The following is a 144,179-nucleotide window of genomic DNA, read 5'->3' on the forward strand; positions in this document are numbered from 1 at the left end:
TCATTCTGCCTCTTTGGAATACGCTCATTGACATTTACAGACATGTTCAGGGATTTCTTCACCTTAGCAACCTACACGATTATAAATAAAAGTTAATGATTTCTTCTCTTTCATAAGAAGAAGGTGTACTTTAAAATACTTCACTGTCATCTATGCTATTAGGATTGGGGTCAATCAGTCACGAATACACTGATCAGTAACGGGAAGGTAGAACTCTTCCTTGATATTCTGGGACCTGGATTTTACATCAGACAACTATTTTTTTTCCTCTTTGTTTACAGGGGTAATGATAATATTGATACGCCTTTTTAAGGACATCATCTCTTACTGGTCCACATCAGAAACCACCACATGCAAACTCCCTTCCTTTCTAAGAGCAAACGCAGGACTGGGCGTCCAGCAACCTGGGCTGTGGGACTTTGGAAAAACAGCTTCCTCTCCCAGGACCCCAATTTTCTCACTTTTAATTTAAAGCAACTGGGCTGGATGGTGTCTATGACTACTTCTAGCACTTTCCACGAGCCTAAGGGCAGTAGGACACCCGGCTGCCCGATAGCTTACACTTTACCGTGGATGCTAGGATGGCCAGAGTCTCCATAGGTCAATGTCTTGGAACAGGTGCCAACGAAGATGCAGGAAACACAAAGGTAGGAAACGCTCCCCTTTGTCACCCATTGATACGTTATCACAAAGAGCATATTACAAGGCATCCTGAAGGAGGGCTGGGCTCTTACAGCTCAGGCGGGGGCAGTGGGGGGAGAGAATACCAAACACTGTAAGCCAAACCTCAGAGGTGAGAAGGAACCAGCAAGAAGACCCGCCCTCTACCGAGCCCGTCAGCAGGAGCTGTAAGCCAGGGACGCACAAGTGAAAGAGCCACAGTCATTAGCACACAAAGGAGAGTTGATACGAGCGATTGGCCGGCAGAGGCGTTGCTTGGGTAACCCAGTGACCGCTCGCACATTTCCGAAGCACTCTTCTTTTCTCTCAGTAAACACCAACTCATGACCGGGCAGTGGATCAGTGCCGGGCCTCCAGAGAGGAGCTAGACAAGGGGATGCAGGTAGACGGGCCTCGGGTCTCGAAAGGACCCTACCGGGGAGAGTCTGAAGTGCCCGAGAGGAAGGCTCCACCTAACTGAGGGACAACGGGGGAGATTTCCAAGCAGAGAGCCACAGGGGCATGCTGTAAAGGCAATTAATCTGAGCTGTGTCGGGGGGCTGGGACGGGTGTCGGGACCCCGGCAGTGACTCCAAAGACGACAGACCCGGTGGAGAAGATGAGAGCAAGATGGGCTGACGCCGGGCTGCAGATGGAAGTAAGCCAGCGGGGCTCGAGGGGTCGAGGCTGTCACCCGGGGTCTGGCAGCTGCTGCGAGGGCGCTGAGGCCCCTCCCCGTCCTCCCTGGCGGCGGTGGGGCGGGCCGTGGGGAGGGTCCTCATTTGACGCATTACCAGATCGAAAGGTGCCGGGGATGCCGACATCGCCCCCGACGTCCCTGGACTCGGTGTCTTTTGACGGTGCTAGATTCGACATTGCGAGAATTTTGTCCTTAAAGCACAATAAATCCTATTTTCAAGTGCTCCAAAAATACAGTAAACGCATAGAAACTGGCCACCGTTATCTGAGGGGAAAGAGAGCAAAGCAGAGAGAAGCGAGGCCGTCCTTCTTCCTCTTGGCATTTGTCTGGCTCCAGATGGGATCCCTGAGCATCTATTTTTCAAAAACCCCAGTCCCTGAATTCACTGCCTGCGGCATGGCCTGAGCGTCCCCTGAACAAGGACGCAAAGCAGCCACGGCCGAGGCTGCATCTGCCGGCCCGCTCCGTCCCTGTCACAACAGAGCTGTCAGCCGCATGACAACCGGGCTGGAGAGACACTAACGTCTTAAGACTCCAAACCTGCTGTGGCTTTTTCATAATTGCTTAGCTCTCCATTAAGGAAGAAAAGAGCCGTCCATTTCAGGGAAGAAAATCTACAAACTTCCACTTTTCCTCCTTTCAAAAGCATTATCCTTTTTTTCTTTCTTTCTTTCATAAATAACAAGCTTAATCGATTATCCTTCCTTTATCTGCAAGGAGATTGTTTCTTTCAGGGTGAACTGTTGCCATATTTTTAAGTGTGTGCTTTTAATCTGTCAGCAAAATGACATCTTCCCCAAGGATCTTCCGATAGTAGGCTTGGATCCTAAAAATTCTCATGCAGAAACCCCCGGCTAGGAAGGTTAAGTTGGGGCACGTCAGATGGTGATGGAATGTAGGCCGGTGCAGCTAACCTGCTTTCAACAGGAACAGTGGGCCGGGGACCCGTGGCCCATGCCTCTGGTTTCGTGACTGAATGGGAGGAAAAAACACCTTTTTAGTAGAAACCAGAAAGTAATCCAAAACCAACAAATAAAGGGATAAAATGAGGAATTTGTACAGCGTTTGGTGGGGCTTCTTTTTGCATCTTTCCTTGGCCAAAACTTGTGAGAGATGGAATTCATGGTGCTGGCCAGGATCGAATCATTCCATTCCGCAACACCATTGGAAGAGAATTACCATCTTTCCTGGATTCTAGGGTGCCATCAGTTATAAGATGCACCGTCTATTCATGAACAGCTTTTCAGGGGAAAAAAAAAGGCTCTGTTAAAAGCAACCATCAATTACCAGCCACATTCAGATTTCAGAAACACTCCCAGGTGAGAATTATGCATCTTAGAATCAAGAAATATGGTATTTTAATTCAAAGGTCATCATCAATTAATCATTTGAAAAGATCTAAGCAAAATGGGCTCATCGGAATAGAGGTCATTCTGCCCCAACAGCAGCAGGGCTGCATTAGAGACGGAAAGCAGAAACATTTGCAGAGACACCAAGGAAAAGAAAGGATTCCGAAGAAGGAAGCTGTGAACAGTTTATATTCACAATATTCATAGAAATATTAAGATTTATCTCTAGCATGTAACTTCCTGTGAACAACCCTGATTATAAAATGTGAAAGCACATGGCAGGCACTCAACAACTGAAAAGATGAAAATGAAGAGCAACAATGAAAAGAAACAACCTCTGTTTTATTCACTGTTTTATCTCCAGCCCCTGCCTCACGTGAAGTGAACACTGAATGGAGACGCACTTGTGCCAAGCGCAGCGCCGGTTTAATCTCCAAGTCTAGTGATTCCACATCCTACGGGTTTCAGGGCTGGTCCCTCGCCACCTAATCTGGAACCTCCACATCTTGGCGTCCCTGCTTTGCCCCCACCACCTCCCAGCGTCCACCGCCACCCGCTTCATCTGTGTGCAGAGGCAAGGCTTCTACATTGAACTTGTAGGTCAAGCTGGGAGGAACTGGCATCTCAGTCATGTTGCACCTTCCTGTACAATAACAGGGATTATCCCTCCATTTACTTAGTTCTTTGATTTCTTTTATCAGAGTTCTATAGCTTTTCCAGACCTTGTGCATATTTACACCTACGTACTTATATATATATATATATATATATATATATATATATATATTAAGGTAAATGGTGTTTTTTATTTTGAATTCTAATTGCTCACTGATGATATATTAGAAAACAATGAACATTTGTGTGTTAACCTTGCATCCTGCAACTTTGCTGTAACTGCTAACTTCTTCCAGGAGTTCTTTGTTGTTGAGTCTTCTGGAATTTTCTATGTGGACAATCAGGTCATCTGCAAATGAAGACAATTTTATCTCTTCCTTCCCAGTCTGAATGCCTTGCATTCCCTTTTTTTGTCTATTGCAGTAGCTAGGAATTCAAGTACAAAGTCTAATAGGAATGGTGGAAAAGAACATTCCTGCCTTGTTCCCAATTTTAGGGACAAGCATGGGTCTTCTCACTGTTAAGCACAATATGCTAGTTGTCAGCTTCTTTGGTAGATGTTTTTTTATCACGTTGAGGAAGTTCCCTCTGCTACTGACAAATTGTGTCCTCCTAGAATTCGTATGTTGACGTTCTAACCCCTAATACCTTAGGCTATACCTGTATTGGAATATAGTTCCTTTGAAGTGTGAATTAAGTTAAAATGAAGTCATTAGGGTGGGCCCTAGTCCAGTACGATTGGTCTCCTTACAGGAAGAGGATATTTGGACATAGACACATGCAGAGAAAAGACCATGGAGAACGCAGGGAAGGGATGGGCACCTGCAAGCCAAGGACAGTGGCCTCAGGGGAAACAAGCCCTGCCGACTCTCTGATCCCAAGACATCCAGGCTCCAGAATCATGAGACGTTCTGTGGTCTAATCACTTAGTCCGAGGTACTTTGTTACGGCAGCCCTAGAAAATGAATACATCTTCTATTCCTAGTCTGCTGACACTTTTTATCATGCGTGGATGGTGCATTTTGTCAAATGTGCTTCTGCATCTCACATGATCATGTGACTTTTCTATTCTAGTTTATTGATGTGATGATCACATTAGTTGATTTCTGAATGTTCAACCAGGCTTGCATACCTGGAATAAATCCAACTTGATCATGGTGTATAATTCCTTTTAAACACTGTTGAATCCAATTTGCCAGTAATCTGGTGGGGGTGGGGAGGGATGTTTGCACTTATATTCTTTATGTAGATGCAAGTTTCTGACTAATTTTCCCTTTATCCAAAGAACATTTTTTTAACTTTTCTGGCAAGGCTGATCTACTGGAGACAAACTCCCTCAATTCTTGTTTATCTGAGAAACTCTTTTATTCTTGACTAATAAATTTACTAGATACAGAATTCCAGGTTGATGAGGGGTTGTTTTTTTTTTTTTCAGCTCTTTAAATATTTCACTCTGCTCTCTTGCTTGCACAGTGTTTGAAGGAAAGTCCGATGTAATTCTAATCCTTGTTTGGAAGCCATGAGTTTCCAAGAGGGACTGAGGAAGCTGGTCCGGCAGAAACACCAGACCGCCATCAGCTGGAGTTTCCTGACAGCCCCACTCTGGGGTTATGTAGGGCATAGCCCTCTGGCCTCTTTGATAAGGGCCCTAACCCCATCCATGAGGCTCCACACTCATGACCTAATCACCCCCAAAGGCCCCACTTCCTAATACCATCACATGGGCTTAGACTTCAACGTCTGAATCTGGGCAGGGGGACACAAACTTTCAGCCCATCGGTCTTCCATCCCTATATTGCTGTGAACTCTCCTGGTGTAGCCAAGATCCAGAAAAGCTACGTATCAAGTTGCTACTAAATTATAATCTCATAATAAGGTCTGAACACACTCTATTCCTCCCAGATCGCTCCCTCATGCCTGGTCTCAGGGGGCCTCCACAGCACCACAGCACCAGAACCAGGGCTATCATACACTTTACAGATCCCCAAGAAACCGAGGCCTGAAGGGGACGGGTTTGCCCAAGGTCACTGAGCAGTAACCAGTGGTCCAAATTCCTGCTTTACAAAGCGTCCCACTCACCACACTAACGCTGCACAAGGAGCGTTTGGTTCACTTTGGGCTTCATCCAAGGAAATGTATGACTAAAAACGCCAGGTGGGCCTCAGCCTCACACTTTTATTTCTCTAACATGACGCAATTTTTGGCACCCAGTAGATAACCAGGGCAGTCTGTTTCTCCCACTGTGATACATTTTTTGGGTCAGGGAAGAAGAGAAGTCACTCTGTGTTGTTAAATATCCAGATGGCACCATGTAGCTCATCTCCAACCGCTTCTGCTTTAAACTTGGGGAAATTTTCTTGGCAAAGATACCATCGATCCTATTGGCAAGCAGAGCGATTTATTCCTTAGTATGTCAAAAACCCCTCTTTTGACATTAACATTATCGCTTTTATTATGGGAAATGGACGTGCTATTAAAAATCACTTGTTTGCTGCCCATTTCCTCAGCTTACACGTCTCCCTGGGGGCCTGGCCAGCCAGAGCCTCATCCTCAGACAGAGGAGATACAAGACATGGGGCGGGAATGGATACAAGGGTATGTATAACTGAATCACTGTGCTGTACACCTGAAACTAACACAACATTGTTAATCAACTAGACTCCAACAGATTAAAAAAAAAAAAATGGAGCCACAACACTTTTAAAATCAGAAGGTAAAAACTGCACTTTTAGACTGAAGAAAATGTTTTCACGAATAGTGTGAATCTATTCATCTTTATACCAATGAAGTCATAAAATACAGTCTGGACAATTTTTATTTTGATTGAACATGAAGCTGCGTCATTGAGGACAGCATCTCCCTGGTCTGTGATGCTTTCCTGGGATATAACCAGAGGGCTTCCCAAGTCACGCATTTCTGTGGCCCCTCCCCCAGCGCTCAGAGAACCCCGTTTCCTGGTCGGGGAAGGCCCTGCCGCCAGCGCTGATAAGTGAGCATTTCACTCAAGTCACGCGGGCCTCCCGGGAAGTCGTGCTCTCCCCCTCCTGCCATTCCATTTCAAGGGGCTGAAGGAGAAGAGAGCAGGCAGAGCAAATGGCTATTTCAGGAGGAAAATCCTGATGTAAGGAGATGATGAACTCTGAGTTGCCGTGGAGACCTTTTAAGATTAGCTGCTCTCGGAGCTCTTGGGAAGTTTAGAAGGAGTGCAGTGACAGTGACATGCTCACAGGTGAGGGCAAGGTCTCAGGTGATACCTTCACCGCCAGGCTTCCTGCGGGTACAAGAACTCACACAGCTCACATCTCACAACCTGGATGAAAAACGCTGATGCGTGATCGGGGCGCAAAAGCACTGAGGGTTCATTCCTGGCGCCTCGGACAAGTGCCCTGTCTTCAGCATGGGAGCCAAGATCCCACCTTGCAGAGTGCTTGGCACAGTCAGGCCTCCAGCACGGGTTCACTAGACTGTAATGAAGCTACAATCACATCCTGTTTATCCAAGAATCCCCCCCACAATACCCAGAAAATCGGTGGGAGCCGTCAACGTGCCCACAGGAGGGAGGTGGCTGCTGCCACCAGCGATACAGAGGAAGAGATGCACAACGGGGTTCTTATTTTTGTCCCAGCAAAGCCACGGACGATCCCGTGGCGGCTCCATTTGCCAGAGACAAACCCCTCCCGGCATCGTCCCGATGGGAACACCGTCCTCCCCCACCATCCACGTGCTCCAGGTCGCCTTCCCCAAACCCAGTCACAGAGGGCTCTTCGAAAACTCATACTGGAAGAAGCCAAATTAAAGCACCAGAGCGCCACAGACTCACGCACGGGATGCCCTTGATTGTGAGTGTGTGTACGTGTGTCTCTGACGCATTCCCACAGCAGCTCCAGTAGTCCTGCTGTCAGGACGCCGAAGCCACGCCCACAGCAGCTCCAGTAGTCCTGTTGTCAGGACGCCGAAGCCACGCATGCAGCGTCAGGCAGAGCGGCGCCACGGCTGGGACCTGCACACACGCCTGCTTGCAAGTGTGCGCCTGTCCCCTTAGCTCCGAGGCCGCCACCTCACCACCGTGGCCAGGCGGCGCCCCGCTCTGGCCCTGAGCACTTCCTCTTCATCAACCCCTTCCTTCTCCCACAACAATAGATTAAAATTATATTTTATGACTTCACAGTGTTACGGCGAATATATTCAGTGTTATTGGTTTCAACGTTTTCTTCAATCTAAAAGTTCATTTTTGAACTTTCGCCCACTGGAAACAAGTATATTCAAGAAAGCAAACCATCAACTAGAACAACACAAAAATCCTACATACTAGAGCCTGAAATTAACCCGTTCTCTGAATTACAAAAGGCAAAAATTCCAGAAATGGACTCAGCGCTTGCCCCACGTGCCCCCAGCTTCTGGGCCCCGGCCACAGCAGCCCCTCGGCCTTTGCTGGGCCGCTGCACCCTGCACGGCGGCCTCCGTCAGTCCCTGCCACGCCTTCCGCGCCGGGACCACTCCTGCATCCACACTCACCGGCTTCTGCTACGGGATGAGGGCATCTCCTTTTCCCGTCCCCCTGGCCACGTCCCACACAGGCGGGCGGTGGCTGATCAGACCTGGGAGAGAAGCCTGAGCTCCTCTCAGGCCTCAGGCCCCGCTGTGACTCTAGCTGAGGGAGGTGACCACCCAGCCACAGCCCCGCCCCAGAGAGTGTCTGGGCCTGAGGCTCGCCCTCCCTGCTCTCATCCCACTGGCCTCACCTTCAGCAGGCCTGTTCTCCTCTCTTCATGGCTAATGAGATAAACAGGCCGGGAGCATTCTTCTGTACTATCGATCACACTTCGAGCCACAAGTCCCAGGTGCCCAGTCTTCTGCGGCCTCCCGGGGACATTCGGCAAATGTCAAGGAGGGAGTTTCTAATCAGCTCCACCGCGGGGGCCTTGCCGCCCAGGTCTCGCTGCGCTCACGAGGAGAGGAGGGAGGTGGGCTCGCTGCTGGGGTCTTCCTTTCTGCCGGGACTCCGTCTCCGAAAGGAGCCCCCAAACCCCCGACAAGCATCGGCTTTGGTAGCTGGCTGCTTAGACAACCAGGTTCCGGGAGCCTGGACCACCCCACAGAGAGGAAGCGCGGCTGCGCTTGGCTTTCGGACTTCCACCCTTCGAGGCGGTGCTTTGTCTTTTCCCCCTGCCTTGTTGGACTCTTCACGGCCACCGCCTGTGCCTCCCCCATCTCTGTCCTCCTGCGATCACCCGACCCTCCAAGACCCCGGCCGCCTCTCCGCCACACCTGTGGGAGGGGCCCCTTCCGGGACTAGGGAGGAGCCTCACGCGCCCTCCACACCCCTACCCCTGCACTGCGTGAGCCTGACGGCGCTGGTTCTCTTTCCTGCGTTCCAGGTGGCGGTGCTGGGACTCACCGCCTCGGAGCAAGAAGCCCACCTGGCCACCTGGGCTGACCCCTCCTTCCCAGCACAGCCTCACTGTGACCTTGCGTGCGGTGAGCGCCGCTCAAGCTCAGGTACGTGGATTTGAACCCACAGTGCACCTTTCTGAGCTTTATTCCTGGACCCACGGGCGAACTTTCAGACCCAGCTACTGAGAACGACCCTCCATCCTCCTGACACACACGTGAAGTTACGGTCACTCTGGCCGGCAGCTCACTGCATGCGGCAGGTGCCCACGCGTACCTGTTGAGTGACGTCAGCATCCCTCTTCGGGGTTCTCTGGGCCGCTGTGGAGAAGGGGCCCCAGCAAGTGTGGGTGCAAAGACCCTCAGACGCCACTTTCCCTCGTGACCCAGGGAGCCGACACCATAGGACTCAAATCTTTGCTCTGACGGGTGCTACCCCGTCCCTGTGGACGATCCGAGGTGACCACGTGGTACTTCTGCTGATTAAGTCACACCGATCACTCACGATGCACCCCCCGTCCCCCAGCTGAACACCGTGTGACCAGGGCCACAGGCAACCTGCACGTCCTGCTTCCTGCACGTCAGCACAGGGGCAGGGAAGGAGGCCCCGGGGGGGGAGGTGGGCGCCTCAAGGCCTAGGCTGGAACCTTCCCCCGGGTCTGCCAGAGGAGGCTCTAACCATGGGGCGTGGCCATAGGGCCGGCTGATCTGGGGACACAGCTGAGGACTCCGCGGGCATGCAAGCAGGGGGCTGAGATGAAGCCAGGACCAAGCTTCAGTCCTGCCCCTTCCTGCTGCTTTGAGACGCCCCAACGCAGCTCAGCACCCACACCTCCCATCCAGGCCAGGCCCCAGCATCTCCTGGACGCCCTCCTCCCGCCTCTGCCTCTCACCCAGCCCGGGCTCCTCCTCTCTGTCCCACGGTGTTTGTTCTTTAATAATCTCTAAAGGATGGAAATATTATTTTTCTTCCCTTATCTTCACAAAGCAAGAACAAAAACGAAAAACAAAACCCCACACCCCCCACCGGCCCCCTGGAGCCCCCTTACTCTCAGTTTCCGAGATGTTTTGCTCTGAGCTCTCACTGCAACCTAGTGGAGATGCCACCACAAACGAGCTCAGCATTTGACCCCTCGCTGACCCTGGAGGTCAGACACTCCTGGCCTCACGTCGTGACCCGGCCAGCCCAGCGCCGCTGGAAACACTGCTCTGCGGTCACTGCCTCAAATTCTTGACCTTATCTCTGAATCTGTGTTTCGTGAGTGAAATCAGAGAGACCAGGAGGCCAGGAGTCTGGGACCCGCCTCGCGCCATCCCCTGGACAGGTTCCTGGCCACCAGCCCCCCAGCCCGGGCCTCCCGGGCCTCGCTGCCCTTGCTCCCCGACTCTGGTGACCACTGAAGCCCCACCTCTGTGGGCCCCCTGCACAGTGCGGGGGGCATGTTTGGCCACACCCTCAGGCCACACCCACAATACCCGCATTGGCCAAGGCAGCACCATCCCCACCCCTGCTGAGCGCGCCCTGGGCAGCCACGTCCTCTCACCCCCGATCCAGGTCACCCGAGGGTTAAAGACTCTGGGGGTCACGTGTCGGCTGTGTGCTGAGGAGGTGGGCACGGAAGGGGAAATGCCTGGCTCGACGTCCCCAGAGCCTGTCCCCACCCGGATCTCAGGTGTCAGTGTGGACCCTGGGCATCTGTCAAGGCCCAAAAATATCCTGGTGCCTGGGGCAGCGCCCTCAGCCGGCTGTGTTCCCAGGGGACCCTCGTCCTCTGCCCCCTTCCTGAGTCCCCTTGTGTTGGTCTCTTCCAACTGGCTGGGCAGCCACCAGGGACAAGTCACAAACACGCATCGAGTGATTTCATGATTCTACACGTGAGTTAAGTTCCCATACATTTGCATTTAAAACTGGCATTGCACCGTAGAAAGATGAAAGGTAAAATTCATGATAATAATTCAAAATTACGATTTTTCTATACTTAAAACCACGCTAAGTAGCAAATAAAAGCAACACGGCAAGTCGAGGGACAGACCATGGAAGGCAAGAGGAGCTATATTTTACTGACTATAATGCACTCTGTCTGGCTTTTGGAACAAGGGCCACAATTTTATTTTGCACCGCGTCCTGCAAATAGCGGAGCCGGCCCTGCCCACTGGCACCCCAATAGTAGCACCCCAAGAATCCTTTAACACTCCGTCCTCCCCGCCCCCAGCTAACAGCAGCCCCCCACCTGCTCCCTCAGTGGCCAAGCACACGGATGCGGCAGGAGGGTCCCGCCTCCGAAGTCCAGACCGTTTGCTTGGGCCCCGCCTGGGCTGAGGCCCAGGTCCCGGGGGAGAGCAGCGTCTCCCAGAGTGGAGATGCTGACGGCAGCGGCAGCTCCAGATGGATGGGGGGTGCCGGCCTGATTAGATTGGCCCGAACGCTTTCCACATCAAACCAGCTGACCCCTGACAGGAGACAGGTTGATTTATTACCCTGCCAGCGCTGCTGACAGCACGCCCAGCGAGCTCGCCTCTGTCTGGTCATTTTTCAAGCTCTCTGCACACGAGTGGCACCTATATCCTCTGACACATTAGCGCAGACGGCCCCGTGGAATGCTAAGGGCTCCCGTCCAGATGCCTCTAAGAGGTTCCAATGAAGAATCTAATGGGGGCAACCAAAATCGTCGGCTGAGCGTGCCCGGAGGAAAACATGCGCCGCTTTACTAAAACGGACGAGACGGGTCTGAGCCCAGGAAGCCTCCGCACAGACCGTTAGCGCTGGACGGGCCTGGAGGCCGCGAGCCTCGCGAAGCCCCCAGTGGAAGCGCCAGCCCGGTCACCTGCTGCCCGACGCTCCGCCCTGCGAGCAAGGCTTGGGAGGTGCCATCGGAAGCTCCCACAGCCGTTAAATGCTCCAGCCAAGTCCACTTGGTGTGTTTACAGTAACTGTCCAGTCATCCAGATGTCACGGATTCGGCATTTACATCCACGCAGAGGGCGTGAGAGCGAGTTCACCCGCAGCCTGTGGAGCGAGAAATTGGTAGCACCGCCGAGGCGGCAGAGACAAACATCACCTCCTTGAGGCCGCGGTGCCAACTGCTCGCAGGTGCCGTAGAGCCAGGGGCTTCCAGGAGCCATCAGGTGCCCAGGAGGTCACCTTGTCCACGTGTGGACAAGGCAAGGGTTTCTGTTTGCTAATAGCGCTCGCCCACCCCGAGTTCACACGGGCGCCTGTGTGTTAGGGTGACCATGTTCTGGTCACTCAGCTTCATCCCAACCAAACCCTGGGTGCCACGGCTCCCAAGGCATCAGGACTCGCTAGAGGCCGTGCCACGTGGCAGCCCCGTTCCTCAGCCACGTCTCTTCAACTCTTGGGCCTCAAAGCGCCCACCTGTCTAATGGGGGCCTTGAAATCCTCATAAGACCAAGAGAGGACTCACAGTCAACATTTCTGTTTCTTTTATCCCAGCTTCAGCGAAAGCCGATGTAGCCTTCAGAAAGCTAGCAGGATGTGTGTAAGTGATCAGGGTTAGGATCAACATTCATGTTCAGCAAGGTTCTCTAAGTAACAAACCAGGAAACACAGGATTCTGAGATGCAGATGGCAGAGCTTGGCAAGATGCAGACCCGCACAAATGCAGACAGTGGCCATGGAGACGGCACCACACGGCCATGGCCTGCGTGTTCCCAGCGCCGGGGCCTGTCCCCCCCTCAACCGTGAGTACTGTGGGTACGTGTGAGCCCCTGTGTCCCCTCAGAACGGAAGCTCCCACCTTCTCAGGAAAGTCTGAGCTCCTGCGAGGTGCGGGTGTGACCACAGATGCGGAGGCGAAGCAGGGTTCCCCCCCCGTGCAGGGCAGGTGATGTGGCCCCTTCACTGTGGCTCCTTAACCAGCTGGAGCCGTGCAGTCCCATGACCACCCACGGGGCCCAAGGGAGCAGCACAGAGAAGGCTTCGCTGTGAGCGTGAAGGTGTCACATCTGCTCTCCAGGAGGTGACGTGAAAGGAGGAGCGAGGCCACGGGGCAGAGTTTCATTGCCCTTCTACGTCTACATAGGCATTTGAAACGAGCACCAATGTCCCCAGCTTTGGGAAGGGAGTAATAAAGCAAGAGGGGAGAAGTTTGTTGCAGAAAGACAGTCATAAAATCCCTTTGTACTGTACGTAGAGCACGCTGGAACAGAGTGAGGGGCGCTCAGCCGCCGCGAGCCAGCCGGACCGGTTTTCTGCGTGCAGGGGCCGGTGGAAACGGCTGGGAAGTCTGATCACCATGTGGGAACGAGCACAGGACTACATGGGGGGTTCTGTCAACCCATCCCCGCCGCTCTCCAGCGAGGCCCACACTCGACCAGCCCTGCCCACGCACTCAGCTGCCCAGGGACCGTCAGCCTGCCACCCTCAGTCATGAGCAGACGGTCAAGGAATACCAGACGGCCGAGGAATGCTTCTAACAGGGAAGCCAGCGAGCAGAACACTCCAACAGGAACAAAGCAGTCTGCAGGAAGCAGAGACTGTGTAGGAAAAGGAAACAAGAAAAGACTCCATCGTTAGTGTCCACAGAGATGCGACAGAAAACACTGCATCCATGTGGCTCAGAAAGAAACAATTCAGAGGACGAAAGAGCAATTGAATTATCAGCAATTAAACTACGAGAGCGGATTTCCGGCTTCTACTTATAACGTAGAAGGCTGGAGGGAGCACTGCCCTCACCCTTACAACAATAAAAAGCAGACGCAGAATGTACAAGAGGCCTTTACCTGACTCCAGTAGAGCTGAAGTCGGAGTGAGAACTGCTCACCCAGACCCTAAGGAAACAGCCTGGACGGGCAGCATCTTTTTTTTAGGCAGAGGCCGTAAAAGTCTTTAAGAAGAATTCAGCTGAATTTTGAACAAACTGCTGCAGGACAGGCGTGGGCTAGTGTGAGTGTGGAACCCAGGAAGCCAAAACCAAGAGGGGATTCACACAAACTCCAGGCTCTTTTCCTGTCCTCACCAAGCGGATGGACAGTAAGACAGAGAAGTCGGCCTAAGTGTGAAATACAGGACCAAAAAGATGGACGTTGGGTTAAAAGTGAAAATATTCACATTTTGGTGCTTGCCCTGCCCCCCAATCAGCTGTGTGGCCTTAGACAAGTCATTTCCCTCTTAGAGACTGGGTTTCACCACCTGCAGTTTAAGATGCCAGGTTAGATTTGTGTTTCTCACACCACCTGGGCAGGAGCGCCCGGGGAGGCGAGGGGTGCAAGACTCCCTGCCAACGCCAACCTGATTAGCTGAGTGTTTCAGCTCTTCTGTAAAGTTCCACGTACAACACTACTGCTAAAATCATGATTGAAAGTACAGACCAGGCAATCCTAAGGCCCTTACCAGGCTGTGAGTTTAAGGGTTGACTGTTTGGCCAGTTCTGGGCACCCACTCCCCATACCTTAGAGGCCCCTGAGACAGAGACCCCAGGCATGGGGCGGGGCTTCCCTAACTACTACCAGCAGCCACACGAGTCCCATCCATGCCACGGCTGTAACCTGGCGTGGGCACCGTCAGTAACCTGGTGCCTGACACGCCGTTTCTGCCCCATAAATGTTTGATGAAGGAAGACAAGAAATGCCATGAAATAGGGTTCACTCATTCACTCAACAAACTATCACTGAAACTATTAGGCACCAGACAGTATGCTAGGTGGGAGAGGCGAGAGAAGATGCAACTCCCGCCCAGATGCAGTCCAGTAAAATGCGAACTTAGAATGCAGTGTGATGAGTTACGGGCAGGAAGCTGCGGAAGTAAGATGGGGTGGCCCCGAGCCTCCACAGCTGGGTGGGGAGACCAAGAAGGAGCAGGGGTGGGGGAAGTGGGCTCTTCTGGACATGGAGCTGGCTGAAGCCGACGTGGAGAGGGAGGCGGGGGGCCCAGGAGGCTTTGGAAGAGCCATCGACAGTTCAGAGGGGCTGGAGACGTGGGCTGAGCCCGCCCACCGGGCGCTTTAAGCGTTGGCCCTGGGGGTGACCTCCCTCTGCAGGGGACGGAGCCATTGGCAGGTCAGACAGCACAGGAACTGGTAAAATACCTGCTTTTTTAAAGCTCACGCTCGCTTCACGGGGGAGTTTAGATCGGAGATTAGAGTCTGGGTGATCGGGTAAGAGAGGATGGTGGCCCCAGATGGGGTGATGGCAGTGCAGTGGAGGAAAATGGGTGGATTCAAGAGATATCAGGAGAAAAATAATTTAGTCATTAATCACTTATTTTGAGATAAAATGATCTTGGTTGTATGGCCAAAGCTGTGTGTTTGAGAAGCTCGCTATCATCAGCGATTCATTTTTGAAGACCAAATTAGTATCTCTTTAAATCAGGAGGGTACACCTTGATTTCTCATCAGCAGGCAGACGAAAAAAGCAATTCGCAGTTGAACTCTGTATTTTTAACGCCGCTTCCCCTCTTTCGTTTAGGCAGAAGATCTATTCTCGCTAAGCTGATTGAAGACCTGGGCCGTGTGTTACACATGAATAATGAATGGGGATGACAGGTGTGTGCCCGGCCTGTGGACACCTGCTGCCCCACGTGCATGCAAATCGTACTTTGGAGCGAGTTTGTGTAACTGATGGAAAAAAGCACAAGGAATTACATTGCTGCTTTAAAACCATTCAGAGACCCTGTTGACACATCAACCCCACATGAGGGCAGAGTGATGCTAAATAGTGAGAAATGTGAAATAAAAACGCTCTTTATTCTGGAGGAGAGAGAGCGTCTCTGGAGACAGAAGCCCGGGATTCAAATTCCAGTTCTGAGACTTCCTCAGCATCCTCACCTGTCAAATGGACACCTCCCAGCTCACGGTGTTGTTGGAAAAATAAATTCAGCCAGACGAGAAGCATGAAGCCCCTGCTGGCAGAGAAGCTCCCCAGACGCGCGGTCCCTTCCCGTTCTCTGTGGTCCCTGCTGATCACGGTCTCGCTCATCTGCGTCTGCAGCATTTGAGCCACACGCCACACATGCCACTTCTGAAACCATCTTCCCATCTAGAAGGGAAAGCGGCATGAAATCCAGACCGAAATCAGTTTCATCCTCTATTCGACCGTCAAAGACAGCTTTCCGCTCTGAAGCAAACCGGGAGCATCATTCAGGCGAAACTGGATTCCTGAACCTCACCAGCTCTCTTTGCGTTGATGTGCCAGCCGTGGGACCGAGTCTCAGCTTGCCGAGCGCCGCGTGGTCCCGCTGACTCCACGGAGGGCTCGGGCCATCCGGGCCTCTGGGGTCATGACGCGGAGCGCCAGCTGCCTCAACCGTTCAGGCAACGAGCACATTGGAAGACATACACCTTCTATGCCCCCTTCCAAAACCCCTCTCGGCCATCAAGGGTGATGACTCTCCAGCGGGATCATGTGCCAGGTCACAGCTGCCCCGTCCCCCAGGGCATCCACACGTCTGAGACCTCGAGGGCAGAGCGCACAGCTTCACTCTGGTTCTCACCCCTCTCCACCTCCAAAGACAGCGCGGGGCACGGAGCAGCTTAGATGCTTCTCCCAGCAGGGTTCAGCCCAGCAAGCACCCTCTCCCCAAGCCCCGGTGGTGGTCAGGAACCAGGTCAGAGCTGGGTCCAGGGCACTGGGAAACGCACGGTAGTATTTTCACACGTTGCTTTAACCTGCACGCCAATCCTATCAGCTACCTAGCATCGCTGTGCCGCACAGAGCTGGAAACGGAGGCCCCGGATGGCCACAGAAGCTGTCTCCAGCCGCACAGCTGCACAGTGAGGGAGTCGTACTCAAAGCTGGATCTGCCCAGCTCCCGTGCTAACGTGCCCCCGTACAGGCTGCCTTGCTTTTCCAGGAGGCATGGGTTGCCTTGATCCACCCACCCATCATGGAAGATGCCTGCCGACCACCACTTTACACCTGACTAGGAAACCTGGTCTCCATCCCCAGGGGCTAGAGAAAGGTCCGGTCTGTGGTGGAACAGAGAGGGCGACACTCAGCCCCGGAAGCCCAGCATCTGGGGAGAAGGAGGCCTGCAGCTGTGACCAGCTCTGCCCCACGGCTCTGGGCCACCTCCAGCAAACCCTTCCACCCCTTTCGCTGGGTCCCCGCTGATCTCCAGGAAGGAGATCTGGTGACTATCTCACACCTCTTGGGGCTTCTGGTCCCTTTGCTTTTGACACTGAGAGGAGGGGGATTATAGCTCTGTCAGGGTCAGGGCGCCAAGCAAGGAATCAGTGGACCCACCGTCCGCTCCCAAGACACAAGGCCGTGCCTACCACCCTCCACGCCTGTCCCCAGGGCAGGACACACCAGGGACACATAGGGCCTGGTGCACAGAACCGGCTGGAAACAGCAACAGAAGCACGCTTGGTGTCGCCACAGCGCAGCCAAGTGTCTGCTCTCCCCACGCCGTCCCTCCTCACACTCTGCTTGTGTCTCTGCCCGTGTGAAGTCCACGTGGATGCACGTCAGTCAGCCTTAACTAACTTCAGGTCAAATTCCGTGAGGCGTCCCGGGAGCTCAGAGTCTAGTGTACAGCACTTCCCATGGTCCCCACCCGCCCGTTTTCCGTGCTCCCAGGAAAGGGGGCTGTGAGGGGAAACCAGCCTGGCCCCACTGGACCTCTGTCCAAGGCCCCCAGGCTGTCCTCTGCCTGTCACTCCTTGAGTCCCAGACATAGCAGGTTTCCGCACACGTCTCTGATGTCATATGATTAAATCAGGTGGCAGCACGGAGGCTGGGGTCACGCTGTGTTTTTCTGTAACAGCCAGTGCCGTGACCTCTTATTTTTAAAAGAGCACACGTCCCTGTTCTAGAATAAGCGTAATCACTTATACTTTGCAGGAATCGGAAGGTTTGGAGGCTTTCCAAGCACGCTGTCTTTGGATCCAGGTAAGTTCTAAACCCCCTTCTCATCTCCTACTCAGGACAAGTCGTCCAGAGAAACCCGTCTTCACTGTCACGCCTCCTCCATTCACCGCCAGCCTGCTGTTCCCGCAGCCCAGCCCCCCAAAACACCGGCTGCCCCACGCGCCGGTCCTGCACCTGTCCCGGCTCCACAGGTGTTGGTGCAGAATCACTCTCACTGGCCTGCATCCAGATACCAGCATGGAGTTTCCCATTTCCTTGGTCCCTCACACAGATGTCTGCCTGGCCGAGCCTCAGGCTCTCTGCCCTGCGTCTGCACATTGTCATCGCCCCATCATAACGGGACCCCTGCAGACCTGTCGGGATGCCCCCAAAACCTTGCCCTGTGCTGGGCCCATCACTGCATCATCGCAGAGTCCCCGTGGATGAAAGATCCTTCTGCCACCACTCTAGCTGAGCTACAAACCACTGCCCCTTACTCCTTCACTTCCAGGCCCAGACTGACCCTCGCGGCCACTGGGGATAATGAAGGCTGCTCGGGCTGCGTTCAGAAAAGAGTCGGCGGGGTTCATCCGCATCGCAGTGAAGCAGCTCTTGTGGCTTAAGTTCCCTCTGCACTTCTCTTTCTAAACCAGCTCTCCCCACAACACTCACACACCACAGAGACTGAAAAAGAACTTACTGAAGCCAGATCGACATAAGAAACAAGAAGCAGCACAGCATCCATCTGTACGAGTCCGCTGAACGTGGAAAGACAATGCTAAAAGGAAGTGGGACGGAAAATCGCTCACTGTGTGCAGGGCAGCGGACAGGGCGCTGGGCTTCATTGTCACAACAACCGTCATTTCACAAGTCTGTACACCAAGACTGAGAACTTCAGCAAATGTTCAACACAGAATGTGGGTGAATAAAGTGGCTTTCTAACCTCATTTCATGTGACGCCCCCCCCCCCAAAAGCTTTTGTGCCTTCACTGCACCTCTTCTGTGAGGTTCTTCTTGCCAAAGCTGGGCTTGGTCCCAAGTGAAAATGGACAAGAGTCATCGAGGCAGAGCTGAGTAGTTTCCCAAAGGCACAGGTGCACCTCAAAGGTACCAAAAACCCAGGAAGGATATGCATGATACTTATTACCCAAGGTCAAGTGGTTTAGGGCTCAAACTCTGAACTGAAGCTACTCTTTCTTCACTATTTTTCCTGATGGTGGCCTTAAACGGCACCTTTTTAGTTATTTCAAAATATTTACACTTCCAATCTATTTGTAAACTTACTGAGCAATGAACATGTTTCAACTTTAAATCCTGCACGTGCTTCCCATTAACCACGAGCATGTTTATTTCAGTTCTACCTGATCTCATTGGTTAACACTCAGGAAGTATTTGACCATGGAAATTCACTTAGAGAATGTCTACTTACACTGTCTGGGCTGCCCAACTAGTCCCACTACTAGCTGAGATCTAGCAGCTGGTGTAGAAGAATCCTCCCTCAGGGTACAAGTTCAAAGGCTGCATAATTATTTTTAAAAGCATTGAAAGAACCAGAGGTCAATAAAGGCAACTGAAATTTAAAGGGGTCAAGACTCTAGAGAGGAGAAAAGCAACTTAAGGTGATCTGGACTTTCAACCCAGATGTCTCCTCCACAGTAGGCATAGAGGCTAAAGAGGAAACAGTAGCCTGAAAATGATGGAAGGTTTACTGATTTGGAGAGATAAAATTTGGAGTTCAGGACTACCAGCCAGATCTGGAAGACCAAAGATCACAGAAATAAAGGGAACATGGAGAAGTGAGTGTGATTTTCAGCATGCAATTTCCTCTTCAAGCACTTTTCTGACCCTTAAACCGAGCATGCATTAATTAGCCAAGAAACAAAACAGAAAGCATCTGCTAAGATGCTAAAATGTTATGTAGAGATTTCAGAAAACACACAGAGTGGAGGAGACAAAATTTAGAGTGTAGATCCCACACAGGGGGAGGCAGTATCTGATAGATGTTCCAAGCTTTCAGTGGAGACACAAAAAATCTGTTCTTGAAATAAAATCCATGAGACACTGTGCAGATGCTCATACATGGGTCTTGGACACCCAGAAAGACAAGAGAGGAAAAATGGAGTGGAAGCAATATTCGAAGAAGTACTGACCCAACATTTTTCCAAAACAAATGAAAGATACAGATCTATGGATTCAAAAAGATGTATGAACTCTCTGAAAGATTAAAAAACAAGCAAACAGGCAAATTCTATAAAACATTTAAAGAAGAGTTAACACCTATTCTTCTCAAACTATTCTAAAAAATTGGAGAGGAAGGAACACTTCTGAAGTCATTCTACAAAGCCAGCATCACCATGATACCAAAACCAGACAAAGACATCACAAAAAAAGAAAATTACAGGCCAGTACCACTGATGAAAGTAGATGCAAAAATCCTCAACACAATATTAGCAAACTGAATTTAACAATACATTAAAAGGATCACACATCATGATCAAGTGCGATTTATCCCAAGGATGCAAGGAAGATTCAGTATCTGCAGATCAATCAATCTGATACTCCACATTAACAAACCGAAAAATAAAACTCATATGGTCATCTCAATAGATGCAGAAAAAGCTTTTGACAAAATTCAACACCTATTTATGACAAAAGACTCTCAACAAAGTGGCAAAGAGGGAACAATACTCAACATAATAAAGACCATATATGACAAGCATACAGGCAACCTCATACTCAATGGTGAAAAGCTGAAAGCATTACCTTTAAGATCAAGGAAAGATAAGGATGCCCACTCTCACCCTGTTATTCAACATAATATTGGAAGGCCCAGCCAAGCAATCAGACAAGAAAAGGAAATAAAAGGAATCCAAATCGGATAGGAAGAAGTAAAACAGTCACTGTTTGCAGATGACACACAGAAAATCCTAAAGACACCACCAGAAATCTACTAGAGCTCATCAATGAATTCAGTATAGTTGCAGGATACAAAATTAATATATAGAACTCTGTTGCATTTCTATACACTAACAAACTATGAGAAAGGGAAATGAAGAAAACAACCCCACTTACAATTGCATCAAGGAGAATAAAATAGGAATAAATCTAACTAAGGAGGTGAAAGACCTGTACTCAGAAAATTATAAGACACTGATGAAAGAAATTGAGAACAACACAAACAGATGGAAAATATACCATGTTCATGGATTGGAAGACTTAATATTGTTAAAATGACTGTACTCCCCAAGGCAATCTACAGATTCAATGCAGTCCCTATCAAAATACCAATGGCATTTTTCACAGAACTAGAACAAATAATTCTAAAATGTGTATGGAAACACAAGAAAGCCTGAATAGCAAAGATAATCTTGAGAAAGAAGAGCAAACCTGGGGGTATCATGCTCCTTGAATTGAGACTACACTACAATGCTACAGTAATCAAAACAGCATGGTAATGGCACAAAAACAGACACATAGATCAGTGGAGCAGAACAGAGAACCCAGAAATACACCCATGCTTATATGGTTAGTTAATTGAGAACAAAGACGGCAAGAATATACAATGAGGAAAAGACAAGGCTGTTCAATAAGAGGTGTTCAGATAACTGGAGAACCACATGCAAAAGAATCAAATTGGACTACTTTCTCACACCATATACAAAAATAAACTCAAAATAGATCAAAGACTTCAATGGAAGACCTGAAACCATAAAATTCCTAGAAGAAAACATAGACCGTATGCTCTTTGACATTGGTCTTAGAAGTATTATTTTGGATCTGTCTCCTCAGGCAAGGAAAACAAAAGCAAAAAAAACTAAATGAGACTACCTCAGACTAAAAAGCTTTTGCACAGAGAAGGAAACTATCAACAAAATGAAAGGCAGCCTACTGAACGGGAGAAGATATTTGTAACTGATATATCCGATGGGGTTAATATCCAAAATATGCAAAGAACTCATAAAACTCAACATCAAAAATAATCAGATTAAAATATGGGCAGAGGACCCGAAGAGACATTTTTCCAAAGGAGACATACAGAAGGCCAACAGACACATAAAACAATGCCCAACATCCCTAATCATCAGCAAAAGGCAAATCAAAACCACAATGAGATACGACCTTACACCTGTCAGAATGGCTGTCATCAAAAAGACCACAAATAACAAGGCAAGGATGTGGAGAAAAGGAAACCCTTGTGCACTACTGGTGGGAATGTAAATTGGTACAGCCACCGTGGAGAACAGTATAGAGGTTCGTCAAAAAATTAGAAGTAGAACTACCAAGTGATCCAGCAATTCCGGGGTATTTACCCCCCCAAAACCAAAAATACTAATCTGAAAAACTCTATTCACTCCCATGTTCAATGAAGCATTATTTACAACAGCCAAGATATGCAAGCAACCTAAGTGTCCGTTGATAATAGATGAATGGATAAAGAAGATGTGGCATATATATATATATATATATATATATATATAATGAAATATTACTAATATTATTATTCATATATATAATTAAATATTACTCAGCCATAAGGAAAATATGAAATCTTGTCATTTGTGACAACATGGATGTACCTAGAGGGTATTATGCTAAGTGAAATGAGTCAGACAGAGAAAGACAACTACCGTATGATCTCAGTTATGTGTGGGATCTAAAATACAAAACAAACAAAACAAGATGAAAACAGACTCTAGATACAGAGAACAAACAGGTGGTTGCCAGAAAGGAAAGGGGTGGGGAGAATGAAGCAGATGAAGGGGATTAAGAGGATCAAACCCCCAGTTATATAATAAATAAGCCATAGGGATGTAACATACAGCTTAAGGAATATGGTCAATAATGTTGTAATAACTTTGCAGGAGACAGATGATTGCTAGACTTGTGGTGATCATTTTGTAATGTATGCAAATGTTACATCACTATGTAGGACACCTGAAACTAACATAATATTGTAAGTCAACTATATTAAATTTAAAAAACAAAATAAAAGGGCTTCCCTGGTGGCGCAGCAGTTGAGAGTCAGCCTGCCGATGCAGGGGACACGGGTTCGTGCCCCGGTCCAGGAAGATCCCACATGCCGCGGAGTGGCTAGGCCCGTGAGCCATGGCTACTGGGCCTGCGCGTCCGGAGCCTGTGCTCCGCAACGGGAGGGGCCACAACAATGAGAGGCCCACGTACCGCAAAATACAAAATAAAAAATACAAGTAGTAGTTTTCCATTGTATAACAAATTAGCACAAACTCAGAAGCACAGAACCTCACACACTTACTATCTCAGAGTTCTGTAGGACACAAGTCCAAGCAGGGCTCGGCTGGGTTCTCTGTTCAGTTCTCACAAGGTGCCAACCAAGGCTGTGGTTCTCAGCTGGAGTTTGGGCTCCTCATCCCAGCTTTCGTACGTTGTGGCCAGAATTCACTCCCCTGCAGTTATGTGATAGAGGTCTCGTTTTCTCTGTAGCCGCTGGTTGGAGACCCCTCTAAGCTACAGGCACCTGTATCTGTAAACCGTCCACAGAGTGGCTGTGTGTTCTCCCTCCTGGGCCAGCTGGAAAAACTCAGCTTTTTAAGAGATGGCCTGATTAGGCCAAGCAGGACAGCCTCTCTCTCTCGAGAAACTCAATGTGAACAAATTTGGGGCCCTGATTACATCTGCAAAATCCCTTTATATATAACATACCATAATCCCAGAAGTGCTATCTGGCCATATGCACGAAGAAGGGGGGATTATAGAAGGGTGAGAATCATCCACCTACCACAACAACTATTCACGTCAAAGTAAAACTGCTAAGACAAAGAAAAAGAGAAATTCTTATAAGTAGTCAGTAGAAAAAAAGAAACCTGTCCTTCAAAGGAGCAACAGTAAGACTGACAGATGTCTCTACAACATAAACAAGAGATGATAGAAGAAAATTACATGAAAGTTTTAAAATGCTGAAAAAAAACCACCTGGAACTGAATACATACCAAAAATAGCCTTTAAATATTGAGTAAGATGAGTGTACTTTTAGACAAACAAGAATTGAGAATTCATCATGAATAGAACAATACTAAAAGAAATAAACTAAAAGGAGTTTTCAACAGAAGAAAAATGACCCCAGAAAGAAGCACATAAACGCAGGAAAGAATGAAAAACGCTAGAAAGGGTAAATATGCGGTTAAGTCTAACTGAATATGGAATATCATTAATACAAAGATTAAAATTTTATAGGACTTAAATTACATGTAGAATTGAAACACATGATAACACCTGCACCACAAATGGGAGTCAAACTATCGCAATGTCCTTGATACTTCAAAAAGCAGTAGAAGTAATATTTTAACTTTTACACTAATCAATCAAGGATGCATGTTATAATCTTTACTGTAATCACTCAAAGAATAATAAAACGTGTAGCTGAAGAATTAACAGTCACTGTAAAACTAAAAATACATACTGTTAATTAATTAAAAACAAAGCTGAAAGGAGAAAAACAAAACAAAGAACAGATGTGCAAATAGGAAAAAACAGGAAGATGATAGATTTTAACACAAGAATATAATTAATTATGCTACATGAAAATGTAAACAATATAAATAAAAGACAAAGGTTTTCTAACCTGTGTTTTAAAATCCAAATACATGCTGCTTATAAGAAACATGTTTTAAACATAAAAATACAGAAAGTTTGAAGTAAAAGAATTGAAGAAGGTATACATTGAAAACACTAACCAAAAATATCTGTCATAGCACAACTTATACCAGATAAAGTAGACTTTAAGGCAATGTGTATTTTTAGAGATAGAGACATTTCAAAATAAAAAAAGTAAAATTTAATAGGAAGATTAAATCCTAAATTTATATGCACCTAATAACACAATTTAAAACATACAATTCAAAAGCTGAAAACTGACTAAAAAGAAAAATTGTAGCAAGAAATCTCTTAATAGATTCTCTTAATAGAAGTTAAAATGAACAAAAAAAATCAGTAACAATATAAAAAATGTGAAAAACACAATTTAAAAAATGGACCTAACTTTTCAAATTTGAGTGGAATATTTACAAAAATTGTTTATATTATGAGCCAAAAAGCAAGTCTAAATACATCTTAAATGATTTAATATATTGTCTAACCACAAGAGGATCAAACAAGAAATTAATAACAAAAGCAAAACTAAAAAATTTCCAGATGTTTTACAAATTAAGCAATATATTTCAAAATAAATCATAAGAAAAGTTACAAAGGAGATGAAAATTTTTTTTTTTTTTCTTTTTTTGCAATACGTGGGCCTCTCACTGTTGTGGCCTCTCCCATTGTGGAGCACAGGCTCCGGACGCACAGGCTCAGCGGCCATGGCTCACGGGTCCAGCCACTCCGCGGCACGTGGAATCCTCCTGGCCCGGGGCACGAACCCGTGTCCCCTGCATCGGCAGGCGGACTCTCAACCACTGCACCACCAGGGAAGCCCAAAAATGTATTTTTAACTAAATGGTAATGAAGGTACAAGACATCAAAGCTTTGGTGTACAGCTGACAGACTGTTAGAGGAAAGTTATAGGTATAAATGCACATATTAGGGAAGAAGCAATGTTGGACATAAAGGGGTCAGATAGCCATTGCAAGAAGCTATTTAAAAAAAAACAACTATAAATCACACCAAGAGTAGTAGAAAAGAAGATATAATAAAGAATAGAAAAATTGTAATAGAATTTTTTAAAAGCTGGAAGTTAACCGTTTGAAAAGGCAAATAAGATCGAAGAATCCCTAGCAAGACTGATACTGACAAAAAGAGCAGGCATACACCACCACATGAGGAATAAAAATTCAGACATCACATAGGTGAAATCTTTTTTTATTTCACGACCTTGGATTAAGCAGCAGTTTCTTAAATATGACACCACGAGCAACAAAAGAAAAAGCTGATAATTTGGACTTCACCAAAATTAAAATCTTTTGGGCATCAAAGGACACTATCAGAAAGTGAAAAGACAACCCACAGAATGTGAGAACATATTTGCAAGTCATATATCTGCCAAGGTTCTAGTGTTTGGAATATATAAAGGACTCATCCCAAGTGAGTCAACAAAATGAAGACAAACCACCTAAATGAAAAATAGGCAAAAGATTGGAAAAGGCATTTCTCCAAAGAATATGCAATAAGCACGTGAAAAGGTGCTCAATAGCTCGAGTAGAAAAGTGAAAACGGAAACTACAGTGACATATCCCTTCACACCCACTAGGATGGCCGCATCCAAAAATCAGAAGATAACAATGGCTAGCGAGGACGTGTAGCTATAACCCTGACACACTGCTGGTGTGAATGTAGAAGGGAGCAGCCACTGTGGAAATCAACTTGGCATTTCCTCAAAAAGGTAAACATCGAATCACCATATGACTCAGTAATTTCTCCCCTGGGTATTTACCCAAGAGAAATGAAAATGTGCCCGTACACAAATGTTAACGGCAGCATAGCACAAGAGCCAAAAAGGGGAAACAGCCCAAATGTCCATCAATTGATAAATGGATAAACAAATTGTGGTAAATACATACAATGGAATATTATCCAGACACAAAAAGAGATGAAGTACTAATATATGCTACAAAATGGATGAACCTTGCAAACATTCTGCTGGGTGAAAGAAGGCAGACACAAAGTGCCACACATTGTATGATTCTAGAGAGGCAAAATGTCCACGATAGGCAAATCTTACCACAGAAAGATTAGTGGTTGCAGGGACTGGGGGAGGGGAAATAAACAGCCGGTGTCTGATGGATACGAGGTTTCTTTTTGGGTGATGAAATGTTCTGAAATTAGATAGTAACAATGATTGCACAACTTGTAAATATACTAAAAAACATTGAATTAGATACTTCAAAGTGGTTAGGATGGCAAATTTTATATTATGTGAATTTTACCACAAAGAATTAATAACTACATAAATAAAAAAAGTTATTAGGTTTGTGGATTGAAGACAGTATTTTAAAGGTACTAATTCTCCCCAAATCAATCTATAAATTCAACATAATTCCAATCAACAGTCTCACAGGGATTTCTGTGTGTGTGGAAATTGACAAATGTATTCTATGTGGAAATGCAAGTGGCAGAGAATATCAAGGACGATCTTGAAGAAGGAGAACATTGCAGACTTTACAGGCCTGGGTTTCAGACCTAATCTAAAGGTACGGTAACTAATGTAATATGGTACTGGTGCAAGGGATCGACAAGGATAGATATTTTATTTTTAAAAAAATCTTTAACATGTAAATCTTTTAGAAGAGGGAAGCCTAATTTTCACTAGGGAAGAAGAAATGCCTCCTTCAAAAATATCTCCCTTCCACTGACAGGTGAGTCGTGATCATGATGCAGATAACTGTTGAGGTTGAGTTTGATGAGGGCTTTTCATTTATTATTTAATCTTTCTACTTTTGTACATGTTTCCATTTTTCACAATAAAAGGTGTTTTAAAAGTGTATCAACTATTTTAGAAGTAAAAATGAAAAACCTCCCTCCCTAGTAATTAAAATTTAAAAGTCTCAAGGAATAAGGATCTGTAGAATCAACCTTTAACATTTTCATGTGAAACCTCATAGAAGAAAATAAATATGAAAAACCCACCAAAGCCAAATCCACTTGGGAGCCATCTGATCCCTCCAAGTCCATACTCAGTCTGTCTGGGGAGGCATTTCTGGAAACATATGGCCCATCCTCCCACTGAGCTCTGATTGCTGGGTGCGGATGGCTAGACACACAAGGCAAGAAAGACTCAGAAAACAGAGAGACACCATCCCAGGTGGCACTGCAAACTGTTAGCACAGCGGGCCCAAGACCCCCGGGCCTCCTGGGGTTGCTGGCCGGTGGCTGTGAGTAGAGCCTTGGACAGGATCTGCGGACCTCCGCTCCTGCCCTTGCAAATTCTGGTGGCTTGACAGTGAAGGAAGGAACAGCAATGTGTGGTCGGCCATCAAGGTCAGGTGAGTGTCATCACTGCTTTAGTCAGTGGAGGGGAAATCAGCTAAAAGCTGAAATTTGAACGATGTACAGCAGTAACTAGACAGAAGGAAATGATGACCCCGTGTGTTGGCTGTTTGCCTACTGGTGGGAGGAGGCCAGTCGGCAGTCTGTGTGGACACAGGGGGACACGGCAGTCAGCAGGCTCACAGCCTTCCTGGGCCACCTCTCTCCTGCCCTTTTCACCCTCAGGAAAGAGGTGAGTTTTCTGAGTTACACTGTGGCAGAGATGAACCCTGCAGGCCGAGTGGCCGGTTTCCCTCTTCTCAGCTGAAAGAGAGCACTGCCACTCTCGTCACTGACGATCATTCCTTGAGGTCGTGGTGGCCAGCATCTGGCTCCATCTGCCCGAAGGGACCACCCTGGACAGACGCTGTCTCTCCTGGTGACTACCGGGGACCTCACACAGCTGTCATGCCGCCTCAGAGAGCCTGAAGCAAGGGCCTCATTTCTGAATTATTAGCTTCACTGTTTTGTTCTGCTTTCAGATCAGAAGAGACGCCAGGAGCCAGCCCATCTTCAGATGCAATAAAACAAGACCAAACCCGTGATCTCCTCTCGCCATTTGACACGGAATTGGACCCATTCGCCTGAAGCGTAAATGTGATTTGTTATTGATGCGTGTCAAAAATACACCCCTGGGCTTCCCTGGTGGCGCAGTGGTTGTGAGTCTGCCTGCTGATGCAGGGGACACGTGTTCGTGCCCCGGCCCAGGAAGATCCCACATGCCGCGGAGCGGCTGGGCCCCATGAGCCATGGCCGCTGAGCCTGCGCGTCCGGAGCCTGTGCTCCGCGACGGGAGAGGCCACAACAGTGAGAGGCCCGCGTACCGCCAAAAGAAATAAAGAAAAATGTACACCCCTGCTGTTCTGAGGAGACATTCTGTTGATTGCATAAACTGCGACTTTGACTTAGAAAGTGCCGTGAGTGTGCAAACTTCACGAACAAGCCTTCCAGGTGCTCATTGACATAACAACCTTTTACTGCACCCTGCTGTGTGCGGGTGACAGAAGTTTCCGGAGCGCATTCCCTGCCGCCCCTAGGAGCTCAGAGCCCCTCGGGAGGAGCAGAGGCACACAGGTCAGTTCAGGGCGGGGACTGTCACAAGGGCGCTGTGAAGGGACAATTATCGGGTTCTGTTTCCACCCTCCTTGCAAATGAGTTCAGTCTTTTACCAAGTTCCTCTGGGAAAGATGGTTTCGATGACAACCTATCGCTCTGTCTTCTTTACCAGGGAAAAATGGGTTTTGTGCACTTCCCCCAACATGTAACATTCTGACTCCACGGTGACTTCAAATATCCCTGAGGGCATAACACCACAGACTAACAAAAACGAGTGGACCCGGAATATCTCAGTCACTCCCTTAACTTAGCGGGATGTGGGGGCCTGCGGATACCCCTCCCCCGTGCCATGCAGACACACGTGACACATGCGTACACGTGTCCCTGACTACAGATCTGCAACGCAAGTGCATTCCCACCGTACCGCTGGAGAACCAACACAGGCTCAGACCGGGAAGAGAGGTTTTAAAATGAAAACCTAACTGTAAAACTCGTCGACTTTTATGGACAAAAGCTCAGCAGTGTCCGTGGACTTGCACACAGACGATGCTAACAAAGGGGGGAAGCACACACTTTGGGGTCTGGCTGAACGTGCGGTTCTGGGTGCAGTCGGCAGACTCTGCATCCAGGGAACTCGCTCGAGGAGCCAGTGGTTCTCGAAACATGAGCTTACTGCTGGTCCCCATTAAAAAGCTAAAGTCCCAGAAATGTCTTGGAATTAAGTAGAATTCACAAGAATAAGGAACTCAAAGGCTTTGAGGAATGTGGATTTATCATGAACCATGAGGTCACTGCCTTGTACGCTCTCTTCTCCTTTTATTTTGCATAAGATGCATTGGTTGTGGTTACCTTTACACTTTTGTCCTGAGCTGAAGATATTACAGGGGGATCTGAGCTAGGAGAAGAATAGGCATCCCCAGATCAGGTAGTGTGGATGCCGAAACAGCTGAGGGCAAGGCTGCACATGGCTGTCTGAAGGGTAGTTGAATCGTATAAGGCAAGAGGGGAAACAGTTCTTGCACATACAAAAAGGTGAACTTTGATGGATGTCTTCTGTTCCTTTTTTTTTTGCTTTTCTTTTATATATATATGTGTATGTATGTATTTATATCCGGCTGTGTTGGGTCTTCGTTGCTGCCTGCAGGCTTTCTCTAGTTGCGACAAGCGGGGGCTACTCTTCCTTGTGGTGCGTGGGCTTCTCATTGCAGTGACTTCTCTTGTTGCAGAGCACGGGCTCTAGGCACACAGGCTTCAGTAGTTGTGGCACATGGGCTCAGTAGTTGTGGCTCACGGGCTCTAGAGCACAGGCTCAGTAGATGTGGCACACAGGCTTAGTTGCTCCGCGGCATGTGGGATCTTCCTGGACCAGGGATCGAACCCGTGTCCCCTGCATTGGCAGGCGGATTCTTAACCACTGCGCCACCAGGGAAGCCCCTTTTTTTGCTTTTCAACATCCAATCTTCTCTCCTTTGGGTAATATTCCCACATTTAATATATTAATGCCCAATTAATGTATATTGATTATATAATTGTGTAAAATATGCACAATTATAGAATTGTATAATAATTATGTAAAAATAGAATTGGGCATTAATATACATAGGTATGCCCACCTCCAAAGCTGGTGGGGGAGAGCCACCTGCCCCATCCCTGGCAGCCAGGTTTCAAGCAGTGACCTAGGCTCATAGATTGGATATTCCTTCTTGGCCCTACGAACCTGGAGAGAAGGATACTCGGGATCTATTCAGTGCAGCAAAGAGCATCCCAGTCTGACTGATCCAGCCATTAGATCTCCAGGTGCCTCTTGGAGTCTGCTAGCTCACAAGCCTCCTGGGGGTTTTGTGGGTCCCCTGTATCACTTTAATGAATTTCCTCTTTAAGTTATACAGAGTTGATTTTTATTTCTTGGAATCAAGAAACTTTGTGTAACAGACCTTTGAAGAACCTTCACAAAAGTTCGGGAGTCTATCACATCAGCTGCTTGCTCTGTACCCTTGGATCACTCACCTAGCCTCTGTCGGCCACAGGTCTCCTGGTTGTAACATAATAAACGATGGATTTACATCTGTGGTTCCCTGCTGTCACTAAAATAGTGGAAGCTTGTATTCCAAGCTGACAGACTGTAGACTGTACAATAAAATTTTCAAAAATATAATTTAAAGAAGGAAACACACAGCACAGTGGCTGCTGATAGAGAATCATCCCTGGGCTTTCCCTTAGTTCTGACATCAGCATAAACATTGTCTATGTCACCAGGTCCTACGAGGCTCACCTGGAATCATGAGATGCTCTTTATGGCTGGACAATGCCATAAAGGTCGGGCTCAGAAGTGGGGAGCACACGGTGATGTCACAGATGTGGGTTTGTTTTTAAAAATACAACAGTAATAAAAAAACAATAGTAATTCCTGACATTTGTGCAATGCTTTCAGTTGTCAAAGCCATTTCATAGCCACCCATTATCTCATTGGAGTCTCACAGGAGCCCTGTGGATCACTACCCCCGCTTCACAGCCGAGAAACCAAGACTCCCAGAGGTTAACTCACTTGCCCAGGGTCACCTGACTTGTCACTGGCCGGGAGGGGCAGGACCTAAATCCTCGGAGTCATATGTGGCACCCCTCCTGCCGCGCCAGGCCCCTCTCCCTCCTTTGTGGGTCCCGAGCACGAGATGGGGCGTCCTTCCTACCCTGCTTTGTGTTCACTCCCATGATACAGACCATCACGATTCTCATTGTTTTCCTTTCAGAATAAAGTCCGGCCCTTTTTCAACAATGCATTCCTTAATCAACCTGGATTACAAAGGGAACCAAAGCTAATATTTCCTTTCTGGTCTAATACGTCTATTTTATCCATTTTTAAAGAGAGATTAGCTTGTAGAAATGGCATGTAAATCCACAAAATACACAGTCACCTTCCTTTGGATTCCAGACAAATAACCTGAGAATAATCCTGACGAGAGTGTGTTTGCAGAACCAGAAAGCGCTGCGAAAATAAATAAATAAGGGACCCAGAGCCCCTGCAGCACTCACTCAACTTCCTTCCCCATTCATGGATGTGAATTTATGGCTTTCCTTCCCAGGTCAAAGGTAAAAGAATTCATCAGTGGAGCCTATAATTAGTATGAGTGGTTAATTCTGAGGGCTTCACTGCACACTCTGGATGACATCTCGAAGCATTAAGGGTGGCCATTATGAGGAAGTGCGCTCGCCAGTGAGTGAATACTGGAATTAGCAATAAAACGCTTGAATCCCCGTTTCACTTACAATTTGGCCTGAGAAGAATAGGACAGATTCTGTGGAAGGGCAGCCACTGCAAGTTCTTACACAACGTGAGAACATCGGGGCTTTGTGGAAAATACACGCCTAACTCCTCTTTCAGGAAATCAATGCATCAATTACCCCCAAATAGAGAAATTAAGGACACATTGTTCATACAACAAGGAATTTCATTATAAAAGCTTCCAATAACAAGTTACTAATTTCCCAATTTAAATAAAACAAAAACCACTCTGATTTTTATCCATCTCTTAAGGAATTCAGAATTTGTACAAAGAAGGATACACCTAGGTTTTCAGGAGACAAGCACATGGTCAGAATATAGATTATACCATGAATATATACATTCGTTTACTTTTTAACTGAATTGTGTGCAGTGACAAAACTTTTATTTTTCAAGGGTTGAACATTTAACCACACAAATTTGGCCTGAATGCTTAGCTTAAAAAAAAATGTAATAAGAAATTCAAAATATTCTCTGATCCAACCCTAAATGCCATCAACGTCTTCAGCCAACAACTGAATCAATGTCCAGAGGTGGGTTATATTTTTTGTACATAAAATATGAGATTTAGCAAAGAATTATTTTATTCACTCATCCACCACATGTCCTTGAACATCGTGAATAACTACGTTAGGTGCTAGGAATACAACTTTGCCTCGAGAAGGATTCTGTGATCAGAATTTTGAAACGGTTTGGTCCAACGTGTAAGTTGGAAGGATCACTCTGGCAGCAGGATGATGGATGGGCTGGAAAGCAGAGGTGAGGTTGCTGATTGGAAGGCAGTATAAACAACCCATAAATAAATAATGAAGCCTTTAATTGAAGGAATGTCGGCGGATTTAGAGAGAAAAGGGTGGATTCAAGAGATTTCGAGCATCTGGAATTAACAAGACTCCTGGTTTATTTTGGAAGTGAAGGAAGATAATATTCTGCACTTAGATGATGCTGGCATTGAGGGAGGCCTTGGTGCCCGAGTGGACGGGGGTGGCATTCTTCAAGGAGGAGGAGACAGAAAGACGAGTGGGTTCGAGGAGAAGTGGTGGGTTCAGTTCGGGACGTGCTGGGTTTTAGTTGCCTTGGAACACGATGGAATAGTGAAGATCTTTATAGATCTTCTATAGATCAGTCTAATGCAATAAGTAGCTTCATCTTCTATCTGAGAAAAGTGAAATCACAGAGGTAGAGTCACTTGCCTAAGGCACAAAAATAAGCATGAAATTAAGTGAAGCCCAACACTCAAGAGACCTGAATTCCATCCTTTCTGCCCTAGAACAGAGGTGTCCAGCCGGAGCCCTTGAGCTGTGTCCCACGCACAGAGGTGGTTTCTCAAACCACATGACATTTTCTAAGGGACCCAACATTTTAAAAAAATAGTTATTCGACAAAAAGAAAATGTTTCTGTGTCTTGAAAAATTAGAACACCTGGCACTGTCCTTTCCTTATGGCACCAACCAGCTGGAGGCAAGGAGCCCGTGTGGATTGCCAGCGCCTTCTCCAAAACTCCGCACCTGCCTGGTCCCTTTCATCCTGGGAGTGGGCAGTGTCCTCAGGTCTACCCCATGCTGGCTTACTTTTACATTTTCTTGTCATCTTGCTTTGTGTTGTTTCTTGTGTCGATGTAATTGACAGCAGAGGATTAATGTCCTGAGAATCTATATGCTGGAAACGTTCAAAAATAGAGTAATTTTAAAGGACTTTAAACAATTATTTGTATCCGTTTTTTTAATGGGAAAATTGAGTTTAAAATGTGCTATAATGTGAATGGTGACTGACCGATCAGGGCTGAAAATAACCCACTAGCAATGTACCCAGAGGCCCAATCCATGTGTGATGGTTAATTTTTTGCCAACTTGACTGGGCCACAGGGAGCCCAGATATCTGGTTTAACACTATTTGGGGGTGTTCTGTGAGGGTCTTTCTGGAAAACATTAGCATTTGACTCTGCAGACTGAGTAAAGATCCGCCCTCACTAACGTGGGTGGCGACATGCAGCCCATTGAGGGCATGAATCGAACACAGAGTTGGAAGAAGGTTGAATTCTCTGTCTGTCTGACTGCTTGAGCGGAGGCTCGTCCTCCCCCGACCCCGGGTTAGGATTTACAGCATCGGCGCTCCTGGGTCTGCGACTCGAGAGCAGCCAATCGTGAGGCTTCTCGGCCTCCGTCTTGTGAGCCAGTTCCTTACAGGAAATCTCTCCGGATACACAGGGCACACAGAAGCACACCCCTCTGGTTCCGTTTCTCTGGAGAACCCTGACGAATGCTCCGCGTGGCACGGGCAAGGGGATACGGGGCGTGCGGCTGCTCGGCGCAGGCCGGGAACCTGGGGAGCTGGAGACGCGCGCTGCGATCGCAGCCAACCCGACTCCAGGCCACACCCCGACTCGTAGCACAGCTGAGTGTCAGGACACAGAGCTCCGACTCTCCCCTGAGGAAGACTGTGACCACGCCCCCTCCGTCTGCGATGCTGCCCTCGGAGAAGCCCAGAGTCCTGGGGTGCGTGGTCCACCGGGCCGCCCCCTCCAAGCCCCCACTCCACCCCACAGGCTGGTCATCCTCTCCGAGCAAATCTCAACCGTTACTTTTCACTAACTCCTCCCATCCTTAAATAACCCAAGAGCACGTGAGAAGACGGCAGAAGAGGAAAAATGCCCGCCGGGCATGGGCGAACCTTGAAGTCCTTCCCAAGTATCCTCCAGCCTCTGCTCTTCAGGTGGAATTGGAGCCCAAGGCCCCCCACGTGCTCCTCGGGGTCAGGCAGGTGGAGCAAAGAGCATATGCACTCGGAAATCCGACAAATCTGGTATCAACGTTAAGCCCTACAACCTTCTAGCTCTGTGATTCAGGGAAAGGTATTTCATCTCTCTGAACCTCAGATTGTTTGTCTGAATCATTTAGCCTTCATAAAAAGCTATAGATAACGTACTGACATCTCGAACACAGCCAAGCTGGCTGAGGAGACCAGGAGGCCACAAGTGTGAGAATAAAGAAAACATAAAGATGGGAAAACCCTGGCCCCAGGAGGACATGGCCAGGCAGCTGTAGCCCCATGCAGCACCCACCTCTGTCTTCCTCTGAGAAAGGCCACCTGGTTTCTTTACGCTGCTGTCACCGGGGCGTCACATGCAGCTGGACACTTTCCTAACTGGCACAACAAGACCTAGACTGCAAGGTTGTTATGAGATTTAGAAATAATCCGCTTAAATCGTATTACGTCCTTAACAAGTATTTTATCACAGATTTTAGTATCTTTGTTAAAATTAACAAGTAAAATTCCATCTGTGACCTTTGATAAAGTCCAGTAAAAACAGCAGTCTTATTACGGGTCAATGATGGCCAAAGTTAGCATTTGCTTATGTTATTTCTCCCCCATTAGCTAGAAAGGCTCCAAAATTTGAGTGGATGTACTTATGATACTATGGGCAACCTGCACCCCAAGAAATGATCAGAGTAAAATGGAAAAGTTAGTGATCCTACAAAATTATCTGAGGAAAACATACGAAGCACATAGGAAAGGGTTTCAAAGGAAACATACACACACACATATATATATAATATAAGAATAATCAGATAATAGAGACCTATATTCACAAATCAAATATGAAATGAAGTTTATTAGCAGATAGGTGTATCTTGCCCCTGAAACTCAGTCATAAGAAGTAAACTCTTTCAAATTAAAAGTAAAATACAGGGACTTCCAGTGGTTAAGACTGCACTCCCAACTCAGGGGGCCCAGGTTTGATCCCCGGTCAGGGAACCAGATCCCGCATGCCGCAACTAAAGACCCAGCACAGCCACATAAATAAATAAATAATTTTTTTAAAAAAAGTAAAATACAAACAGAAAAAAATTTCTCTGAAAATAAAGATGAAATTCCTTCTTCACAATTTTTAGAAAGCTCATAAAAGCCTACTTATTTATATTGCTGATCTTATCACCTCTCTTAATATAATATTAAACAACTGTGGAGATTCTGCAAATGGTAGAAACCTTAACAATGTTAAGTGATAACATTATAAACACAAAAATCAGAGGGAAAGGAGGGAACTTGGCAAGAATTGTAAAAGTGCTATAATCCTCTCATCTTTCATAGCCAGAAGTTGATGATATCTAAAATTAAAATGCAGAGTTAAAAATATAAGAATTCCATTCTCTTATTCAATGTTTCATAATATTTTTCTTAGCCTTAGAATAATATTTTAGGATATTAAGCGATGTTTTTGGCTCTAATTTCTGTTCTCATCTATGTTACTTGATTGTTTTTATAATGTGTGTTATTATTTATATAAAAATAGTAAAGTCATTAGAAATTTTAAACAGGAAATTAACACTTCTGTATTAGTCTGGGTTCTCCAGAGGAACAGAACCAACAGGAGATGTAAATATACACAGAGACTTACTTACTATACGGAACTGACTAAGTGACTATGGAGGTTGAGAAGTCCAAGTTCTGCCGTTGGCAAGCTGGTGACCCAGGAGACCCAATGGTACAAGTTCCAGCCCAAATCCAAAGGTCTGAGAACCAGGAGGGCCAATGGTGTAAGTTCCAGTCCAAGCCTGAGCCCAGAGAAAGGAGGAAACCAATGTCCCAGTCGGTGCAGTCAGGCAGAGAGGACAGATTCTCCCTTCTTCCTCCTTTCGGTTCTACCCAGGCTCTCAATGGACTGGACGAGGCCCGCACGCTGGGGAGGGCCATCTGCTCTATTCAGCCCACTGATCAATGTCAGCCTCGTCCAGAAACACTTGCAGACACACCCACAATAACGTCTGAGTAAATGTCTCGGCACCCATGGCCACAGCATCACTCTCCGCTCTGCATCTTAGCAAATTACAAGAGGATGGCCTTGAGGCTGCCCCTCAGCGGAAGGACCCTGTCCAGACCCCAGGAGGACCAGCACGAGGAAACTCCCGGGTGTGCAGGGGCCAAGAATCCCACTTGCCTTCAGAACTGGCACTGTTCCCGTCGTCTTCCCCGTCACTGCTGTCTTCCCTTCCTAGGAACTGGAGCTCTGCATTCTAAGGACCAGGGCTACGTCTTTATCCTTAGTTGAGTTTAGGAGCTTGGAGGAGGGGCTGGTCTCCATATTAAGACTGGATTGTCTAAGAATCATCTCTCACCCTGTATCTCAGCCCAGCTGGTCACTTCCCAGGAGCCACACTCACTCTGACCTGGGGAAATAAGGATGATGACCCAAGCTAGACTCTCCTAACCACCTGTGAGGGCAGCTGTGACTCTCTCGGCTGGTCCTACCGCCTCCCCTCTCCCTGCTCTACAGTGGGGACAAGCTTGTCTATAGATCAGCTCACGTCATATAAACCACTTCTACTGAACCCCTGCAGTGGTTCTCACCACTAGCAGCAAAAACTACAGTAAAGTTCCAAAGCCACATTGGCATTGCAGGCCAGGTGTAACGTGATCCCCTCCCACCTCTGCAGCCTACTGCCCACCCCACGCCTCCTCAGGCCACACAACTGTCACCCAAACATGCCGTGTTTCAGCCCTGACTTTGCTCGGCCTGGACACCCCTTGCCTCAGTTCTTCCCCGACGGAAATTCTTGCCATGCATCAGAGAGCGACTCAATGGTCACTCCTCTTGGAATCTCCGGTTTCCCAATCAGAATGGACACCCCCCCTTTCCCACACTATCAGATGTCTCCATGGCTTGAGCACAATGGTTCCTTTACCTGCATGTATCCATGGCCCCTGAAGGTCCAGGGCGGCGTCGTATTTGTCTGTGCAGCTCCCCAGCACTGCTGTAGTTCAGACTAGGTGATCAAAGAATTCTGCTTTGCTGAACTCACTTCTCAAGGGAAGAATTTTATCTCGTGTATCAGCAGCTACATAAAGTCTCCAGAAATCTGGGTTGTGGTCTTCCTGTCACCTTAATCAGGAGACTTTAGACATAGCTTTTACCGGTTTATTTTTAAGGTAATTATAAATAAGGACGCTCCTGTCAATATATTTCGTAAGTATGAGAAAAACATCGACTGGATTTAGCATAATAGACTTCAAATCCTCAAAACCTCTTAACAAAGCAGCATCTACAAAATCCAAGGACAATGTGCAATTCCTTTTTATTCTAACAAAAAGAATGCATTCCCTGATCCGGGGTGGGGGAAGGTTGGGATAAGACACCTCGGCATCTTGCTTCGTTCGCGAGCATCTGATTAAGGACATGCACAGACTCTCCAGCCGCAGGAGGAAGCCCGGCTCTGCAGAGGCCCAGCGACGTCTCCTCCTCGACCCTCTCACACGTCGCTGTGCAGAGACGGAGCCGGGCCCTAATTGCAGCCGCATCAATCAAAGGGATTTAGAACTGCAGCACGGCCTTCTCCGGCTGGAGTTAATTAAAACGCTGACGTTTCCCAGACTGTCGTTAAATGGCTACTTAGGAGGATGTGCATATACGTCCAGTGGGCAAATACAGGCTGTCAGGACCTTGCTGCTTCTTTCACCAAACACCACCAATCAGTGACTCTTAACCTCCTCTGCAATGCCCTGTGAGGTGCCCAGCATTCATCTGAAATGGGCTTAACTCATCCGTATCCTAAGAAACCATGCTTTTGGACAGTCATATTCTTTGCAATCCAATGAACAAGGAAACCGTGCTTAAGCCACGCTTAATAGAGCTTCTGAAGCACAGGGCAGTGGAGGTGAGGACGCAGCCCGCTCCTCCCAGAGGGAGAGGCCCAGACGTGAAACTGGAGAGGGTGCCGGCCCCTGCCCTGCCCGCCTGGGAGAGCGCAGAGGCTGGGGGCGGGCAGGGGGACAGACTGAGGCTCAGATGCCACCAACCCTCAGGGTTCCCACCAAGATTTACCAGCTTTCCCGGAATGAATGTTTCTCCATTGGCTCTAGGCCCTCAGGGCAATGCCCAGAGACTTAAACTGGTTTTGATCAAGTTCACCAAACGTTGCTTTGCTGGGCGGAGCCTGCCCAGCGCCTTACTTGGACTCTTAACCAAATCCTTCACTAAGGGGCTCCTTAAACTTCATTAGTGTTTGGAACGATGGTTCAGGAAGAAAACGAGGCAGCTCCCACCATACGTGTGCATCTGGCATTGGCTACACCTGCCTTCGGATTAGTCTGGAGTAGACCGGGCGGGAGAACAGCCAACACAAGGTGAGAACGCGTGAGGCTTCCTCTCTGCCTCCCAGGCTCCCCAGCCGTCTACTCCAGAGACATGCCATGTGGCAGGAGAGGACGGTCCCTATGGGAAGGTCATCCAGGCCAGCATGGGGAGGGGGTCAGTAGGACGGGAGCAGAGGTTCAGGCCAGGACACCGCTTGGAAGCCGGCTCCATCCTCCAGCGCATGGGGTGGGTGGGCAGAATGAGGCCATAGCGGTAGGGCTGGGGGCAGGGGGGGGGCAAGGAGGAGGTCCTGGCATGGGCAGCGAGGGTCCGTCCCTCCAGGCACATGGGCCGGATCGTCAGCCAGCATAAACCCCCAGCTGCCCCGACCTGCGGGACGAGGGAGAGGAATTCCAAATCCCTGTTTCTCAGTGTCCTATATATGCCTTTTCTTCAATTTCCCTGAGGAATGATCTGATCCTGTCTCATTCCTTCTCAAACTCTTCCACCCTTGTAAACTCTTCATTCATGGCCCCTGGCCGAGCTTTGCAGGCGAAGTGCCCAATCAAAGGGCTGAATCATGGCACCTGACCAAACCACTGGAACAGGGCCGGCTGCCCTCTGTTCCAAAGATGCACATATTCCTCCCAGACGAGGCGGGGCCGCTTGGGCCTCGATGGCAGTGACCTGTCCCGATGGTGAGTTCGCCACCAGAGGCCCTGTAGCCAAAGGAAAACCTTCCCTAGCTCACTGGGACTTCGGCCACACTCTGACATCAGAGGAGGTACCTGGGCGTCAGGAAAACCTGAACGTGCACCCTTCCAGGCAGACTTGAAGTGGACTTCCAGCCCGTCAGAACACCTCCAGGATCTCAGGCCAGGCGGTTGAACAGGAACTCACATAATGGTGACAACAGTCTGAGCCTTCTGAGGGGATGACCAGGAAGCCTTCCCATCGCCCAGGCCCACCACTGTCCCTTCATGGGCAAGTCGGCTCTACGTGCAGTCGGACGGCCTTAACTCCAGCGGCAGGCTCCTCCCCTGAATCAGACTCATCCCAACCTCCCTTCCACCTGCCCTGCCCTCACATTCTTTCCCACGTGACTCCAAAAACACCCAGTTCACAGAACCCTCTGTGATAAACCAAAGGGAGCTCGGCATCCCTCCACCAACGTTATGTGCAAGAATAAGAAAGCACCCTGACCCGGCTCTGCGGGCATCTCCCCTGCCCAGGCAGACACAGAAGCTATCCTGGAGGCAGGGGTCAGGGCAGGATACCCACACTGGGGGGGACAGCCGGGGGACCACAGGGGCAGGGAACCATCTGGATGACTGCAAGCAGATGCTCACAGGGTACGTTAGGACCAGGAGGATAAGGCGAGGGTTTTCTCCTCCCTTCTAGCTTTATATATTTCTGTATTGTGGTCCTGTTATTTTGTAATGAAAATAATAGCCAATTGATTTAAGTAAACATAAAAGTGCCTGAGACCCGCCTGCTGTCTGGCGGCCACGGGGTCATCCATCCCTCCGCGTCTCACCAGCAGCCCCAACTGTGGCCAAAGCTCACTCTGCAACGGGGCTCCCTCTGATTTCATTCCTTCAGAAATCCAGCATCTTAACATCTAAGTCCCACACGACTCGCCAGCTCTCTTCGTGCCCATTCACCAACCACCGAGAGAAGAATCACCTTGACTGCCAGCACGAGACTCAGAACTGAAGAGAAGCACCGTGTCTGTCACGTGACTCAGCTCAAACCCTGAGAAATCATTCCAGCTTCTAACCCTGATTTTATTTCTTTGGGGGTCGGCTGGCTTCTCCTTGCCTGGATCTGTGGGCCGATGTTAATGCGTATATGTATCCGATTAAGGATAGGATTTACTTCTCTGTTGGAGATAAAAGCTTAAGGCTCCAAACCTCATCCCTGAAGGTGTTCTGTCCTCAATTTCCCATAAGCTCTTCCCATGAACCCCATCATTTCACAACCTCTCTGCAGAAAGAAGGCATTTGGACTCCTATGAAATGTAAAGGGCTAAGAACATAAATTTATATCTTCTCCCTCCTGTGACCTCACCTCCAAAATGTTAAAGGAATCAAGAGGTGTAAATCCTCAGAGGCAAATGGGAAAGGGGACAAGCAATTTCAGCTGACATTTGACAGGCAGGCAGCGTGAGGAGTGGGCCAGCGCGGGGTGGGGGGCAGAGCCACACAACAAAGCACCTGCAGAGGACGCTGGCGAGGGCCCAGCTCCGCCTGCAGGGGCTGGGAGATGCGCGAGACTCCCACAGGACAGCAAGCACCAAACCCAGGTGAGAGCCAGACCCACCACCTGGCCCCAGGGCAGCAGTTGGATACTGACCATTGGCTAGGAGCCCAGGTTCTCACTTTCTGCAGCCTTGGAATGGGAATGCATGGCAAAAAGTGGGTGTAGGATGTACAGGGCAGGGGTGCAGGGTGCAGGGCTGGCGCTGGAGAGATGGCAGTCTGTACCCGGAAGAGCTAGGCATCCGGACCTCCCCCACACACCCCCGGGCAGATCATCACACAGTCCTCTGGAGAAAGGCAGCGTGCTCGGGGGAAGAGAAAGTCACCACCTACGGATGTGGAGCGGTCCCCTGACGAAATGACCGGCCCAAGAACATTCAGCCTTCCATGATGGGATGACCATCCCCCCACCACACACACCCAGAGCTCCGGGACATCAGTAAGTGGGTAAATAGATGGATGGACGGATGGGTGGATGGACAGACAGACAGACAGACATAGGTACACAGATACATAGGTACGTATGTACATACACGATAGATACGTAGATGATAGACAGAGAAAGAGGTGGTAGATGGATAGATAAATACACGGCCTACTAGACGTTAAGAAAACACAACACAACACTTTTCTCTAACACAAAAGACAGAAAAAGAAAAAGCATAAGGAAGGAGACGCAATGTAGAGAACAGAACAAAACTTCAAAAACATCTTAATTACTGCCTTCAGTATTACAAAACAAGGTTAGGAACACTTGAGAACAGAAAAAAATCCTAGAAATTAAAAAGTGATAGCAAAATTCGAAATTTTAATAAATGATTGAAAGATAAAATTGAAGAAATCTCTCAGAAAGTAAGACAGAAAGATGCAATTATGTGAAAACACATTAGAGGCGCAAGCAGTTAATTGAAGAGATTAAATACAGAACCAAGGGATTTCCCAAAAAAGGTGATAGAGAAATCAAGTGGAAGTTATTATGGAAAAATTAATTCTAGAAAATCTCACATATTGAAAAAATATAAATCATGAGAGAGAATGGTCCAGCTGAGTGTCCAGCACAAGGATTGGAAAGTCTACAATAAAATTAATTCATTGATTAATTGATTAATTAATTACCAGAACATCAGAAATAAAGAAAAAAATCTTAGGAATTTCAGAGAAAATGGGAGACCCTGTTTCTCATCTCATTGTTATCACAGCCAAAAGAATGAGAATAAGAATGAGACGGGATTTCTTAACAACAATTTTGGATTAAAAGACTCAAAAATAGTTCATACTTTTTAAAGGCAAGCACTTAATTAAAAATTCTAAGGAAATTCTCTACAGACCCAAGCTACCAACCCAGGGTGCGTGCTAATCACAGTACTTTGAGATGTAGAAAAAGGTAAAAGGTTGACCTTCAACGGACCATTTCTCTGGAAGCCGCTGGAGAGTGTGATCCAGTAAGACAAGGGTATAAATCAAGGAAGAGCTCAGGGAAACAGATCCAGTCCGGGAGGGCAGGGAAGAGAAGTCGGAGGGTAACAAGAAGTGGTACCAAAGACAGAAGGCTCCGGGAAAGGGCCGGAGCGGGCAGAGGCCTTGGGAATTTTACACTGGCTCATCTGGAAAGAAGAAGGGGATATTTGTTTAGAAAATTAAACAAGGGGGAAATTATGTAATTGTTAAATCAAGGAAAAACAAAACTCTATAACAGAAAGAATACGATCATGGTACATTGCTTGGTTCTACAGAGTGCAATACTTATACAGTTAAATATGATAAATTATACGATAAAGCATCTGCAGAAAGTGAGAATATTCATTTGAAAGATTACGAGTAGAAAAAATGATGTAATCATAGTGCACGTCTTGGTTCTACAGAGAGCAATATTTACCCAGTTTAATGATATAAACACTGATTTAACTAAAAATAGTGACATCATAATATTGGAAGTGAGGGAGCTGGGAAGGCGAGGTAAACCAGAGCGAAGTCCTCACACATAAGAGAAAGAGGTGCATAAACAAGGTCTAAACTTGATGAACTAGCTACGGCAACACAAGCACACCATTCAGGAAAATTAGGAAGTCTCCCACAGCGTTGGAAGTTGTCTATTCTGGGGAGCAGAACTGTGGAAGGGGGTTTGGGACCAGTGCCATTGTTCTCGTGCTGCTGTTTGCTTTTTCAGACTGTGTGTATGTATTATTTTTACTAAACATTCAGTTAAAGAAAAGGCAGGGCGGGACTTCTCTGGTGGCGCAGTGGTTAAGAATCCACCTGCCAATGCAGGGGTCACGGGTTCGAGCCCTGGTCTGGGAAGATCCCACATGCCGCAGAGCAACTAAGTCCACACGCCACAACTACTGAGCCTGCCCTCGAGAGCTCGTGAGCCACAACTACTGAGCCCACGTGCCACAACTATTGAAGCCCACGTGCCTAGAGCCCGTGCTCCGCAAGAGAAGCCACCACAGTGAGAAGCCCGTGCACCGCAACGAAGGGTAGCCCCTGCTCGCCACAACTAGAGAAAGCCCGTGTGCAGCAACAAAGACTCAATGCAGCCAAAAATAAATGAATAAATTTATTAAAAAAAAAAAAAAAGGAAGAGGCAGGGCATGTTGGAATACCTCTCACGCCAAGGCCGTGGTCAGGGCCGGACGAGCGGATTCCTCACATTTGTTTGCAGCTTTTCAGTTTACAAATGCTTTCCTATGTATTGTTATTTAGTTTCACAACAATCCTGCAAGGTGGATAGAATTTTCTTATTTACAGAAAAGGCGATGAGTCCAGAACACAGGAATAAAGTGTCCAGGGGTGTGGAGCAGAGCTCCCATCCTGAGCCTGGAACCCTGTGATCCATTCCACGAGAGCCACAGTACTGGGCGAGCAAACATTTGCTTTGCCAAAAAGCATGTGCTGGGGGGGAGGGATAAATTAGAGGTTTGGGATTAACAAATACACGCTACTGGGAATTCCCTGGAGGTCCAGTGGTTGGGACTCCAAGCTCTCACTGCCGAGGGCCCACGTTCAATCCCTGGTGGGGGAACTAAAATCCTATAAGTTGTGTGGTGCAGCTGGGAAAAAAAATTTTTTTAATTGTTAAAAAAAAAGAAAAGTACACACTACTCTATATAAAATAGGTAATCAGGGTTTCCCTGGTGGCACAGTGGTTGAGAGTCCGCCTTCCGATGCAGGGGACACGGGTTCGTGCCCCGATCTGGGAAGATCCCACGTGCCACGGAGCGGCTGGGCCCGTGAGCCATGGCCGCTGAGCCTGCGCGTCCGGAGCCTGTGCTCCACGACGGGAGAGGCCACGGCAGTGAGAGGCCCGCGTACCGCAAAAAAAAAGAAAAAAAAAAAAGTGTGTTGTTTCAAGCTGCTAAATTTGTGATAACAGAAAATAAATACAATGTTAAATATGAATATAAATTTGGATAAATTAATTTTATTTATTAAAAAACACAGGTGCTTAGAGAATTTCTGGCATTGTGATAGTTGAGGCTGCCATAGTGCATGCCACTGGGCCTTAATCCATTTCCCAGAAATAGGGAACTTCATCATTTTCCCTCTGAAGCCGCCCACTCTCCTGAGACCACCCTCAACTCATGGCCAACAGGGGAGAGGGGAGGGTCTCCAGGAGCCCACGTCCACCCCAAGTGATCTTGCCCCTTGGATCAGCCGATCCCTTTTCTTTCCTGATTCTCAAATGAATTCCACTTTCCTTCATAGGTTTGTGTCTACGCCGCCCTTTCTCAGGCTCCCCTTGCCTCTCCGACATTCAAAGGGTTAACACAGCTAAATGCACACCCTGTTCCCCAAAACTGCCTTGGTTTTCACTGCCTCCCCCCATCGCCCATGCCAACCCGACATCTTCACCCCAGGCCTGAGTGACCAGGTCGTGGCCATTTTGTGCCCAGAAAATTCCACCTCAGCTTCATGGAGCTTCAAAGGCATTGTTCCCGGCATGGCGAGAAAGCAGACAGACGGGGGCTGAGAGTCAGCGGGGACCAGGTGTCCTCGGCGGGGAGACGTGGCCTCATAAAAGCCACAGCAAGCAATTAGTGGCAGCCAGGGTCTTTAGAAAATTTTTATAGCTCCAGTGCACTTGAGTGACTGCATTGGAAAATTTGTCATTCCGTGGGGATTAATGAACAATTTTCTGTCAGAGGACAAGGTGCACTCTTGAAGAAAAGAATGACAAAAGGAACTCAATTCCCAATGGTTTCGACTTAACAATCCTTTTCTTTCTGCACGTTGAGAAGGAAATGTGGGAAAATCATCACCTGCCAAGAAGAACACTCTGATTTATTTTCCTCCAAAATATGAAAAGCCGGCCAAAGACCCAGCACAGCAGACTGGCTCTCATGCTCCAAGTGACCGGGCCCGGCCAACCAGGTGGCCAGCAGGCTTTTTAGACAAACAAGCACCAGACATAGAGGCGAGGGTTCGTTTAAATCGATCACAACAGATTAATTGGAACTGTTTCACAATTGTTGCTCAAATGTCTCTGAGCAGGTATTCCCTTAAAAAGCACAAAGATTCAGGAAGGAGTGGCAGTTTTGAGAAATCTAATTACGGGCGTGAACACCGTGTCACACCAGAAAACCAAAATGAAGTCTTCACTAGATAAAATTGTTGACAGCGAAGAAAATCTACAGCTGTGTTTACAATTACAAACACTGTTACTTCAAACAAATTACCTTAAAAATATCCTCCAATTTTCCAATATCTTTATATCTTTTTCCAGTATCTCCAATATCTTTCCAATATCCATTTACTACAGAAATAAAGTCGAATGAACCAAAGTCAATATTTTAATTTTGATTTTATTAAATAGCAAGCTGGCCCACATCCCAAATGGGTTAGATGTAGGTGAACTTCAGTTCACATGAGAGAATTCCAAACTGTTGCTAAAGAGTAACTTCCTACTTGAATGGTAATTTTTCTATTTTATACAAACATGTATTCTAAGACACAGCTATGACAGTGGAAAAATGGGAAAACAAGGAGAAAGCGTGGAATCCAACTGAAAGAAAAACGGGCAAAGATCTGAACAGGAGATTCAGGAAAGAGGAACTAGGACGGCTCCGTGTGACCGTGTGAAAGGACACTCGCCTTCCCCAGAAGAAGAGAAAGGAGAGACATACACACTTATCATCAGACGAACCAAACTGCTTCAAAACTGGAAGAAATCCAGTACTGGTGAGGATGCAGGCAAACGAACACAATCAGATTTGCCGACTAGAGATTGGCCTTGGGAAGCTGTCCTGAAACACCCATCTCACTTAACATGGCAGGTGCCCTGTGATCCAGCCATTTCACCCACTGAAAGCCCCCAGCAGGACGATCCGTTTATACACAGGTACGTGTATGTACATCTGTATTTAGATGCATAGATACACAGATGTGTGCATAATACCAAGTGTGAAATTGCTTGTGAGAAGAAACACCCTGAATGCAGAACAAGTACTACATCCATACTCTATTAATTAGTATAATTAGTATATTTAATTAATATGCTATTAATTAATATATTTCAGGCTACAAAAGTCCAAGCAACGCAAAACAGCTCAAAGATAGAAATGTTTTGTCTCCAGAACAAGAGGCGGCAGGGTGCTGGGGGCAGGACCGCGGGGGTCGGGGGCTTCCCATCACTGAACCCCGGTGCCCCAGCAAACCCGTCTTCCCCCTCAGGCTTCTCTGCTCATGGCAACAAGGAGACTGGAGTGACAAGGACCCCAGCCCCCCTAAACAATGCCCAAAGGCCAGAACACGGAACATCGAATTTCAGTGGTCAGAGCTGTGTCACAGGCCTGTTCCCGAACCAGCTGCCAACAAGGGGATTGAAAATATCGTAGTCCCCGTCCCCCAGGGATCAGATTTCACGCCCCAGGCTAGAGAGGACCAGCGTGGAGAACGATGAGCTAGGAGGTGCCCGTGGGGAGGGGGTGAGGGCAGCCTTCAGCTCCTGCCACAGGCACCAGGAAGGGACATTCAGCGGCGGTTCCGGCTTCCAGCGGGTCCCTGCAAATTCGCACGTGGCTCCTAACGGAACGTGACCCTATTTGGAAACACGGTCTTTGCAGACGTAATTAGTTACGACGACGTTACAGAGTAGTAGGGTGATCCCAGTCCAGTGTGACTAGTGTCCTTATAAAAGGGGAGATGTGGACACCAGCTTTGAAGTTCTGGGCAGGCGTTGGGCCAGCACTACTGCATGGCGGTGGAAATGGGAAGCAATGATGAATTCAAGATTCTACAGAGGCCCGTGTCAAAGGATGCAGGCGTGGATCCTCCTTTGCCCTTCCTCTCCACATCTTGCCCTCTCCGTAGAAGTTGGAGAAGAGGGACCTAGGATTCTAAACCGTGGAGGCCGAGTATCTGTCATAAGCAGAGGCACTGGAGTAGGAAGGAGGGAATCTAAATTCTCATTGTAGACCCACTGCCAGCTAACATGTGACGCAGGCGGTGAACTTCACCTCACGGCCTCAGCTTCCCTGCAATAGTGATGCTGAGCCCGATGCTTTCTCAGACCCGTTCAGCTCATTTTCCAGTCTTTTATTCCAAATGCCTATGTCACAGGTTAGCATGCTTTTAAATAAACTCCGTATCAAAAACAAAAAGGTTGGGGGAAATGTGGACACAGAGACAGACACACGGGGAGAGGCCATGTGAAGTTTGGAGTACGGCTGCCCTAGGCCCAGGGACCCCCAGGAGCTGGGAGAGAGGTCTGGAACAGGGGGCCCTGAGACACCCTGAGGTGGGACTGCTGGATCCAGAACTGGGAGGGAGCACACTTCTGTCGCTGAAGCACACGGTGTGTGGTTCTTTGTTAGAGCAGCTCTAGCGAAAAATACAGCAGCCGAGACCAAAATCCTCATTCTGTATTTCCCTCTGTACCTACTGGATACAGCGCAGTCCAAATCACAAAGGAAAAAAGCTGGAGTATGTTAATGATATCCCATTTTTCTAAGAAAAAATACATATGTATATGTGTTTTTGTGTGTGAACTGTGTTTTTATGTGAGTTATGTGGGTTTATATGGAAATTGTGTTTCCATGAGGATTCAGAAAGGGGGGCTGTCCCCACCGATATTGTTAGTTTGCAGGAGGCTGTGAGGGTCAGCGAATTTTTCAGTTAAACCCCCTGCACACGCCTCCACTGTCTTCCTCACTACCATTACTTTAAAATTCTTAATCGAGTTAATACTTCCAAAAAGAAGGGAGCTTTAGCGCAAGGCTCTCCAGGCTCCCCAGCCCAAGGTCACATTCACGTGGAGTCCCACAGCCTCGTAGCCATCATGTCAGGTCCCGGCTTCCCCAGGACTCCAGGACCTCCCCTGCAGAGACCAAGGGCCGGGCAGCACCTGTCTGCTGGTTCTCAGCAGACCACAGCCACAAGCACGAGCTTCTCCAGCACCCCTGCACCCCACACGGCTTTTCCCGTGACCCCGAGTCCCCTAGGACACAGCTCCACAGCCTCACCTCAGCCGTCCTACCAGGAAGCGTCCATACCGGCCCCAGGCACCACCCGCAGAGATGGACCCCAGCGCCTCCTATACTCAGGCAGTACAGAACCCCTTCCCTCATCCTCCTGTAGCCAAAAAGCCCAGGAAACCTCTCCGTGGGAGCCGGGAGAGAGGGCACCTGCCCCACGCACCTGAATCCCAGCTCAGCCTCAGGCTGGACCTCCGCAAACCGGGCGGCCCCCTGGGCTGGGACCCCCGAGCATCAAAGCTTTGAGGTCAGGCCCCCGCTGGCTTCGTCTGGGGCTGACTCTGTTGCGGTTCCCGTTTCTGTGTTTATTTGTCGCTATTAACCAAGCTCGTCAAAACAGTCCAAATGGTTTGCGGGTGTCAAGCTCAGACCTATGAAGAGAGGAGAGGGCATTCCCTGACAGGCATCCACCACCTTACATAATCATCTCACTTAACCCTCAAGACCACCAGACCCTCCCTTCGTACAAGAGGAAGCCAGGAGGGCTAGCTGCCTGGTCCCAGGTCTCTCAGATGCTAAGGCGCCCCCGCTCCCGCCTGGGGACCGCTCAGGTCCAGCCGGCCAACAGCTCCTGCGCTGGGTGTTTCACAAATGAGTTGTTCACCTTCATTCGACTTTGCTTTTCCTGTTTCAGTTCATACTGAAAGAAAAGCAATTCACAGATGGCGGCAAAAGGCCCCAACGCTCTGTTTAAGATAAAGCAGAGCCCCACGAACCCTGTACCCGACCGTTAGTCCGACCAAAGACAAATTTCACAAGCAGGACCTGGGACGTCTAAGCCTCGATATCCTGGTTTCCTGTTGTTACAATAAAAATAACAGAAATCACCCTAAGTGCTTGGCAAGCCTCAACTCATTTATCCTCTCACAGTAAATCCACGGAGTGTGAATTATTCTTATTCTCTGTAAAATTACGCATTTTACAGAGAAAGAAACTCAGAGAGGGAGATTAAGTAACGTTTCCGATTTCATAAAATGAGGAAGAGGTGTAGCCAGGGTTAGAACTTAACTTCTAACTCCCCAGCACTGGGGCATCAGCACAGCTCCTTAGCTCTCAGCATCGCCAGGCCTCGTGTTGGCACCTCACACACAGGGAACGAGACACAGTCTGCCCACCAGGACGCCCTCGTGAGACACTGCTTTGCACGTTCCTCGTACACCTGCAAATTGAGATTGACAGCCACACGTGCCAAATACATGAGGTTAGAATCAATCGATGTATTTATTCCACTGCAATTTACTATAACACATTGAAAATAAAGTACCTGACATAGGAAACAAACTTAGGGCTACCAAAGGGGAAAGGGCAGGAGGGATAAATTAGGAGTTTGAGATTAAAAGATACACATCACTACGCATAGAATAGATAACCAATAAGGACCTACTGTAGAGCACAGGGAACTCTACTCAATATTTAGTAATAACCCACAGGGAAAAGAATCTGAAAAAGAATAGATGTATGTATAACTGAATCACAGTGCTGCACACGTGAAACCAGCAAAACACTGTAAATCAACTACACTTCAATTAAAAACTAATAATCAAATCAAATAAAGTACCTAGCAGATTTCCAATCATCTGGCACCCCAGCGTGGAAGAGAGGGCAGAAACTCAGCAGTGACCAGGGCCGTCCTGTCACAGGGCCTCGTGCCCGCGCAGGACCCCGGCTCGCCCTGCCAGCCCATGCCCGTCTCTCTGCCGTACAGCGCGGTCCGTCCCGGGGACTCTCCAGAGGCGGGGTCTCCTCGGCTCACAGGGCCAGCCAGCCTCCACGGCACCTCCAGAGCCCGGCCGGCTCCAAACTCAGAACCCATGTTTTCCTTGTGTACACACTGAGGTCTGTCAGTCATTTCCTCTACGATGGGACAACAGGGAGTGAAACTGCCGACTCGCACGTGACCTTAGAATAGCGGCAACCTCACTTCTTCTCGTTTTTCGGCAGATTTTGTTTTAATTGTAGAGGTGGTGGTGGAGTTAAGCGCTCCACCAGCCGTGACTGCTGGCTGATAGGAGCTCGTGGCCCCGCCGGCACCCGCGGCTCAGCGGGGCTCCAGGTGCAGGTGTGCGGGGAGGCCTGCACGGTGTGCACCCTGCTCGCCAGCCACCGCCGGAATCGGACGTTATTTTTCATTCCTACGAAGAGGAGAACAGTGAACTTCCCTTTAGACAGCAGCAAGGACCCGCACTCTGTCCCCTGGCCTTAATCTGATCTCAAATAAAGGAAAACCAAGGAGAAGAGCCACTGAGCGGCCTCCAGCCCGTGGGCAGCGAGCCACAGGGAAGCCGTGGAGCAGAGCCCCCCGGTGTCCAGGGATGGGATGCCTCCTCACTGGTGTTTGCAAGACGCCTCCAAGGAAGCGGTCACTGCTTCCCCAAATGTATCAGCAGCGGCAATTAATAACTACCATGTGTTACAAAGACATTAACAGTGTTAGAATTTGTCTTGCAAGGTGTTTTTTTAATCCGGTCTGAGTATTTCCACTCCATGGTTAACAATTCTTCAGAGCCTCGGTAACGCTGGTGAGCGGAGACGCCCCCAAGAAGGTGGTTTTCTATTTTCTCCTTAAAATCAGAGGGAACGGCCAAGGCACTTTATGTATCTATTCAACAAGCACAGAGGGCTCGGATTCTAGCCCTCAGAGAAAGGAGACGCGTATTCACTGGATCCCATTACACGCCCAGCCCAGCAGAAAGCACCTTCCTCTGTGAAGATCAGTGGTTTCTCACGGCTGCACGGCCATCGTGATCCCTGTTTTCAGACGAGGACTGCTGACGTTCAGAGGGGTCTGTTCGAGAACCTGTCTCGGGAGCTGGAAGACAAGGCTTGGAGTTTACTGGGGAAGGACCTCCGTGGGGAAGCGGGGGGGGGGGGGGCCGGTGGGCATCCACTGATGGGGAGCAGCTGGGGCTCTCGGTGCAGCCAGAGCCTTGGAATCCCTTAGCTGAAGGCGAGATCACTGCAGAGGTGGGCACCAGCTGCCCCCCACAGATGTCGCTGTGGAGAAAGCCCCAGGACAGAGCCCGCGGCTGGAAGGGTAACCGCCCTTCCCTCCGAGGTGACCAAGTGACTGGGTCGCGAGGGAGGCAGAAGAAGGCTGATTAGAAAGTCGGCCACCTGGCCTCAAGCCCTGTCCTCCAGGTGGCCTCCCCTTTCTAAAAACCACCAACAATTCTTGATGGAAGGTGCAAAATTGTTTTGACAACTTAATGACAATAAATGCCAAATGGTCACCGTTCCCCTCAGTGGGCAATGATCATTGCTCCCATCTCATCCGAGAGAAACCAAGCGAGTTTTCTTCCCGGCAAAGGCTCCTCACAAGCGGAGGCCAGGCCGAGGCTGCGGCAGTCAGAGCCTCCCCAGCCCCGTCCGTCCTGTTCTTCCAGACTTCTTGGCAGGGCTTCTCGGAGCAGCCTCACCTCACAGGTGTGCCAGTACGAGCGAGGGCCGGACCATCAACGCAAGGAACCTGACGGCCTCGGTCAGTGCCTTTCCTAAAGGACCCGCGATGCTGAGGCAACTCAGCAGAACCACGAACGCAGAGGAGGAAGCCCCAGGGCCCCAGGACAGGCCGGGGCTGCAGGTGTAGGGAAGACCAGGGCTCTGCCACCTCCTGCGCACCCCCGGGCAGATGAACACGGAGGGGAAGGGCTAAAACCAAGCCTGACTTTGTCCTGGTGGGAGCAGGCAGAACAAGACAGCTACTTCTCTGGGTTCCTGTAAGTAGAAGACTGCGTAAGGTAAGTAGGGGGCCCAAGGACCTACTGTCCAGCACAGTAGGCAACTATACTCAATATCCTTGTAATAACCTATAAGGGAAAAGAATCTAAAAAAGAATACACATATATATGGATAACTGAATCACTTTGCTGTACACCTGAAACACAACATTGTAAATCAACTATATTTCAATAAAAATTAAAAAAAAATAAGTGTGTGGGGGGGTGGTCCAGGTCACGAGGCACTAGGTTCTTCCCATTGACTACACCTAAGATTTGTTTAAGGGTGAGCCTTAATAGAATAGGGTTAATGTAGTACATTAAAGCTACATTTTTCTAAAGTCCAGTAGACCTCTTATTTTTGAGCAGTTGGATTGTGTATTTGTTTTCTGTTGCTGTGTAACATATAGCACGAGCATCACAGCCCACACCAACATCTATTTTCTATCTCACAGTTTCCACGGGTCAGGAGTTCAGCCATCCTAATGGCCCTCTGCTCAGGGTCTGCTGAGGCTGGAATCAAGATGTCCACTGGCTGTGCCCTCATCTGAAGGCCCAGCTAGGGAAGTACCACCTCCAGGTCCCTCTGGCTGTTGACAGAGTCCATCCCCTTGTGGCTGTCTGACAGGGTCCCTCGTTCCCTTGGCTGTCAACTGGAGACCACTCTCAGCTTCGTCACTCTTGGGTGCTGGTTCATGGCCCCTGCGTGGGCAGTTCACACCGGGCCCATTCTTCAAGGCCAGCGGGAGACTCTGTGATGCTGGAGTCTCACACAATGTAAAGGTGTCATGGCAGTGAGTATCCTATCACCTCTGTCTTATGACATAACCTAATCCGGGAAGTGGCAATCCCACCGTAGTCCCAGGTGCTCCCATGCTTACGGGGAGGAGATTACGCAGGTCTGTACACCTGCATAAGGCAGGGATCTTGGGGCCAGCTTAGAATTCTGTCCACCTGAGATGCTCATCATTTCGCCTTAGAAACTGTCTTCCTAGATGTTAGCTTACCTCCCAGAGCTAGACTGTCTCACCTTTATGGGAAAAAAGACATATTTAACCAGTTACCTCTCTCAAGGCATAGTTCAGAGCATCAGGCTTTTGCATTTATAAGCAATGTTTCTATCTGCACATAAGAGTTGTTATTCGCGCACACATGTTTTTATTTCTTTAAATGGGGATTTGGTACCATTTTGTCAAGAGACAGTTCTTTCCTTCAAAGGAACGTAGTAGATTCTTTGCTAAAACTTTACCTGGGGACTGATGTCATACAAGCCATCTCTTGTTTGAAATAAGGGAAGGGGGGAAACGTTTGGGAATCATGCAACTTTCAGTCAAATAGAATTTTTATTACTATTGATGCTGTCAAACTTTAAAAAATAATCTAGACAGTAACTGAAAAATAAATAGCAGAGATCAAAGAAGAATCAAAGAAACGGTAAGATCACCTGCCTGTTGTATAAATTTGCAAGCTTCCTCTGGAGTTTCAACTCTCCAGAGCCCAAAGTATTTACCCTCTGCTCAAGCATAGAGCTTTGGGCCGCGGGGGAGGCGCTATGATAAAAGCCTTTTTTTTTTTTTAAGAGCTAGTTATATTTGGAAAACACGCTGTTAAAAATTGGCCACTCACAATGGCCTGAGTATGATCAGCCCTTTTTCTTAATTCAGAATTTTTTGTGCATAAACAACTCATTCCATCATTTTCAGCAAAGGAATAAAAGTTCTCCTCTCTCAAAACCTTACCCGGGGTGGGGACGTGCCCCCCACAGATCTAAGGGCGGGAGAGGCTCACGGCCCTCACGCTTCTCTCCCTGCCGGTACGTGATGACGTTTTTTCTCTCGAATCGAATCGTGAACACACTCTGCCCGACCCCCTGCACAGATACTGATTTTCTCCCAATTCCTTACGTTTTTGCATCAAATTAAATGAACCGGTTGAATACTGACAGGCCACCGATCAATAGGAGAATGAAATCCTTGAAATATTCATGTGCCGGTCGCTCTTGGGACCAATTCACAAGGAGCGATTAGATTGCCGGCCAGGATATTCGGAGCTGCGCCTGCTTAGGTATCTGGATTCTTCCTCCTTCTCGCTTCAGGGTGTCCTCACGTCAGCTGTGCTCACCCACTCCTGCTCGGAAGACACTGAGCTGGAATTTGGAGACCAGGGAATCTCAACTTATTTGATTTGTAAATAGGGATGATGAAGAAAGGGGCCGTGAGCCCACCCTGAGCTTGGCTCTGATCAAGTATTCAGAGTCAAACATAAACTAGGGCGATGCCAGCATCAGCAAACGTTTCTCAGGTAACGTGTGTAATAGTACCACCTAAATGTCACGAGAGGCTCACGGGAGCCCAGAGATGCGTTAAGATGCTCGTGGCCCAGACAAACGGGCAAATAAGTCATTGCCCTCCGTACCCCGCTGGGTTCCTGAGCACTTCTCGTGAGCCCGGGGGCACTGTGCTTCCTCTCTGACCCACAGTGTCGACAACCAGGCACACGGGGCTAGGCAAGACAGAGGTGCCCACGCTCTCCCTTTCCTCTGTGACCTCCACGGAATTTGTAGTTATGTGCTATATGCGTTTGTGTGTTTCTAATGTCGGTTCGTATGCACTTTTTTCTCTTTTTGTTTGAATTAATATTTTCATTTTGATTTTTGGAAGAACTAATTTTTAAGCCATCTCTAGTGATCCTTAATTTTGTATTTTCGTTTCGCCTTTATACTTGTCGGTTTCTCCCTTACACTTTATTTGGAAATTATTCAACTATTCATTTTCTACTTTCTTCAGCTGAACACTTGTTTATTACGTAATCGTGGTTCAGTGTGTACATTTAAGGCTCTGAGCGTCCCATAGCTACTCGGCCGCATAGTGCATTCATTGTTCAAAACAAAACATTTCACATTTCAATTTTATTTTTAAAACATAAAAACCTAGAATTATTGTCACAATAAAAATTCTACAAATAAACCATATTCTATGGAAACAATGACTAAGTAAAGACTAATGAAGGAAGTTTTTTTAAAAAAACTCAATTTCACCACTCTGAACTGACCATCTACTACGCGTTGATAATCGTCCTCCCTGTGTCCTTGTACACACACATGCACACACACACAGTGTTATGTAAATGGGATCGTATCATGACTACTATGACTTTTTAACAAATATAAGTTTGATTTTTCCAAATATATGGCTTTAGAGGGGGCATAGGTAGTTTTTCATTTTTAATCAATAATTTTATTGTACAATTATCAGCAAAGATGGTTTTTATTATATAAATTCCTTGGGTTTATTGAGAATTCTTTTTTGGGCCAGTTATAAATATTTTTTAATCTTTTATTTATCAGTGAACATGTACATCCCCTATTTGTTGCTGACGTGTGTGTATACAATCAAGGTTAATTGTATTATTTAAATAATCTATAATTTTACTTTTATCAGCTTCATCTAACAGTTTCTGAGAAACACTTGTAATAACTCCCATTCTGATTAGGGATTTTTCAATTTCTACATGTAGTTCTGCTGAATATTGTCATATGTTTTGCAAGACTATAAAGTTAGGTGTAGGGGCTTCCCTGGGGGCGCAGTGGTTGAGAGCCCGCCTGCCGATGCAGGGGACGCGGGTTCGTGCCCCGGTCCGGGAAGATCCCACATGCCGCGGAGCGCCTGGGCCCGTGAGCCGTGGCCGCTGAGCCTGCGCGTCCGTAGCCTGTGCCCTGCAACGGGGGAGGCCACAACAGTGAGAGGCCCGTGTAGCGCAAAAAAATAAATTAATAAAAAAATTAAGTTAGGTGCATACAAGTTTGTAACTGTGGTCAGTTACTGATAGATTGTTTCTTTTATGATCCACTCTACCCATAATCTTCCCCAAAAATGTATTTCATTCCATATTAGTTATATTAATTTTGCTTCAGTTAGTATTTTTCTGTATACATTTTCCCATGATTCTCAACCTTGTATTTTATTTAATAATTAAGCTTTAAGCATGTCTCAAGATTGCATATAGCAGATTTTTCTGTATCAAGTCTCTGTCTTTCAGACAAAACATATGTGAATTTTATGGTTTCAGGTATTGTGATTACTGATATATTTCTATTACCACCTTATTCTGTATTTCCCATTTACTGTTTTCGAATTTTTCGTTTGACTTCTCCTTTTCTGCCTTCTCTTAGATGAATCATTTTCTTTCAATCCTTATTTTCTTCTACTTGGAAGTCCTATATTACATTCTACTATTTTAGTGATTACCTTTATATTTTCTAACTTGCATACCTTTTGCATTTTTCTAACGAAATACAAAGTTGGTCAGTCTCCACGTACTCCCTCCAAACAAGAGACGCTTATGAACTCATTATTTTCCTGTAAATTCCCTCTCGCAAATTCCATGTTATTATTGTCCAGTAGTTTCAGTCCATCATGCATTAAATTTATGAAAATTATCTATTACATTTCCATACCAATGTGACTTGCTTATTTCTTTACTCACTATTGCTGCTTCCTGCCAATTCTTTCCACCTAGGTTTGGTTGTCTTCTTGCTGAAGTACATCCTTTAGTAGCTCTTTTACCAGGTCCCTTTTGTGTGTCTGAAGATGCTGTCACGTTGCCCGCACTGTGAATGCTAATCACGTTCTAAGTGAAGTACGGTTGGCCCCTGGATTCAACCAACCTCAGGTCAATCTGCAGCTGGTGGTGAATCCGCAGGTGTGGACGGAACCCAGGCTGTGGAGGGTGAGCCGTACTGTGCCGTTTTATACAAGAGACCTGAGCACCCTCAGATTCTGGGATCTCTGGGGGGTCCTGGAACGACTCCCCTGGGATGCCAGGGGGCCACAGCGTCACCTGCTCTCAACCCTTTGAAGACATCCCCGCATCGTGTTCTACCATCTGTTGCTGATAATGAGGGAACAGCTTTCATTTTTATCGTTATTCCTTTGTAGGTGATTTGGCGTCCCCTCCCCCTCAGGTTGTAAGATTCTCTTTGTCCTTAATATTGTAACAATGTCCCTAAATACGTCCATCTTCATCTATCCTGCTTGGAACTCAGAATATGGGAAGACATGTGAGACATACCCGCCGTCCTCTCTCTGGCTCCCCAGTGCCTCTGCACACGTGTTATCTGTTGCTGGAGCAAGCTGCATGCTCACCCCCGCAACGGGCTTTCCTTCACACTGGGTGTGTAGTAAAATTCTAGTATTTCACTGAGCCGTCCTCTTCCCTTGCTCTGCTTTGGGGCAGGTTCGGGCTAGGGAGCCGGCGCGGGGCTGTCAGAGTGATGCTCCTTTGCTTGGCCATCACCCATTTCAAAGTTTATGAGTGAGACGCCGTTCGATCACTGCCAGTTAATACTTTTGCAATGTTTGTTTTTCACTTCTATGTATGTCATTTGGTACTGGCACGGGAATTCTAAGATTTAGCTTCCCTCCTTCATCTTCCACTCAAGTTTCCCTGTGTTACCTTCAGAGTTTAACAAAAAGTGTGCATTTTCTGTCTCCGATTCCTCTGGTAAGATTCTCATGGGGAGAGACACCATAACCCATTACCTTTGACTCTTTCCCTGCCAACCCTCTTACAGGACCCTAAGTAGATCAGACACTTGGAGGACGTGATTACCCAATTGGAGAGCATTCTTAGGAAGTATGCTAAGAATTATCTGGACTCCGACGTGGTTAGCGGTGAGTGACGTAGAGGACAAAGGCGGTCACCCGGCCACCATGTGCACCTGACCCGGTGAGTAAAGATGGCGCTCAGAGGGAAGAGCCTGGACCACTTGCATCCAAGGTCTTTCTGCTGAGAATACTGCCCTGCAGATCAGTTCTCCTTGGCATAGGAATCTGCAGGAAGAGGTCAGCTTGATCTGTGCCACTTAACAACTAATCCAGCAGTGACTGCCGGCTCCTGCCCAGGCCCCCGCTGGGCTAAAAGAGGGGATTTAAAGCACATCTGGGCAGCCTAGCCAGAAGGAGGCTGGTCAAGGGTGTGGCTATTTGGATCAAAAATGGAAGACAGCTCACTCAGAACCCAAACGCTGTACACTGGTAAGACACATGAGAGTTCATAATAATTTCAGTTCTTTAGGTAGGCAACGTATGAGCACACACACTGGCCCCCAGAGACAAACACACACACGTGCATGCACCACGTTCTCTGGGAAACTTGATCATGGTCAAGAGTCCCGGGATTCAGAAACTACCTGTCATAATTTACGTTGTTAATGGTACAAATTACGCCTCAAGAAGTGCTCCTCTGTCTTCCTTACATGCAAAGTGCAAACATGTTTCCTAATCCACATCTCTTCCAGTTATTCGCCCAAACTGAAGGGCACTGCCGTGATTCTCTATTACACCCCATCAACACAATCCGTAACATCAGAGCACAGCTACATTTATCATTTTATTAGACAGTTTGAACAGGAAATGTGCCGGCTCAGGATCCAGGAGGTCTGAGAGTTCCATCCTCTGTCTGGGCTACAGTTTCCTTATCAGAGAATGGGGTCTTTGACTGGGAGGCTTCTCTGGTCCCCCACCCCCAGTGCTAGGACTCTGACAATCTGCTGATTTGCCCAGTGGATGTCTAGAGGTCAGTGAATTCCAGTTCCCGTGGCCCAAGGCATTGAGATGGAAGTCCCCTTGCTACGGAAAATGCCACCCCCTGCGGTGCACGCTGTTCCGTTTCTCTAACAGTTACAACAGTAATTGCAGCGACATCATCTCATCCTTACGGCTGCTGACGGGCACGGTGCAAGCACACAGTAAAAACACGTCTCCTGGTTCTGGCAACGCGCTCCTTCTTCCACCCATTTGACAAGTATACCTATAATGGGCGTACCATCCCCAATATTCCAAGCCGTGTTCTAAGTCCCGTGGGGAAAACAGAGCTGACCCCGACATGCCCTTCCCTTAAATAGAGCACGTCCCCACACACAGAGCTGACCCGGACGTGCCCTCCCCCTTAAATAGGGCGCGTCCCCATAGTGTGGTTGGTGAGGCACTGTTTGCCTCTGTTGCTCTGGAGGAATCACCAGTAGTGCTCCCGTGACCTCCCTAAAGAGTCCCAACTGGACGGCAACTTAGATGGGTCACCTTACCTTGAACGAAGACGCCACGTCTAAAGCAGGAAGCAGAGGACACGCGATGATGAAGCATGAAAGGGAAAGTCGGTGCTGGGGGTGCAGGAAGGTGGGACACGTCCAGGCCCGGGGACGGGTGGGAACCGAGAACGTGCAGAGCGGAAAGGACACCGTCCAGCAGAGGCAGGGATGGGATGTGGAGGAAGCAGCGCCTGGAGCCTCCAGGTTTGGGCTGGTTTACATCACACAAGTAAACAGTAACGAGCCTCGGAAAGGCGTGGACACCCTCATTCAGTTGGAGGGTGGGGACAAAGCAGTCCCCAGACCAGCGGAGGACGTCGCGCGAGCCCTGTGACCCCGCTGAATGGGGGACGACAGAGGCCCATGTGCCTCAGAGGGTGGCTACAAGGAAGTAAAGACGGCAGAGCACTTAGAGGGAAACAATGCCTCCGCCACTCCAGATAGAGGGTTTTATGGGGCGAGCGAGCGTCGGGTGCCTGGAGGTCAAGGGCAGTCAGACGAGAAAGGTGAGGCTGCAGGAAAGGAGAAGTGGCCAAACACAGAAGCTGCTTCTACACGTTTAGATGTCATACAAATGGTCCGTATGATCAGTTTTTCCGGAAATCTTGCATACCATAGGCACCAAATAAGTGTAAATTTGGCTGAATACAATAATCATAACATACACATCGAAACCTTGGGATTTCAGACCAGCCCACCTGAGATCCGAGGGGACCACGGCTCAGAAGGGCTGCAGCAGGCGCCCGCTGGCACCCAAGGGTCTCCTGGACCCTGGCTTCCTCTTCACCACACAGGGGTTTCTCGGACTCTCAGGAGTGTCAAGCCGGATTATTCTGGGGGCTTCTTCCTTTTCTCAGAGGAGACTAATTCCATCGCTCTGCACCCCAGTCTTCCCAGACTTCTGACACTTCTATTTTTGTAACATGCACCTTAGACTCAGTGTGGTGTGGCATTAAATATGTGTGTGATTACCAGGAATTGCAATTAACTTTGCTTTGAAAACTTCCAGCACCCCTTGGGATAATTCGAGGCATGGCAGGGTTTAGGAATCATTTCTCAAGCTCCTCCACTAATTCTGCTGGAAGGTGTGACAGGCATGAGAATGCAGCTAATGGCATTTCACCGCCCCGATCTGGGAGCGCTGCTCTGAAGCTTCACATAAAACCCTGGCACATCTGTGCAGGATCCCATGTGCGTGCGCTCCGAGCTGATGGGGGCTGGGACCGCACAGCTGAGGTGGAAGCAGAGTGGGGAGACGCCAGAGCAAGGTGGGGAAGAGAGGTGGGATGAAAGCGGCTGGGACTTCTCTAGCCTCGGGGCGTAAGGCAGAAAGCTCCCATTTCTCTCCAAAGCTTCCATCCCTTACCCCTGAACTGAACAATTTCACTAAACACACAAATAAGGAGGAGCAGTTAAGATCCGCTTTAATAAATAATCTTTGAGCACCTTCAACATGCCAGACGCTGCCTTAGGTACTGGGGTGGAGGGGGCGACTGGGAGAAATGTGAAGGTAAATCAGTCATAATCCTGGTCCCGAAGGGGCCCTCCGCAGCACATGTATAATTCAAGGCAGACGGGCTAAATCTTAAAAGAGGAAGAGATGTTTATCCCCAGCTGGGATCCATCGGCGGGGAACAAGGCATTTCATCTGCATCTTGAAGACAGAGGGGGATTTCAGCTCTGAGAGCAGCGCAGAGAGGAGAGACTTCGCAGACACAAAGAGCAATGCAGAAAGGCAGGGAAGCGGGGAGGCAGGGCGCGTTCCAGGACAGCGACAGGCCGGATTGCAGAGGGGATGCTGGGGAGAGGGGCGGCGCGGGGGAGACACGCAGGGTGGGGCCGGCCACTGCTGCACGCACACACGTACACATGTGCACAGGCACGCGCACAGACACACGCACGCACTCATGCTCACAAGCGTGCACACACTCCTGTGTTCCCACACATGCATTCATACTCGCGTGCGTGCTCTCCATCCCCTGCACTCACGGTCACACGCGCACCCTCCTGCTGCGGGGGGAGACCCCCGTCCAGAGCAGCGAGGCTTGCATCCCCCTGGTCAGCACCCAAGAGCCCAGTCCTACAGCTCCCGTTGAGAAAGCAGAAGCTCTTGGGGTACAATAAGGAGATACTTGGTAGAGAGGCACTAAGGTGAGAATTGCAGACCACTCTAACGAGGGTCTTGGACAAGAGGTTAATTCTCAGATGCCAGATGTGCCTCCTTTGTGGACCCCTGAGGAGGAGGCGAACAGAACCCAAGCCTGAAAAGGCCCTGCCCACCCGGCCTTTCTCCCCGCCGCGGGGTCCTCGGACCCCTCCCTGCCTCCCTCACCTCGCATCTGAATCCGGGATTCGAGGCCCTCGGGGCAGGGAGCAGAGGCCCTACTGGCAGGCACACAAGGGCACCTGGATGTGACCGAGCCCTCTGGGGCCAGGGCCGGGAGGTCCCTGGTGAGGAGACCCCCGGGCGGCAGCCCGTTTCCCGCGACTTCTCCCCCAGCCTGGCTCTATGAGGTCTGCACCTGTCCCTGGACGGGCCCTCAGGGTTATGGTGGCTGGTCTTACAAAGTCCTGGACACCTGCACGGAGATGCACCCACGGAAGGAACCGCACGAGTGTCTCAGACTCTCCCCTCGACGCCCGCGAGAAAGAGGCTCAGGTTATACACGCTCACTTCTCCATCCACCCACAACCAGAACATACACGCTACACACAGTACTGAAATATAAGTGGGTTCAGACAACGAGATCATGAAAAAGAGAGAAATATGGCACAGGAGAAATAGAAGCCAGTCTCATGTACAAACACCAAAAGGTTAAACAAAATATTGCTAAACTAAGTGTAGAATATACTGAAAATGCCAAATAAGGTTTATACCAATAATGCAGGGATGGTTCCCATTCAACAATATTACTGTAATTTACCACATTAATACAGTAAAGGAGAAAAAATGTATAACCGTCTTAACAAATGCACAAACAAATTGTTTGGTACAATTCCAAACCCATCAGAGACTTTTTTGAAAACCCCGTGCTTAAAAAAAGAGACCTTCCTTAGTGGGGGGAAAGGATAGCCACTAATAACCCGGAGCAAACATCACAGTTCACGCCGAAACTTCAAAGTTAGAGGACTTTAGTGCTTGCACGTGTCTTTCTATACAGAACTATCCTTGTACAGGAGGTTCTAGCCGGCTGAATAACAAAAGAAATAAAACAGATAATTGGAAAGAAGGAAATTGAACTGTCATCATGCAGAGAGGTATGGCTGTCAATACACAAAATCAAAATAATTTCCAGACACCATTTCAGAACTAGTTGAAGAGTTCAGCAAGGTGCTGGACACGAGGTCAATGCAGCAAAATCAGTTACACAAGGAACGCACAGAAAATGCGATTTTTAAAAGATACCACTTATTTCTCGGACACCGATTGGGACACAAAAAAGGACCCAGAAGCCCGCTTGCAGAGGGTCCCATGGGCTGAATTTGGAATCATTTGAACGACAAAATGAATAATGACACAGTGGACTGTAATCTTTGGAAGTAAAAAGGATTCATTAATCTATTCCGATACTAAAGTTATATAAGAGTAGGGAAGAGGGTCTTCAGGGTAGGAGAATGCTGATAACAAGAAAAGAAAGAAACAATCGAACAGAAAATCACTGCTCTGCTTCCAGCACAGATTCAGCAGTGGAAGCTAAAACCACCAGGTGCAAGACTGTGGGGGAACAGGATTTCACGAAGCCTCAGAGAATCACTCCCAGATTACTCGTTAATTCCAACAGGGAAAGATGCCTTTATAATGGAGGAAACTAGCAGCTGGCACCTGAACCAAGTGGGCAAAGCCCCCCACGCCAGTAGTGAGACAAACTGACACCAGGTGGCAGCCTGTGTGACGGACGGGGGCCACGGGTCACCTGGGCACTCACCGGGCAGCGTGAGTCTGCTGTCCAGCCGGCGGCTCAGCGTCTCGGGAGCAGCTCAGCGCCGAGTGTAGTCCTTGATCAGCTCCTAAATCAGACCAGACAGAGAAACTACAATGAGTGTCATGACTGGAAAACCGGCAGCCCTTGAAAACAGATTACGTACTGGATGATAGCATTAAGGTTAAACTTCCCAAGTGTGAGAATTACGTTGTGTTTACGTTTTTGTTCCTAGCTAACGTAAGCTGAAGTGAAGTGCTATGATGTTGGCAAAATGTACATATATATGGGGCGGGGAAGGGAGAGAGAGGGAGAGAAAGCTGGGAGAAAGAGAAGGGGCAGACGTGACAAGATGCTAACAGCCGCTGAACCTGGGGTGAAGGCAAGTCAGTGTCTGCTGTGTTGTTCTGGTAGCTTTCCTGTAGGCTTTAACTTTTCAAAAATTAGGAAACGAAAAGATGCTATTTAAATAGCAAAAGGAAGAAAGATCCCTAGTAAGGAATGTAATAAAAATTTCAAGGCTCTCATGGAGCAAATTATGCAGCCTCACTGAAAACCATAAAAAGACGATATAAATGTAAATACGTATTGACATGTATCGACAGAGTCTCTTGACTAAATCCCAGCCAGGCCCCTCTAAGCTGGCTTCTCGACTAGCCCTCAACCTGGGCCTATAAAGACCTGGACAAACGCTAACCTAGCCCCTAACAGCTCAAGGCCGCTTCCCGGTGATGAGCCTGGGCCTCCTAAAGGGCCTGAGAAAACTCCAAGCTGGTCCACGTTCCAGCCGACACTGAAGACGGGGCCCCGAGTCCCGGCCTCTGCAGGAGGGCAGGAGCCCACCACAGTGAGCACCAGGTGGCAACCCCAGTGGGCCTCACACGGACCACCTTCCCGCAGGAGTCACTCCCCGATGCCCCCGAGCTCCCACTCACCCCTCCTCACTCCCCAGCCCCTGCCACACGCACAGAAGCGGGGTCCCCCAGTAACAACCCGACACCCCAAACAGTCCAGCGCAGCTCTGCTCGACAACACCCATGAATCTCAGCAGCAAAACGTTCAGCGGAAAAAAGCAAGTCCACGACGCACTCGCTCAGAACCATGCATTCTATTCGTGGATCAAATTCAGCAAAACTAAACAACCGAAAATTTGAAGACTGTTACCCTTCGAAGAAAAGGCAGGAACTGTGTAACACAAAACTTAGAAGATGGATTACCTGTCCCCTGAGGTAGAGGGATGCAGGGTAAATCGAGTCCTTCAACGTTCAGGTAAATTCGTGGCGGGTACAGTTTATTCTTTAAACTGTACGTGTAAGTTATATGCACTTCTGTACGTAAAGCACATTTCATAATAATTCTTAAGGGAGGCTGCCCAGTGGTCTTACGGTCGGATGGTCAGGGGAGGCTCCAGGTCCGCAGGGGCTGCAGGTGTGATGTTGGATGCAGTGGCCTGAAAGGTGAGGCAGTGCCCATCAGAAGGCCTGCAGCAGGTACCACAGCAAATAGCAGGTGTGTTACTATTATTATTTATGTCTTAAAAATGAACAAGCGCTGCACAGAGCCATCACCTGACCTGCCTACGAGCCAGCCTCCCTGCCTCTCCTGTTAGATGTTCCCAGTGGGCAAGACAAGGAACTAAGAACACTTAAAACGCACACACACACACACTCACACACACACACACACACACACACACACTGAGAATCTACCAAAGGCTGAAGGCACCAAAGCAGAATCACATCCAGTCCACACAGCCCAGAGCGACTTTTCCTAGCCCTGCCAATCCCCACTCGACACCCCAACCTCAGAGCGCCCACGTCAGACCTGTGAGAGGGTGCAGCAGGCTGAGTGTGCCCGCGGAATAGTAGGTCCTAATCCCCGGTGCTGTGAATGTGGCCTTACACGGAAAAAGGGTTTTTGCAGGTGTGGTTAAGATAAGGATCTCGAGATGGGAGAGCAGCCTGGGTTGCCCAGGTAGGTGAGCACTGAAGGGAATCACAGGTGTCCCTCTGGGAGAGGCAGAGGGCCATCTGACACACAGAGAAGGTGATGTAAAGACAGAGCAGGGGGAGGTGTGAAGATGCTGGCCTTGAAGATGGAGCTGAGAAGTGGAGCCCCATCTGCAGCCTCCGTGGGAAGTGCAGCCCTGCCAGACCCAGGGTCTCAGACTCCCGGCCTCCAAAATTGTGAGAGAGTAAACCTCTGCTGTTTTGAGCCACCCAGTGTGTGGTACTCTGTCGCGCTGGCCCCAGGACACTGACATGGAAGGCGAGATGGAGACTTGGAGACGCCGATTCCCCTTCAGTGTGGACCAGCCCGCCTGAAGAGCATGGAGCTGGGGGCTTCGACCTCTCCCCTGGGCAGACGTGCTTGTTCCTTACACAAGTGAGACCAGAGGACTTCTCAGCATGGCTCAGAAGTGGGGAGCTGGGCTGGGAGGCCAGGCTGCAGACTGGACCGAAGGAAGGAAGAAAAAGAATAGGGAGCTCTGAGTGCAGGCCGGTGGACACTGGGCTCACGGACCACGCGCCCCCCAGGAGAGGGCGGCTGCTCCGGGGAGAGTGCGGAGGTCAGGTCAGGAAGGATGTGGCGGCAGCCATACGTATGCTTTTTAAGTTAACGGACTTCATTTTTAGATCAGTCTTGGGTCGAAGGGGCAAGAGGTCCTGTAACGCGGGGACCACTCCCCCGCTGCATACCTCCCAGGTTTCACATGGGCACGGAGGGCGCTGTGCCACATACGGGTGACGGCGAGGACCCGGCATCTGGGAAGGGACGGCGCTGGAAGGAACAGGCGTGATGATTTGGGCCCAGGTGGTGGACAGGCTGCATCTGGACAGTGGGTTTGCGGTCGGAGCACCTTCCTCACAGGCCAGCCCCCCAACACAGAATTACAGAATTTCACTTTTCTTGTCTTCAGTTTAACTGTTTAAGCTCTGTTTTGAGCCTTTCACTTCCTCTTCCTGGGTCACTACATCACGACTCGTGGCACTGGGCTGGGCCAGGCTATTTGGCCCTGCACTGCCCTTCCTCCCAGGCCTTTCCTGGGGCGACCCCACCGCGGCCCCGGTGACTCCAGGGCCGTCTCTGCAGCTTCAAAGACCGAGTGAGGACAGGAAAGCCTGGCGACCGCCGTGGTCTCTCCGGTGCGCCGCCCCCTCCAGAGGATCTGCTCGAGATCGGATGCAGGGTCTCCCCGCATTCTCTGAAGACCACCTCCCCCCCCAAATTTTCTCTCTTCCCTCTAACCTCCCAAGCCTCGGTACATCTCCTTCCATCCTGGGATAAAGCCTCATTCCCCCTACTGACAACCCCGTGGTGATGGGGAGGCCTGGCTCCTACTTAGGTCCATTCTAGGGGCGGGGTTAGGCCTGGTGGCCTCACCACGGGCTTCGGGACGTGGATAAAGATGCCCAGAACCACTTCCTATGCGGCACAAGGAGACCCGTGGCAGGGTGCCGTCTGGACCCCAGCAAACACGCGTGAGAGGGACAGGGGACGGGGGGCTCCCAAGAGCCCCGGGTCCGCAGGGAGCGCAGGGACCGTGCCGTCCGTAGAAGGGGCCAGGGGCCACACTGCACAGGTGCAGGAGTCACTGGGAGGCGCGAGTGCGAAGGTCACTGGAGAAAAGAGCGTTTAGGGACACTGGGCTCCGAAAACACGTGACATCAGGTGGCTGGGTCCTTCTATATCTGACCCACGTCGCTCAGCAGGACAGCCCCGGGCCCAGCCAGGCGGCGGCCAAGGGCGTCTGCGTCTCCTTTACGGCGGAGTAGCGCTCCACTGCGCATGCGTGCCTCATCCTCATTCCCACTCCTCCGCCCGCGCCCGCGGCGCTTCCAGGTCCTGGCTGCCGCCAACAGTGTTGCACTGAGCCCTGGAGTGCGTGTGTCCTTTCAAACCATGTTTTTCTCCAGATACATGCTTATATGCCTGTATGTGGAATCTTAAAAAAATATGACACAAACGAAATTATTTACAAACAGAAACAAACTCATGGACTTAGAGAACGAACTTATGGTTACCGGTGGGAAGGGTGGGTGGTACGGATAAATTGGGAGTTTGGATTGACACGTACACACTGCTATATTTAAAATAGATAACCAGGGCTTCCCTGCTGCCGCAGTGGTTAAGAATCTGCCTGCCAACGCAGGGGACACGGGTTCGAGCCCTGGTCCAAGAAGATCCCACATGCCGCGGAGCAACTGAGCCCGTGGGCAACAGCCGCTGAGCCTGCGCGCTAGAGCCCGCGAGCCACAACTACTGAGACCGTGAGCCTAGAGCCCGTGCTCTGCAACAAGAGAGGCCACGGCAATGAGAAGCCCGCACACTGCAAAGAAGAGTAGCCCCCGCTGGCCGCAACTAGAGAAAGCCTGTGCGCAGCAACGAAGACCCAACACAGCCAAAAATAAAATAAATGAGTTTTAAAAAAAAACAAAAATGTTAACCAACAAGGACCTACTGTATAGCACAGGGAAGTCTGCTCAATACTCTGTAGTAACCCAAATGAATTCTCAAACCTAAAAGAATTTGAAAAAGAATAGACACATATATGTATATATATGTACATGTATAACTGAATCACTTTGCTGTACACCTGAAACTAACACTACATTGCTAATCAAATATACTCCGATATAAAAGTTAAATATTTTTTAATTAAAAAAAAAAGGTTTTAAAAAGAAACACCAGGTTGAAAGGGACGGGAGGAGAGTGGCCTTGAAGATGGAGACGGGCCCAGAGGAGCTGGGTTGTGCTCCCCCATCGGGATACCTGGTGAATTTTAAGGCCACAGGAAAGGATGAGGGAGGTAAGGAAAGAGAAATGATTCCGGGGGTAATCAACGGAGGAAGGAGGCTGAGAGCTGACGGGCAAAGCAGGAGATGCTGAACCAGGAGACATCATGGCGGTGACTCTGACACACCTGTCGAAATGCTGCGTCCACGCCCAGAACAGCTCATGTCTTTTGCCACTAGGCACCTCCGACATTTTTGCTGTTATTAGCTCGGCCGGCCCTGCCCACTGGCCCTGTCACCTCCACTTTGGACAGGGTGACTCTCAGGACCAGGGCCACCTTGGCAGTGGCGCGTCCTGTCGTTGCTGAGTGGTCCACTATCTGGGGTTTTCCAACCGTATCAACAGTGGTGTAGCAGAGGGAGAGGAGGGGATCCAGGGAACATGGGGAAAAACGTCTCCCGGGGGCGTGGGAGCAAAGGGGGTAGGGCTGGGGGTGGAGGGAGCACCTCCAGGAGGCCTGGCCCCGGGGGGACGCGAGGGGCTACTCTCCTTCCCAGGGGGAAGCTCCACTGGGGCTCGAGGATTTGGGGAGAATGTGGGTCTGGGGTCACGGGGCATCGGGCTGCCGGGGGTCCCTCCACGCGGCCCCTGCAGGGCAGGCCACACCCGCTCTTGGCCTTGGAGCTCCGTCTCCCACTGCTCTGAGAGAGAACGAACACGTGTTTCCACCAGGGTTCCTCGGTCACCTTAAACACTTCAACTCCAGCACATTTATACATTTAATTAAGCTTGTTGATTTGACTGATGATCGTGTCCTTTTCCCGGCCCTCTACTTCCCACATGTGGTTTGGAAAGATGCTGACTTGTATTTAGAGTAGAAGAGTTATACGGATACAAGTGCCTGTGGATTCATCATCACAGCTGAGTGTTTCTTCTTTGCTGTAGTCTAGGCTCAGAAAAATCACAAAAGAAAGGAATATATACCAGAATAGCATAATGTATTTGGAAAGAATTTCTCAAAAACTAAATGAAGCTGTGGAATTAAAGAGGAAACGCGAGTCTGACTCACAGTGAAAACACAGACCCAACCCAGGTGAGCGGCCCAGGAAGGGCTCACTCATTACGTGGTGATGTTTGCTCACGTCTTATCTCAAATGCCTACATCTAAGCAATAAAGGCTTCTCTTTCCTGCCCTTGGCAGAAAACTAAAGCCCCAAGGCAGTCATTGGAAAGACTAAAATAAAACAAAATCTACATAAACAAACCCGGCTCCCACCAGCTCCAAGGCACAGCCGCTCGCCTCCATCACAGATGACGATGAGAACTCAGTGTCCCACTGGACAGGAAGACGCACAGGGAATGCCGGTGTGCAAAGCTCAGATGCCTGGCTCTGGGGGAGGGGGGCACGGGGCAGTAAACTAAAGAAAGGGTTTGAATTTTGGACACAAAATTTTGTATAGAGACAAAGGTATCTACCCCAAACCCCACTCATTGGTTCAGAACTTCAACTCTTTCTGAGACCATTTTAATAGTGCCCTAAGTCCTATTCCTGCGGCCAGGACCCTTCCCCCAAATACTCTGTACATTCTGCTGCTAAAGAGACGTTGCCCACGCAGTCGAGGTCCCAGCTTGGACGCTGCGGCTACCCTAGTTGTGGGGTGAACTGTGTCCTCCAAAGGCTATGTTGAAGGTCTGCCCCCAGGTGCCTGAGAATACAACCTTATTTGGAAACAAGGTCCTTGCAGACATAATTGGTTATGAGGAGGTCGAACTGGATTAGGGTGGATTGGAAATAGAGTCTTTGAAGACGTAATTGGGTTAAAATGAGGTCATTCTGCATGAGGGTGGGCCCGAAGTCCTATAGCACTGGTGGCCTTGTAAGAAGAAAAGAGACAGACACGCCCAGGGGAGAACACCGGTGAAGACGGAAAGTAGATATTGGAGGGATGTGTATCCAAACCAAGAGCCCCGAGCACCACAGGCAAACTCAGAAGCTCAGAGAAGACATGGAACGGATTCTCCAGCAGAACCTCCAGAAGAAACAACCCTGCTGACACTGTGACTTCAGACTTCTACCCTCCAGAACTGTGAGAGGATGAATTTCTGTTGTTTTAAGCATCCCCGTTTGCGGTGCTTCGTTACCATGGTGCCGCTAAACTAATATAATTATGTTCACACAAAAACCTGTCCGTGAGCACTCATGGAGCTTTATTTATAATAACCCAAACTGGAGAACAACCCAGCTGTCCTTCAGTGAATGAACAGTTAAACAAACTAGTGTCTCCACACCATGGAATACTAGTCAGCAAAAAAGAGAAACAAACTCTTGCTACAAAGAGCAACTGAATGAATTTCCCGGGGATGATGCAGAGCGAAGAGGCCTGATTCTACGCACATAAATTAGTGTAAGTAATAAAATTATGAAAATGGAAAAGAGAGGTTAGTGGTTGGCACAGATGAAGGAGCGAGTGGAGACGAGGGAAGAGATGTTACTGTACGCGGCAGCAAGCAGATCCTTGCTGCGATGTTCTGTATCTTGCCCGTACCGCTGTCAGCCACCCAGCTGTGATGTTTGTGCTGTGGTTGCGCAGGGCGTTACCACTGGGAGAGACCAGGCGAGGTGTCCACAGGATCCCTCTGTACGATTTCTCACCACTACATGCGGATTTGCAATGATCTCAACATAAAAATAAAAAATCAATCCGCGCGTTACAGTTGATTTTAAATGTTTTTTGAAATACTGATTCTCTTGCATCTCCATCACTAAACAACCTATAGTCTCATGGCTAATTATGAAAACTTGCAAGAATATAGGATATTAAAAATCATCCCATTTATGTTCCCAGAGCACGTTACCCCTATCCCCAGAACAGACCAGAACCGCGATGATTTCTTTACCCACCTGTCTCCAGTGCTGGGGGGCAGGCACCCTTCTTTCCTGAGGTTTGAATCATCTGATCATGACACGGTGCCTGGAAGCCTTGGGGGTCAGGCAACCTTCACACCAAGCCCGTAAGAGAGCCCAGTGTTCGGTAAGCAGACAAGAGGGTCAGTAAAGAGGAGGAGGTGGGTGCCCACTATTTACTGCGGACCAAGTTGTCCTGTGGATTGTTGACATAGGTTATCCCCTGGCCCCTGATAAGGTCACAACCACTGACGACTAAACAGTGAAGATGCTCAATCTCAGGGGAGTCATATGTCCCTCTAAGTGCCACAGGTCCTCGTACTATATACCCCAGATGTGGCATCTGACCTCAGGGACCGAAAGGGTGAAAAGGAGCCTCTCTGAGAAGAGCTGGGGGCTTGGCCCGGGGGGACGGGAGGAGGGTGAGCCTTGAAGCAGGAAGGAGCCTGGTGCTCAAGGAAGAGAAGGAGGCCACGGGGCAAGAGCCCAGGGAACCAGGAGACAAAGGGAGCTGAGGACGAGGCTTCCCCCAGTCCGACCAACAGGTCCAGGACACACAGGTTACACTTCCAGCTAAAATGCAGAGAAGAATTTCACACAAGCCCCTGGTCCCCATTACAAATCTCAAGGAAATATCGTCTGTGAAGGTATCCCAAGAGGATCCATCTGAATGATTCAAATACGTAAGGGCCATATCACCAATATAATTTCTTGATAAACGTGTAAATACACATTGTATCACCTCAATATAACAACTGATATATAAACTATACCAAAATAATAATAATAACAATGGTAATGTCTAGTGGACAGAGCTAGAGTCACCCAGTGAATTTTAAGGAAAAATCTACGCCAGGTCTTGGGTAAAGATTCTGGATTTTATTCCAAGTGGGAGAGAAGATTATTAACGGGGTTTTAAGAGAAGCAGTGACGGGAAGTAGTTTACACTCTATAAAGATAATTGCGGTTCCCTCGTGGAGAATGGATGTAGCTGCAGCGGGGCGGTTAGGACGCTATTACGGGGGGCCGGGTTCCTGCTCATGTTGGCCAAGGGCGAGGGTGGGCACAGCCCAGACAGCGCAGGTTTGGAGGGGGAGCCACAGGACAGACGGCAAGTTGAGATGAGAGAAGAGGGGGATCAAGGGTGATTCCATGTTTCTGCCCTAAGTAACCCGGTGGATCATGGTACCAACAACCAAGACGAGGAAGAGTGAAGGGGACCCGTGGGCGAGGCTCCCAGATGCCCACGGATACCAGGTGGGGAGTCCGTAAGGATGCTACTGGGGGAGAGTCGGGGCGGGAGAAAGGGATCAGTACGTAGACAGACGCCCAGCCAGGGGACCAAATGCCATGATCTAAGGAGAAAACGCAGAGGAGGGGGAGAGGGTGAAGATGCAGCCCAGACAGAAGAAGTAGAACCAGACACGGGGTGGGGGGACACTGAAAGAGGGTGTGAGACCCACACAACAAAAGCTGTTCCTTTATCCTCGATTCCAAGAACTGGAGGGTCAAGACCCCATAAAGTGATCTCTCTCTCACACACACACACACACACACACACACACACACACACACACACACACACAGAGGTCAGTGCAGTCTTTCTAACAGAAAAATAGTTAATGCCTCAAAAACTTTAAAGTAGTCATATCAAATAATTATGTGTGCAAAAATATTAACTGGCAGCAATCAGATATTCAATCTCACTCATAAATTTTGACATGGGTGGCCAAGCAAAGGGGCAGAACTCTTATTTTTCTAAACATTCAGTTTAAGAAGAGAGAGGCAGACAGTGGTGGACTACCTCTCGTGGCATGCAAATAAGGATGGATATTTTAATTGTATTTTTTAATAATTTTATAATGTCTGGGGCAATTTTTTGACCATATTACAAATTAACCAAAGACTTCCAAAATATTTATAAAGAGTTTTCCTTGTCTTAAGTTTAGGAACCCCAGCCGTAATTGCCCTTATAAGACTTCGTGTACAGAATAAGAAGTGAAAATGTGCTTAGAGTTTGGTCAAGATGAGATAAAGTAATTAGCAGCCTATGATCCTTGTTAATGTTATTAAATTTCAAATAGTACCAAATAACTTCTAAATAAGAAAAGTTGAGAACGTACACAAGTGAGGAAGAAAAGAAAAGGGACAACAGTAGTACCAGTTTGAAAGCTAAGAAGAAAGCAGACTGAAGTTTACACCTACTGCTCCTTCAAGCGGCACTGAAATAAAACAAAACTCAGGAGGGCTGTGAGTGGAATTTACAGGCATCGTTTTCCTCCCAGGCTCCTCAGTCACAAGATGCACAGGACAAACAATCAATAAACGGCTCGTTATCAGCAGTCCCCTCCAGAAGCACCATCCTGGTCTTTTCAGGCATCCCGGCCCAGACCTGCGGTCTCTTGGTCCACATCCACCACCAGCTGTGATGAAACGCAATGTCCATTCCTACTGGTTATGCAGCCACGGGTACCATACGCCCACCCACTGATCTGAAAGTGTTTTCCTGAAGCCACAGGCCTGCTTAACAGCCAAAACCACGCATGACACTCACAGCCCTCTAACATTGGGCCCGTTCTTATGTGCTATAGGTGTCCCCGGTGGAAATCAGATGCATCTATCAGATGCATTAACACGCACATTGAAAAGCAATGCACAGCAAAAGACAGTTCATTACTAGGCCGGAAAATGGCCCCTGAATTTCAAGTTCCCCCAATGACCATCACAGCCTCCAGTCAGGAAATGAGCCTCGGGAGAGACCATCCCTGCCCGCAGAGACCCGCCAGCTGCTGCCCTGTAGTGTGTGTGTGTGTGTGCGCTCGTGTGTATGTATGTGTGTGTGTGTTCATGTGTGTGTTGTGTATGCATGTGCACGTGTGTGTATATGTGTGTAGGCATGTATGCGTCTATGTGTGTATGAACGTGTGTGCGTGTTACGATTTGTGTGTGTGTGTACGTGTATGTGTAGGTATGTATACATGTCTGTGTGTGCGTGTTACGATTTGTGTGTGTACGTGTATGTGTAGGTATGTATACATGTCTATGTGTGTATGAACGTGTGTGCGTGTTACGATTTGTGTGTGTGTGTGAGTGTATGTATATATGTGTAGGCATGCCTACGTGTCTGTGTGTGTGCGTGTTACGGATTTGTGTGTGTGCGTGCGTGTGTGAGCACGTGTGCACGCTGCACGGCCCAGCACCTCCTGCATCTCCTGCTCAGTTGCCTGAGGCCGCTACACACACTCTGACGTCGCACAGCCAGGCCACTCCCCTCCTGGCCCAGCACACGCACCTGACCATGGCCCGGCCACGTAAGGCCCCCCACGGCTCCCCATCGTCCAGATGCTGTCAGCAAACTCTTTCCGCGAAGGGCGCCAGAGGAAGGGGCTTGGGCGCTGCAGCCTCTGACCTCCAGGGAGGGTGAGCACCGCATGAGCACCACAGACCTCCGGAAGTGTCTGCTTTCACGCCAGCGGCAAACGGAAATGAAGCCAAGGGGCTGGGAGTCCAGGCGTGACGTGTGTCCACCAGAGGCTGCGCCTGGCTTCCCTCGGGTCCGGCCCTGGGCCTTCGAGTGCTCTGTGACCAAGTCTTCCAGGGGTGGCCGCGCAGTGGCTGTGAAGGCTCCGCACGGGAGGATGGACGGACAGTCCCAGCCGCTGCAGCAGGTCCCAGGTGTCGTGGGCACCTCTGTCTCCCTACGTCCCTCACCCTTGGCCATGCCCCATCTGCTCCGATCTCCTTGTGGCTGGGGTGGCCTGGACTTCACACCCGAGGGTCTGAGCCTGGGCTGCCGGCCTTCGCGGGTCCCGGCTGCTGTACCTGCTGACTCACGTTACCCCCCGGGGGGTTAAGATGCTCAGTGGATCCCGAGGGCCCGCGTGTGTTTTTCCTTCACCCCTTCTTGGGGGGTAACCTTCATTGATAACCAAGTCAACTTCCCCTGCTGACACAGTAAGTCACCTCTTTGCCTGTCGGCAGGTGACAGGGGATGAGATCAAGGAGGTGCCAAGGCCCGGGGCTGAGAAACCAGGTGAGGGGTGACCTGGACGTCCCAGGTGTTTCGTGTGGAACGAAGTGAAGGAGGAAGCAGGAGGCGACGGGGTTGCTGTGAATCTGCAAGACAGACCGTGGGTGGGGCCCTGGGTTTTAGGACAAGAAGGTCCTACCAGGAGCAGGCAGGGTGCTGGGGTCCCTGCTACTCCCCTGCCCACGAGGCCCGAAGCTTCGGAGCACGGTGCTACCCAGAGCCAGGGTCTCGGGCAGGTGCCGGAGAGATCTGTCCCTTATTCCTCCACACAAGGATCCCACGAGGCAGACCATGAGCCACGTTCTACAGAATGGGAAACTGAGGCTCAGTAAAGTTAAGGAACCACAAAGGCCACAGAGCTGGTGGAACAGCAGAAACACGATACAAATCTGGATTTCCTGCTCCGCCGCCCTACACGCCCAGAGGGAAGGCTTATGCTCAGAAGGACCGCGGGGATGGGTCCTGATCAACACGGAAGAACCAGGGCATTCGAGTACCTTCTCAAACAATGTACTCTTCTCCAGAGACAAGCACTACAAAGGGCCCATCCTGAACTGTCGGGAAGAGAGCTTATTCCTCACGGCAGAGGCCAAAAGCCCTTCGAACCCAGGGAAAATGAAGCACATTATGAAAATGAACATGAATCGAAAACAAACTAGTAATCCCCCTTGCTGGTACCTGAGTTGCTTTTCTCAGTGCGCCGACATCTTCCTGTGGGGATTTGCCCGAGTGACCGTCCGTGCCCCATCCTTGCAAAAGCAGATGAGCCCCCGTGATTTCCCGTCAGCCTCCAAGAGGCTCCGAGAGAGGTTAAGCGTTTCTGAGTTGTGAACAAAGAACTTTTCGTTCTACAGAGAAGGGACAAGTCTTTACTTGACTAAGAAAGATTTTTGAAAAAGAAGATTATATTTCTTAAGTCATAACAATGTGAGGATTTTTAAAAATCCAAGGAATTAGCTTTATTATTACTTCACCGAGACATTTTTTTTCAACTGAGACGCCCAGTCATCAGAACAAAGATAGGCTTGGTCGTGGTTTTTGCTCATGAATCAATGCATGTGTGGAGGACTCACCGAATCGAGCCCTCCCTAAATCCAATTTTTAAATGTCTATTGCATCCTTTCTCAACCAGGCTTCTGTGAGAGAATGAAGCGCCCGGGAAATGATGGGATGACAATTTCCCGATTTGCCCGGAAGGTACAGGCCAGCACCTGCACAGCAGGGAAATGGCTTCCGGTATCAGGCGTCAGGGCTTAACGCTCTCAGCCCATGGAGAAGGTCGGTGTGATATAGCCTCTGCAAGAGTGATTGTCTGGGGCGCAACAGCGTAACTCAGGAGAAGAACGTAAAGATTCTTGCTGTTTCTGTTTCTGTTTCTAGGTAACAGGCCAGACATACAGCGCGCGCTCTCCTGTCTGCACCGAAGCCGCTAACACAGTCAAGGGTGCAGCAAGAGGGACAGATCTTACCGGGGCTCTAGGTTAAAGGCCTGGATCTTCCGTTATTAGTGATTTAGAAGCAAAGACAGAATCTCTTCTTTGTTGACTTTCTTTTCATATGTATATTCACTGCCAGATCATAAAACAGAACTTGAGAAACTGAAGGGACTATTTTGGTGGGGTTTCTGTCCAGCTTTACTGAGGTGTAACTGACAAATCATTTAAATTGTACAGGGTGACGATTTGATGTGCATATACTTTGTGAAAGGATTCCCACCACGGAGTTCGTTAATACCTCCACTGCCTCACATATTTACCTTTACTTTGGGGGGGGTGAACATTTAGGTTCCACTCTCTTAGCAAATTTCATTTATACTATACACTGTTACCCACCGTAGTCACAACACTCTAGGTTAGATCCTCAGATGTTACTCAACTCGTAACTGAAGGTTTGTACCTTTTACCAACCTCCCTCTATGTCTCCCGAGCCTGGCCGCCAGACCCCACCCACCCTTGGAGGGTGGTTGTGTGTCTGCCCTGAGGGTAGCAGGTGGATCTAACCAGCTCTGGTGTCAGATGGCTCTGACTGGGGGGACAGCAGGGGATAGGCAGCCTCTCCTCCCCCGAATGATGGACAGGACCTGCCGCGGTCAAGGGTGCGGAACCCATGGGTGAGAGGATGATCTGGATCAGCGTGGGTCCCCTCCACCCTCTGGGTAGCACTGTGACCTTGAGTGAGATGTACTGAAGCTTCTTGGAGGCCCAGCTGCTGCTGGTCGAGTGGGAATGATGAGATGTGCGCCCCGAGGTATAAGATCATCGCTGGCATGTGGGAAAGCCCCCGGGTGACAGGACACAGCCGTCCCCAGACCTGCTGGCCACCAAGGCGGGAAGGACATGGACAGGCGGACACCCTGGCTCCCCTCCGATGGCTGCTCCCGAAGCTCTGGAGACACAGCCCTGGGGCTGTCCGCATGCATGCCCACTCTGGTGTGAGGGTCCCAGCACCCCGCAAAGTCAGGCTGCCCAGCAGGATGAGGACACGGGCTATAAACTAGCATGGAAGTTCCATGGGGCAAGGGTTTTTAATGTCTTCCCACTGCTGCATCCCCAGGGCTTAGAACAGTACCACACAGCAGGTGCTCAATAAATCTGTTGAATAAATGATTATGTGAATTAAATAGGTGTGGTATGTGTGTACGTGGTGTGGCCTGTGTGTGTATGGTCTGTGTGTATGTATGTGCTGTGTTTGGTCTGTGTGTGTGTGTGTGTGTGTGTGTGTGGTGTGTGTGTGTGTATGTATGTGGTGTGGCCTGTGTGTGTGTGGTCTCTGTGTGTGTATGTGTGTGTGTGTATGTGGTGTCGCCTGTCTGTGTGTGTACGTGTGTTGGGTCTCTGTGTGTGTGTATGTGGTGTGCTCTGTGTGTCTGTGTGCTCTGTGTGTGTGCGTGTGTGTGTGGTCTGTGTGTGTATGTATGTGGTATGGCCTGTGTGTGTGTGGTCTCTGTGTGTGTGTGGTCTCTGCGTGTGTGTGTGTGTGTGTGTATGTGGTGTCGCCTGTCTGTGTGTGTACGTGTGTTGGGTCTCTGTGTGTGTGTATGTGGTATGGTCTCTGTGTGTGTGTGTGTGGTCTCTGTATGTGTGTGTATGTGGTGTGCTCTGTGTGTCTGTGTGGTCTGTGTGGGGTGTGTGTGTGTGTGTGTGGTCTGTGTATGCGTGTGTGTGGTTTGTGTGTGTGTATGTGGTGTGGCCTGTGTCTGTGTGGTCTGTGTGTGTGTATGTGGTGTGGCCTGTGTGTGTGTGGTCTGTGTGTGTGGCCTGTGTGTGTGCTCTGTGTGTGTGCGTGTGTGTGTGGTCTGTGTGTGTGGTCTGTGTGTGTGTATGTATGTGGTATGGCCTGTGTGTGTGTGGTCTCTGTGTGTGTGTGGTCTCTGTGTGTGTGTGTGTGTGTATGTGGTGTCACCTGTCTGTGTGTGTACGTGTGTTGGGTCTCTGTGTGTGTGTATGTGGTATGGTCTCTGTGTGTGTGTGTGTATGGTCTCTGTGTGTGTATGTGGTGTGCTCTGTGTGTCTGTGTGGTGTGTGTGTGTGTGTGGTCTGTGTATGTGTGTGTGTGGTTTGTGTGTGTGTATGTGGTGTGGCCTCTGTGTGTGTGTGTGGCCTCTGTGTGTGTGTATGTGGTGTGGTCTGTGTGTGTGTGCTCTGTGTGTGTGTGTGTGTGTGGTGTGGTCTCTGTGTGTGTGTGTGTATGTGGGGCGCTCTGTGTCTCTGTGTGTCTGTGTGTGTGTGTGTGTGCGCGCGTGTGTGTGTGGTCTGGGGTACCACCCTCTGACGATGGAGCAGGCCTCAGAGCTGGGCAGCACGGTTGCTAGGCTCCCAGAAGCACCAGACCAGGCTCTGCAGCTTCAGGACAGCACCTTCTAGTCTGAACCATCCCTCTGGGGCCCTATTTCATCGTGTTTTATGCGGGTAACACTCCTTAAGGGGAAAGAACAAGGTGCATTAACATTGCTTCAACAATAGATGCTCCATGACCTGGAAACACCAAAGATGCCTCCACGGCTGCTCAGGTGCACCTCACCTTGCCTGTGAACCTGTTTGCTCCCCATCCTGTTGCCATAGTGATGCCTCAGTCAGGGCTGGCAGACACAAGATAAATCACAGAAGAAGGCTGTGATCCCTTCCTCTGAGGGGCTCCCAGAACTGCAAGAGCCCCTTTCCCTGCGGGACAACTGAGGCCTGTGATTCAAACCCTGCCCTGGTTCTGCTCTGGACACCGGCCTGTGTTGTCACAAGTGCACTTTGATCCAACAGAACCGAAATTCCCCCGGAACCCACACCCACGCCCACTCCTGCTGGCGACCCTTGAACATCAAAGAATCATTGACCTAAGCCCCCAAAGTGGTTTGAAACACCTGCCCTGTTCCTCAGCCCTCAGACACCTGCCCCATTCCTCAGCCCTCAGACAACTACAAGGTCACTCTTCTCACACTAACAATCAAGTAACGAGGCCCAGAAACTCAAGAGTTCAACCAAAATCACCCAGGGACGGAGCAGCAGGGTGAGGACCACGTACTGACCCAAACTCAACTTCCTCACAACGGGCCCCTCCTCTCCCACTTGCCCTTGTCTCTACAGATACAAAATTACAGCAAATTATCTCCAAGGGGCAGCCAGGGCAGGTGCCATCATGTGGTCATGTTTGAAAACATCCGTATCTTTTAAAGTTACATATTGAAGTATTGATATTTACAGGTGAAAGGGTGTATCTAGGATTGCCTTGAAAATATTCTTGCAAAAGAAAAACAAGTGGGAGGTGGATGGAATAAGGTTCCCGGAATGCTGGTACTGGTTGAAGGTAGGTGATGGAGGTGACAGAGGGGCTCTCTGTTTTGAGTCTATATGAAATTTTCCACAACGTAAGGTTAGAAAGAGGAAGACGGCACGTAAAATAGAGCCCCTCCGGGGTTGTTCCAACAGTATTTCTGAGTTTACTGAGCATCTACTGTGTGCAGGCTTCGTGCCAGTGCTGGGGAACCCAGATGGGTATGAGGGTCCGTGACTTCACATCTCTCACAGTGGTGAGGGTCCCAGTGGCCTGGACAGGAGTATTTTTCTATCAAATAGAACATCTGATGGACTGTGGGGGCCTGCCAACTCAGCTACTGCCTTCCATTTCATTGCTTTGGTCAGAACGTAGAAAGGAGGAGCCTTCTGTAGGGAAGAAAGCCTTGGGGGGGGAGGGGAGCCCACCCCAGAGGAGATGCTCCGCGCTGCTCACTGCTGGAAGCGGGGCGGTGGGGACCTCGCTCTGCAGACTCTTCGATGGAGGAGAACCCGCGGGGGGAAGGGGAGAAGGCCAGGGAGGATGAGTTCGGCTTGGGAAGGTTCTCGAAGAAATTGTCACTCCCAGTGGAGATCCGTGGGTGACGAGGAACTCACCCTTCCATACTGATTGCTACTAACCTGGTTTATGACCCCTCACTATGCCTCAATAATACTGGAGGAGGAAGCTGCAAAATGAACAAAATACGCTTCAGTTCCCCCAATTTTCCCCAAATAAGCCATTATCGTCATAGAAAAAGTAGAAAACACAGACAACCAACACAAAAGTCAAGTAGGCAACCCCAACTCTCACTGCCCCGGTATCTCTCCTTCCAGACTTTCCCCTGCAAATATATTCAAGTCGGTATATTTCTACAAAGATGGGCTCACGGTACACATACAATTTATTACCTCCTTTTTTTCCCCTCAATTAAGTGGGAATGTATTTCCATAACACATATGTACATCCAAATAAAACATAATCTTGATTCACTTTCTTTTTAAAAAGAAACATACATGAATTTTGTGCTTCCTTTAGGATAACAGGGAGGGATCACAAACCCCAGTGAAGGAGGACTGGCTGGACATGTGAGGACAAAGGGGACAAGAGGCTTGGGGGGGGCAGTGGGACAGCACTTGGAGGGTCATGGGCCTGGCCCCCCACCCCGGGGTACAGAGGAGGAAACCGGGTCCTGGAGCGGGCAGGTGTGAGCTTGGGCCACACAGCTGCGTAAGGAGAGCCCAGTGCCCACTGCCCAGAGGCCCCTCCCTCAGGGTCACCGACTGCCTGTGGTCACGTCACTAACAGTACGAAGAGAATGCAGATAATACGTGTTATGATATGTTTTACTCAGAGAACTTCCGACAGTGACTTGTATTCTAACACTGGAGAAAATAAGCCATGCGGGTAGTTACATGGAACTGAACTACTTAGGTGGGGCTCATGTCATGAAAACATTGAATTTCAGGGGAAAAGGGCCCGGTAGAATCCCTCACTTTTGAGATGAGCAATTTCAAGGCCCAGATCGTTTTATGAATCAGCCCCCAGCACATAGCGTCAGAGCCGAACCCGGCGCCCAGACCCCCTGATTCCTACCTGCCGGCCCCTCAGCGCCTTCTGTTACCCGGGTCTCTGCTCCTACACACGCTTCCCTTCCTCCGGGAAGAGGGTCAAAGGGAGACTCGGTTACTTCAAAACGCTGACAGAATGTCTGCAAGTCACCTTTACCTGTCAGAGGTCTGTCAGAGGTCATCACCCTCCGGCAACTATCCGTAACCTACGTCTGCAAGAATCCAGGCCTGGCTGGGACAAGCTCCTTCTTTACACACAGTTCTGGGCTATCAGGTCTAGTTTCCCGGCAAAATGGAACTGGCCGAAGACACTGCTTAGGGGACTGATCCAGCACAACCAACGAAGAAGAGTCACGCTACTTCACCTCGAGATGCTGAAAACAAAGGACTCGTTTCCCCAAGCCTGACCCATAAGACAGGACCCCATTCCACCCCTACCCACCAGACAGGACCCTGTCGCTGGACAAGGACCCTCTCGGTAAGAGGCGCTCACAGAGGCAACTTTGGCAGTGAGGACACCTTGGTTGAGTTACGTATGCAATGCAAAACCAGAGACCACGCTAAGCATGGCATCATGCTGGAGCATGGCGTTCTATGACAAAGCCGAAACCGAGCGGAACAAAATCCTAGTCAGTGCACGGCATGCACCACGCCGGAAGAAAACCGCCGTCCAGGTAGGGACAGGATGCAGAGGCCAAGCACAGCCCTGCAGAAGGGGCTCACCTTTCCCGGACCAGCCCTGTGCCTCCGATGTCTGGCTCAGAGCTCACCTTCTCCTAGGCCCATCGTCGGAGCTGCCGGGCCTGCATCCCCCATCACCCTCAACTCCACGGCACCAACAGAATACGGCAGAGACGTTGGCCAACAATCACAGCCTCAATCATATTCTTCACAGTTGTTTCATTTGTGTTACAGTTATTTACACAACTTTTAGGGATGGAATCACATCTCGCTCTGATGGATCAGGAAGCTCACACAGGGCCAGGGACTTAACGGATACCCACTGATGGTCGATTATTATCACGAAACCTTCTGAAGATTCGTTAGTGTGAAAATCCTTTACTCTAAATCAAATCAGAGTCCTTTCCTTCTGCTTGCAAAATACTTCAATCTCTCGTGGATACCCAAAACGAGTATTTGGGGCCCACTTCTCAGACTGCTTCTCCTTCTAAATTCCTTATTTTAAAAAGATGGTCCCTTTTGAAATAACACGTGTGGTTGCCCGGCCAGAATTCTTTCCTATGGGGAAAGCCCCTCCCCACAGATAACCCTGCCCCATCCTTTTTGTCCAGGTGCAGCCCACGCTGGACCTGCCCCTCACCTCCACCCCCGCCCACCCGACGCTGCTTGCTTCCTGCAGGCATGTGACCCAACTCAGGCCAAGCAGAGCCGCCTTCGGACTTTGGCAGGACGAACGTGAAACGTCGCTTCTCGCCTCTGAGTGGTACCTGGCAGCCAGTAGCCACTTCACTGACCCTTAGAGAGGCCCATTTCAGACTGAAGCCCAGCAGAGGTGAGCAGAGCTAGGAGGTGGGGGGAGGGGAGATGGGAGGACAGCCTGAAGCCGGGCACCCTGACACCCCAGGTTTTTCTTAAGCTTAGGTGCTGCAAATAAACCACACACCTGAGATTTTCCGTGAGATACGTGTCCCGCAGGAAGCCAGCAGCTGGAAGACGAACAGCTGGTACCAACACCATCCTCCAGTAGGTCCCGTAAACCAGCAAGTGTCAACAGGGTGACTGTTTCCGGGGAGTAAAATAGTGAGGGTATCCTTAGGTAGCTTTCTGACAGAGTTTAAAAGAGGATTTCAGAATAGCCTCTATTTTTCAAGATAAACTTTAAGTATTCACACAGAGGTCCTCTCAGCAGGAATTGTTCTGCCTTCACCTCTGCAACCCCCAGTGTAATTGATTCTGTAACTGATAGGGTCTCCCGTGCTAGGAATTTACGACCACAAAAATGGAGGTGGACAGAACCAGGGTCAGAGAGGGCAAAGGGAAGCGGAGTCCCCGGAAACTCTGCCAGGACCACGGTCCGTGCAGACAATTCAGCCCCAGTTGGGAGCGAGGTCCTGGGCTCCTGCCTCTGGCTTGTCCCTCACTAGCTCTGCCCTCGTTCTGGTCATCAGAACCCTCTGCATCCCCTTTTCCATTGGGCCCCTGCCGTCGTAAAGCTGAGACCGGGCTGCGATTGGGGCACAGAGAATCCAGGCAGGAGGACATCTTGGGGAGTGCAGGTGATGGGAGGAGTCCCAGCTCCAGGGACAGCTCCGCACAGACAAGTAAATCCCGAGGCGCTCCCCCAGCTCTTCAGAACCCGAGTGGAGGTGTGTCAGTGACATGACTCCTGTTGGGTATCCCTCTACACAGCAGCACCACCACGTCCCAGGGAATCACTGGTTGTGCTAACATCAGCCTCCGTGCAGGTGAGGAGGAGGCGGGCCATCCTCTGGCAGGGCCGCCTTTCCCACCACAGCATCTTTCTCAACCCTTCTAACAATTGTCTGAGCAGAAAATAAACGTAGGGTATCAGGTTGAAGAGGAAGCATGATGGGGAGAAAGGGGAAGAGGGTCTTTACCAGGGTGGGGAGGGCAGCTCAGGGCAAAGCGAGCCCAGCAGAGGCTCAGAGGCCCTCCCTGCTGCGCTCACTCAGTCCCTACAACCCCCCAGCCCTGCTGTTTCATGAGGCACCTCCCTTCCTGTGTTGTAAGATTCCAGTTATATGTTTTGTTATCTACTGCCACGACAGTGCCGTGTAACAAACCACCCCAACTCAGTGCTCTAAACAACCTCCATCTAATACTGCTCGCTGTCTACACGTCTGCTGGGCAGTTCTGCTGATCTCGGCTGGACTTGCCTGTGCTCCTGAGACCTCCGCCTGCCCCTGTCTGGTCTGAGACGGCCCAGCCCGGAGGACTCAGCTCTCTTCCACACATCCCTCACATCCCTCCAGCCGGCTACCCCGGCATGCTCGTATAGCAGTGGCCAGGGGCCAGAGGAAAGGTCCAGGCTGGCAAAAACTCACCACATCTGTGCATCTGTGGACATCAAGATGATGCTCTGTCCCACTGCAAAGGAAAGAAGGGGGTGGCCAAGCCAGCGCTGGAGCAGAACTAGATCGTTCACAGAAGGGAAGTTACACAGAGAGAAGAAAACAAACAGTAGATGTCCCTAAGCGCCTTGGGTGATTGCTACAGCAGAGGGGCTATTCACACCTGGCCAAGCTGCCTCATTGTAAGGTGTGATACAGATGAGATGCCAGCACGTGCACACCTGCACCACATACCACAAAGGGTACAAACTCTGAGGTCACGCTGCTGTGTTTGAATCCGAGGTCCACCACTGGCTAGGTGACAGACTTTGGCCAATTTACTTAATCTTCCCCGTTTATACTTCACATCCCTCATCTATAAAATAGGGATAAGAATCTACCTACCTTAAAAGGTTAGAGCAAAACAAATCTATTACAAGCAACACATTTCACAGCACCTCCCACAGAGTAAGTGATCAGTAAACGTTAGCTTATCATTATTTTTATCGTGACGGTGGTGGTGGTGGTGGTGGTGGTGGTGGTGGTGGTGGTGATGATGACGGTGGTGGTGGTGGTGGTGACGGTGGTGGTGGTGGTGATGATGACGGTGGTGGTGGTGATGACGGTGGTGGTGATGATGGTGGTGGTGGTGGTGGTGATGGTGGTGGTGGTGGTGGTGGTGGTGGTGGTGGTGATGGTGATGGTGGTGATGATGACGGTGGTGGTGGTGGTGGTGGTGGTGGTGGTGATGGTGGTGGTGGTGGTGATGATGGTGGTGGTGGTGGTGGTGGTGGTGATGATGGTGGTGGTGGTGGTGGTGGTGACGGTGGTGGTGATGATGGTGGTGGTGGTGGTGGTGATGGTGGTGGTGGTGGTGGTGGTGATGGTGGTGGTGGTGGTGGTGGTGATGGTGATGGTGGTGATGATGACGGTGGTGGTGGTGGTGGTGGTGGTGATGACGGTGGTGGTGGTGGTGGTGATGATGGTGGTGGTGGTGGTGGTGATGATGACGGTGGTGGTGGTGGTGGTGGTGGTGGTGGTGGTGGTGATGATGACGGTGGTGGTGGTGGTGGTGATGATGGTGGTGGTGGTGGTGGTGATGATGGTGGTGATGGTGGTGGTGATGACGAAAAGGGCAATGACGGTGACAGTAACAATGATGAAGATGCTATAAGGTGGTTCCCCCACCCCAACTCCCTTACCTCTTCCCTCTACTTTTCTAAATTCTGTTTATTTTAACTTCAGGTCTTATAATGTTGGCATGAGTTTTCTAAATGAAAATGTATAGGCACACCTTTTCTCAACAGGAGTGAAATACCACTAATTAATGGGCAACGGATTAAAAAATGCTCATCATTTCATCCAGTGACAAAGATATTTAGAGTTAAACCATCAATTCAGCAGAGCAGTTCACTCAGCAACCCCAAATTAAAGATACGGGGCTTGCCAGATAGGAAATGGCAGGCTTTTTTGATTTTGAACATGGTGAATTACTGTTAGTGATAATCGCATATGGATTTGTAGTCTCTAAAATGAAAACATAAATCATATTACCCATGATCAGAAACAACAGGAGAAATTTGATGCTCATTTTACACAGCTGTTTTCCTTTAATATAGCAGGCAGTCTTTTCATATCACAACACCCCGCTTGACAAATATGACACACTTGGAAAAGCTTCACATTCTTGGCAACCTTCTATTGTTAAGGGTTTAGGTTCTACGGAACGTTTAAAAGCAGTGACAAGTATTTTACTGTTTCTCCTATGAATTGCAGGTTATATTGGAAAACTGGCTTCAGAGAGGGAAATTACACAGTGCTGTTGCTGAACAGGCAGACTATACCCAGTCCGTTAAAACCTGGGTTTTAGAGATCTAACAATGGAAACCGCATGGCAGCAGTGGCACCCAAACGTTTCTTTGTGGGGTCTGCCCCAGCTCCGAAAGAAGTGGAATTGAGTGCCAGCATCTCCTGGACTCAGCATTCATTCAGCAAACATTTCCTGGGTGCAAATCTGGGAGCCGGGTCCTCAGTAGTCGTTGGAGGGCACAGATGAATAACACCCAACCCTGCCTACCAGAGGTGCCCGATAGAGAGAGGACGGCAGGGTTAGCTCATCACAGCACGCAGTCACAGAAGGCGGTGCGTGCAGACAGCCCATGGAAGCACGCGTGTTCAGACTTCACTCCACCCCGGACCGTCAGCCCCTGCAAGGAAGCAATGCTACCTGACTTATATCACCAACCGTCCTGGCACCTTCTCAGCACAAGACAGGGCGGCTCCCAGGACCGGAAGATTCTGTGCTTCAAGCCCAGAAGGAAATGGCTACATTACCTGGAGGGGACACTGTTTCCTCACTAACCTCCTAAGTCTATATCTCAAAGGAGTAGAAACAGGCATCTTCTGAAGAAAGCAAACCATAGCCAGAGCGCTGTTAATCGTGCTGGTCAGGATCCCAGCACGAAGTGACCAGCACATTCCAAAGGGGTGATTAAAAGGAGATTACCAAAGGCACTGTTAGAACATGTGGACAGGTTAAAAGGGAACAAAAGAGACTGAGGAGGCACCCAGGGGCTAGTGACAGTGGTCCCTCGGCCCTGGGGGCCAGGGGAGGGGCCGTTGCCAGGGAGACGTTGCCTGGTGGGTGCCGTGCCCTCCATCACGGCCTGGCCGGGAAGGAGCTGGAAGGACATCCACCCACCCCTCTCTCCTCGCTGGGCGCTCCGTCACTGGACATCAAGGATGGGCCAGATGGTGCAGTCCTTCCAGGCTGCCCCCGGCTCACGGCAGAGCCGGGGGGACACACAGTAGGGCAGCGGGGAAATGCACACCCCACCAGTGAACAAACTATGAATTCTCAAGATTTTCGAGCCTCTACTACTCACCAGTACAAGGGTTGGTAGTAAAGGCACGAACAGTGGTGGCAGGTGATTTCTCGGCCTCGAGGAGCCCTGTGGTCGGGGGCGATGGCGACAGCCAGGCGACCCCAGCTCCACAACCCACCCCCGTCCAGTCTCCGCCGCCACTGGCGGGAGCGTGGAGACGATGGATGGAGCTCCACCCATCGCTCCCCAGACCCGACCGGCTCCAAGGGCCTGTAACTTCCTTGCCTATCGCAGGCGGGTGGTCCGGGGCGCTCCCCCGACGTGCGCACGTGTGTGTGGATGGGTGTTGTCGGCTTAAAGGAAAACACACAACCTGAGAACTGAGACTTTAAGTTCTATTCAGGGTCCTACTGCAGACTACAGCCCGGGAGACAGCCTCTCAGTAGCTCTGAGGGAACTGCTCCCGAGAAGAAGAGGGAGAGGCCAGTCTATATATGATTGTCGGCCTGGAAAAAATGTGTAGTCAAGCACACATCTCGGTAAAAGATCACTGCTAGTCGCAGAGAGAAGATAACTCAAGTTAATGATTTAGTGCTTTTCTACGTAGGGGAAGAGGCAAGAATTAAAATCTTCCTGAGATAGACATGTAACTACCTAAGGGGCCTGTTGTCCAAAGCACAGAGGGCCTCGTCCTGATTTCACCCTGAATCCCTCTCCAGGTGCCCCGCTGCCAGCGACCGCAGTGGCTGACGGCTCAGTCCTTGCAGAGCTGGGTGCTCAGCAACCCTCCCTGTTCTTTGGTTACAGTGGTTTTTTTTTTGTGGGGGGGTGGTGGTGGTATCACAGAGGGAAATGACAAGGAATATCAGATAGTTTGATTGTTTTCCACAAATACCCAGAAGCCTCCTCTCCCAGGACCTCCACTGGATGTTTATGTGCTGAAATGCCTAAGCGGGCCAGGAGAGCCGGCAGCTGAAGGGCACGGCTGCCCCTGGGCTCTGAGTCCTGCGTTCTTTCTCACCACATGTCTTGGGGGAAATTCTTCTCACTTTTCCTTTTAGGGAAGAAAATCACGTATAAACACTGCCCAGGTTAAGTGGGAGGCAGGGGAGGAAGAGGGATAGGAGTCCGGCGTGTGTGAGGCCACGGGGCCCATGTCCAGGAGGACAAACCAGCTGCGGGCCACGTCAGCGCAAAGAAGGGTGGAAATCATCTGCGAGGTGGCTTTTCTCTTTTCCTAAAGAGCCCTCCAGGGAGGTGATCGTTACTCCAAAGCTTTCCTGCGCCCCTGGGTTCCACCCGCCGGCTTCATGGGGTGTGTGTGTGTGCTCCATGTGGGCAAAGGGGCGGCAATATTCACATCCCAGAAGAGAGGAGGGATGAAGAGAGAGCAAAGGAGGCTATGATGGTCACGTCTGGTGATGCAAGATGGAAAAGGAAAGAATAATTGCTTTAGAGAAAAGCACATTTTCCCAAGACTTTCTGATATTAACCCAAACCCTTTTATCAGTTAACTCTAAGCACAATTAGGTCCGAAGACAAACAAGCCACTTGTCACTGTAGGAATAATTTTTCTTGAGAACATTGAAAGCAATTTTTTAAAGTAATGATGTATTTAAAGGGGAACCGTCAGGTCAGAAATTAGACTTTTTAAAAAATGTTTTGTATCTCTACTTTTCTACCTTACAGTGCTAAGCGAACCCTCATAAAAACCACTTGTTTGTCGACATTTCTGTTTTGTACTTCGGGTGCAAAGGACCTGATCTCTACACACCCTTCTGATACCAACAGCTCTATCTCTGTGCCATCAGTCGGGAGAGGCTTGGAGGCAACGGCCCCATCCTTCAACTCCGGTGCTTCCGTGGGAAGACAGGCCACCCACTGCCTGGAAGACCCGGTCCTTCCCCACAGCACGCTCATGGGGGTGTCCCCCAGACCCGCACTGTTAGGTCCACATAGCACCCACGTTCAGAGAACAGGAGAACAAACAGGCAGGCGAGGCCCCATAACACAGCCATCTGCGTGCAAGGAACCGAAGTCAGCTTGCAGGGAGCTCTGGGCTCAGCCCCACAAACGCCCCACACGCGCTGCAGAGATTCCGCTGCCACCCTCCAGCCCTAAACCCTAGCACGGCCCCTCCTCAACAGCCGACCGTAACCCACCAGGACTCACACAGGTTAAACGTGCAAATGTGCGGGACTGAGTCCCCAGAGGTCGGGCCCGGAAGGCCACGCGGATCTCAGGGACGGGGTCAGGCCTGGCCAGAGTCGGCCCCAGTGGAGAGCGGGGACGGCAGCCGAGAGTTGGAGGGGCAGGTGACGCCGAGAGCCGGGGCAGGCGCTGGGGTCCAGGGAATCAGCCCTGAGAACCAGCTGATGGGGAAGAGCCATCGGGAAGGTCTGAGGCTCCGGGCAAGTACTTTCTATCCGCGACATCGTCTGACTGCTCCTAACCTGGGGCGGGGTGGTAAGCATTACTGCCCCCATTTGACAGGTGGAAAACCTGAGACTCTGCTGAGTGACCTGCCTGAGGTCCCAGGTGGTCAGTGAGCAGAGAGAGCCGAGGCCTGAACTCACCCAAAAACCAGGGTCCCGTTCAGGTCGATCCGGCTGAACTCCCAGCCAGCAGGGTGAGGCACCACTCCAGCCCACCCCCCAGGGCTTTATTATTAGGGACTCCTGACATTTCAAAAGAAACTGTGGGCGCCAACAGCGAATTTTAGGTATCTCACTAGAAAAACACCCTGATCGGGCCCTCTCCCCATAAATCCAGGGCAAAAACGGGGCTCTCGTCAGTCAGGGAGCTTCCCTGACCATAGGGTACCCCAAACGTCCCATAACTGAAAGGAGGTGGCAGGACACCCAGCTAAGGAGTCGGGAGATGGGACTCTAGGCCCCCCGGCAGGCCTGGGGGGTCACTGGGCTGCTCCCGGGTCCTGGTCCGGCCGGTACGGCAAAGCGTGCCATGTCCTACAGGAACCACGCAGCAGCACAGCCTTCAGGTTCAGAAGCAGAGCAGCTGACTTCACCCCCCTCCCACTGCCCCAGGGACAGCCGACTTCACCCCTCGGCACCCCAGTCCTCACACCTGTCAAGGGCAGGGTGAGCCCTGCCTTGCAGACTGGCTGGAACCCAGGGAGACGGTGCAGGAGGGCCCAAGTGGTAGTGGGCTTCCTTCCACAACACCTGGCTTTGTCCTCCCAATTTGCCTAAGACAGACGCCCCATGAGCTCCCTATTCTGAGAGGGGCTTTAAGGGCAACTCCAAACTGTAAAGGAGATGGCTGGCCACCTCGAGGCTCAGACCCCTCAGCAAATGGGATTCTGCGTTGGTAGGAAATTTTCCCCGTGGTAAATATTTAAGTGAATGACCACATTCCAGCCGCTCTCGGGAAAGAAACCGTTTAAGAAAATCTTTGAGGAATTCTCCCTAAACGAAAAGGAGCTTTTCCCCGACCACCTAGCTCTGTGCATGTGGACAGCCCTGGGCAGCGCCGCTATTAAGGACAGTGGAGGGTTGGTGCCAGGTCACGACGCAGACGAAGACCTTCTGGGCTCCCCCAGCCCGATAGCTGCCCCCGACGGCTGAAAGCTGTGCGAAGGAAGTGAGAAATTTTAGGGCCTGTTTTCCGTGTATGGGGCAGCAGGGGAGCATGGGAATGAAGAACAGAACAGAATTTCTGTGTATTGTGGTCACTGTTACCAGGTTTCCAGAAGCCATGGAATAACTGGATTCTTTTGCCCCAAGAAGACTCAGAGCAGGCGCCTTCATTCATTCAGTCACTGGGCAAACATGAGCGAGCACCTTCCCTCTGCACGTCCTGTCGTTTCATCTCCATCTGGAGACCGGACGCTGCAGTCAGAGGGTCCAGGGATTGCTGAAGACTTCGAGGGCCCGGCCCCACGCGTGTCTCAGTCCCCACAAGGCAACGGGTGTCAGCTGGAAATGCACAAGGGAGAAGGAGGCAAACTTGTCCCGAGTTGCTCGGCCTGTGAGAGTCTGAACCCGGCCCCGTGGCCCCAGCCCTCTGCTGTTCCCACCATGTGGTCCTCGGGCCCCTCCAAGGGGACGTGGCTCTTGTTCCCACACCAGCTGTTTGCAAAGTGAGCCAGAGCTCCCCGAGCCGAGAAGCTGGTGTGAGCTGAGTGAAAACTGAGACCGTAAACACCCACTGGAGCCTTAGGAGGACCTGGCTTAGGAGGACCTGTAAGGATATGTTTTACTCGTTGATGCAGAGGATGGAAGCGAATACATGAGGGATCGAAACAGCAACGTGCCTTCCAGAGCGCATGGTCCAACCCTCCCACTGTACAGGTGAGGAAACCGAGTCCTTGAGGGGCTTCTCAACCTCCACACTTTTGCCACGCCGGGCCGGGTAACTCCGTTGTGAGGGGCTGCCTTGTGCACTGCAGGCGGCTTGACAGCATCCCTGACCTCTACCCCTGGATTCGAAGGGCACTCCCCGGCCATGACAACCAAGACGGCTTCAGACGTTGTCACATTCCTGGGGGCAGTTGAGAAGCCAGAGTTGAGGCAACAGAACTGTTTACCAATAGAGGCAAGACCAGAAAGCAGGTCTGCCAGGCACCAGGCTGGTGTTAGTACTCAAGGCAGGGCTGATCTATAGTCCATATAAGGGTCGCTACAACTCAGCAACAATGACGACAGCAACAACAAAGCTAACTTGAGAACAGGCAGAGGACCTGACTAGGCCTTCCTCCGAAGAAGGTACATAAGCGGACAAAAGCCACATGCAAAGATGCTCGGCGTCAGTGATCACCAGGGAAACGCAAATCCAAACCACAGGGAGGGCTTCCCTGGGGGCGCATGGTTGGGAGCCCGCCTGCCGATGCAGGGGACGCGGGTTCGTGCCCCGGTCCGGGAGGATCCCACGTGCCGCGGAGCGGCTGCGCCCGTGAGCCATGGCCACTGAGCCTGCGCGTCCGGAGCCTGTGCTCCTCAACGGGAGAGGCCACAGCAGTGAGAGGCCCGCGTACCGCAAAAAAAAGAACACAGGAAGACACCACCTCACACCCACCAGGATGGCTGCCATCAAAGGACAGAAGATAACATGCATTGGAGAGGATGTGGAGAAGTTGGGACTTTTGTGCACTGTTGGTGGGAATGTAAGTTTGTGCAGCCACTGTGGAAAACAGTATGGAGGCTCCTGAAAAAATTAAACATAGAATTACCATATGATCCAGCAATTCCACTCCTGGGTATTTACCCCAAAGAATTAAAAGTAGGGTCTCAAGGAGATATCTATACACCCTTGTTTATAGCAGCATTCTTCACAAAAGCCAAAAAGTAGAAGTAATCTAAGTGTCTACGGACGGATGAAGGGGTAAACAAATGTGGTATGTACACACAGTGGAACGTTATTCAGCCTTAAAAGCGTAAGAGATTCTGACACCAGCTACAACATGGATAGACACTGAGGACATTAGGCTCAGTGAAATAAGTCAGACACGAAAGGACAAATACTATAGGATTCCATCATGCGAGGCTTCCAGAGGAGCCACGTGCACAAAAACAGAAAGTAGAACGGTGGCTTCCAGGGGCTGGAGGAGGGGCCCGTGGGGAGCTGCTACATAACGGGTACAGAGTTTTCACTTTTAAAGATGAAAAGAGCTCTGGAGATGGCCGTACAGCAACGTGAATATACTTAACACTACTGAACTGTAGACTTAAAAATACCTAATACGGTAAATTTTATGTTACACGCATTTCGTCCTAATTAAAAATAAAATAAAATAAGAAACAGGGTTGGAAGTGATGTTCTGGGGGCAGGAAGCTGTTGTGTCTTTCTTTTCCCCGTTCGTGGGCACGCCACCTTGTTTTGAGTGGCCGCGTCCCCCAGGATCCTCCCTGTTGTCCCGTTGCACCCCAATCCACTGCTCTCAATACTTTTGCTCTGTGCCTCTAAAGCTTGGAGAGGAAACACCTGTGAGGTACAATATTTAGTAACTAGGGATCTTTAAAGCACAATGGTTAATTTATTGGATTAAATTGTGAATATCAATGGGCAGGACAAAGCCTCTGGACAAGAAAAACTTAAAATCAAAACAAAAAAAAGAGAAAAATGAAAACCTCTTCTCCTGAGCCTACTGGCTCTGGCTTTTGCAGATGACAGAGAGAAGCAGAATCAGCAGAGGCACTATTAAGATATTTTAACATTTTTGTTGATATGTTGGAAGAGTTCTCTTTGAGTTAGATTTGGTCCAGGGCATCAGGCGAGTCCTGTGAAGTGAGCCACGCTGGGGGTTCTCAAAGTGGGGGCCTTGGCCAGCCTACCAGGACCACACTGGAAATGCAAGTTCTCAAGCAGCACCCCTGACTACTGCTTCGGAACCTCTAGGGTAAGGCCCAGAGATCTCTAGCTCAACAAGACCTCAAGGGGATTCTGAAGCACCTGAAATTTTGAGAACCACGAAAGTGCCAGAGAAACTACAAAATCTCCTGAGACTATTCCGACCAAGGAGGTCCTTATTTTGCCCCCAAGTGGCTGCAAAGGGCCACAAAAGCTAAAACACAGAGGAAGCATGAAAACACCTGGCAGTGATAGTAAATAAATACTGTGACCCATGTTATTCCAGATAACATTCTCCAGGTTCCGACTCCAGCCAGTCCTGGAGGATTTACCAAGCTAATAAGAAAAATAGTGACACCACCACCAGCTTCTCCATTCCTAGTGCTTGGTGGTGCCAGGCCCTGTTCCGGCAGCCTTACACAAGCTGGCCCTCTCAGCTCCCACATAACCCTGGGGTACAGATGCTGTTTTATCCCATTTCACAGATGAGGGCACTGAGGCACAGAGGTTTGGAAACCTAGGCAGCACCAGATCCAGGACTGAACCTGAGGCACATGGTCCAGGATCTGTGCTCTAGGTCATTACCTTATGCTGCTGGAACTCCTTCAGCAGATTTCAAACCACAGGGACCAGCTTTTCCTTCCCCAAACCCTAATTCACACCGTTTCTAGAACTATCTTCGGAAACAGGAACCCAGTCACCCCCTGCCTTGCACGGTTTGTGCACAGGCACAAACCTCTATTGTGAGGATGAAATGCAGTGACGTGCGTAAAGCCCGTGGCACTGTGCCGGGCACGGAGGGCTGAGCTGAGGCTCTTCCTGCAAATATCAAACCAAAGTATAGGCCAGCTGGACCATCATCTGAACACACAGTGAGAAGCAACTCGGGAAAGAAACAGGAGAGGAGGCAAGGACAGAACAGGGAGGGAGGGGCTCGGGGGAAGCCCCGCGCCAGGCTCACGTCAGCCATGCGGGTGTCCAGGGCCACAGGGCAGACGGAGGGCGCGAGGACCCCACCTCCGTAAAAACCAATCGAAAGATGAATTTGGCTTCTGTCTCTCTTGCCCTGTGTCCAGTCCGTTCACCAAATCCTGCTGATTTCAACCCCAGTTGATAACGTTCTCGCTTACATTAACCAGTGTCCATCCATCATTTAAATACACGCTTTAAATAAATTGACTTATTTTATTATTTTATTTATTTATTTTGGCTGCATTGGGTCTTCGTTGCTGCGCGCAGGCTTTTCCATAGTTGCGGCGAGCGGGGGCTACTCTTTGTCGCGGTGCGTAGGCTTCTCATTGTGGTGGCTCCTCTTGTTGCGGAGCATGGGCTCTAGGCTCGCGGGCTTCAGTAGTTGTGGCTCGTGGGCTCAGTAGTTGTGGCACGTGGGCTCAGGAGTTGTGGCACGTGGGCTCAGTAGTTGTGGCCCGCGGGCTCCAGAGCGCAGGCTCAGTAGTTGTGGCGCACGGGCTCAGTTGCTCCGCGGCACGTGGGATCTTCCCAGACCAGGGCTCGAACCTGTGTCCCCTGCATCGGCAGGCGGATTTTCAACCACTGCTCCACCAGGGAAGCCCACCAGTGTCCATCATTTAAAAGCCACGCTCCTGCAATGAAAGATCCCAGACCAGCTTTTCCATCCAGGTAATCACGAGTCAGGCAGTGAGAATCCTGCATCTCGAGGACAGCGCTTCCGTCCTCTCTTCCTCGCACGCACATTCTTCCTCCTTGTCACTCAGCCTCTCATTCTTTCTCTCTTTGTTCCTTCTCATCTGGCTGTTGAAAAGTTGAGAGCAAAATTCAGCAGCCACTTTTAGCAACTTTCTCAAATCCTAAAAGGTATTTTTATTCTTCCTTCTTGTGATTATTAATTTGTTATTTACTATTATTTACTTATTACTATTTTCATTATTTCATATATGATCTAACGTCGTAAGCCACCTTGAATCCACCTTGAATTCTGGAGTCGAACAAATATAAATAAATAATAGATTCATACTGAATGCAAGACATTCCCTGAAAGTATTTAGAAATAAAGAGAGAGGGAGGAAGTTGGGATATGAAGGCCTGATGATTTTTATTCTTTCCCTAAAAATTACAGCTTTTCAAATATTGCTGGTAAACTGAGGGTTCCACTCACATAGGTCCTCGGGTCTTTGTCTATTAAGAAATTCTATGACCTTCTTGAAACTGAAGGTTTTGAAACACCAAAGCATAAAAGTTGATAGAAGGCACTATTATTTGATGATGGTAACTACAGCTCAAGTGTAACAGAATTTTCGTCCTACAGGGAGGCTCTGGGGCTGGTGAAACCCCCACGCCTTTCACGCTTCCCTAGCTGGCTTGTGTGCTGCACCACAGGGCACTGAGCTGCAATGCCGGGCGTTGACTGAAGACGTTTCGATGAACTCCAGACTGTCTGCCATCCACAGCGGAGCCAGGCCACTGCAGAATCAATCCTGAATCCTGAGGACCAAGGAAACACTGCCGAAGGGAGCTGCCTTTATTTTGTGCTTTTAATGATTGCTGAACTCAGAGGGGGACCTAGATTACTATGAATGTTTTCTCAAAGAAAAGCAAAATCTAATCCATGAAAATAACAGGTAATTATATAGAAAGAGGTCTGAAATATTACCTCCCTCACAGAGCATCTCAGCGCATGGAAAGGCCCTCCATCCTCTCGGGGACGTCCCCTCAGATGGATCAGTGCCTGTGGGCCGGGCACGTCCAGCCGTGACTACTGTCAAACCACAAGAGAACTACTTCCTCCCCGGACCATACGGATGGCGTCAACTCTGCAGAGGCAGAAAGCAAACCCTCCACAAACCGAAGTGCTCTGTCCCTTTAATTTCTTCTCCTTGACATCAGATCTTACCCACACCACAAGTCACAGGGAAAGGCGATCTTTCATCAAAGCACAGAGGAACCAGCAACGCAGGAGAAGAAACCACACTCACGTGATAATACTTGTAGCCTTCCAGAAAAAGGTTTCTGTCTGTGCCTGTGGACTGCACATTCCCAGGGCGGCTGCCACCAGCGGTCCAGCAACCCCTGGGGCGCCATCCAGGGCTGTGTGCCTGCTCTCCCAGCACAGTCGGTAGCCCAGCACCACCAGCCATGAAAACAATCCACACTTAAATTAATTCATCAACTCCTTCGTGCAACACGTACAAGACAGGATGCTACTGCTGTGGGGAATCACCTTCCGCTCCAAGGGGTTCACAGCCATGGCTTCTAAGCAGTAGGACGAGTGTAAGTAAGGCATGTACTTGATTTCTGGGAGCAGCCCTTCAGTCGACGTAACTGGGGAGACTGCAGGTCATTGTCGTTGGGAATTACTGACCAGGAGCCAGACGGATGTGGACCTGGCCCCTGCCCCGCGGTGCCAGCATAGGGCGCGTACAAATCACTCACACCCTTGAGTCTCCACTCCCCCGGTGCCTGGAACTCAGTTCCTTCCCTCATTTTATAAACGAGGAACGTTAGGAAGAGCATGGATGAGAAGACCAGCACCCCGACTCCACGCTCTGTAAGATGTAAACAACCGATCTCCTCTTGCCCCCAGAGAAGGTGCAAACGAGGCCACGGAGCAGGGCGGGGCAAGCTTGTGGCCAACCTGGGGCTGGTGGGGAGGAGGCGCCGGCCGTGACGGGGGCTCAGGCAGTTCCCAGCCTCTCCTGGGTCAAGTCTCCACAATGCCGCTCCTTCTGGGAAGCGAATTTCTAGAACGGGCAGCGTGTTTGCACTTAAACAGGAGGATGAAAGGCAGCGCAAGGTGCACCTGCCGCGGTTTGGGGATTTTTCCATCAGGAGATCGTGGGCAGTCCTGCTTTTTTCCATTACTGACATAATCAGGAGTGGTCCCTCGTTTTAGCACAGACTACCCCAAAGTCACAGATAATTGGCAAATCAAGTGCTAATTGTAAGCAATTAGAAATGGAGTCACAGCTAAATCGCAGCGCGCTGGAGGTTTTATTCTTCATACAGTGCTAAACAGTAAAAGCCTCGTGTCGGACAGAGATACAAAGACCAAGGAGCTCTCCGCATTGCTCCAAATGGATGGGACACGGCTGTGCATGCCTGCCCATCAATGCCTTGTCTCGGTGGAATGGAGCCATTTCGTTTCCTGTCTCCTGCCTGAAATAAATGCCAGCAGAGGGGAAATGATGGGGGGGGGTGGGGGCGGCGGGCAGTTGGAAGCAAGGGGGAGGCAACGTGGCCGACAGAGAAGTAAGATTTAAAGCATCGCAGACGAGCTTCTCAGCAGCTGCACCGTCCCTTCCAGACAAAGGAGATGCTGGAGGGGAGAGGGCAATCCCCCCAAATCCTGTACCCCTGCCCTGTGCCAGGAAGAGGCTCTCGGGAGGGGAGGACCCCTCGTCCAGCCAGTTCAGTGCCCCAGCAACAGAGAAGGCCCTTACACATCCTCAGTAAGCCTGCCAGGAGAAACAATGGATTCCGGAGCAGAGAGCCTGGGAGGCCGGCCAGGCGCGTCCTGGTCCAGTAAGCCTGCCAGGAGAAACAATAGATTCCGGAGCAGAGAGCCTGGGAGGCCGGCCAGGCGCGTCCTGGTCCAGACGACGCGCAGGTGTGACTCGTGCGCATGGGCCACTCCCGCGGCCAGAACCGCTGCAAATGGCAAGAAGGGCAAGACAGACTCGGGGACGCCGCGGGCCCTCCCTGGGACGGCAATTTCCTTCTGCCCTGGCTGCTTTTAAAACCCCTGTGCTCTTTACGGCTCCTCTTAACTGCGGTGGAAATGAAGCACGGAGGTCAGTGTCACACGCGCACACACAAAAGCTGCAGAGGACAAAGAGCCCTCCGTGTCATTGTCTGCCCGGGAAAGGAAAGACAGATGGCCTCTGCGACAGGCTGGGTAACGTGAGCCCGAGATCCAGGCCACGAGGACGGCCTATCACCAAAGAATAAATCTGAGCGCGCAGCAGAGTAATCACTTTGGATTAAGGCCACATTTCCAGAGCCAGGAGGAACAAAGGCCGTTTCCCAGAGCCCGCAGAATAAATACCAGTAGTTGCCCTTGGCGAGAAAGGCTTGCAGAGGAGACGACCAGCACACCGACCAGGGCAGGGAGGGCTGGCCGCCACCATCTGCCGTGACCTTTGCGCCGTCCTCCGGCCTTCAGTCCCTCCCGGCCTCCCGCTCTCGGGACCCCTCCTCGTGGTGTAGGCCGGGCCCTTTCCCGGGCTGGCGCGCTCCAGGGAGCCCAGCTTTACCCAGAGCCAGACAATGTGGGGAGAGAAGGAAAAGCAGCAGGACTGTAACCCCTGCGTGGTCTCACGGCCCCCTGGGGGCTGCCACCCTCCAGCCTGGAGCTTTCGTCTTTCCACTCTTCTAAAAGTACCACATGCTTATTTCCAAATAAGAAGTTGTTTCAGCTCCGGGCACAGGCTGCCCTCCCCAGCCAGGGCTGATGGAGGGGGCCCGCTCATCCCGGGGATCCCCACGTCCAGGGAGGGAGCAAACGCAGGCCGCCCGGACGCCCTCGGTTAACCACCCAACCTCTGTGTGCTCTCAGCATCCCCAGACCTCCCACAGCGGGTCCCCCAAACTAGGAGAAGCCCCTCTCTCCACAGGCATCAGAATGTAGCCCAGAGTTTGACTGTTCAGGGAGCGCCAGGCCCTCGGGGAGAAGCTGACGGTACCGAGGAAACAGCGACTCCTTCGTGGGGATGGCGTGGGGATGCAGGAGATGCCCTCTCGCGGGACCCAAACCTTTGGTAGAGCTGCTTTTCTGGAAACCTCTCCACATCGGTTGCCTGCACCCACCTTCTTAAACAGAGCACAGTGATACCTCTCAGGTGATCTCTGATGAGCTAAAGCTGACCAGCATCCCTGCCCTGGGGGCCTCCCTCCTCCCGTTCCTAAACGCAGAGGTCCCGTCTGCCCCACAGAGAGGTGGTCACAAATAAAAACCAAATGGGAGGGACTTCCCTGGTGGTCCAGTGGTTAAGGCTCCGTGCTCCCACTGCAGGGGGCCCAGGTTTGATCCTCGGTCAGGGAACTAGATCTGACATGCATGCTGCAACTAAGACCTGGCGCAGCCAAATAAATAAATAAGTAAATATTAAAAATAAATAAATAAAAATAAAACCAAGTGAAATGTGGGTGTGAGGCACCCAGCACGCATGCGCTAAACAAATTCCGGGTCCCCCATCTCTCTTTCTCCCGGCCTGCCGGCCCCCTAGTCCCCAGAGACTGACTCTCTCTCTCTCTCTCTCTCTCTCTCTCTCTCTCACACACACACACACAAACACACACACACACACACACACACACACACACACGGACGGAGGAGCTGAAAGCAAGGCAGGGCGTCTGTCCTAAGATAAGTGATCTCAAGTCGATGCGCTCTGGATAGCCCCCCAGATTCCCCCTACACCAGGCTGTCAGAAGTCCTTTCTTGCTGCAGTAAAGCGTCCCTCGCGCCGGCACCCACACAACACTTCAGCGCATTCTCCAGGCTCCTGTCCAAGCCGCTAGGTGGCCGGAATTCTTAACCAGAGCCGAGATCGGGCCGGCCTCGGGTGCTCTGGCCTGTGAAATTTAAGCGTAAGGACTCAATCTATAGCTTATTTGGGCGCAGGCCTCCAAGGACCCCTGAGGCTGGGAGGCAGGCAGTTCAGCTATGAGAAGCAGGGCTGGTTATTTCGCCTCACTTTCCTCACCTGCCCCTGGGTATTCCGCGTGGTCCAGATTTAGGGACAAAAACCCTCCTTAGGGGTGCCTTTCTTGCTCATTTTTTTACTTTCATAAAATCTACGTCTCTGAGCAACTGAGAATTATTTAGCAAGTACAATGTGTTAAGCACGTGACCACGTTTTAAGGAAACTTAAGTTGTGGAAAGAGAAATAATAATGACTTCTTTGAGGGGACAGAGGGACCAGGATCTATAGAGGAAGGGGTTTACTTTTTACTCTTTGACTATCAAATTGACTTTTTTAGTTTTGAACATAACTTACCTTTTCTTTGAAAAAAAAAAGGAAAATTAAAATAATTTGATTTTCATGCCTTTTGATCCAACTGTCCATGTTATCCTATGCATATCCTCAGAAATCACTGCCAAAATGTACATGAAGAAAAGAAAGATATTCATTGCAACGTTTTTTGAAACAGCAAAACACTAAAACCACCAAAGTGTCCATAAATAGAGGACAGAGGTGGATATCTACAGTCATTAGAGATAAAGGAGGTGAGGGACTTCCCTGGTGGTCCAATGGTTAAGACTTCGCCTTTCAGTTCAGGGGGTGAAGGTTCGATCCCTGGTCGGGGAGCTAAGATCCCACATGCCTCTCCGCCAAAAACCCAGAACATAAAACAGAAGCAATACTGTAGAAGACTTTAAAAATGGCCCACGTGAAAATAAAAAAAAAAGAGAGAGAGAGAGAAGTAAAGGAGTTGGGAGGGTCAATGTGGGAAAATCCCAGGATGTTTTAACTAGGAAGAAAGGCAAGTGAGGCACCGACAGTGCTGTAGATTACCTTTTTCCATTTAGATATTTTTAAAATAAGTAAAAGGTTTCTTGGGAAAGAATCACAGGAACTCAGTAGGTGCCTTTGGTGAGATGGACTGGGGGGAAGGGGGTTTTACTTTTTATTCTGTGTTATCCTGAACTAGGTGAATTTTCTCCCTTTACACCTGTGTATTGGGAAGAAAACTGACACGTTCTGTGGTTGGACGCGGTGCAGAGTCACACGGGGCTTCCGGTCCAGACCTCGGTTTCCTCCGAGGACCTCTAAGCCCACTTCTCGGGACCCCAGCACTTACCCGGAAGGCTGTGCACCTTGACCTCCTGTGGTTCAGCGTGTGGAAGCATGGACCCTGCTGTCTCACTACCTCCACCTTCCCTTTTCTCCCAAATTGCCCAGCGGAAGCTCTTACGCTTCCTCTTCCTGTCGGGTGCCAGCTTCCGGATGGGGTACCCCCTCCCTCCCAGGGGTGCGCGGGCTTCGTGGTGTAGCAGAGATGGAGGACGGGGAAAAGTGAGAGCAGCCAGCTCCCCTAAGAGAGAGCTGGTAAACGAAGATATTTCAAAATATTGTTCCTGGGCAAATATTTTAATTTTTAAAGAAAATATCAATGAGGGATGCCCAAGCGGGGCTATTTAGTGATTTCTTTTGTTCTCTTCTGCGACACCATCAATATTTAAGATAAAAAACAAATGTTTAGAAAAGTCTACAATTATCAATTTAATCAGAAGAGGAAGCTTGAAAACGAAACACATTCCAGCAAGTGAGTGAAGGCTTCATGGAAAGGAGGGGTCAGGGCTGAGTGAGGTTGAAGAATGAGGACGATCTGGAAAGATGGACCAAAGGAGGAGCATTCCGGGGGGCTGACCATGACCCAGGAACTGGGAGGTGGGGTGACATGAGGCGGATTCAGGGCACAATAGGTTTCTGATCATAATGCTGTCCAGACAAAAGATCCAGGCCAGAGGAAATGTACCTCTTCTTTTTAACTTTTTAATTTTGAAGTAATTGTAGATTTACAGACAGTTGGCGGGAAACGTACAGAGAGTTCCCACGCACCAGTCACCGGGTTTTCCCCAAAGGTAACACCTTGCATAACGACAGTGCAGTGTCACCACCAGGAAGCTGTTATCAGTAGCTCCACAGAGCTAGTCAGTGTCCCCAGTTCTACGTACACTGTCAGGGGGAGTGTGTTGTCTTTTTTTTCACTCGGCCTAGTTCCTTTGTGATCCAACCAGGCTGTTGCAGGAAAGCAGAGTCCGTCCCTTCTTGTTGCCGAGTAGTACTCCGTGGCATGGTACACCACTGTGAATAACCTTTCACCCACTGAAGGACAGTTAGGCGTTTCCATTCCTCGGTTATTATAAATGAGGTGGCTGTGAACATTCGTGTACAGATTCTGGCATGAATAGCAGTTTTTGTCTCTCTGGGATAAATGCCCAGGAGTGCAATTGTTGGCTCATAGGATACTGAGTTGCATGTTCAGTTTTTTAACTAAAATGTTTCCCAGAGCAGCTGCACCTTTTACATTCCCACCAGTATGGGGGATCTTGTTTCGCTGCATCCTTGCAGCAGTGGGTGTTGTCAGCTTTTTATTTTACACATTGTGATAGGGGCGCAGTGAAATCTCACTGTGGTCTCATCTGCATTCCTCGATGGCTAATGATGTTGGGCATCTTTTCATGAACTTGTTTGCCATCTGTTTAGCCTCTTAGTGAAATGACTATTCCTGTCTTTTGCCCATTTTCTAGGTGGATTGGTCGTAGCAGTTGTTTTTTAAACTGATGCTTATATATTCTAGATGCAAGTCCTTTTTCAGATATATGGTTTGCAAATATTTTCTCTCAGTCTGTCATTTTTGTTCTCCTAACAGGAAACTTTAAATTTTGATGAAGTCCAATTTATCCATTTTTCTTTGTGGTTCATTCTTTTGGTGTCAACTTTAAACACTCTCGGCCTAGTCTTAGGTCCTAAAATTTTCTGGTTTTGTCTAAAAATTGTAGAGTTGTGCATTTTACATTTAAGTCAGTGATCCATTTTGAGTTAATTTTTGTAATGTATGAGGTTTTGATCAGATTTCTTTTTTTCAAACATAAAGATGTTCAATTACTCCAGTACCATTTGTTAAAAAGGCTTTCTTTTCTGCATTGAATTGCTTTTGCACCTTTGTCAAAATTCAGATGCCACCAAAAACAGCAGAGTAGGGAAATCTCAAACCCCATCTCACCACTAACGCAATGATTAAATTGGCAAAAACAGTCAGGTTGACTTTTTGGGAAACTCTGGAATCTAATCAAAAACTTACAACACCCACGTGAAACTTCTTTCTTAATAAAGAAAGAATTTCGGTAATTTTGCTGAATTTCAGTAAAAGAGCATTGTGATATTTTAACTGACCTGCTCCCATCTCCCACTCCCCAGCTCAGTGAGGGCTGTGAAGGTGGCAGCCCCCAGAGAGCAACATGGACCTCATTTTCAAGGACCTGTGGCTATATTTCACTTTCCTAGGGGCTCCCGGAAGGACTGGCTCAAGGGCTTCCCTTTGTTCCACTGCCTTGGGCCTCTCCCAGGGATGACCCAACTCCCAGGTGTTATTTGTCCAAAGTATTTAAAGGCACATGTGGTATCTGCAGCCATCTGGAGCAAGGGATGCACGTCATGGAAATCAATAGACACACCAAAAACTCTTGGAAGGAAGAGACTGGGGAAGGAGACATTTGGGGGAATGAGGGATCTGAAAAGCTCCTGCATATCTCAGGGAACCTCGAAGTCCACAAACACATGCAGGGCTGGACACATGCTCATAAAAACCTGAGATGACCCTACACTTCCACCTCTGCCTGATGTTTAGGCTCCATAAGAAGAGGAAGTGACAGTTATGGCAGAGCTGTAAACGGCCTCACTAAGCATTGAAGGAGTATTCCGACACACAGCCAGTCTGCAAAGACCAGGAGAGGTTTGTTTTGTTTGTTTGTTTGTGGCTGCAGGCATTTAAGAAAATCTCTGCCAAATCACTCACAGACCACTAACATAATGGAACAGAGACTTCAGTGACCACACATGACAAAGAATATAGTCTTCACAAAAAATACTTAGGAAAAGTCACTAAATCAAACAATCCAAACAAGAGCAACAATAAACCCTGGCTGGGGGGGTGGGGGTAATTTCCAAAGTTGCCACACTATAGTATATTAAATGTCCAGTTTTCAACAACAAAAAAACTATGAAATTTTTGCAAAGAAACAAGAAAGTGTAGCCATTCACAGGAAAATAAGAAATTAATAGAAAAGTGTCCCTACAAGACATTGCAGTTCCTGGAGAAAGACTCTACATTATCTGTCTTAAATGAGCTAAAAGAGCTAAAGAAAAGCATAGACAAAGAATTAAAGGAAACTAGGAAAATGATGTCTCATAAATAGAAAATACCAATAAAGAGATAGAAATTACAAATAGGATTCAAAAATTCTGAAGGTAAAACGTAAAATCATTGATGTGCATGTGCAGGCAGAAGAAAGAAGCAGCAAACCTGAAGATAGCTAAATCGACATGATCCAGAGCAGAAAGAAAAATGAATGAAGAAAAATGAACAGTGCCTAAGAGACCTATGGGACACCATCAAGCATACCAACATACATGTGATGGGTGCACGTGAAAAGATGTTCGGCATCATTTGTCATTAGGGAAATGCAAATCAAAATCACAATGAGATACCACTTCATATCCACAAAGATGGCTGTAATCAAAACTATGGAAACTAATTGTTGGAAAGGATGTGGATAACTTGGAATTCTCACACATTGCTGGTTATGCTTTAAAATGAGGCAAAACAGTTCCACAAAAAGTAAAACATAGCATTATTACATGATCAAGCCATTCAACCCCAAGGTAAATACACAAAGGAATTAAAAACAGGTGTTCAAACAAAAACGTATATAAGACTGTTCACAGCAGCACAGTTCGCAATAGTCAGAGGGTGGGAACAATCCAAATGTCCATCAGTGGATGAAGGGATAAACAAATTGTGGGATAGCCGGACAACGGAGTAGTCTTCAACCATAAAAAGGAATAAAGTTCTGATATATGCTGCAATGTGGGTGAACCTCAAAGATATTGTGCTGTGTACGAAGCCAGACACAAAAGGTCACAAATTGTATGATTCCATTTTTATAAAATATTTATAGAATAGGTAAATCCATGGAGACAGAAAGCAAATTAGTGCCTACTGGGGGCTGGGATGAAGGGGTAACAATTTTATTTGGGGACAATGGAGATATTTTGGAGCAGATAGAGGTGGATGTTGCACAACAATTTCAATGTACTAAATGCCACTGAATTGTCCACTTTAAAATGGTAAACTTTTTGTTTCATGAATTTCACCTCAATAACAAAAAAAATAGTTGGGCATATTTGTGGGTCTATTTCTGACCTCTGTTATGTTCCACTGATCTCTTCTGCCAATACCACACTGTCTCAATAACTGTAGCTGTATAGTAGGCCTTAACATCAGGTAGAGTATTTCCTCCATCTTATTCTTGTTTTTCAAAATTCTTGTTTTAGCTATTATAGAACCTTTGCTTTTACACAAACATTTTAAAATAAGCTTGTCCACATCTACAAAAAAAAAAACTTTGCTGGGAACTTGTTAAGAATTGTGTTAAGCCTATATATCAATTTAAGTAGAAAGAACACCTTTATTACATTGACTCTTCCAATCCATTAATACAGCATGTTTATCCATTTATTTAGGCTTTGTTTTATTTCTTTAATCAGCATTTTGAGATTTTCAGCATATAATCCCGTATATGTTTTGTTAGGTATATACCTAAGTATTTCATTTTCTTTCCAGAGATCTATAGTAACGTGTTTTTAGTTTTGATTTCCACATGTTTATCATTGGTATCATGTAACCTGATACCTTCCTGAATTCATTTATTAGCTCTAAGAGTGGTGGGGGTGGGGAGAGTTGACAGATTCCTCGAGATTTTCTGTGCAAACGATCATGTTGTCCGTGTTATTTCTTCCTTTCCAATCTGTATGCCTTTTATTTCTTTCTCTTGTCTTATTGCACTGGCTAGAAACTCCAGTACTGTGTTGAATAAGAGTGGTGAAAGTGGACATCCTTGCATTATTCCCAATCTTATTCAGTCCAGGGAAAACTTTTTAACAGAAAAGAAGTTAAGGACTAAAAATTACCCTCTAGTAAGACAGGCTGGATCTAGGATACACCAAGATTTCTAAGAAATTAACCTGTGGAAGGGGACTTGGAGAGAGGACCAAAAGCAGGTAGGAAAATGCTAAATTGTGGTAACAAACGGGAATCACCATTTCCAGCTTAAGCCAAAGGAGCGGGTGTCTCTCTGTGTAGAGAAAGAAGTATTTGTCCAAATAAGTCGTATTTACACTTGAGTAAATACCGTCACGTGGATCACCGTGAGTCTTTAAGATTTTGCATCTTTAGAGTTACTTCCACCTTATTTACCTAAAGATGACAAAATTATAATACACAGTCTCTTTACTTGTGCACCTTAAAAATCTAAATATGTTTCTTTATTTTGAAAATATCAAAGAATTAGAAAAAAAATTGAATATAATGAAATATCCTGTGTCCAAGGGTTAAAAATACAATTATTTTCTCAGGGTTAACTGGGCTTTCTCATTTCAACATATGTGATCAAATAGTCATCTTTTCTTAAACCTCTTTCCTAGTTATTTTCATTGCCATGGATCCTCCCCTAACATTCTCAGCCATTTTACATAGTCAGGCTCTATTTTTTCTCCTTGTCACAGGATGTTGAACAGAAATTTGCTTGTGTCCTGAATTTTGGACTTACTGAAAAGTAGAAGAACAGGTTCAGCTGCTCTCACCCCATTGTCTCAACCAGACCATATAAAGAGAAAACAGAAATTCAAAAGGAATTCTTTGAAATAGGAGTGTTGGTGGCAGCCAGAGAAACAGTCCATCTGAGTAGAGGGTCCTTATGGAAGAACTCTAGGGCTTTTCCCTCCTCTTTCTGTGAAGTAGGGGAGGGGTATCCCCATTTCCTGAAGTCAAGCAAGGAGGGCTCCCGGAGGAGCTGGGGCACCTACCTGAGGGGCTACTGGCTCCTTGCTCCCTGCTGGACGCCAGCTGAACCCAGCCTGGCCGCCAGGCAAAGCACAGAGGAAGGTTCTAGACAGCACTGGCCGTGTCCCTGCAGTTCAGGGACATGTGTGAAACAAAGGCCTGGGTCTGCTCCTGTCCTAGAAATCTTGAAGATGCAAGTGGGGCTGGAGCATCCCTGATACCACCTTGATTCCAGCAACGACCGAGGCTATCGACCAAAAGACCACACGGCAGGCTCAGCCACGTGAAACGATTTTCTGCCACCTTGATCTCTGATCCCCCATCATCCGGAAAAGCAAGAAGCGGGGAGCAAAGGAGGCAGCGTGAAAGAAAGGCCCTTCCTGTTGGAGGGCTCCAGGCCCCAGAACAGCCTGGGAGAGAAGAACTTTGCACCGAACGTGAGGCTGGTCTTTTCGTGGACTTTTAAAGGCCCAAAAGTGAGTGGTATTTACACAGACAGGACTCAGCTATGAAGTCAAAAGCAACTTCGAAGCTGTGAGATCAGCCTGGGAGTTCAAATAAAGAGAACCACTATTAAAAGAATCTACGGAGAACAATAATACCATTTCCTGTTTGTATCCACTTATTTCAGCCCATTTGGAAATCAGTCACATATTATGAAAAATTAAACACATGCAGAAACGTGCAGAGAATGAAATTAAAAACACCCAAGTATCCTCCACACAGCTCTACCATATGGTGACATTTTGCCATATATGATTTATATTAAAAGAACAAATATTTAAATATCAATGACACAATTGAACCTTCATTTTTACCTCGAAGTGTCCTTAACGCTCCCTTCCTGAGAATTAACCACTATCCTGAATTTGGCATGTATCACTCCAAACACGTTTTTATACTAGCACTGCATATGTACAGATCAGGCTGTAGGAATTGTTTTGTAATTAGCTTTCTTCAGTTCACCATTAGATTATTGAAATTTATCTATCTTTATACACATAAACACATATATGTGGAGAGAAAAAGAGAGAATTTAGGCTCATTCATTTTAATTACTATAAAACTAATCTCTCAATATACCATAACTTATTCATTTACCTATCAATGGCCATTTAGATCGCTTTGATTTTGTGTGATTTTAAGTAATTCTGTAATACATGATTTTATGCATGTCTCCTCTTGCATATGTATAAGAGTTTCCCTGGAGGTATAAACCTAGAAGGTGAATTACTGGATTATCTCTATTAGATGTTGCCAAATCCATCTCCAAATTGTTCTAATTTATACCACCCAACAGTGACTGAAGGCTTCCAACATAAACTCCCAGGTTCTCTGGGATAACCCCCTTGTTCTCTGAGCACCAACTGCTCCAGGCCATGCACTTCTACGCACTCTGTTTCCCATAAAGGGGGGGGTGTCCAGACCAACCAGTGGGTCTTCCAGCCCTTCCCTTCAGGCCCACTATCCTGGAACTGACCTAACTCTCTGTAGCCAAGCATCTGCTGTGGACCCCCACCCATCCAAGCATTCAGACAACATTGATTTTATGTTATTGAACTTACTGATGAATTTTTATTATTTCATTTTATTAAATTTTATTCTTTAAGTTAATTTATTTATCTCTTTTTCTTATCCTTCTGCTGATGATTCAGTCATTTATTTAACAAATGTTGTCTTAGTGTTACCAAGTCCCAGGCCCTGCCCTAGTGACCAGGACTATGGATGAAAAAGACAAAGTTCCCACCAACGCGGGGCTTAGGATTTAGTGCAGAAGCAGGTAACAAAAAGCAATCAGTTAATTGAATAATGTGTTTCAAGTGCTGATAAAATAAAAGCGTAAGAGTTAAGAGAACTACAGAGGTTTGAGATGGAACACCTCTCTAAAGAGACGACACCCGGGAGAGGCTTAAGTGAACTGAAGAAATGAGCTGCGTACAGACAGGAGAGACGCTGCCAGCAGAGGCCACAGCAAAAGCAAAGATCTAAGACACACAGGCTCAGCATCGTCAAGTAACGAGCAGAAGGGCTGCACCGGGAGGAAGCAGGCAGGGAGCGCAGGTGACGGAGCCGCTGAGAGGTCTGGGCAAAGAGCCACATGATCAGAGATACGATTTGAGAGGCTGTCCTGCTCCAGAGAGCAGACTGGAAAAGGGGCGCAAAGTGGAGGCCACCTGGGGCTACATGAGGCCGTGGCCGTGTCCAGGCAGGAGACAGCGGTGGCTTGGACAACAGGAGCCACAGCAGGAGGGCTGCAGAGAGGTTAGACTTGGAAGACACTCTGAAGGTCACTGGGACAGGACCTACCAGTGGAGTCACCAATCTTCAACTCCCTTCTGGAATTTTCGGTTTTCTAGGATGATGGGCTTCCGGGGAAAATGGATCCTAGGAGGTTTCTGGTCCAGCCCCAGGCCATGCTGCTTGCTCCTCCAAGCAAGGATTCACTGTAATGGAGAGCTCCTGCCTTGGGGGCCTGGCCGAGCCCCCCAGCGATGACCACGAACGAGCTCCCCTTACACTCAACCCCACCTCCAGGAAGCTCCTGCTGTCCCCCAGCTCTGCCCTGGGGCCCCCAGAACAAGCCCAAGCACGAGGTGCCATGTCACACATTGCCCTTGTGGGCTGCTGTCAGCCACCTGCCCCGAGTCCTGTTCAGGCCTCACACCTCCCAGGACCCTCAAGACCCTCCCCCTCCTCTCCTCCCAGCCAAGCCTGCCACGCACTTGGCAGGAATTTTCTGTCCAGTCTTTAGAGCCAACGATGAATATGGAAACCTTCTCGCCTTCAGCCAATGATCAATATGGCCTGGAATCAATAGGCTCAATCATGTGAAGGGATAAAAGGTTAATAAGAGTTTCCATTGACCCTTTCCTAGGGTATTTTTATATTTACCGACTTTTCTTTCTTTTTTTTTTTTTTTTTTTTTGCTGCGTTAGGTCTTCATTGCTGCGTGCGGGCTTTTCTCTAGTTGCGGCGAGCGGGGGCTGCTCTTTGTTGCGGTGCGTGGGCTTCTCATTGTGGTGGCTTCTCTTGTTGCGGAGCACGGGCTCTAGGTGCACGGGCTTCAGTAGTTGTGGCTCGCGGGCTCAGTAGTTGTGGCTCGCGGGCTCTAGAGCACAGGCTCAGTAGTTGTGGTGCACAGGCTTAGTTGCTCCATGACGTGGGATCTTCCCGGATCAGCGATCAAACCCATGTCCCGTGCATTGGAAGGCAGATTCTTAACCACTGCACCACCAGGGAAGCCCCATATTTACTGTCTTTAAAACAAGAATGGGGCTTCCCTGGTGGCGCAGTGGTTGAGAGTCCGCCTGCTGATGCAGGGGACACGGGTTCGTGCCCCGGTCCAGGAGGATCCCACATGCCGCAGAGCGGCTAGGCCTGTGAGCCATGGCCGCTGAGCCTGCGCGTCCGGAGCCTGTGCTCTGCAACAGGAGAGGCCACAACAGTGAGAGGCCCGCGTACCACAAAAAAAAAAAAAAACAAAAACAAGAATGAGGTCTGAGAGGTGAGTAACAGGTGTCGAGGGCTGGCTACCACAGAGGCACGTGGGGGCGAGGCTGTCTTTCCAGCGATTCCAGTTCACATCAGGGACAGTAGGAGTGGGACCCCCAGCTCTCCTTGCATCTGGCCGCTCCGCCGGGTCCGTGCTGGCTGTGGGCTGGTGCTTTGAGCATCTGGTAGCTAAACAAGAAGGAGCTCCAAGACGGGCAATGCCTGCCGCGGGCCGGGGATGAGCTGTGCGCACAGCAGCCAGAAGGTGGTCACCCTTGAAATCGAGTCTGCTTCTCCGTTTGCACACAGTTCCCACGTGGCCCAGAAGAGATTGATGCTCACCTTGTTACCCTAGCAGAGCAAGACTAAACACCGCAGTTAGTTTACCCATGACGCCAGGCCAGCAGAAGTACACTATTTGCCCCTCAAGCTTTCCCAGGCGAGTCCTAGGCAGGTGTGCACATGCTTTCTCAGTCGACCAGAAACTTCTAGCTAAGACACTGGACTGCATGTCAGGATTTCTGGGCTTTAGACAGTGGCCTTGGCGACATTTTAGCCCCATTGATTCTCTGTTGTAGGGCCACCCCAGCCCCTGGAGAATGTCTAGCAGCATCCTCAGCATCTACCCATTAGATGCCGGCAGCACCTCCCTGCAGCCACGACGATCAAACGCCTGCAGACATCGCCAAAGGAGCAAGATCGCCCCCAGCTGAGAACCACCGATCCGGCGAATGACTGCGCCTATGGGGTCTTCATTTTCCCTTTGGGTCCAGTTAGTCTAGAGTGGCCCCCAGGCCCACCCCTCTCCATCAGTCAGGACCCCATCATTCCTCCACGGTCACCCTCTTCTCCAAGCCGTCCAAGCCTCCAAATCATCCTCCCAGCGCCTCCTCCCCGACTGTGGCCTGCGGGCCCCCTGCGTCAGACCACGGGGGTCCTGGTACAAACCCGCTGAGCTCGTACAGCTTGGCCTCTGTCCCGACCCAGACCATTCTGACGACCTCGTTCTTCCTAAGCTGCATGGCCTGCAGCTCCTGGACGACCAAGTTCTTTCCAGTAGAAAACCCAGCAATCTGTGCAGCTGTTATTAGGCCTCCAAGGGAACACAGGCAGAGCTGGAGCATTCTGCTTTTTCAATGCCTTCTAATTCAAGGATTTCACTTTATTCTGAAAAGTCCTCATTCTCTTATGAAAAACGTGCATGCAAAATGCACAATCGTAGAAACACAATCCTGTTCATTAAAAAAAAAAAATTCCTCTGACAAAAGCTCATTCCCTTTCAAGGGCTGTTTCTCTTAACCTTCATGGTGAATAAACATCATTTTCACCATAAGGAATCTAATTCCTACAGCAATTCTATAACAAACTGAGAAAGTTGTCAGGAGATAACTCGGCAGCTGAGGAGACACCCATGTAGCCTCCGGGCCCCGGGGTGGGAAGAGCGGAGGCCACGGTGCCCTGCACTTCAGCCCCGCTTGGGGGACTCCTCCCCTGTCTCCCTGACCCTCCCCGTGGTGAGCCCCCATCACACGCCCTCCGTGGGATGACTCTCAGCGACCACCTGGCCCAGGTGGAGGGAAAAGCAGACAAAGGCAAGGGTCTCTGCTCTCCTTTGGGGAGAGACCCTTCCTTGTGCTTGGCTCTATTAACACACATTCACCACTGCTCGTGAGGGGTTGACAGCCCCTGTCTACCCTGGGCCCAAACGTCCCCTGGCACTGCTTGGCCTCTGGCACTTCTGTCCCATTCCCCGCCCACAGGAGCTACTCCCCGGCAGGCCCCATGTGGTCTGGCCTGGGCATCCGTAGCCCAGACCCCTAGGATCTCAGGGAGAACCCACGCGTGGACCCCGGGGTTCCCCTCTGCACGGGCTCCCTCCTCCCCGGCCCCCGCCCTGCTGACCCCAAGGGCATCAGCTTCCCCAAATTCTGACCTTTGCCTTCTAGCCCAGTGGGATCACCGTGCGCCTTTGGACTCCAGCTTTCTGTGCCAAATGGGAACCTTACACCAGGGCAAGCACGGGCTCACCTCATCAGCTTCCCCCACTTGGGGTCACAGTCTCGCCCTGCCTGCTGTCCACACCTGAACGCAGGCCTCGCATAAATGTCGCCCGATTTTATGGCTGTTTAACAGGGGGGGTGGGGGGATTAGTCCAGGACCGGTTACTCTGCCACAGCCCAAAGCAGAAGTTCTCCCGACGTCCTTTAATCAGCTCCTTTCACCCAGCTCAGCTATGATCGCCGGCAACCAGGAACCCTGTCTAAGCCACAAAATGATAACATCTCAACATCTTCTTACAGCAGACAGATGCCGAGGCACCGTCTCCCGTGGTGTCCCTCAGGGCAATAACATCACTGCAGAGCACAGCTCAGCAGAGGAAGTTTTCTGTAGGGAACAGAGGGTAGATAAAACGCAATCCCCAGGCAGGTCCTCGTTGGTCTGGCTTCATCTACGGAAAGCTTTCAAAGCACCTAGAGCAACAGACTCCAGCCCGCAGATTTCAGAGACATCACACCCTCGGGGACCTGGGAGTGACTGTGAGGTTCCACTAACCTGTGTGACTCCAGGAAAGAGCCACAGACTAAATTAACACTGTATTCAAATGTACGTAGACGCTGCTGTACTTTATAAAACATGATTCCATTTAAAAACTATAAATAAATGCATGGTAGTTTTATCTACGCTTTGTTCTCAATCAGCAAGTGTTTAACGATAACCCACAAAATCGTTGAAGAGGGTGCGCTGAAAGTTTTTGAGGTGATCGAGGGGGCTCATTTTCTAAAACATCAGGAAGGCTGGTCCAGGCGAGTATGCAGTCTGCACCTCTGGCCTTCCCCCACCCAGGACTGTGTTACCAGCCTTTGGTCTACATTGGCTCTGGCCACATGGAACACAAGGCCACGCTCCCGGACAGAGACAGGGCGCAGGCTCTGGGCTGCCGGCTGAAACAGGCACCCTGGGCCTTTATCAGCAGGTGAGCTGAGGCTGAGGGTGAGATAAATAACGTATTCAGAAGATCCGGCCACCAAGGAGTATCCCACACCTCCTCAGAGGTCACCCCAAGGAGTAAGGCGCACCACGCTGGAAACGCCGGCTGTCAAGCCCAGTTGGTGCACTTGCCCCATGTAGGTCGGCACATCTGGCCATCAGCGGTGGCTGGAAATGTGTGCGGTGCAATGAAAGCCTTTCTGGTGACCTGGCGTGACGCCGGAGTTCTCCTTGGCCTTGGCTGTGTCCCACTCCGCACACCTGGAGAGCCAGGGCGAGGGGCAGGGCGGCAGCGGAGATGCTGAAAGAAAAGATGGGGGGCACACTGGAGCTGGAGGGAGGGAGCTTCAGAGCGAGTCCGCCACTGGCTCAAACTGGTGTCTTACTTTAAGGCAAGAAAGAGGGAAACAAAAAAGAACAGACCACAAATAGAGGATGAACGGGGGTAGGGGAGGACCAGGCGGGAGAAGCAAGAGAAGCAGGGGAGCAGGAGGGTGAAGACACAGAGCAGGGAGGAGGTGGGGGGACAGGGCAGGCGACCGCCGTCCAGGGGCCGCCACATCTGGGCCAAGGTGGGCACGGTCTGGTCTGTCCACCCAGCGGGGAGCGCGGTCCTGCTCTGCACAGGATTCCCACGACCGTGCAGAGAAACCCAGCATCGGGGCCCCGGCCAGACTCCGGGGAGTCCCGAGGATGGACACCATGGTGCTGGCAACTCCCCACCTCGGTCTCACGGTCCCCACCATCCCCGCTGCCTCCACAAACCGGCCCACTCCCTGCTCTGGGTCTCTGCACCCTCCCCGGGGTCCACTGCACCGACATTCACAGCTGTGGCTTCAGGGCACCTTTCCTTTATGACTCACATATATTTTATTTACACATATTTGTCTTCTCCAGGTAGCCTCACAGGAGACATTTCATTTTTTTCCCTACTCCTGTAAAAATGCGTTTTCATGCATTATTCATGATTTATCAATTCCCTGAAATACCCGGCACAGTCGGTGGGGAGTTGGGGGGTGGGGGGCACGGAATTAAAGTCCAGCTTTGCCAGACTTCAGTACGATCTTCAATAATTGGCTCCTGACTCATTTTATTTAGTTAAAAACATGGATTCTTTTCGTTTCAATATGAAACAATAGTCGCCGAGAGTCAATAGTACCACTGTCTTCACAAGAGCTGTTGAGGGCTCTCTGAGGGCCGTGGACCACAGCTCGGCTTTCGGTCCTGAAAACTCGGCTTCCCTCCAACCGTGAGCCCCCGCCTGGAGCACAGATCCCATCTCGGGGGCCTCTGCTCTCCCGCGCCCGACACCTGCCCGGGAGATGGGAAGTACTAAGTGATCCCGGATGAGTTAACGAGCTCACAGAGGACGCAGACGGCCCCCCACCAACAGCAGCCTTGGTATCTGGAGTGGCCCCAGCACAGGACACACAGGAGATGCTGAAACAGGAGGCGCAGCCAAGCCGGAAGCCCACACGGTCGGTCCAGGGAAGACCCGAAGCACAGGTGGACGAAGCACCAAGTCCAGGGTGGACCCCACGGCCAGCGTTTCTGCAGGAAGGAAATGCCTCCGGGAAGTGGTGCCACCACCCCAGCTAGCGAAACTCAGTTTAGATAGAAGACTGTACCCATCAAAACCGTAATAAGGGATTTAAACGCTTCCACAGTTTCATGCTGATTTCAAAGGCCCACCGTCTCCACACACACACCTGGGGCCGGGCGATGCTGGGGCACCTGTTCAAGGTCATGGAAATCGTGCCAGTGAAGCTCTCATCGTTTGGAAGCTTCTCCCTCCCTCGGAGGCAGCCTGCTCCACATCCAGTTGGGACAGTGTTTGTGAACGTGCGTGCATGCGTGCGTGCCCTCCCATCCGCTCGCTCAACATGGGCTTTGTATCAACGCTGTGCTTGGTACTCAGGGCTGCAGGGACCATTTCTCAGCAGAAACATGAAGAGCTGGGTGTGAGTCAGCCTGGGAGCAGCTTCACGAGCTAACAGACCTGCTCTCAGACAACAAGTGTTGGCGAGGGTGTGCAGAAAGGGAGCCCGCCTGCACTGCCGGTGGGAGTGTAAAGTGTCACATAGCCACCGTGGAGGACAGTGTGGTGGTTCCTCACAAAATTAAGAACAGAACTACCACGTGACCCAGCAATTCTACTTCTGGCTTAAACTGGTGTCTTACTTATCACTCACTTACTTATTTTTCCAAAGAAAACAAAAACAATCATTTGGAAAGATATATGCGCCCCCATGCTCACTGCAGCACTATTTACAATAGCCAGGAGATGGAAACAAACGAGGTACCCATCAATGGATGGATGGGGAAAGAAGGTGTGGTGCATACACACAATGGAATATTACTCGGCCATAAAAACACAAGGAAGTCTTGCCATTGGCAGCAACACAGATGGACCTTGAGGGCATTATGCTAAGTGAGATAGAGAAAGACAGACACCGTATGATCTCACTCACATGTGGAATATAAACAGCAAGCAAACCAAAGCAAACATGTAGATACAGAGAACAGAGTAGGGGTCACCAGAGGGGAAGGGGTGGAGAGAGGGCAAAATGGGTGAAGGGGTCACCTGTATGGTGATGGACAGAAGCTGAACTTTTGGTGGCGAGCACCCTGTAGGGTATCCAGAAGTAGAAATATGCTGTAATATAAACAAAACTTATCTAATTTTATAAACCAATGTTGCCTCAATAAAAAAAAAACAGTAAATATTAACAATAGAGACACAGGCCCCACGCGGCTGAGACCCTTAGTCACTCGCTTGGAGGCAAGCCCAGAGAATTAGGATTTTTAAGCAGCCCTGACCCTCTGCTGGTCCCTGGACCACCTTGGGAGATGCTGAGCTCACGTGTTTCAGGGATCAGTCACTTCCCAAGCGCTGCCCTTCCCTCAGCAATCCAGGCCTTGAGGGGCGCTATACTGGGAGCAGGGTCAGGATGCCGCTCCCAGGGGTCCCTGGAGGGGGAGCTCGAGGGTGCGAGGGAGAAGCCCGAGTCCGGAGGCCCCCAGCCAGACCCTGCGCCTGACGGGCAGAGGAGAGGCAGGAATGGGTCAGTGGTTTTCAACTGTGCTTAGCTTTGCCTTCTGGGCTGGGGTACAGTTGGCTCTTAAGAAAAAGTGGTTTGGATCCCCAAACAGCTCAGGTCATAGCAACAGCCCTGAGACCCTCAGGCTCGGGGTTCCCATGGTTACTCACAAGGAACACGGACAGGGAGGGAGCCCAAGCCCACCTAAATGCCCTCTGCACATTGCCACGTGTCTTAGAGTTGAGGGGGGAGGCGCTCACTACAGTTGGCCCCTGCAGAGCAAGGTCCTTGTTTTGCAGACAGGGCTGCTGACAGCCAGAAAGGAAGCCGACGCCCCAGGCCAGAGTTCCACAGCCAGGCACCGGGCAGACAGAAGTGTTACACTGTTCTCATAACCACCCCTTGAACCTCGGGGGCTACAGTGCTGCCCCCTTCACAGTCGGCTTCTCGCGTCCAAAGCCAGGCATCCGTAGGAGGTGACTCTGCGTGGCCTGGGCCCCCCGCCTGGGCCCTGCTCGCCACGGTCCCCCCCTCGCCCTGCTCCCCTGCTCGGCGTGCACAGCTGCCTCATACAACCCGCCTCAGGTCTGTAGGACTGAATTTTTCAAGAAGGGACCAGAGGGAGGTGGGGTAGGAGATGCAGACTGGATGCTTCTGGATGGTGGCCCCCTTCCTCCACCTCTCTTCCAGATGCTGACATCAAGGTTTACACCCGGCAGAAGTCTCGGGAATTCTTCCCTGAGGAAGCTGGCTAGCCTGGGGGAAGAGCCCTGCCAATTCTGTCAGCCGGGCTCCATGACAGAATCCCTGGCCCCCCGAACTGACATCCTGCGGCAAAGCTCCCCACCCACCAAGACCTACCAGGCCCACCGAGCTGCCATCAGGTTTCAGTGAGCCATTCATAGACACGAGGAGAAGTGCTGATTATGGCCAGATACTTGAGGGAAACTTCTAACATCAAAAACAAAAACAAAACAGACAAACCCAGAACAAGCAAACAAAAAACTCAACTCAGAAAAAAACAGAGTGTGAATCCTAAATTATCATCACAAGGATATACATATATATGTGCGATGATATATGTATATGTATACAGTATCTACGTGAGATGCTATATATAGTATCTATGTGAGATGCTATATATGTAGTATCTATGTAAGATGATGTATATATAGTATCTATGTAAGATGATGTATATATATATATAGTATCTATGTGAGATGCTATATATATAGTATCTACGTGAGATGCTATATATAGTATCTATGTGAGATGATATATGTATATAGTATCTGGGTGAGATGATATATATATACAGTATATATGTGAGATGGTATATATATATATAGTATCTATGTAAGATGATGTATATATAGTATCTATGTAAGATGATGTATATATATATATAGTATCTATGTGAGATGCTATATATATAGTATCTACGTGAGATGCTATATATAGTATCTATGTGAGATGATATATATATACAGTATATATGTGAGATGGTATATATATATATATATATATATATATATATATATATATATATATAGTATCCATGTGAGGTGATGAGCTAGATGGTGGACCGTCCACTAAACCTATTGGGTTAATCACTGCATCATTTAAGTAAGTCAGACCATTACGCTGTTCAATGTAAACTTACATAGTGCTGTATGTAAATTATATTTCAGTAAAATTGGGGTGGAAATTGGAAAAATTTAGAAACAGAAATACAAGAAAAATTTTAAAAGAAACTATCATTAATTTGCTCAGCAAGAAAAGAACAGAAAATGAATTTGTAAAATGAGACCACTATGCTATACAAAAAAAAAAAAAAAATTCAGAGAAAAAGAAAAAAACTCTTGGAAATTAAAAAGCAGAATAACAAATACTGAAGATACCATAATAAGTTTGGATTATAAAGTAGAACAAAATTAAAAAGGATGAAAATTCAAGAAAGTTACAGAATCAGTTCAGGAGATCCAACGTCAAAAAAAAAGTAGCAGCACAGGAAAGAGAGACAAGAGCATCAAAAAAAGAGAGAGATCCAACATCAGAAAAAAAAAAAAAAAAGTAGCAGCACAGGAAAGAGAGAGAAGAGCTGAGAGAAGGAAATTAACAAAGAAATAATGCGAGAAAGTTTCCAAACACTGAAGGGTAAGTGTCTCCAGCACTTATTAGCCCGGCCCTGTGAACAAAAATGTCCACCGAAAGTACAACCTTGTGAAGGGCTCCCAACATCAGGCTAAAGAGAAGCCACCGTGTGGCCTGGTGGTGAAGACACAGGCCCGGCAATCGTTCCACCCGGCTCTACCACTCACCACCTGTGCAAACTGGGACAAGTCAGTCCCTCCAAGTCCCAGGAGCACTTGTCATCCTATTGCAATGACTTGTTCAATTACCTGGTTCCCTTTATGTACTATGAACTCAGGAGGGTAAGGACTGTCTTATCCTGTTAAACAATAGATCCTAAACTTCTGGGACAGTTCTTGGCACATAGCAAATGCTCAATAAATATTTATTGAATGAATGAGTGAATGAGGGGAAGAGCGTGGGTAAGTCAAGTGGCAGATTGAGGACAAAAGTAGCCACCTAGCTGCAATGTCCTAATTGCCTAATAAATCATGAACAGTTCTTTAACTACTCACGCAACATTTGTAAAGTACCTACTGTGCGGCAGGCACTAGGAAGGCAGACACGAATGGGATGCAGTCCCAGGCACAGAGGGGCTCGCGGGCTCGCGTTACAATCACCAGTCATTCCCTCCGACACACCCTCACACGCTTACGTGCGTTTCCCCAATGCCTGGACCTCCGGCAGCGAATTCGCCAGCGCTGAACGTCACAAGTCAAGTAGGACACCCGAGACAGACGCCACCCACTTCAAAGAGCCCAAATAATCCTGGGATCACAGCGTTTGCCAGGAACAACACGGGGTGAGGGCCCGGCCGTGCTGCACCCACGGAGCACCTGTGGTTCTCACCTCAAAGGGCTGCCGACCAAACACCCCACAGGCAGACACCTGCTCGCTCGGCTTCAGGATGTGATGAGCTCACAGCTGGAGGAGTTTGCCCCCATCAGCCTTGACTGATAAGCCTTGAAGAGCATCTCTTTTCTACCTCATTACTGTGCAGCCACCGCTGCCGAGCTGCTGGCATAAATAAGAGCTATTCCTCCTTCACTTAGAATAACCTCATTCTAGTTTCTTCTTCCTGAAGCAGTTATAGTGTAATGATGTCATGTATTTAAACTTGATAAACATAATTACTATCAACATTTAATTGATTCTTGATTACAATCAATTATATTTCTGAAACAATCAAGCATCCTACAATTAAAAATAATTGATTCATTAGCACACCCCCTTACTTGACAATTACACAAATGCATTATTTATGTAATTAGACGCATTTACAGTTCATTATTCCACATTTTATGCTATTGTTACAAAGCTACTAAACTCTCCGGCTTACTTTTTAATCATCCCCTGGCTAATACTGAGACAGAACCCAAAGTTTATTCAAATGGATCCAGAGAAAAATTGGAAGTTACCTACAGCAGCACAATTAAGTTATAAGTCAGAAGCCTGAGTAGCACACATCAATTCAAAAACAAAAATTACCTAATTTACCTCCCGTATTTTCAGAGGAAGATGTGAGGGTCCGGGGTAGCTGGGATCCGATCACGTATTTTACCAGCTGAGCGCAGGCCAAAATCTTCCAAATGTGGGGCAGGGGGAGGGGATTAGAGAAACGGGAAGCAGGCTGACCCCGAGCAGCGGCTTCTTCAGTCCGGGACAGCAGCTGAATCTGCCCTTGACCCTCCCCGCTCCCTGCAGGGTCCTCTGACCTCCTGCCCCCAAAGGGCATGGCTCACTCTGCTGGGTGGCCACCGCAGCCAACATCTCAGTCCAAGCCGTTCCCTGCTCTCCAAAGGCCTCTTTCTCTATCTCTCCCAATAACCCTTGCCCCACCAAGTTCTTTTTTCAAGACGGTCAAACTGGCATGTGCATTTTCCTTGTTCACTCCCAAAATTCTATTGCATGAAGATAAGAATTCACGGGAACCCCTGAGCCCACACTAGAGCGAGGCTCAGGGACAGCAGCCGTAAGTGGGCCACAGGCATCGGGACAGCTTTCCGGAGACAGAAGGCAAGTGGGGTCGCACTAGGGGACGAGCTGGAGCAGGTGACACGATGGCTCCATCTGCTCCCGGGAGAAAGGGCACCAGAGGCAGAAGCCTTCATCCCACCGGGGCAGTGGGGCCGCCGGCACGGCGAACGCAGGGGCGACTGGTGTTAATCTGGGCAGTTAATCAGAAGAGTTTGTATGCAATCCCGAAACCACTGCTTCCCACCCGCAGAGTCACTGACTCCCACGGTAAAACCGGGGGCGCGAAAGAAACCAGCCATGACTCAGGAGACATGGGCCTTCTCCTAGGGGTGCAGCGCCTGTGAGGAACAGAGCAGAGACTGGCCGCCCCAGAGCATCGCACGGGAAGGCGAGAGGCCGGGCGTGGGGAGGAGGCGTCACGCTCAGGAGGGCGGAGCTCTCACACACACCGGGGCACCACATTCACGTGGGCTGCAGGGCCCCTTTCACACGCCCCAGCCTCCTAACGGAGGCAGCTATAGCAGAAGAAAATGTCCTTGAAACAAACAAATCTGGACGCTTAACAGACATTCCACATGTCAGTGACAACTGATTCCGAAATCCATGTCAGAACATGGAGAAATTTTCGAATTTTGTGGATAAAGCTTCCTTCAGCAATCCAGTGTTAAAAAATAGGTTTCTTTTTACAAACAAGTATCAGCCTGGCCTCAGTTTCCCTCCCACAACAGTAAACACTAGAAAAAAGTGAAGCAGGGACTTCAGGGTGTTAAGGAAAGTTGGTGATCCCAAAATTCTACACCCAGCCAAGGTTTCAGAGCCAACACCCACGGACCTGTCCTCAGGAGTGCACGCCAGGCCACCAGCAAAGACATAAGGAGAAAGTCCCTCAAATATTGGCAAAGGGCGGCGTTAGAGCCACATCATCAAACAACTCTGGATCATTGTTATTAATCAGATGCACCTGTCCTGTGCATTTCTTGAAAGGGAAAACATTTAATGTAAAAAACAGCCTGGTGACAATGTAAGGGGGAGACACACAGGAGAAAGAAGGTGAGGTCAAAAAATAAATGTACCAATTCCCTCCATTTATGTAGGCAAGATCGATAAACAGGTTTCATTCTTAATGTCGATATTTAGACAATATATGCTTTTCTCTTTTCCAGGAAAATGAGTCACCACAATCGAATCAATAAGCAATGGCAAAAAGCTGTGTGAAATTGAACACGTTGTTCAAGAATTTTTTCGAGCAAGCTACCAGCCCCAGACATTTCACAGGCTAGGTTTTCTGACTGTTGTGGAACAGATCATTTCCATGCTAGATAAATGTTTCCAGAGAACACAAAAGGATGGCATGCTTCCCAATCGTTCATTTCCCAAAGCCAGCATATCCTAGGGACACGAGCAAAAACAGGTTGAAAAGGAACCTAAAGGCAGATGCCCTTTATGAAGACAGAGACAAAAATGATATGTGAAATATGACAGCAGTGTGTTAACAACAGTACATCTGCTACAAACATGAAACAAAGGAAGGACTGATCCAGAGTAGGAGTCCTTTCATACTGAGTGATCACTCGTCACAAATACAAAGGAAAGGAGAAGAGCACCATGATGATGTCAATAGATGGTGAAAACCATTTGTGAAAACTTTTTAATAAGTTAAAGAAGAGGAATACTTTCTTGACAAGGTTAAAAATACATCCTCAAACCGCAAAGCCAACGGCCAACACCCGACAGTAAACAAGGGGGAAGACAAGGCAGCTGACTGTGGCCAACGTTCTGTGGCCACACAACAGAATGAGAAGGAGCAAAACAGATTTTAAAAGATTGAAGATATAGAGAATTTTGCCCTTTCTTAATTGGTAAAGAAGAGGCGAAACTGACATTACTCAAATATGATATGATTGTCTACCTGAAAAAAATCAAAAAGGCACTAATTTTTTAAATTCCATGAATATAAACACAAAAGAGCAATAGTTTTCCTACATGCCAGCCTTAACAGGGCAAAAATGGAAAAAGAATCCTATTTACGGTAGTAAAATTGAATATCTGGAAATTAACCCCACAACATGTACAGAGCTCAAAGCACTAAAGCTGCAAGCCGGGCAGAGCAACACAGGACAGATCTGGACCAAGGGATAAATGCAGTATATTCTACATCAGAAGACCCATGCTAAGATGTACACGCTCACCAAACTAACTTATGGATTTGGTACAATGAACGAAAATTCCAGTGGACTTGTTTCTGTAGGGTTGATCGTACAGGCCACCTAGAAGAAGGGAAAGTAAGAAGCAAGGAAGCAAAGAATAATAACGGAGGCACACAGGATCCTCCCTGCTGAGGCGCCAGGGCACAGAGAGGCCCAGAAACACGGCCAGCTGGGTCTAAGCAGTCAGCACGCAGGTGGTTTGGCATCCAGAGGCAAGGGCTGGCTGCTGGGGCGGGACTCTGACTCCACCTTCGCAGAGGTGGCCCTGAGCAGCCTGTGTGACTTCTCTTTTCCAGTTCCCTCATCACTAAAGCCAGGGTGACAGCATCTCCGCAGAGTCTGCTGTGCACATCAAAGAGGTCAGTATGCGCAAAGCCCTCAGCAGAGGACCTGGCACCTGGGTAAGTCCTATAAAAGCATGCATGACATAACAAAGATAAATGGTGCAAGGAAACGAGGTAATGGGCGGGGCGGGGGCTGGGGGGGGAACCATGAATGAGACCCACATGTGCTCACAATGTACACCCACTGCAGGGCTCAGAGTGAAGTAGCTGTGGCAAGTGTAGATGGACCTATCACCTTGAGGGAATAAAGTGTTTCTAACCTGAGAGGGAGGGAGGGAGAGAAAGAGGGGGAGGGGGAGGGGAGGGGGAGGGGAGGGGGAGGGGAGGGGAGGGGGAGAGGGAGGGGAGGGGAGGGGGAGAGGGAGGGGGAGGGGAGGGGAGGGGAGGGGAGGGGAGGGAGGGAGGGAAGCAGGGGGTAGAGAGTGGTGAAATGCAAAACTGGAAAACTGGGAAAGGCAGCAGTTTTTAGAGTCAGAAGTCCTCAAAAAGCCGAGAGGGGTCAGCTTCCATTTGGGGGTCAATGCAATAGGCTACAGCACCTCCACAAACCCAAGTGAAAATAAACAGGTCGGGGCAGAAATAATTTCTGGCCTAAGATTAGGAATTCCTCTACCCTCAGCCTTTAATCTACGGGAACCTCCAGAAAACAAAACAAAAAAACTGAAGTATCTCCAATAAATGTCATCCTTTTTTTACATTAAAAAATATTTTCTAAGGAAGAGCATCTCCTCATTAGGGCTACAGAATCCACATGAATACGAAAGAATGAGTGCTGTGTCCGAGAGGAGTGCGCCCCGGGCCCCGTGCTGTGGCTGTGACGGGGGAAGGCCTCCTGGTTCCCCTTCCTGAGTCCCGCTGCTGCGGCTTCACAGGCGGAGAGCTGCATCCAGCAAATCAAACTGCAGGACGTGAAGCACCGCCGCTCCCGCACCGTGAGCTCACTGCCCTCATCTGTAGGAAACACGAGGCACTAAAATTCTGACACCACGTTCCTTAGACAGAATGGCGACCAGAAGAAGAAATGGCACAGCATGCATCCAGCCTCCCAGATGAGTTAGCCAAACCATGACAACCGATCTAGGGCTGCTGTGATTTATCCCAAGAGATGCTGACCCCAGAGTCAAGCGGATACCAAACACTCCGGAGAGTGCTGTGCGGGCACCAGCAGGCCGGGGCTGCAGAGGAAGCCGTGCCCTCGGCAGGGACTGGAAGGGTTTTTACAATCACTGAACAGCAGCAACTGATGGGAAATCTAGCCCAGGCGGAAGAGAGAAGGGGGAGGCGTTTGTTTCCGGTGCTGACCGCCCCCCCCATACCTCCCTCCTCCATTTCTCCCCACCCACCCCACCCACCTAGACAGCAGTTTGCCTGGTCCCCAAAATAGCCTGTTGTGTGATTGAAGATGTGACAGGAGGACAAGGGTTACACCATGGAAGATGCTCACGTGTGCTATCTCATCACAGCCACCCCGGAGAGAAGCCATGGCCCCATCTTTCAGAAAAGAAAACGAAAGCTCTACAAGCGACCTTGCCAGAGTTAGCCCAGGTCTGTCATGCTTGAGGCCCAGGGCGGAGGGCTCCAGGGAGGTGGTCAGAGCCCCGGGTCCTGGGTGATGGCGGGAAGGGGCCACTGCACACGGCCTCTCCCGTCTGCTCCCCACCCGACCCCTGCTCTGACTGGCAGATCCCCCCATCAACGCCCTCCTGGTCAGGACCCTACCTATCGTCAGGTAAGAGTTCGGTGACCGTCATGCCGAGGCAGCGAGGACGGATGATGGATTTGGTCACTCCTGCCACTCCCTCGACCAGGACCACAGAGGGCCTAGGCAGGGCCGGGCCAAGCACTGCTCCCAAGGTAGCGGAGAGGCAGGGCCCCAACTGTGCAGACGGCAGGAAGTGGGAGGGAGACACGGGTGTGTCCCACTGTCACAGGATTTGGACAAGAGGACTGATGTTCCCTCCTGCCCCTTCCACCATCTAAGGATCCTGGCCCGGCCAGATTATGTGAATTTATCAAAACCCTTCATCTGTAAAATGAGCCAACGCCTACACACATAGCTACGCTGTATCTTCTCAATAAGGAGGCTGTGCGGGCCATACACAGGGGTTGTGAAGATCACGACCTGAATCCCGGAAGCGGTGGGGTGTGAACAGGGAGAGAGGAAATGAAAGGCTGATTCAGGCTTCAAGAGGACCAGAAACATAAAATGCTTGATTCCTGCTGGCGATGGGGTGAACGAGATTACAATATTATTTTCCGTAGAGATATGACTCTTTTAATTTCGCTGGAGTACCCAGCTTTAGACAGGAAATCAATTGTCTATTGTTATCAGCCTAGGAGAGGAAATAAGGGCCCACGTCCTTGGGCTGCTGTCTTGGATGTGATTTATTGGCAACAAAGGTTGACTCCTTGATACAGACGCCTGATGGTGGCCCTGGAGCCAGGCTGATCTGAGCTCAAGCAGCAGTCAGCGGAGCCGCTGGGTGACGAGGGGACAGCGGAGCCCGAGGATGGAGCTGCTGTCAAGGGGGCACATGGGGCCCTTACAGGGGGACTGGACGCACCCACGGGGAGCTGAGGTCACCAGGCCGAGCCACAGCCCCGGGATGGGAGCCTCCACCCGCCCCACCAGCAGCGTCCAAAGGAAGCAGGTCAGAGGCAGAGGAGGCTGCGATGGGGCGTCGGGAGGACAGCCGGGTGTCTGTCCACCAGAGGCCGAAGGCTGACTGTAGGGCGTGTGGGGACAGGCACGGGGACCGGACCCGGCAGAGTCTGGACCCTCCCTCAAGGCAGCTCACAGAGTGGCCCCTGGACGAGGCAACTGCATTTCTGAACCAAAAATTGAGATGCAGGTTTTAAAAAGAAAAAAAAAAGAGATTATTTTCATTTGTAAGTTTACTTGGGACGTCATAAAGGGATTTAACGAGTCACATGTACTTGTATGTTAAAGAATCAGGTTTATTACAAAAATGAAACATTATGAAATCAGAAAAAAGCCACTCACTCCTGTTCTCATTCAGTGGCTGCCGTGGGGTCCCTGTCACCATGCTCCACCCTCCCGGGTCCACCTTTAGCTGGGGTCTGCAGTGGAGGTGCGAGACAGACACATGCACAGAAACGACCCCTTTAGCTCGGAAGCCAGAGCCATCAGGAAGCTGCCGGCCGAGGGATGGGACTGCAGGGTGATGACGGACCACTCGGGTTCCTGTTGCTGCCACAGCACACGACCACAGAGGCAGCTGCTTAAACCACAAATCCTCACCTCACGGATGTGTGGAGCCCGGGCGGAACCCCCGGCGCGGGCGGGCTGTGCCCCTCTCGGGATGCTTGCGGAGGAACCGTTCCCTGCGAGGCCGCTCCCAGATCCAGAGGCCGACTGCATCCCGGGGTTCGTGGCCCCTTCCGCCAGCCTCAAACCGGCAACGCGGGTAGAGTCCGTCACAGGGCGCCCCTGACTCACCCTCATGCCCCTCCCACTTCTGAGAACACTGGTGGTCCCGGCGGGTCGGGTAACCCAGGACGTTCTCGCTGCTCACCTTCTGAAGCTCCATCCCCTCTGCAAAGACCCTGAGGCCGCTGCACAGCCCAGGGGCTGGGGGTGGGCGTCTCGGGGCCTTGGTCTGCCTTCCGCAGGGTCAGGTCAGGAAAGGGCTCCTCGAGATCCTGTGACGCTGAAACTCAGACTTGTCTGTTGGAGACAGAGCTGGCCCCGCGGAGAACTGGGGGAGGCACCCCCAAGGCGAAGGGACAGCAGGCCCCGCGGAGAACTGGGGGAGGCACCCCCAAGGCGAAGGGACAGCAGGGGCCCAGGGCAGGCTGGACGGAGCCCTGCGGGGACGCCGTGGGTGCCAGCAAGAGGGCGGGGCCTGGACGCAGGGCACCCTAGGGCTGGGCTGCAAGTGCAACCAGACCATCAGAGGTTTTAAGCGTCAGAGTCACGTGATCTGATTTCCATTTTTTAAAGATCCCTCTGTTATTAGACATTGAAACGATATTTGCGATGTGTCTTGAGAGCACTGGCAGGATCGAGACATGAAAAGGCTGAGGAATGTGCTTTGGGTACACGGAGAGCAAGGACACAGGCCCGGAGGCAGGAAACCTAGACCAGAGACACAGACCAGGAGCGAGGGGCGCAGGGCTGGGGGGAGGGGGGAGGAGGGACAGGTGGGGTGCAGAGCCGGGAGGGCGGGGCCCTCGGAGTGGGCGGGGGGCTCAGGCACAGGGATGCAGGCTGTCGGGTGCCGTGTGACTTTTTAGCACGCCATCAGTGGCACTGAAACTCTGAGTCAGCAGCTTCCTTACGTCATCATTAGATGCCCGTAAAGAATCAATAATTGGAATAGAGGAGAATCTTTGCACAAGGTCAGCTTGGGAGCTGCTGGGAGTGGCAGCCCTGGAGGACCTGCCCACTGATGGCTCTCCTAACACACACTCTGCCTGACCAGAAGTCGGTGGGAAGCTCGTGAACTTGGAAACCTTGAAGTCACCCACCTCCTTTTCTCTCTGCCCTTCCTTTTTAAATTTTTCTTGTTTCCCCAGTGTAGGAAATTACACCTCAGAAGATCAGCCGCTCCCGGGGGTGGGGCGAGGCCCACAGCCCTGGGCAGCCTGGGGCCCGTGGGAAGGGGCGGCCGAGGCTGTGTCTGCCTTGTGATGTCTCCAGAACAACAAGGCCGCTGCCCGCTCTTACTGTCGGGATCCAAACTGCAGGCCGAGTTGGAGCCGAGTATCACAGGGATTTGTTGAAACGGTAAAACAGAAAATGGAGAGAAAATAGTCAGCTGAGAATACAAACTTACCTCTTTGGGTTCTGTCCTGTCCAAGCACAGTCAGTACAAACTTCACACACACACACACACACACAAACACACACGTACACACACACACGTACACACATATACATACAAACACGCATGCACACACATGCCGCACATGTACGCACATATACACGCATACATACATGCACGCACATACACGTGCACATGTACACATACAAACATGCATATACACACGGATGCATACACGTACACACATATACATACAAACACGCATACACACATGTGTGTGCACAAACACATGCATACATGCGCGCGCACACAAACACGCACACACGTGTGTACACAAACACATGTACACGCATATACTCACACACATGTACACACATACAATCATGCATACACGTGCACACATATACATACAAACATACACACACACACACATACACATGCGCACCCAGCCAATCGCTAGAACGACTCCAGTTTCCTTGGAAGTGTCAGCCACCCAGCCCCACGATACCCACCTCACTTGGAGAGATAAACAAAATCCGAGATCCCCAGCTGTGACCCGAGGCTTTCTGGCAGGTCACCGTGTCGCGGCCAGCGGTCTGAGCGTAGCGTCAGGGTTGGAGGCCGGCCCTGCCGCGCCAAGCGAGCCCTGCTGGCCAGCTAAACTGAGGCTGGGAAACAGTTAAGGGCAAACCCACTTCTCAGCAGACACGGGTCCTTTAACTCTCCTTTCCTCCCACACACAGAGGCACCGTGGTTCAGACACCCATCCTGGGCCGGGGCCCCGAGGGCGACTCGAAGCGCCTTCCTTCCCAGGCAGCGGGATTTGCTTGCCCGCCGGGGGCTGCTGACCCCTCGTCCCGGGTTCGGAAAAGGGATCGGGTGAGACCATGTGATTCTAGTTTCAACCCCACCGATCCACTCGAGAACACACAACGGACTAAACTCTTCACCGCAGGGAGACAGATCCAGACGGCCGGCGCTGAATGCTGCACGACACCGCCCCGCTCCCTCACCTGCTGTCACCCTGGGACCTGCCACTACCTGGGCAGGAGGCACCTCCCCTGCTCTGAGCGCTCACTGTCTTCCGCGGAGCCCAGGAGCTCACAGGCTGATCTCACACCGTGGCTCCTGGACTCCTGGATGGGCCTGCGTCCACCCTTTCCTTCCACCCCTAAATAGAAAACCAGGTCTGTATCTGTTATGCACAGCCGAAGGGAATGCAACACGGTGCAGCCACCGGGGAAATCAGTATGGATGTTCCTAAAACAAAAACTAAACACAGAACTGCCAAACGATCCAGCATTTCCACTCCTGAGTGTACACCAAAGAACTGAAGGTCGGCCTCACGTTTGCGCACCCGTGTTCAGAGCAGCAGTATTCACAACAGCTGAAGGTGGAAGCAACCCATGCCTACGGATAAACGAGTGGATAAACATAATGCAGTCCATCCCCGCCAAGGAATAGTATTTATCCCTGAAAAGGAAGAAAATCTGACACACGCTACAACACGGATGGGCCTTGAAGACACTATGACCAGAGAATGAAGCCAGTGACAAAAAGACAGGTACTGCGTGGTTCCACTTACCCAAGGTCCCTAGAAGAGACACACCTGTAGAGACACAAAGTAGGGCAGAGGGGGGCAGGGCTGGGGGAGGAGGGGAGTTAGGGTTTGTGGGCACAAACTCTTGGGGTTTTTTTGGTTTGGTTTTGTTTTTTTGCGGTACGCAGGCCTCTCACTGTTGTGGCCTCTCCCGTTGCGGAGCACAGGCTCCGGATGCGCAGGCTCAGCGGCCGTGGTTCACGGACCCAGCCGCTCCGCGGCATGTGGGATCTTCCCGGACCGGGGCATGAACCCGCGTCCCCTGCATCGGCAGGCGGACTCTCAACCACTGCGCCACCAGAGAAGCCCAAGTCTCGGGTTTTTAAGATGGAAGGTCCTGGAGGTGGATGGTGGTGAGGGCTGCACAACCCTGTGGACGGATGGACATAACACCGCGGACCTGTAACGTCTGAAAATGGTTAAAATGGTACATCTTATCAGGTGCATTTTACGGTGACAAAAATATTCAAAAAGAAAAAGAAGGCCAGGTCTTAACCAGCAGAATCACGGCGAAGGCGTTCTTGCCATTTGAACGCCTGCCCTTACGAGGCCTCTGGACCCGCAGCCATGAGAAGAGTGTGGGCTGTGACGCCAGGCCAAGGCCCACCACCCAGGCCCTGAGCAAACTGGGTCCAGCTTTGGCTTCCTCCCGCACAAAATGGCGAGAATGCCCACTGCCTCATGGGCCTCCCAGGGAACCCGCAGGGTCCCCGCGTGTGTCCAGGTGGGAGCGCACATCCCAGCCCCCGCTGCCTTCTTTGGAGCCCCGCCGGGAAGGAGGAGTGATGGCAGTCAGCTGGGAAACGCCACCACGGGAGGTGTGAAGGGCACCCTGTTCACGGGACTTGTAAAACAGAAATCTGACTGATGAAGACATACAAATGGCCAAGAAGCACGTGAGGAGATGCTCACCGTCACTGGCCGTCAGAGGAATGCAAATCAAAACCACGATGAGCAACCACGGCATGCCCACCAGGATGCTATCATCCAAAAGCGTGGAAAATGACAAGTGTTGGCAAGGATGTGCAGAAATTGGAGCCTCGTACGTTGCTGGTGGGAATGGAAATGGTGCAGCCGCTTCGGAGAACACTTGGTCAGTGTCTTACAATATTAAGCACATAGTTACCGTGTGACCTAGCAATTCCACTCTAAGTAGACGCCCAGGAGAAATGAGAACACACGTCCACACAAAACCTGTATGCTGTGTCAGCGGCAGCTTTATCCACAATGTCCCCAAAGCGGAAGAAACAACTCAAATGTCCATCAAGTGGTGAACTGATAAACAAAATACAGGCAGACCTCGTTTTATTGCGCTTCGATAAAATGGGCAGATACTGTGTTTTTTAGAAATTGAAGGTTTGTGGCAACCCTGCACCGAGCACGTCTATCGGTGCCATTTTTCAAACAGCGTTTGCCCATTTTATGTCTCTGTGTCACACTTTGGTAATTCTCATAATATTTCAAACTTTTCCGTTATTACTATATTTATTATGGTACCTGTGAACAACATCTTTGATGTTCCTGTTACAAAAGAATTAGGACTCACTGAAGACTCAGATAAGAGTTGGCATTTTCAAGCAATAAGGTATTTTTAAATTAAGATCTATGCATTGTTCTTTTAGACACGCTATTGCACACTTAATAGACTACAGTATAGCGTAACCACAAATTTCACACGCACTAGGAAACAAAAAACTTTGTGACTCATTCTATTGCAATATTCACTGTATTAGGGTGGTCTGGAACCGAACCTACAATATCCCCGAGGTGTGCCTGCGTGGTATATTCATATAATAGAATATTATTTGGCACTGAAAAGGAAGAAGATACTGCCACATGCTACAACATGGATGAACCTTGAAAACATTATGTGAAGTAAGGGAAGTCAGACAAAAAAGAAGACATATTATGGGATTTCATTTATACTAAATGTCAAAAAACAAAAGGCAAATAGACTGAGAAAAAAGTAGATTAATAATTGCCTAGGGCTGAGGTCACGGGGGAGGGAGTATAAATGGCTTGATGTTACTTTTCAGGGAAATGGCAAAGTCCTGAAATTAGATTGGGGTTGGCTGTACAACTCTGTAAACATACTAGCATTCATTGAACTGTGCCCTTGAAACAGGTGAGCTTTCTAGTATGCAAATTATATCTCGATAAAGCTGTTTTTAACAGCAACCCTGCGCCCTCCCGCTGACTGTCACGCCTCTCTGTCAGATGAGAATAATCCCTACAGCAGCAAAGAAATAAAACCTAGAGTCGTGAAATCTACTCATTTCGTAGGAGCATTAAGGGCTCGTAAGAAAATGCCAAGCCCTGCAGGACCCTCAGGTCTCAACGTTTCTTCTTCACTGATGATTTTCTTTCTTTCCTTTTTGGCTGTCATGTGAAATGCATACTTTACGAGAGAAGAGACAAAAGTTATAGCCCAGATGACGCCACTGGCTGAAATGAGGTAGCTGGCGGATATGCCCATGGAAACGCCGGGGGACGCGGGATCAGCAGATTGCTTCGTGCCCTCCTTCAATACGAATCTCCTCCAACAAGGTCAGCGCCGTGGCGTTTAGATACAGGGCCTCTTGGGGATATGATATGCTTGTGTGCAACAGCACGGCAGAGGCAGCAGGCTGATAGGCTAGGAGGAGGAGCAACGAGAACGACGGAGCACTTGATGAGTATTCATTACACGTCAGGGATAGTAGTGCGGGCTCACCGAGGACTTAACTTCATTTAAACCTCATAACAGCCTATGTAGTAGCTATCATTACCCCACTTTACAGATGAGGAAACGGAAGGTTCGTTATGCACTCCAGCGCTCGCAGTGCAGGGGGCCCGGGTTCGATCCCTGGTCGGGGAACTAGATCCCGCACGCCGCGACTAAGACCCGGCACAGCCAAACAAATAAATAAATGTTTTTTAAAAATTTATGTGCTCCAGGTGGTGAGGCTGCATTCAGGGTCAAATGTGATGCTCGGGGCCTGGCCTCCCGGGAGGTGGCAGGTCCCCGTGTTCTGGAAGAGCTGCTGCGATGCTGTCAAGGACGTTATGCCTCACAAGGGGAGGCGGTGGAGCCGCATTCCTAGGAGAGAGGCCAGGAGAGGAGCAGTGACCGGCGCCACACACAGCCGAGGTCCCCGTCAGGCAGCTGGCAGAACACTCTTTGGATGACAATGAAGCTAAGCTCCTTAAAAGGAAACAAAACCGGAGCTCCCCTGGTGGCGCAGTGGTTGAGAGTCCGCCTGCCGATGCAGGGGACGCGGGTTCGTGCCCCAGTCTGGGAAGATCCCACACGCTGCGGAGCGGCTGGGCCCATGAGCCATGGCCGCTGAGCCTGCGCATCCAGAGCCTGTGCTCCGCAGCGGGAGAGGCCACAACAGTGAGAGGCCCGCATATCGCAAAAAAAAAAACAAACAGAAAAAGGAAACAAAACCGAAACTCCAGGAAATCTTCATCTAGAATTTCTTAACCAATTTGTTGTTGGTTCGAGGACTCTGAGCTTCTTGAATTATTAATTAATAATTATTAATTAATTATTAATAATTATTGTTATAGCAATTCTTAATCTACTTTTTTCTCAGTCTATTTGCCTTTTGTTTTTTGACATTTAGTATAAATGAAATCCCATAATATGTCTTCATTTTGTCTGACTTCCCTTATTTCACATAATGTTTTCAAGGATCATCCATGTTGTAGCACGTGCTCAGTTTTACCTTTGAAACCGTCCTCGTCAGTAATGAGCACTAGGGACACCCCAAGCCCCCGTCACCGCCCTCACCCTGCGTCTGCAGGGAGGGCCACGGAGCTTGAATCCCACACTCAAGGTCATCCTCTGTCTCTCACCGGCTCTGGCGGCACCCAGTGGGTTTCCAAACCCGCCTCGCAGGCAGATCTACTCGCAGCCTCGCACGGACGCAGCTCCTTACTCAGACACCTCTGCAGCGCTGCTGTGAGCCCCACGGCTTCTTCAGGGAGCATGGCTCACGCAGACGATTGCTTCCCTCCCGGGGCAGCGGCGCGGCACGTGAACAAGCGTAAAAGCCCCGTGAAGAGCATCCTGTCTCCAGCCTACAACACTGCCTTCCTGCCGAGAAAGCTCCTCCGTGGAAGCGGGGGCCTGCGTCTCCCCTGCTCCCCGCGGGTCCCGGGGAACGCAGCGTCCTGTGCGCGCTGCCGGGCAGGGCTGGGGAGTCCGGACCTCGCCACTGGCCTGCTCTCACTCCTGGCCTGTGGCCCCCGGATGCTGCCTCCACCTGCTGGTCTGGGGGCAGAGGCGGCTGGGTGGGGACAGCTTGAAAGCCTTTCCGGGCTCCTTGCCAGTGCCGACCCTCCCCCGGAGCCATGTTCTGTCCTTTTCCAATGAAGAGTCCGCGGAAGCCTAACTCTCCTCTTCCCCTCGATGCCCCGTGTTCAGAGGCACAGCTGCGGGGAGGCAGTTCCTGGTTCTACAAGTTCCCTCCCCCACCGCCTCATCCCAGGACCCCGGGGCAGCGGTGAGGACCTGTACACACCCTGAACCCACAGCAGGCCATGCGCAAGCAGGTTTAACCGTCCGTCCGTGCCCTGGACGCCAGCCTCAGCCCCTGCCCAACTCTCTCATCTGCCTGCCGTCCTCCCACAGTTACCTCACGGGGGGTTAAGTTACCTCTTACAAATTACTCCTCAATTTAGTGGCTTCGTACAATGACTGATTATCGCTTGAGATGCCGAGCGTCAGGGATTCCGGCCAGGCTCACTGGACGGGGCTTGTCTTCACTTCACACGGTGTTGGCCGGGCGGCTTACTGGGCTGGAGGGTCCGGGTGGCCCCTCCCGTCTGTGGGGTCTGGACGGGGTTGTCCCTGGAGCACATGTGCCCTCCTCCGATGGCGTCTCCTTGTGTCCACATGGTGTCATTCTCTAGCAGGCAGAGTGGAGCCAGACGCCCAGAGCAAACGCAGGGCTGCCAGGCCGCTCGTGGTGAGGCCTGGCTTGGTGTCAGTCCAGCACATTCAGCGGTCCAAGCGTCCCAAGGCTGGCCAAGATTCGAGGGAGAGGACGTCCCGGGATGGGAGGATGGCCTGGCACTCAGGAAAGGGCCCCATGGCCACCTGTGCAGGCCGGCCTCCATGTGGCCTTCTCGTGTCCCCACGGTCCTTGTCTGCTGTGGACACTGGCCTGAAGCCAGGACGGGCTCCTTCTCGATGACAGCCCCAGGAGGGTGTCCACGAGGACAGCTCCACTGCCATGCATGCTCGACTCCCAGCTCTGTGCCAGTGACGTGACCTGGAACGAGTCAGTTACGCGCCCCGGTGACCCGACTGTAAATGGAGTTTGCCTGCGCACACCTTGCAGGTTGTCAGGAAGGTCACTGGACGGCAGGTCCTCGGTGGAGGGAAGCGTGTCTGTGCTGGGACAGTGCTGCAACGTCCCTCCAGACTCACCGCCTGATCCCCAGCGGACCAGGACTCAGTCATCCTGCCCCCCACCGTCTGGGGGCTCTTCCTTGGCGAGGCACTTAGCGGGATAGGGGGGAGGGGGGATGCAGGACTGAGCTGGGCCCCCTGCCCCTGGGGAGCTTGCACGGGGAAGGTGGTATAGACCGAATCAGGTCAGCGTGTGGTCGGGTGTGTGGCAACGGTGTAGACCTCCCTGCGCCTCTGGGGAGAACGAGAGCAGCGTCAGCCCCATAGGACCAGTGCGCGGATGAGACAGGCAACGCGCACAGCACCCTGAGGATGGTGGGCACGTGACAGACGCGTGGACACATCTGTGTCCCCACCGCCAGGTGGCAAGGAAGATAACAGGGTTTCTCCCGGGTTCCTCCTCCGACCTCCCCCTTCCCCTCACTCCCCAGACCTGGCCTCATCACTTATTTACAGCACGCTGTTTTATGCTATTTTCTATCAGCCTCAGTGAGATGAAGCAGCATAAATAAGTGAAGACACTCAATAAAGCCTCGAGGTGCACGGACCCCTCATCGATCGCCACCCGGCGCCCTCTGACCCCTGGCCCTCAACCCCTGCCCTCGGAGAGGACAGACGAGTCAGCATTTTCCTCGCTGAGCTGGTCCCCGAGTCCCCTCCCTGGCTGGCCCTTCCTCTCAGTTTCCATCTGGAAAATGTCACCGGCTCTGGTGATTTACGCCACTTGGGACATCGAGCTGCCCGTGGCCTCATTCCTGGGGCTCCATCTCTCAGAGCCTGACTTGGATTTACTGTGAGGAACGAACGTCCCTGGAACAGGAACGCCTCCGGGCCTTTGCACGGAGATCGATGTCCGGGGCTGCCAGCTCCTCCAGGCGGGGCCTCTGCACACAGACAGGCCTGGAGAGCCAGCTGGGGACCTGCAGGCGGGTGGGGAGGACAGGCCTCGTCCTCCCACGAGTGCGGGAGCCTCGCGGACGGGCCCGCACGGCAGCCCCCTCCGCCCTTGTCTCCCGCCCCTTTGGCCTCACGTCGGCCCGACCTCCCGACCCCTCACCTGACCAGCACGGGCCCTCCGAGAGCTCCTTCCTGCCTCTTACATTTTTAACGACTAAATACATGTTCTTCTATTCCATTACAACAACAGCCAAGTAACCTTCAAATGCCCCTCTGTACACCTTTCTGAGCTCAGGGGAGGCCACGGGCTGACGGCTGAAAGGGGAAGAGAAGGCTTTATTAAATATGCGTCTGCACCCGGCAACGATTTTCCACTCCACTGCTGCAACACAGCCAGGGGTTCCCTGCAGACGCCCCGTGCTTGGCCCCAGCCCAAGTTTTCTCAACTAAAATCACAAGGACACAGCTACGTTTTCGGCCAATAGAAAGCTTTCCCGAAAACTCCTTTTCTTCCTCAGACCTCACCTGACTCAGCGCCCGGGGCCCCTCCCGTCTCTCCCCGAGGCTCCCAGAGGCGAGGACCACATCTCGGGGGGCCTCGCACTTACCCGGGCCCCTGGGCCCTCCGCTCGGCCTGCCCGCTCCTCCAGCCTCGGGTCTGCTCCCCTGGGGACACCAGCCTGTCCTCAGGCAACAATGTCGGATGTCACCTCTTCTCTGAAGACTTCTCTGCTGCGTTCAGTCCTGGAGTCCCAGGAAGGGCCACTGCTCCCTCCTCGCCGCCACCAAGGTCCCCCATCCTGTGTGACGGTGACCGCCAGCACTCAGGCCCTCCCGGGGTCAGGGCCTCTGTACACTGATGCGACCTTGGCCTGGTCTGGTGGGTTGCTAGGTGACCACACCCCTCCAGCCCTCGTTAAATAACCACAGGACTTTGAAGTGATCACCCATCTCCACGTCACTCCACAGGGAGCTTCAGCCGGTTGGAAGGGCTGGCAGGACCAGGCCAAGGGGCAGCAGTGGCGCCACAGCCCGGGAGGCGTGGCGAGGGGGTAAGGACAGGGCGGGGATGGCGGCATGTCCTTTGTCTGTACGTGAGCACCAGCCCCAGAGGTGCCAATGACACTGCTGCTCGCATGGCATTGGGACACGTGCAAAGAAACGCCCGTCTCGCAGAGGCTGTTGCCGCGTGGGACGCCGTCCCGCTGAGGACAGGATGCCCGGTGACGGCGGGAGGGGCTCCCCTGGTGGCCAGTGGGGAGGGAGGGCGGCTGGCGGGGCTGCAGGCGGGTGTGCCCGAGCCTGGGCTCTTCCTGGGCAGCGGGGATAGCGGCATGGGCTGCTCTGCCTCCCCCAGAGAATACCCGCCTTGCGGCACAAGATCAACTAGAGAGTAATGCTTCTTGAATAAAAAATTAACTGTAAGAGGAACTTCATACCTCATTCTAAAGATTACCTAATTTTTATAAACTAGAAATAAGGTGCTGACACTCATGTCTTGATAGATTATAAAAGCCTCTCCCACCCTCCCTTCCGCTCGGGCGGCCGTAGCAAGATACCACCCGCTGGGGCTGGAACATAAGCTCTGAGGCTGGAGGACGGAGACCAAGGCCTCGGCAGAGCGGCGTCTGGCGAGGACCCAGCTCCCGGATGGCGTGTTCTCGCTGTGTCCTCACCTGGAGCAGGGTGCTCGTGGGGTCCCACCTATAAGGGTATGGATCCCATCGTGAGGCTCTGCCCTCGTGACACCACCACAGTGGAAGCTGGGCTCCGGCCGGGCAGGTGGTCCTGTGGCCTGGCCTGGCCACGCTGAGGCGGATCATCTCACTCACACCGGACAGCACCTGCTCTCAGGGACCCGCCTGCAGGAGGGTGGGAGCTGCCCAGTGGCAGCCACCTGCACCTGCTCCGCCCACGGGCCGGCATCCATGGACACGTGAGCCTTGTCGCCCTGGAGCCGGCACTGCCTCTGGGCAGACGTCCTCCACTCAGAGGAGAGGGTTCCTAGTGCCAAACTCAAGCGGTTTTCCCTTCCCACGCGCAGCCAAGCATTCAAAACCGGCCCTTATTTTTCTTGAACCGTATCTGGGCCATGTACTTATTACGGAGTTTCTCCCCCTAGAATTTTGAGTTCCTTTTCCTCACTGAGAGAGAATTAATAACCATCTTCACTGTCATCCCGACTACGTTTGAAGATCTTCCACTTTTCGGGTGGCGACAGAGCCCACTCCGTCCCAGCAGCACCTGTGCTGACTCACACCAGTTCTCGCTCTGCTTTGGACCAGCCACTCCACGTTTGGGCCATAACTTCCGGTTTCCATCAGTTGAGGGTCAAAAACTCGTTGAACTCATCCAATTATATACCAAGCACTGTGCTGTCATTTTCATAAATTCTCTCATTTCTTACTCCTCGGGAAAGAAGGAGCGTCACGTTAAAGATGCAAACAAGGAAACTGATGCACAGACTTTTGACTATTGGGACAAGTGGTGTGGCCAGGATTAGAACCTGTGTCTGCTTGGCTCCAGAGGCAGGGCTCTTCTTTCAAGCACATCAGAGCCGTTTCCGAATACCATGGTGCCGCCGTGCTAATTCCCTGCTGCCGCCAAGCTGCCGCCACACTGCCGTCACGTTACTATCAGCTGCCCGTTCAGTTGCAGAAGACAAGGGGTCCATTGCTGGGAAAACACTGGCCGCATTTAGGACACGGAGGTCTGTGCTCCAGTCCCTGTTCCTATAGGACCCAAGTTTGAGTTGTTTTGGTCCAAACCCACATGAGGCCGGGGTGACTGAACAAGCCTCTCACACGTGTCCCAGGAGTTCCCTTCCCTGGTGAGTGGCAACCAGAGACCAAATCCTAGCATCCCCAGAACATCTCCCTGGGAGCAGGGGGACACGTCCACTCACTGTCCCCTACTTCAGTGTAACTCAATAAAAGTAGCCCAGTGGGCTACCTGGAGATGCTTTGAATATTTTTAAAATTTAATGATTGAATGTAGACCCACCTACGTCTGTTTCTTGTCGCACACGCAGACACACTCCAAGAGAGAACCCCCACTGTCAGATGCTGTTCACCACACATCGTTTCATACCGTTTGGCCTGATTTGATTTCTCCAGGGTCTCATATATTTTGACAAGTGCTTCCTCATCACTCTGATTCGGCACAGAAGCCAACAGTCCCTACCACTGGGTGCCAAATGGTCCGTTCAGCAAAGACTTATGGGGTCCTTCCCACAGCCCTGGAGGTGCTCTGGGCGCTGGAGATAGTGATGGAAATGTGCCATATCTGGTGGGTGCACACAGGGTAAAACCCCATATAACTGGATACGCACAAGCACAGATGAACACTAAGAAACCAGGGACATCAGAACAAGACTGGGGAGGGGGCCGTATCCATGCCAACATCTTGGGAAGAGATTGACTGTAGTTTTGCAAGATGTGCCTACTGAGGGAAGCTGGGTAAGGAGTATGGCGGGGTCTCTCCACGTTATTTCTTTTTTTTAATTTTAATTATTTATTTTTGGCTGCATTGGGTCTTCGTTGGTGCACGTGGGCTTTCTCTAGTTGTGGTGAGCGGGGGCTACTCTTCGTTGTGGTGCGCAGGCTTCTCATTGTGGTGGCTTCTCTTGTTGCAGAGCACAGGCTCTAGGCGCACGGGCTTCAGTAGTTGTGGCTTGCAGGCTCAGTAGTTGTGGTTTGCAGGCTCAGTAGTTGTGGCTCGCAGGCTCTAGAGCACAGGCTCAGTAGTTGTGGCGCACAGGCTTAGTTGCTCCGCGGCACGTGGGATCTTCCCAGACCAGGGCTCGAACCCGTGTCCCCAGCATTGGCAGGCGGATTCTTATCCACTGTGCCACCAGGAAAGCCCTCTCTGAGTTATTTCTTACAATCAGTGTGAATCTACAACTACAACAAAATAAAAAGCTAAATAATAATAAAGGGGGGGAGCCCAGATTTCTTCGCTTATCTCCAGAGACTCTGACCCAGTAGGTCTGGCTGGGCCTGGAGACGGACACAGAATGAACTCCCCAGGGACCTACAGGTCACCAGGACTGAGGGCCACCCCCCGAGCAATGACGTCCTGCAGCATCGCCCTCCCGGCCTCCCATCGTGGGAGGGTAGAGGCGGACATTTCCCAGAACGCCTCGACTTCAGCTGAGCATGTGTAGCTGCTTCTAACGTGACCACGCTGGTGAGCGACTCCCCTCACTTGTACCACCTGGTTTCTTTAAGGAGCTTCCAAACATTTTAACTGTCTCACTAACCAAATCGCGGGCGGTGCGGGCTTCCCCACCATACCCTCCTTGTTTAATTAACCCGCATCTCCCAGCGGCAGGGGCGGGCCGCACGCGCTGTGCTCTCCCCAGGCACATCCACGTCTCGGGCTCCCGGGCTGGGTCCTGACGGCTGTCGTGGGCACAGTGCCCGTGAACGAAGCGATTCAAGGGCACCGCGGTGATCAAGGGGGAGGGTAGCGATCGGGAGGCAGAGCACCGTGCTTTTTAATTATCTGCCGATCTCAATGGCAAAAACAATATTCACGTTCTGTTCAAGTTAATATGATTAACTATGATTAATAATTTTTCTCTATGTACTTGGCGGAGTGGTGCTCAAAATTACGATAATAATAATACCTTGTCTTACAGAGTCCTTCCCCCAAAGAGTTCAAAATCTTCCAGAGATTGCTTCGGCTTATCTTTCAACATTGCTGTGCGAAGAAAAAATGTAAGACTATTGGCTCAGATTAATATACCCCATTTGGTTGGGGTTAAACTAAGACGAGAGATGGAAAGTAATGCATCAAAAGTCTGACATTTCCTCAGTGTCAATCCAGGGAGAGCTTCCAATTGCCCGTTAAGACTGTGTCTGTTGGGATATAAAATCTGACTGCACAACAGACATCTCAGCATCTTAACCCAGTGACACCCACTCGCCACTCACGTCACAGGCTCACGGACCGGGGTCCTTCCAACGTGTGGCTTGACCAGAGTGGCCACGGAGGCCTTGCTGACCTCCGCGTTCACCTGGCCGTGAGCACAGGGGGTTTAGGGCGAGTCCTGGGAGAAACGCAACGCAGGGCTGCTCTCGCGTTTGGCCCCAATCACGCGGCCAGAGGAACTGTAAAATCCTCAGAAATGCAGGTGTGCACAAGCACAGGTGAGCCTCTGCACCTAGAACAGCACGTCCACTGTCTCATCCCCACACGTGTGCTGCCAACTGCATCCACCTTCTTCAGGAAGTACATTGAAGGAGAGGAAACCGTGAAAAATAACTCGTGCCAACCCACACAGAACTTCAAAGTCTCACGAGGAAAGAAACAAGCCCCACTTGTTTCTATAGAGAATCTGCTTACCCCCCAGACTCACTTTCATTCCTTCCCTTTCTCCTTCTTAACAAAGATAACAAGTCACTTCTGGTGCCAGCCGAGATGGAGTAGGTCCACCCCAAGCCATCCCTCCACTGACCACAGCTGGAAGCCCAGACAGAATCCAAACAGAGTGTCTGGGGACCCTGAAACGTAGCCAAGAGCAGGCAGACTGGGGAGGGAAGCCAAACTGGAGGAATGGTCAGCACAGGGGCCAGCTGCTCAGTCCTTTCCCTCCTTTATCTCGGCTTTGTCCTAAATGCAGCCTGAGTCTCAGAACTCTTGGTGAGGGACCTCCCTGGTGGTCCAGTGGTAAAAAATCTACTTTCCAATGCAGGGGACCCAGACTCGATCCCTGGTCAGGGAACGAAGATCCCACATGCCGCAGGGCAACTAAGCCCGTGCACCGCAACTACTGAGCTCTCGCGCCTCAATGAGAGAGGCTGAGTGCCACAACTAGAGAGAGAAAACCTGCATGCCACAACTAGAGAAAAGCCCACTTGCCACAACGAAGACCCGATGCAGCCAAAAAAAACAAAGAAATAAAATAAATGAATATTTTTTTAAAAAAGAGAACTCTCGGTGAGCAGTACAGTAACTCCTGGCCAGAGGACGTGTGAAAGGGGACCTGAGAGGCAGAGCGTTGGGGGAGCCCAGGGTCCTTTCCCTCTTCCCTCTCCTGGCCCTGCTCCAAGGCGGCTCCATCATGAAGCCACAGCCACAGCCAAGGTGGGAGCTCCTAAAATGCCAAGAAAAGCCCACCTCTCTGGGGCAAACTGGGAAGATGGGCCCCTGTGCCCCACAGGATTGGGGGGTGCATGCTGCTTACCTTTCCTCTTTCTTTTGCCATTTGCCCTAAAAACTACCCCAGTTCTGTGAAACTGCAATACAGTGCATGGGGTGAGGTGGGGTGGGGATTGAATCTAAGGCTCAGAGGAACCAGAACTTTCCAGCCAAAGGACTGGGGTGTGGGGAGTACTGGGGAATTCCTGAGCGGAGAGGGTTCAGAAGATGCACTATTATGTGTGTGAGCTGACACATGTCCCCGACTTACTTCCAGCTGTGCAAGCAGGGGACCCACCCAAGGAAGCACAGCGAGGCTTTTAGACGGAGCTGATACTGAAATCGCTTCCCACAGGTGGTGGGAATGGCCCGGGGCAGAGGGTCTGACTCTAGAAAGTTTTAACGTTATTTCTGAAAAGGCAGCTCCCTTCACTTTATCACCTTTACCCCCAGCTCCGTCCAGCGGCCAGAGAAAGATGAGGGTCACCACCGTGGGCACCATCCTTGCAGAGGACGGGCAGCAGGCGCAGTGGACTGAGTGTTTCTCACTAACAGACCCCTCCGTCCCACCCAACGCCATCCCAAACATCCTTCCACACAAGAGCTCAGGCCACTGTTGGTACTTTCAGTGGACTGACTGCACAAGGTCGGCGACCTCACTCTGTAATCTCCAGAGTTTGCTCCAAATTTGTAGGTTCTATTCTTTGGCTCGTTCCAAGGCAGCAAATCAGAATTCTCTTTATTTTAAAACCAGAAAAAAGGGACTTCCCTGGTGACACAGTGGTTAGGAATCCGCCCGCCAATGCAGGGGACACGGGTTCAAGCCCTGGTCCGGGAAGATCCCACATGCCGCAGAGCAACTAAGCCTGTGCGCCACAACTACTGAGCCTGCGCTCTAGAGCCCGTGAGCCACAACTACTGAGCCCACATGCCACAACTACTGAAGCCCACGCGCCTAGAGCCCGTGCTCTGCAACGAGAAGCCACCACAGCGAGAAGCCCGTGCACCGCAACGAAGAGCAGCCCCCGCTCGCCGCAACTAGAGAAAGCCCGCACGCAGCAACAGAGACCTAATGCAGCCAAAAATAAAATATAAATTTATAAAAAAATAAACAGAAAAAAATAGTTTATACACAGAAGGAAAAGGAAATAAATCAGAATTCTCTATCTTCCTTTTGGAAGGGGAGAGAAGGAAAAAGGTATTGACTTGTACACGAGAACAGTTTACGTCACGTGGGTGCTAGTTTTGTGGTTATAACGTTAAAGGTAGGTTAGTAAACTCTGGTGACTGGGGAGGCCGGCGGAAGGGAGCTCAGCTGATTGGATCATCCTAAGACACTTAACTCAGTGGCCTTGTGCGAATTCCTGATTTCAATAAATTAGCGGAAGAACATGTATAACATGTTCACTAAAACATCTTAAACTAATTTATGTGCTTCTTCCGAGTCTTAGCCACAGTCACCAACATCAGTGATCAGAGTCACACAGGTGGCGGGGGCTAACGGAGACTGAATTCTGCTGCACTTTTATAACCACAAAAGCGGCTGGGGTGAGCGTCTTCCAGGGAGATAAGGCCCCCCGTGTGCCTCCCGACCCCCCCACCCCAGGATGGACACCCGGTCTCTCCAGCCTTGCAAATCGACCCCTATAGACTCCACTTTACCCATTATTATAACACAGCCCTCTGGCTGGTCTCGTTGTTTTCCAGGCAACCCTGAACAGCTGCTCAGGGAATGTCCTCAAATTCACGACCTGCGCCTAGCCTGGTGCGCACACACGCCAACCCTCTCGTTGGTTCCCCAGTGGCCACCGTGGGTGCAGCTCAATCCGCCCGCCCGGCATCCACAGCCCCATGGGCACCACCCGTCCTCCCGCATCTCCCGAGGCCGCGCGGCACCCAGCACAGCCTCGGTCTCTCGAGCTCCCTGTTTCCCTCAGGCCTCTTCCAGTGCCATCACTGGCCTCTTTGCCAATCTTTTACCTCTTCTGAAACCCTTGATATTTTATCTTATTTTAATTCTGCTTAGGATTAAATCACACATTCGCCAGTCTGTTGCTTGCTTCTACT

General features: G+C 50.0%; 2 long non-coding RNA genes across 3 annotated transcripts; one reads left to right on the top strand and one right to left on the bottom strand.

Moving 5' to 3' along the window:
* Nucleotides 1-51,404: 51,404 nt before the first annotated feature.
* On the bottom strand, nt 51,405-101,427 carry LOC116764405. Its single transcript, XR_004352871.1, has 3 exons — nt 101,336-101,427; nt 63,387-63,468; nt 51,405-51,466 (listed from the first exon to the last, which is right to left on the bottom strand). It is a non-coding gene; the product is annotated as an uncharacterized LOC116764405 (long non-coding RNA).
* A 37,889-nt stretch (nt 101,428-139,316) lies between these two features.
* On the top strand, nt 139,317-140,859 carry LOC116764311. Of its 2 annotated transcripts, none has more exons than XR_004352838.1 (3): nt 139,317-139,426; nt 139,952-140,156; nt 140,611-140,859. It is a non-coding gene; the product is annotated as an uncharacterized LOC116764311 (long non-coding RNA). The 2 variants fall into 2 exon arrangements; XR_004352839.1 differs by having other exon boundaries at nt 139,323-139,426; nt 139,955-140,156.
* Nucleotides 140,860-144,179: the final 3,320 nt, after the last annotated feature.

Source organism: Phocoena sinus, chromosome 13, assembly GCF_008692025.1.
Source record: "Phocoena sinus isolate mPhoSin1 chromosome 13, mPhoSin1.pri, whole genome shotgun sequence".
NCBI classification, from domain to species: Eukaryota; Metazoa; Chordata; class Mammalia; order Artiodactyla; family Phocoenidae; genus Phocoena; species Phocoena sinus.